Source organism: Acipenser ruthenus, chromosome 2 (assembly GCF_902713425.1).
Source record: "Acipenser ruthenus chromosome 2, fAciRut3.2 maternal haplotype, whole genome shotgun sequence".
Taxonomy (NCBI): Eukaryota; Metazoa; Chordata; class Actinopteri; order Acipenseriformes; family Acipenseridae; genus Acipenser; species Acipenser ruthenus.
In genome coordinates, this window is record NC_081190.1 from 58,850,342 (window position 1) to 58,994,520 (window position 144,179).

The following is a 144,179-nucleotide window of genomic DNA, read 5'->3' on the forward strand; positions in this document are numbered from 1 at the left end:
TCAAAGTGCAATAGAAAAACGACACATCTTAAATTATAAATACTAAATAAAGTGCAAAGAAATCTTAACCCTGTTACAAATAGATCTGTGCAGAACATTCAGAAATACAAATGCATAGTTTTTTCGCGTCTTTCTGAATTGTCATCGTTGTACTTTCATATTATCAACAAAATTGTCTGTTGCACTATGGGGGCACAGTTAAACAGTCAGACTTGCAAAATTACCTAGTCCCAAAGAGTGAGTAATTACTGAATTTAGTGTAAGTGCTGATTTCCTTAACCATCCGTGATGTTAATGCCCTCTATAAATCTTCTTGCAAGGTGCTTGTCTATAATAATTTGTAACACTTCGGGAGAAATCAGATGCATAAGGCTGAGATATAGAAAACATTGTGATTAACATAGATGGGGACAGCAAAATAACTGACTTTAGACTGTAAGATACAGGCATTTCGTAACTCAGTTTGGTCCCAGGAAAACTCCTGTTGATTCAGGTTGTAAATTTTATAGGGAACCAAGGGTGCTGTGGAGTTTACTGCCAAAAACCTACTGCCTTTTATTTTTCAATAGGAATCTAATTAGAACCAGTTACATTTTGATCACTGTGTACATCATCTACTAGTAATTACCTCTAATTGTGTTAATTTGGCTCAACTGGTATACTTGGCCACAGACATTTGAGTAGTTAGTTCGAAGAAGGCTCAATAAGGAAGTGCAACAACAGTATTACTGGAATATTGGACAAACCAATGCTTGTTTTAAAATACAGTGCAATAATATGACTGGCAGACCTGCTGTTTAAAAATATGTATGTTGGAGCTTTAGAGTTTGAGTTTAAAAGCAAGACCCTTTAGATACATCTAATTTAACTGGACTTCAGCAATACACATGGAAGAAATAAAACAGCAACACCTGGATAGCTTATGATGCTTCTGCTTATTTATTTTTTCATGGGTATAGCTTAAGTGCAGCTAATGCATTCAGCTCCCCAGTGGGGTGTTGTAGTAAATACTAGTATGATTTATAAGAAAGGCTCCTTTTAAATCATGTTAGTAGTTGGATATTCAAAATGATATATCACATTTATTTATTACTTAGATGGCTAGTAGGCTCTATGGTTTATTCATTAGAAGCGATGTCTTGCATGACAATACCTTGCATCTTTCCACTTCATCGCAAGTGCCTAGAAAACATACCTTGACCTTTAATCCTCACACTAATTGGTTAATTTAACTATTTCTTATGTATTTGGAAACTAAGGCTGACATTTTATAAAGATCTCAATGTAATTTGCTCATATTTGAGCCACAAATGCTAGTGCTTCTGCACTGGCTTTCAATTCCAATAACATATTATTACTTACAGAAGTCGTTTTACTGTATTTTGCCCTCTAACTCAATGGACCATATTTAGAAACAAGCACAAAGGCAAATACAATTTCTTAGAGGAATAAGACAGTTTTAATGGTATAAAACAAGAAACAAGTCCGAACTGGTCCTTCCTGTAACTACGTTTATACTGTTAAATAAATATATATTGTTTTATTCAGCTATATATATATTATATAAGGTGGTGAATAGCGGGGTACGGGACCGAACAGCAGCAGGGCAGTCTGTGCAGGAGAGAGCGTTATTATTTGTGTAGAAACGAGTGTTTAAAAAGTAAGCAACGTGACCAGGAGCGTAGGTTTCGTTTGCAATAAAGCATCAGTCCAGGAACAAACGGAATACTTTGGAGGATACCAGCGAAACAAACTATGGACACGGGAGTGTGGCTGGGATTTTAGAAGGAAACCTGTGTTGTATGTTTTTACGCTGGGAGCTGTGAGTGAAAACAGCAGCCAAAGACTGTTTTATTCCTGCAGTAAGACGAGCGTGGAGTGTGTTGACATTGTTTTTAAAAGCGTGTTAACTGAACTTGGAGTGCATGGTTCAGGAGATAAACCGCTTGTAAAATAACGCTGGCACCGGAGACTGTATCATTTTATAACAGTAGCACTTTGCTCAAACCGTGGTTGTTTTAAGGACTGTGTACTATTCAAAAGGATCACCAGGTCACACAGTGATGAGAAATCCCTGGAGAATATCACTGTGTGTTGGAACCATGAGTAATGGACTGTTTGATAGAGAGTCAACACAGTTAATTTCAAGACTTTTATTTTTTAGTAATTGGCTGGAACAAGTATGTGGTATTTTGAGTTGGCTCTGTTGGGGAAAACGAGCCTTGTTCTTTTCTTCATTAGTACTTTATAAATGCTGGGATTACTTCATCCTCTTTGCCCGGGACTTACCTGTAGGGGGCACCCTTGTTCATCGGTGGAACCTGGAAACAGAAAGAAAGTTTGTGCACAACCCTGAGCACAGATAATACAATTTCAGGAAAACTTACTACCAGTCCTCCTGGTGGCGAGTGGTGGAATTGCAGGCCAGGAGACCTACAAGTGACAGAACTCTTAACACCCCAAAGTGTGTGAGGCGGTGTTTTGTGTTTGAGTTGGGTGAGGGCTAGCCTTGCCCAACTGTTAAGACTAGGGACCTGAAGCAGTTAAGACTAGGGCCCGGTGAGTGGGCTAGGTTTTTATTTTCTGGCACCCCTCTCGAAAGTTGTGATTTTCACTGTAAATAAACCCTCACTTAGACTTCATTTCCTGCCTCTTGTCTGGTCTCTCATCAGGTTACCACCCCAAAACAGAGCTCCAAGCTCACACTATATATATATATATATATATATATATATATATATATATATATATATTATATATATCTTATTGTATTACTTGTATTGTAACACTTGAACTGTATTTGCTTACGATTGTAAGTCGCCCTGGATAAGGGCATCTGCTAAGAAATAAATAATAATAATAAAATCACACACACGTAATACAGTGCTGTGCAAAAGTCTTAGACATGTTGCATTTTTCTACTCTGACGCATTATGAGCATTATGAGCATCCAGTAGTGTTTTCTACTTTATAACAACCTTGACATGCATAAAGAAGGAAAAACATTGAGTGAAATAGCTTGCATCACTTGATTTTCAAGGTATGGTATCCGAACCATAATCAGTAAGTACAGAGAAACATCATTTGTAATTGACAAACCCAGGACTGGAAGACCCCAAAAAACTGTCTAACAAGGATGAGCAATACTTGAAGATAATATCCTTAAGGAACAGAAAGAAGACAGGCATTGAACTGACAACTGAACTGGCAGAAGGCACAAGTGTCGTTGTCCACCCATCAATAGTCCAAAGCACCTTGACCATTGTTCCATAGTCCAATTTCTGTGTTCTTGTGCATATTTTAGCCTTTTAGTCTTGTTCCCCTTTCTTAACAGAGGTATTCTTACTGCAACACATCCTTTAATTCCTGATTTCAAGAGTGACTTTTGTACTGTTGATTTGATGGACAACAACACCATCAAATTTTAAAACGAAAGTAACATTTTTTCTCTTGTGTGTCACTTGGTGCAGCACAGAATCCAGGTTGAGCTGCTGCAGCCTGCTGCTTTGCAGTTTTCTGATTGAAATGTTTCTGCCGAAGCGCTGTGGCTAGCTTCAAGATGAAATCTATCCTACTGATATTTTCCCCGGTGCATTCCTTGTACAAAGCGAAGGAATTGATGGCTGCCAGTAGAGATAACAACAAGCTTGTATATAAAAATAAAATAGAATATTGTAGGTTATATTAAAAATAAAAACATGTATTGTAAAAGGCAGTCAAAACGATGGCTTTGGCGGTCCTAGGTGTGCGGGATTATAACTTCGTTATTTTCGTGATCCTGCCTTTCAAATGCCATCAGGGTATTTATTACATGTATTTAGGAAGTATAACGGACAACCACATAACTTTCAGACACGCAGAGTAATTTAAATTTGGAAACCTCAAACCGTCAAAAGGACTGCCGTGGCGGTTCTAGTGTTAAACCGCAAATGTGAATGGGTTTGCAGACCTAAATATGCCGTGGCCCTGAGACGGCCTTGGGCCAGCCCAGTAGTGTGAACAGGGTTTTACTTACAGAATACTTACCTTCAAAAGAACAGTACTTGCTTTTCTTTGTTTCTTTAACACGTTCCTTAAATAAACTACTTGTGGGAATTCTAGGTGCAGCACTGCACAGATGCCATTGGTACTGGTTGTGCCATGTGGTGCTGTTTGTATTTGTATTTAATACATGGGGTAGATGTAGCCGTAAAAGTCTGATTTTAGCGGACGTAAAAAATGTGGCACATGTAAAGAATGGTGTTCACCTGGCGTTCTGCACCCGCTATTAAATTTGCACTTTGCCATCATTAATCCATTAAAATTATATTGAAATTAATTCAAGTGAAGAAAAGAGCATGGAATTGCGTGTGATCTTGACACTAAATGGGCGCAAACATTATAATGTGATGTAAGGATTTTGCCTTGCACTTAGGCAATTGCTCACCCTCCAAAAACTTTACACCTCTTCTTACAAGGTGCAAACCATTGTAGAAGCGAGTAAGAGCTGTATAAAAGCACATACCTGCAGAGACCTGTCATTGGCTTCAGGATGGCTGCTGTGGTACACGTCCTGATGCGGCAACACTTGGCTCTTGTTGAGGAGAGGCAGGAACACATTCGGAGGAGAAGGGCAAGACGAAGAAGACCCTGCATATTAAATCCCAGGGTCACTTTGTTTGGTATGCCGGAGGATGCGGTACTAAAGCGTTATCGTCTCACTCTGCAGGTCATCCTAGACCTAATAGCTGAATTGAGGGATGAGCTAGATCCCAGTGTCAATCTAGGGACCGCTATCCCTGCACATGTGAAAGTGATGTATTCTCTGCACTACTTAGCCTTTGGTTCCTTTCAGACCACAGTCAGAATGTCTGGAGGGATAACCCAATCCACTTTTTCCAGAGTGCTAGGCATATTTCTGGATGTCATGCTAAAAAGGGCAGGCCAATACATATAATTTCCTAAAGATACTATCATAGCTGATGTAAAGACTCTCGGCTCCTTCTCAGAAAACTTTTCTTTTCCATGCGCCAGAGGACTTTGCTGCCCTTGCTCTGACATTTTTTTTGGTTTGTATTTTTGTGCTCCACAAATGTCATACAGCACCTACTGCTCTCTGTTCTCCTAACTCCATCACCTCTGGGCTGCAAGTGCAAAGATCGATGCGCTCATTGAGATCCTCATTATCATAATTGTGGATAATTATTTGTGCATGTTGAGTAATTTGCATTGCTCTTAAGCTTAAATAAGGCGCAGTGCAAAATAATTGCCTGGCCGCTATACAATTTGAATTTTGCATCTGCAATTATTTGCACTGCGCCTACACTTACATCTACCCCTTTATGCAAAAACACCTGCCCAATTTTGTCAGTTTGCAATTACTAAAATGGTCACTTCACAAGAGCAAATTAATTTGCCACTCTACGCTCGGCAGTTAGTCCTTCAGTTTGCCCTCTACTTTTTAACAAAGTTAGGCACCTATGATTGAGACACAACATTCTTGGACTATTGCTTCTGACATTGATTAAAACACTGTTTTAATCAATGTCTATTTCCACCTTTTGATAGATGAGTCAATGGTTAAGAGTTACGGCATACACATGCTAACCAATGCAGAATGGTTGGTGTGCTTTGGTCTGAAGTGAGCATTTCTGCCACTGGAATGGTGGAGTTTGTCATGGACTGCATACAAATGTTTAGAGCATAGTAGAGGATTTTGTGTTTGCTGTCCTTAGGTTTTGTGACTACAGACCCAGTTGCATCTAGGTACAGGCGACACATTTCAACAGACTGCAGGACCTTTAAAATATGTAGTTGAGCATCAAGTAGACATTTGTGTGGAGTCTGTTTTGTAGGATTTTTTTTTCACTTGAGATTTTCTGAAGAACCTGTTCACTTCATTTAACTTCCAGTACATTACATCAGTTCAACCATTCTAGAACACGGTAACCTTTTCTTCTTTCAGGCTTCATTTGGATCCATTCTTCCATTTTAAGTTTGATGAACAATTTGCTGTATAGATCTGTATATTTATGCATTTTACAAGACACAATTTTTTGCAATGTTTTTACTTGCAAATGTTCTAACAGAAGTTAATCTTTAATATTTATTGTACGTGTCATTTTTTGTTTCTTGTACTCAAGGCCTTTCTCATTGAGAATCACTGGTTTTGTTTCAGTCTCAGGCAGTATGGCATCTGAAGAAACAAGTAGATCATATTTGAATGGTTCAGTTTCTGAAACATCATCATTACCTTCTCCTTTGGTCACGTCAAGAAAAATCAGTCAGTCATAATTATTATTATTAATTTTTATTTCTTAGCAGACGCCCTTATCCAGGGCGACTTACAATTGTTACAAGATATCACATTATTTTTACATACAATTACATTATTATTTCTTTTACACATTATTTTTACATACAATTACCCATTTCAACAGTTGGGTTTTTACTGGAGCAATCTAGGTAAAGTACCTTGCTCAAGGGTACAGCAGCAGTGTACCCCATCCCCCATCTGGGATTGAACCCACAACCCTTCGGTCAAGAGTCCAGAGCCCTAACCACTACTCCATACTGCTGCCCATAAACCTAAATTCAACTGACTCTGGGGTCTATATGAGAATAACAATATCTTGTGAATATAACAGCAACCCCCTATACAAGTTTACCAAACTAAAAGCACAGGAAAGTCTAATAAAGAATAGTAAAAACATTAAAAACATTGTAATGCATCAATAAGTATTGTAAAGCCCAGAACAGCAAGGTAAGGCATATAAAAAAAACACGGATAACAAGGGAATACTTCCCTGTAGTTTTTAACAAATTGAAAAAGTACTATATATATGTTTCCTTGGTGATCTTGGTGATAATACACTGATCTTTCAGCAGTTAACATGTCTTGCAGATAAAAGTCAGAGGCTGATAAGTTCTTGCGGCATAGTAATATGACTGCAATGTTTCATCGTCCTGTAATTTTTCTTTTTAAGATTAAGGTCCGTTAGAAGCACATTCTTCTCCTAGTTCAGAAATGTATAGTTTGTAAAACAGTCACAACTGTTAAAACTGTTGCTTCCTAAATTGTGATTCACTGCAATAAGCTATTCAGCTATAAATTATGAAAGCATAAGCAGCTCAAATGTAACAATTTCTCTCAAGCTGAATTACTGATACTAGCACAATTATCAAAATAAGTAACCGAAACTCAAAACAGTTAACATATTTGCAAAACCGTAGATGCAATTGAACAGCATCATTTTAACACACACACATTTATTACCCCATCTATTCTAGAATACAATTATAACCAATTTTCTTAGTAATATGATGCTACAAGTAATGTGGCAGAGATAAATGTCTCTTTGATAGAAATAGTTTATCTTATTTGATGTCTTCCCACTGAAATGGAATGTAGAGATGGGAGCCCTGCTAACAAGATTTAAGTTTTTGCAGGGATCAAGCTTTTAAATACACACCTGTGGTGGCTTTGACAGACTCACTGAGAGCAGAAACAGACCCAGGACTGTGACAGCTACTGGAAGCAGGCTGATCTTTGGGATACAAATTGAACTGCAGGTGTGTTAAAATGTTGTAATAACTGTACTGTGTTTTAAAGAATATAAAGCTGACCAAAAAACACCTGTGAAATGAGGTAAGCTTGGCTTTGTCTGAGCTACTGGTGCCAAGGTTTATAACCTTGAGGAGAAAGGCAGAAATGAGAATCTCACTTAATTAACTCAAATGTTCACAGTCAAGTTTCTTATTTAGCTTGATCTGAGTAGTCTTTAAGCTAAACACAGGTATTCTAGAATAATTCTAAATAAGTGTAAATGTTTTATTTTAACAGAAGAACTGTAAGAGTTTGAAACTAAGAGAATATAGTGCAGAAATTAACTTACAGTAAAAACTTCAGTCAAAGCATAATAGTACCAGTCTGTGTCAGGCATACAGTAGGATCTGCCAAAGAGAATGTAATTAATTTGTTAACCTTGTCTTTGCTTGAAACGAAACGGTACCAGATGTGTGGTTAATTGAAGGAAATAACTTTTTGGCAACTAATGGGGGGGGGGGTTGGAATCCAAGGTTTTCCATTTATAACTATGAGCTGAGTCTGCAATACATATTTAATATATGAGTCAGTCAAAATAATGAGAGGCAAGGTTGGATAGTAAATATGACTTTATATACTGTAAAGCCTTTTATTATGCATTTTTGTTGCATATGAAAAAAAAGAAAAGTAAACATTTTTGGCACGGAAATCATAGTACTGTACATATAATTAAGTAATATACTACGACCAGGGCAACAGGTCGCCAACATTTCTGGAGCAAAATAGGTTTTATGGGTGTGATTCGCCAATTATTGCAAATAAACTAAACAACATAAATAATTCATATTCTGTTTAGTCACAGAGTCGCCATTCAGCAATTTTTTTATTCAGACATTTTATCTTGTTGTTGGAGTGGAGGTGGAGGGTGTTCCTTTGAAAAGGGGTGGGACTGACATTGATGTGAACCAATCATATGGCAGATGGAGACTATTGCCTGGTGGTGTAAGGATGTTAGGGCAATAGTTCAATCTATTTTTCCTTCTATGATGAGGTTTTAACCAATCACAGGCCAGAATTTCCAACCACGGACTCATATATATACTGTAAAACCTTAAATTGCCGGGTCTCAAATAATCGCCTGTCTCCAATACGCGCCGGGTCTGTATTAAAATAATTTTATGTTGCAACTAAGCTGGAAACTATATCGCAGGCATATCACTCGTGAACATAGGTTGTCAAAAAGCACTCTTTTTTTTTTTGGCTTGTTCAGCAACCATGCGGCAAAGCAAAATTGATTAAAGAAAGGAAAAAAACAACAACTTTTGATCTGATTAACTTTTCATGTCAAACTTTTCATGTCGGGTTGATTTGGAATAAAAACTCAGTTTGTGATTCTTGCATGTTGGATTAAGATTTGGTGCACTTTGAAATGATTCATGTCAGATTAATTTTGAATAAAAAAATGTAGCTTCAATTCAGTATTTTTGCTTTTTATACTGCGTTTTAATTCTTTAACGAATTGGATAAAGCAAAGGCAGAATACTGCATACGTGAGACGAACAGGTACATGTAATTCTACAATTATTCACAATCTCATCTTATTTAATTACTCCGACAGTTTGTCGTTCATTTTGATTGTCCTTTCGCTATAACGAACCCCTCGATATAACAAACAAAAAGCTTGGACCCCGACAGGTTCGTTATAGCGAGGGTTTACTGTAATAATAGAAAACGTCATTTAAGCTAGGCCTACTGTACATGTACTGCATATTTGTTTCATGCAGTTATTATGTTATTAAAAGTTTTGATAATTTTAAGTGTGCTGAAAGTAGGCCAGATACAAACCTCTTGGTGTATTTTAACGTGTTTTGTTGTATTAACAATGTACAAGTTTGAGATTAAGCAATACATTCTTTTTGATAATGATACGTATTGCTTTTATTGTTCATTTTTAAAAACATTTTAGAAGTCTGTATTATTATTATTATTATTATTATTATTATTATTATTATTATTATTATTATTATTGAGCTGTAAGCATAGCCTACAAGTGTTCTGATATCCTCAGGGCTGTATTTTAGTGGATTTAACTGTTTATTATTATTATTATTATTATTATTATTATTATTATTATTATTAACAGTGGTAGATCTAATTCCGTTTTTAAATACAAACTCGTACTTCTGCTTGTTCATTTTCCAACGTTTTGCATACCGTATCTTTGTTAACTAGTGCATATAAAAAGACTGTATTATACTTTCGCTTTATACTTGAGGGTGTACAATACAATGTAATTTTGTTATAAAACAAAACTGTTACTTAGTTCCCACTAACACACAACCTTTTAACAAAGTTGCTGAAATGTTTAAATTGAGTTATTATTTATTTCTTAGCAGACGCCCTTATCCAGGGCGACTTACAATTGTTACAAGATATCACATTATTTTTACATACAATTACATTATTTTTTACATACAATTACCCATTTATACAGTTGGGTTTTTTACTGGAGCAATCTAGGTAAAGTACCTTGCTCAAGGGTACAGCAGCAATGTCCCCCCACCAGGGTATTCACTCCCCTTGGACTTTTCTACATTTTGTAGTGTTACAACCTGGAATTAAAATTGATTTAATTGGGATTTTTACCATTTGATTTACACAACATACTTAACACTTTGAAGGTGCAAAATATTTTTTATTGTGACACAAAAGTTAATTAAAGAAAAAAAAGACATTTGTTGGTTGCATAACTATTCACCACCCTGAGTCAATACTTGGTAGAAGCACCATTGGCAGCAATAATAGCTGTGAGTCTTTTTGGGTAAGTCTCTACCAGCTTTGCACATCTGGATCGTGCAGTATTCGCCCATTCTTCTTGGCAAAATTGTTCAAGCTCTGTCAAGTTGGATGGGGACCATTGGTGAACAGCAATTTTCAAGTCTTGCCACAGATTCTCAATCGGATTGAGGTCTGGGCTTTGACCGGGCCATTCGAAGACATTCAGGTTCTTGTTTTTAAATCACTCCAGTGTAGCGCTGGCTGTGTGTTTAGGGTCATTGTCCTGCTAGAAGGTGAACTTCCGCCCCAGTCCCAGGTCTCTTGCAGACTGAAACAGGTTTTCCTCTAGAATTTCCCTGTATTTGGCTCCATCCATCTTGCCCTCAATCCTGACCAGTTTCCCAGTCCCTGCCGATGAAAAACATCCGCATAACATGATGCTGCCACCACCATGCTTCACCGTGGGCATGGTGTTCTCAGGGTGATGAGCAGTGTTGGCTTTGCACCACATATAGCGTTTTGCGCTAAGGCCAAAAAGTTCAATTTTGGTCTCATCAGACCAGAGAACCTTTTTCCACATGTTTGCTGTGTCTCCTACATGCCTTTTGCAAAATCCAATCGGGATTTGATGTTTTTTTTTCAGCAATGGCTTTCTTCTCGCCACTCTTCCATAAAGCCCAGCTTTGTGGAGCATCCGGGTTATAGTTGTCCCATGGACGGTTTCTCCCATCTCAGCTGTGGATCTCTCCAGCTCCTTCAGAGTTACCATTGGCCTCTTGGTTGCTTCTCTGACTAATGGCCTCCTTACCTGATCACTGAGTTTTGGTGGACGGCCTTCTCTAGGCAGAGTCGCGGTTGTGCCATATTCTTTCCATTTTTTAATAATGGATTTAACGGTGCTCCAGGGGATGTTCAAAGTTTGGGATATTTTTTTATAACCCAACCCTGATTGGTGCTTCTCCAGAACTTTATCCCAGACTTGTTTTGATAGCTCCTTGGTCTTCATGATGCTGTTTGTTTAGATATGCTCTCTAACAAACTCTGGGGCCTTCCAGAAACAGGTGTATTTAATCTGAGATCATGTGACACTTTAATTGCACACAGGTGGACTCCATTCAATTAATTATGTGACTTCTGAAGGGAATTGGTTGCACCAGAGCTTAGTTAGGGGTGTCACAGCAAAGGGGGTGAATACTTATGCAATCAAGTCTTTTCAGTTTTTTATTTGTAAATAATTTTGAAAAATATGTAGATTTTTTTTCCCCACTTCGACATTATGGACTATTTTGTGTAGATCAGTGACAAAAAATCCTTATTAAATCCATTTTAATTCCAGGTTGTAACACTACAAAATGTGGAAAAGTCCAAGGGGGGTGAATACTTATGCAAGACACTGTAAGGGCTCACTGAAACCCGTAGATAATGTTGTCCTACAGCTGTTCACCTGCATGAATGATAAAGGTGTATTGTATTGGCTGACCACAGCTAAGATAATATTACATGCATGACAGCTGCATCTTGAAGCATGTCCTTTAGTCAAGGACAATATGTTTTTAGATCCTAAAGCATATTCTGTCATTACAGCAAGTGAAGGTGCTTTAGTAAATTGATTTGACAGCTATTAAAGTATGGGTAACTGTTTTATCTTACTCCAAATAATGTATTTTTGGCTGAACAGAATAATAATGCAGGTTTTAGGAATAGTTTATTATAAATGATTACAAACTGTAATCAATAAAGGGCAATGTGGATGGTTGCACTAACTGTTGAATCAAGCAATCATTTTTACAATAAACAATCTGTAAGTGATCTTTATCTTTGCAATAAGAATTCTGCATAAGGCTGACAAGTTAATAATAATACTAATAATAATAATAATACTAATACTAATAATAATAATAATAATAATAATAATAATAATAATAATAATAATAATAATAATAATAATAATACCTGCCATAAACTAAAGTTTAAACACCGCGTGGATCCTTCTAAAAAATATCCTCTGTGAATGGAACCGTAGCCATTTGGCAGAATAGGAAGAGACTAACTGCATATTAGATACGTTTTGATAATAAAGATGTAGTTCACTGCTTTTACATAATGACAGCTGTGTACTCTTGGCAAAACCCACCTGGCGAGCAAGAATACTGTTTTTTTGCCAAGTATGCATGCCTGGCATGGCGAGCCTAATTATAACAAAATCATACTACATCACAAATTAAAAAAAAAAAAAAAATTAATGATTTCTTTGTTACATAGCCAGGAATAAAATCATTACCAAACAGAATCTCAAAGAGAAACTATAGTACAGATACTGCATTTTTTTTCATACTATAACAAAGAGACTTTATTGTTATTGTGTGTGCATCCGTGGAACTGTGCTGGAATGCATTGCCTTACAGAACTGTGTGCAGGACTGAGTTGCACAACCCTGCACCTGTGATTTCCTGCACGCGGGAATGCTCTCCTGCTTGCAGCCCGACTCCCATTTCTGGACTATTGATGCAACTTTGCACCAGCGCTGACCCCTATCAAGAGCAGGGAAAATGCGACCTGTGGATTTCTGCGCGCACCTGGCAAAAGCTACGGATAACAGCCTACTGATTGGTCAGGGTTCAACTACATTGTTGCAGTTAGAGGTAGCGGCCATTGATTGGCCGAGGTTCTACCACAATGTTGCAATGTTTATTGAATTGTGGGCTATAAAAGAGGCAGCCTGCGAGCTAGCTGTAGTTGGGGGATCAAGTGAGAAGAGAATAGTTCTGAACACCTGTTTGCTTGCCTGTTGCTGAATAAATGAGCTGCCATTTAGAGAATACCTGCTTCACGTTTCTTTCTTGCTAAAACTATACAATACTATATGTTTTCGCTTGCAGATATAAAGAAATATGCTGTTTCTCCCAGTAAAGTTCTAACAAATAACAATCAACCGTTATGTTTATATATTAAAATTGTACCACCTGTTGTCTTTTAAGAATGCACAAAACCCTCCCTACTACAAAAGCGTACATCACATGTGTCTGCTTTGGAGGAAGATTGCAGGTGAGATATTACCATTTGTCTGTGTGGGCTTTTATGATATTGATTGCAGATTACATCATGTGACAGAGAGAGAATGAATCTGGGTTATAAATCTCTCTCCTGACCTGTGAGGGCGCTGTGTAAAGGGAACAGAGTGCCCCGGACTCAATGGTCTGACAATTAATTCCAGGGAAAGGTACAAGTTGGTCATCTAGAAAGGGGACGGACCTACAGTACACCAAGTCATCGCCCCAGAAGGGAAGCGAAGTGGCAACCACGGATTGGAGGAGAAACGGTTACACTCGCTAACCAAGGGGGTGTGACTGATGGTACAAAAGGGGACGTGGTTAGCGATCTGTTCCTTTGTTATGGTTGCGAACGAACTGCTAAAGGAGAACTAAAATCGTACCGTGAGTGTTTAGTGTTTGTTTTGTCGTGTCTAATTATACTTGTTTGCTTAGTAGACGGCTAACACGTACCGGGAGCTGTCGCTTAAGGCCAGCACCAACAGCGGAGAGCACTTCACAACTGTACACGAATAAATTGTATTTCACCATGTTAGCACTCACTCTGGACTTGTGATCGTGTGTGTGTCTTTATGTGTGTTTATACTGTGTTTAGTATTTCGGGAATGTAACCCATTGTTTAAAACACATTGCTGTGTATTGCCTGGGATTATTATTTACAGTCGCAATCACCACGCATTACAAATAAAGATCTGTTTGGACCGTGAACTTTGTTGTGTGTTTTCTGTTACGTATCACATCACCTCTACACCTGCGCACTACAAACCACTTTGCACACATTATTATTTATTTATTCATTTATTGCATTTATATAGCGCTTTTTATACAAAAGTATCACAAAGCACTGTACAGTACATAGCAGAAAAAAGAACAAACCAAAATACATTTGTATAGCATGTCACACATACAACTTTTAAATAACAGCTTTAAAAAACAGTATACACATAATAATAATACAAAAGCAGCAATTTTAAAGTTACATTAAAACCCACTAAGATAAGAAATCCATTTTATAAAAGTGTGTTCTGAGTCTTGACTTGTAACTGTAACAGTCCCAACTTCCCTGACAAACTAAGGCAGAGCATTCTGTAATTTAGGAGCTCTACCAGAAAAAGCCCAAATGTACCTCCCGTGTTGCTTTTGTTGACTTTAGGAATAACCAGCAGCCCCGCATCCTGTGATCTCAAGAGTGCAGTTTGGAACATCAGGGTCAGTAATTCCTGCAAATAACTAGGTGCTAATTCATTCAGGGCCTTGTAAATTAACAGCAACATCTTAAAATCAATTCTATACTGCACAAGGAGCCAGTGTAAAGAGGCCAAAACAGGGGTAAATGTTCACTTTTCCTAGTTTTAGTCAAAATTCTAGTGGCGGTATTCTGAACAAGCTGCAAGCAGGACGTTTTGGGATACCAGAAAAAAGTGCATTACAATAATCAATTCTGGAAGAAACTAAGGCATGCAGATACAGAAATATTTGGACTAAGTTTGGCTATATATCTCAAATGGTAAAAAGATACTTCAGTAACTTCCCTAATATGAGTCTCAAATGATAGATCAGGATCAAAGATGACCCCAAAACTTAATTTCTAGCTTAGGTTTTGATGAGAGACTGCAAGGGTCGAGCTCATGTAATCCCACATTTCCTTTTAGTTGGTTATGTGAGCCCACTAGCATAACCTCTGTTTTATCTGAATTCAGCATTAGAAAATGTGCTTTCAGGATGATTCAGGGGGATGATTTCCATTACATGAGAGTAGATGTTAAAACTTCATGAACTCGTCTCTCGCCAAGATAAGCACCAACTAAGACGTAGCTTTACAGTAGACTAATGTGATCCATCTGTCTCCATCCATTTGCATTTCCTTCCATATGATGATGTAGATATCCTTCTGCCTGGTGTTGATGGCTGAAGTGTAATGCTTGCTCCAGGGATCAGCTTATTTTGCCTCCCTAGCACATCAGCACACACAACGGCTGCGATGCTGGCTCCGGGGATCAACCACAATGCGGTCTCCCCAGTGCATCAGCATGACAACCGTCTGGATTGAGCTAAGTAGGGTACATCTCTGGGGTCTTCAAGTGGGCACCTTCCATCCTCAGTGTTTCGTCGACTAGCCCACAACACCTCAAGAGGGCTCGACGGTGATTCTGGCATCCCAGCATCACCCCCCTCCGTCCCCCACTCAACTCAGCCCAGCTTACTTACCCGTACATCAGCGTTTCTTTCTTTCTATTGTGCTTGAGATCCCCAACCAGAATCCGTCTCAACCACAGTCAATTGCTGCTCCTCTCAGCTGCTTCAGATAAGTTATTTTCTGTGCGACGCAACTCTTGGCCACTGAATCGGATGTCTCTGAGAAACCGGGTTGTAGAGTGTGCCACAAATCCTCTACAACCCACCTCCACTGGGTAAACCCGGACTCTCCATCCTCGCTGTTCCGCTTCAGTGGCTAGTTGAGTATACCGCAGTTTTTTCCTCTCCTACCAGGTGAACAAAGCGTGCTGATCCAGACCACAATACAATATCTGGTCGAAGGTTAGTGGTGGCAATCTCAGGTGGAAAAATAAGCAGTTGACCAACATCTGCCAGCATTCCCAATCTCTAGCAATTTCCAGTTGTCCTGGGAGAGGCTTGGTTTTAACACCTTTTCTTGGCGGTTGCTCTCCTGGGTGGAGGAATGTTGTCTTTTGTGTGTAATGTTTTGATGGAACTGGTGGCAACTTATTGGTCATGTTACACTTGTCTTCCAATGCTAAGGCCAAACATCGTAGCACCTGGTCATGGTGCCAAGTAAACCGTCCTTGGCTAAGAGCCACCTTACATCCTGTCAAAATGTGCCTTAATGTTGCAGGTGATGAACACAAAGGACATGAGGGATCCTCTCCTACCCAGAGGTTTAGGTTCTGTGGTGATGTGAGAACATCATATGTTGACCTGATGAGGAAACTGATCCTGCTCTGTTCCATTGTCCATAGGTCTTGCCAGCCGATCCTGCTTGGCCTGCGAAACGGCCTTTACACACCTCATCCTCTCCTGCTGCTTTTGCACCTCGTTGACTACCAGCTTCCTCCTTTGAGCTGGGGCTGCCTTGTGCCATGTAGAATGAGCTGAACTGAGACCAAGACCCCCTCTTCCATGCTGAACTTGCCCCATGATATCACCGATTCGAAGGGCAGCATTTGCATCTTCCACAGCTTTCTTTGTCGCCCACTTTCTTCCAGTTTTCAACACAGGTGCTGCCTCCCTTATGCATTTGTTGCGTGACTCTACTAATGTCATTTCCAGTCTGACCTTGGCGCACTTAAACTCCTCAGTTAGAGCGGAGACTGGTAGCTGCAGTATTCCTTTACCATAAAGTTCCACTCTGCCGAGGCAGTGTGGAACTCCCAACCATTTCCTGATGTATGAACTGATTAAAGCTTCCAGCTTCTCTTCTGTTGTCAAAGAAACCTCGTACACAGTCAGTGGCCTCAGCAGCCTCGGCAGTAGACCAAACTGAAAGCATCAGAGTTTTAGTTTGCCTGGTAAAGCGCTGCTGTCTATGCTCTTCAACCCTTCCACTGCTTGTCGTCTAACTTCTCCCACACAAACTGTGTCCTTTAGATCCCCATCGTACAATCTCCCAAGACTTTTCACTGGCTTCTCAGACACTATTGGTATTGCCTCACCATTAATGTAGAACATTTTATCTACTACTTTACCTTTATTTATAGAGATGTTCCTTGATTTAGTGGGCTTGAATTGCATTAGTGCCCATTCAATGTTATTGGTTAATTTGCCCAATAACTGATTAATGCAGGCTACTGTTGTAGTCATGGTTGTCATGTCATCCGTGTATGCTCGAATTGGTGGTAGTCGCATTCCAGAAGCCAATCGCTCTCCTCCCACTACCCATTTTGCTGCCCTGATGATTACTTCCATTGCCATGGTAAAAGCCAGTGGAGAAATGGTGCATCCTGCCATTATTCCAACTTCTAGGCATTGCCATGTAGTGCTGAATTCTGAAGTTGAAAAACTAAATTGCAAATCTCCAAAGTAGGCTTTCACTAAATTTGTTATTGCCATCGGTAAACTGAAAAAATCAAATGCTGCCCAAAGAAGTTAATGTGGCACTGAACCATATGCATTAGCCAAATCCAGGAATGTCACATGGAGCTCCTTCCTCTCCTTTTTAGCTGATTGAATTTGTTGCCAGATCACATTGATGTGTTCTAAGCATCCTGGAATGCCTGCTTTTTGTACTGAAGTGTCAATGAAGCAGTTTAATAGGTAAGTCGACAATCTCTGAGCAATAATGCTGAAGAAAATCTTGCCTTCTACGTTTAATAGGGAAATAGGGCGAAACTGACTGATGCTTGTAGACTCTTTTACAGTATCAAAGGCAGCACTTAGATCTGAAAACCAGACTGAAACTTCTCGAGTATACCATTAAGCGTTCCAAATTTTGTAATTGAATTTCAACAACTCTCTCTAGAACCTAGTCTAAGAATGTTAGGTTGGGAGGGCTTCGGAGTGGCGCATCAGTAAAGCCACTCTACGTAGAATGCAGGATGCGCCCTATAGCCTGGAGATCGCCAGTTTGGGTCCAGGCTATTAAACTGCCAGCCGTGGACAGGAGTTCCCAGGAGGCGGCGCACAATTGGCCAAGCACTGCCCAGGGTTGGGAGGGCTTAGGTCAGCCAGGGTGTCCTCGGCTCACCGCGCACCAGCAACCCCTGTAGACTGGCCAGGAGCCTGTGGGCCTGCCTGCAAGCGGCCCAGAGCTGCGTGGTCCTCCGATGCTGTAGCTCTGAGGTAGTTGCATGGTGGGCCTGCAGAGTGAAAAGAAGCTGACGACACACGTTTCGGAGGACGCATGTCTTCGTCTCTCGAGGCCGCACAGGGGTTGCAGCGGTGAGCCAGGCTTAAGATTGGGCATTACAAATTGGGGAGAAAATGGGGTAAAAAACAAATTGGCGATTCCAAATTTTTTAAATAAAATAAAAAATAATAAAAAATAAAAAAGAATGGTAGGTTGGAGATTGGCCTATAGTTATTGAAGACTTTAGGGTCCATATTGTGTTTCTTAAGCATAGGCTTTACCACAGCTAACTTAACGTGGCTATTAATAACACCAAGAATATATTTTAATAGTTTTGTAGGAATAGGATCAAAAGAGCATATAGTACAGTGCCTTGCATAAGTATTCACCCCCCTTGGACTTTTCCACATTTTGTAGTGTTACAACCTGGAATTAAAATTGATTTAATAAGGATTTTTTGTCAATGATCTACCCAAAATAGTCCATAATGTCGAAGTGGGGAAAAAAATCTACATATTTTTCAAAATTATTTACAAATAAAAACTGAAAAGTCTTGATTGCATAAGTATTCACCCCCTTTGCTGTGACACCCCTAAATAAGCTCTGGTGCAACCAATTGCCTTCAGAAGTCACATAATTAGTTGAATGGAGTCCACCTGTGTACACTTAAAGTGTCACATGAGAGAAGGTCGTCAACCAAGACTCAGTGACCAGGTAAGGAGGGCATTAGTCAGAGAAGCAACCAAGAGGCCAATGGTAACCTTGAAGGAGCTGGAGAGATCCACAGCTGAGATGGGAGAAACCGTCGATGGGACAACTATAACCCGGACGCTCCACAAAGCTGGGCTTTATGGAAGAGTGGCAAGAAGAAAGCCATTGCTGAAAAAAAACATGGCATGTGGTAGACACAGCAAACATGTGGAAAAAGGTTCTCTGGTCTGATGAGACCAAAATTTAACTTTTTGGCCTTAGCGCAAAACGCTATGTGTGGCGCAAAGCCAACACTGCTCATCACCCTGAGAACACCATCCCCACGGTGAAGCATGGTGGTGGCAGCATCATGTTATGGGGATGCTTTTCATCGGCAGGGACTGGGAAACTGGTCAGGATTGAGGGCAAGATGGATGGAGCCAAATACAGGGAAATTCTAGAGGAAAACCTGTTTCAGTCTGCAAGAGACCTGGGACTGGGGCGGAAGTTCACCTTCCAGCAGGACAATGACCCTAAACCCACAGCCAAAGCTACACTGGAGTGGTTTAAAAACAAGAACCTGAATGTCTTAGAATGGCCCAGTCAAAGCCCAGACCTCAATCAGATTGAGAATCTGTGGCAAGACTTGAAAATTGCTGTTCACCAACAGTCCCCATCCAACTTGACAGAGCTTGAGCAATTTTGCCAAGGAGAATGGGCAAAAATTGCAGGATCCAGATGTGCAAAGCTGGTAGAGACTTACCCAAAAAGACTCACAGACGTAATTGCTGCCAAAGGTGCTTCTACCAAGTATTGACTCAGGGGGGTGAATACTTATGCAACCAACAAATGTCTTTTTTTTTCTTTAATTAACTTTTGTGTCACAATAAAAAATATTTTGCACCTTCAAAGTGTTAAGTATGTTGTGTAAATCAAATGGTAAAAATCCCAATTAAATCCATTTTAATTCCAGGTTGTAACACTACAAAATGTGGAAAAGTCCAAGGGGGGTGAATACTTATGCAAGGCACTGTAGGTCTCATATGTTGAACTAGCTCTGTCAGTTCCTGTAAGGCAGTGGTCGTCAATTAAATTCAGAGCGAGCCACTTGCAATACACCATACCGACTCATCAATAAAAAAAAGCAACAATTGTAATAGTATGTCTTTGATACCTCCAAATAAATATTAGTAAAATAATATAGCATCTGTATTGAGACAAATTAATTTAGTTTAACATTCCGATATGTTGTAAGTAAAACGTAACTCAAAATGACTCCTAACAATGACAGACTGTATTGTACAGCTGAAAGACAATTTCAGTGCTCGCTTTGACAACTTCAGCATTCCCAGGTACGTGTTTTCAATCAACCCTGATGGTGATTTCTCATCCTATGCAAAGCAAATGCTTCCTGCAGTCGACTAAGCAGCAACTGGAACTAGTAATATATTTGCAGACATCATCGTTGCTGAAAACTGAATTCATTAACAAAGAAAATCTGGAATCATTCTGGTCTGCCTATATATGTCCAGACAGCTACCGCTGGCTCTGTTTGTGCTCTCCATGTTTGGATCTACTTACACATGTGAAGCGGCTATTCCACAATGAATGTAATATTAAAAACAGATGCACGAATCAGGCTGACACAAGAATCTTTGGAGGACGGCCTACGTATCGCCATCATGTCTATCACACCTGGTGTTCTAAAGCTGACCGCAGAACGAAAGTGCCATTTTTCTCATTAAATTTGTCATAACGCAACGAAGCATTAAGTATGCTACTTTTGAATTGTGTTTTATGTTATTCTGCATTCCTGTTCAGTGTATTTTCTCCATGTGCGTTATAATCAAGACCCGACCGTATTGCTAGTCACAGGCCACATACACGTGCATGTATTTTATAATAATAATTGATAATTACTAAATGCCTCAAATTCACAAAAATGACTCAATACATGTTAACAACATCTGTATTCATGTTTACAGATGGTTTTTGAGGCATTATGAACAATATTTCCAGAAATAAAAATAATTACAGGAGCACATCAAAAATCAACTCACCATCTTAGGCAGTAGCAGATTTCCATCTAAAGCCGTAAAGCAAGTCATACACTTCCTGCCGCAAATTAGGTAATTGCCTATTTCAGCCACAAGAGGTCTGCCTCTCCCCTCAAATAATAACCCAATAGCATTATGGAACCAAACCGATATATTCTGGTGAAATAATTTTTTCTCCTAGGGAGTTTCAACTCTGCTACATTTACATACTGGTTGTTGTGACAGAAGCTCATGTGTACTGACTCTCTGTCACATAATTATGTTAAATTCACAAGTAAAAATGTTATTAAAGGTTATTTGCTGAGACTCGTTTATAATTTACAATTGATGCACCAATTTTACTCTTTTAATTTACATAATATTAAATGCCATAATCTGCCATGAGAGGAGAAAACTAGAAGCACCCCAATTAAGATGTACACCATAATGACAAAGGCTTTTTAAAAGGACAAATTTATCTTTAATTACAGACCCAATTGCAAAACTAGGTTGTACTCTTATTATGTTTGAATGACTATGTAATTTCTAGTGTGGAAACAAAATAGGAGGTAGAGTGTATGCTTTTTTAAAAAAAAAAGATGAGCTTGAAATATTCACATGCCCTCTTGCAATAGTCATAAAGCCAATGGAAATGTATTTTTTGTCAATTCATGATACTTTACTTTTAGTTGAGAAGATCTCGCTAGCACATGTTTCCTTAACAGCACACGGGCGATTATGGAACATTATAAACCTGCGTGGAAAAATCCTGCTTTCTGATTGGTTAGCTGCGTTCTGTCAGCCATACATTAATCCCATACAACCTTTCAATGCAGACGCATCACCAAAATCTTTGAATTTAAATTCATACACCATTATTCTATAACGTTTAACATCTGTAAATTATCATTAATTAAAAAAAAAAAAATGACAGACCCACAATTAAATTTTGCTCTTTTTAATGGAAAAGCTTTTGACGAATGGTATGAAGAGCAATTTCCCAAATCTGACAATGTACAGTGGTATAACAGAAACAGAACTAAATCAACTTGAACTTGAACAAAAAAAAAAACACAATAAAAGCTTTTGGGATGTGAACATCATAAAAAACTGTCTTCAAGCAAAAAAGTAAACCTGTTACCTTTCATTTACCATCTCAGGAATGTTATACTTCCGTAAGAAATAAAGATGTAGAGCAGTACAGCATTTCCAGCTTTATCAGTCTGCGAGCTGGTATCAATCGCTTTTTGAATGATCCGTCGTACAGCAGAAAAGTTAATTTAGCAAAATATGCTGCATTTAACACAGCTAACAATGTATTCGTAACAGGAATTAAAAAACTGAGACAAAGTGGAAATGACAAAGCAACACACTATCTCCCAATAACACCTGTAGACCTGGGGAAGCTAAAAAAAAAATGTGTTAGACTTATTTATGTAATTTACAAACTTATCGATGACCATTAATGAATTAGTATAATAGGTTAATGTAATTGATATACAGAAATGGTCTTAACATTTTAATAAATACATGTTATATTTACAATGTGTGTGGTGCCCTGCGATGGACTGGCATCCTGTCCAGGGTGTAGTCTCGCCTTGCACCCTGTGTATGCCGTGTTAGGCTCTGGCTCACCGCGACCCTGTAAAGGAGTAAGCAGTTAATGATGGTGGAAGGATGTTTAAACACATTTTGTTTACATTACACCAGAACTATTTTTTGTGCGTAGTGATGTTTACTGTTATTGAACATATTTTTTTTTTAATTTGTGTGTTAATTTAAAAAGTAAATAAACAGCAATTTTAAATTCGATTTATAACAACATTAAGGCACCACAGGGGATGGATTAACATCAGATAACCAGTTCTCATGTTAACCCCCCGTCATACCTTAATGCTTTGTCAGCAATCTGGTTATTGTACTCAGCGTAAATATTAAAAACCTATAAAGTGCCTTTCTGATAAAATGTGTTTATCAATGAGCACTTATTTGAATGGCAAATTGTATCACAGTTACATGAAAATACAATTCATTGTTTAAAAGGTGTTTTTTACTGTTATAATATATTCCCCCAGTATGGAAATATGCGCATAATTTATTCAAATAATTACAATAATATTAATATCTATAAATCTGTCTGAGATGCTGTACAAATAGCAGCGTACCTTCTCAAAAAAGTCGATACAACCTTATAAAGTACTGTACCATAGAAAAAGATTTCTGTAAACAAAATAAAAAAAAAAATACAATGGTTGGAAAATCCTGTCTGGCCCCAACAAAAAATAACAATAATTTATTAGGTGTGGCAAAGTGGTTTGCAGTGCGCAGGTGTAGAGGTGATGCAGTGCTCAAGACAATGACAAACAACAAAGCACTGGTGAAATGGAGGTTTATTTATAATCCAAAGTCTGATGACAACACTAAAGAAATGGAGGGCTGGCAATACACAGCGATGTGTATTGCACAGTTCATTAAACAACGGGTTGCAGTTCCAAAATAATATACACAGTTAAATACACACACAAAACACAGACATGGTCACAAGTCCAAAGTGAGTGCTGTAGTGCGCGTGGTGAATTACAATTTTAATCCGTGAACAATGGTGCAGTGTTGTCCGGGTTTGTGCTGGCCTTAAGCAACAGCTCCGGATCGTATTAGCCGTCTAATAAATAACAAACAGTACAATTAGATGATACAAACAAACAAAACACTCACGGTTATTTTATACTCGTCCTTCAGCATTTCTCTTAACCATAAACAAAGAAATATTTTTTTACTGAAAAAATTCATTAACAATACAGTACCAAATAAATACAGACTATAACCAATAAAACCATCTTAAACGACCATTACATCTTTAAACCATATAAAACACATAACACACTTAATAAATTATAAAATACATTCTATGTGTTCCAAGACATCAATAAATTAATACAAATTACAATATTGGCCAATCAATAAAATCCCACAGAAGGTTCCACTCATTAAAAGGCATTTCTCTAAAATACATTTTCAATAAGAGCCTAACACTTTTAGACAAGAGTAACAATTAAATAAACGATTATTCCAGATCCACTGTTTTGCTACAGACACATACAACCACATATAGAGTTTGGGAGATTTGGAGATGGGAACAACCCATACATTATGGCTTGGGGACACCTAACAACACGGCAGTTCATCACCAAAAAGGGCATTCAACACATACGTGAGCAACATACATACGTGAGCAACTGAATCAATAATTCCATTCCATGAAGCTCTGGGACAATGACTGGGACCTTTCTGTTTCTGTAGTGCTGTTAAGTTAATTAAGTTACATCAATTTAGTTTTTGCAAATATACTTCAGGTATGTTACAGTCCCAAGTTACTATTCCATTGTATTTATCCATTACTATCGAGTAAAATTGACTTACATTACAATTTTTGACCTCCTCGCTACTTATCTCCCGTTTACAAATGTTCCTAATCATGATTCTAACATTTTGAGGTATCCTATATGGAAAAGCAATTATCCTTTTAATGGGATTTTTTAAAATGTTAAAATAATTCCTTTACAATCCATCCATAAAACAGGTTTTTACATTACACAGGGTAAAAACACAACCCAAAAAACACTTCAAAGTTTAAAAACCTCATGTCACCCAACTTCCTGGGTAGGCACACAATATTCCTTTAATGTACTCCACCTTCACACCCCAAAAAGAAATTAAAAACCAGTATATTATTTTTAGTCATAATGGCTATTGGGACAGGAAAAACCACAGCCCAATATAAAAACAAAGGTAATAAGAGAGTTTTGATTAAAACAACTTTGTCTAAAAAAGGTACCCTTACTCCTTTCCATGAATCAATTCTTTCTTCTGCCATTTTAAGCCTCTCCTCCCAATTTTGTTTTCCTGCCCCATCTTTATTAAAATGTACCCCTTCATTTTTGATACTGTCATTTTTAATTTCCACATCCATTGGTATTTTAAAAACTGGTTTGTTTTTCCCCATCCAAAAAGCAGGCGATTTCTTCCAGTTAATTTTGGAATTGGAAACCCCCTGAAAATTGTTAAAAACACTGAGTATATATTTTGCAGATTTTATCTCCTCAATATATAACTCAATGTCATCCTGTGACAAAGAGTGAATGAATCTGAATCAACAATCTCCCTCTCGACCTGAGAGAGCACTGTACAGCAGGAATTGTGTGCCCCGTACTGAATGGTTGGGCAGTTCATTCCGGAGGCAGTCGGAAGCCGGCCATTCAGGAAAGGGATGGCGTCACGGTACCAGGAGTCATCACCCTAGTACGGTAAGCGAAGTTTCATTCATGAATTGGAGGAGACGTAATTGAACTAGCTGTCGGAGGGGGTGGGGCTGAGGGTACTTTAGGGGGACGTGACGCCGTAATTGGTTCCTTTGTTGTGGTTGATGGCAGGAAACGAGGACTGTTTGGAACTTGAGTTAAGTGTTTTTGTTTGCAAACGTGTGTGTTTTGTCTTCGCCAGACTGATTAAGCACGGATCTGGGAGCTGCAGTCTGGGGCCAGTGATTCACCTGGACTTCATCGCACCTGCACTTAACCAGCATCACTGTTTCCAGCACCGCACCTGCACTAAGAGCACACACTGTCCGGAGACGTGTCTGTGTTTGTGTTGTGTCTGTGTTTTTGTAACTATTATTTCGGGACTGCAACCCCTTGTTTTGGTGCTGGCAATACCCATTGCTTGGTAGAGCCAGCTTTATTATTTAAATTTGGTCAAGGAAATTAAAGAACTTGAACCGTGAACTTTGTGTTTGTCCTTGTTTGGAGCACCTGCATCACCCCTTCACTACACACTGCAACCCACACGTTCACACATCCGCATAAGCAGTAATTTTGTCAGCCACTCCTGGGTTGATGATTATGCCATTAATACTGTGGGTTTCTTTGATTGTTATTAAAAGTGGGTCAATTGCAAATACATATAAAAGAGGATTTAAAGGACACCCTGCCTCACTCCTGCTTGAACATAAAAATGGTTACCCACAAAGACTTTAATAAATAATTTACTAAAAGAGAGCTTGTATAAAATCTTAATCCAATTAATAAAAACCTGCGGTAAACCATAACACTTTAAAACTGTGAACAGATACTCATGGTTCACCCTATCGAAGGTTTTTTCTTGATCCAAGCTTAAAATGTACATGGGTTGTTTTTGTACTCTGCTCAAATCACAAATATTTCTTAATAAAATCAAATTAGAAGACATTTTTCGCCCAAGTACCCTGCAATACTGACCTTGTGATATTAAACTGTCCATCACTTTCTTTAAACGATTTCCTAAAATAGTAGCCAGGATTTTAAAATGATTTCCTAATAAACTTATTGGCCTCCAATTAGCAATATTGCCCTTGTCCCCTTTCTTGAATAAAAGAATCACGAATGCCTCATAAAAAGAAACAGGTAGACAGCCCTTCTCTGAAAAAATCATTAAACAGGTCTGTTAAAACTGGTCTTAAAATACTGAGTTTATAAAATTCATAATTTAAGCCATCAGCCCCAGGGGATGTATTTTTCCTCGTTTCTTTAATTGCCACCTCCACTTCCCTTACTACAATGTGTTCACTCAGCATTTTCATTTTTCCATCATCTATTTTATTTATTTTTAATTTCTTTAGAAAAACAACAATTTGCTCTATTTATTCACTTTTAAATAAATTAATATGAAACTCAGTTGCTATATTTAGTCTCCTCACTTTCTGTTCTGTGCTGATACAATTTCTTATACCAAAAGTAATCTCCCTCATTCATCATTCAAACAAAACATCACAAAGGTAGGAACTCCAAAAGACACCAGGAAAATAGTATTTAGAACTGAAACCATTGGATTAAAATGAATTGAATAATTACTTCATGCTCTTTATTATACATTAATCCTGATTCATGTGATACTGAGCTAACTTGATCCAACTTGATTATTTACAACTTCCTCATGCATTCAATTACTGAAAACCTCATTGTAGATAGCCAGAAAATAAAGAAGTGTTACTGTTGCAAACTTATGGAAGCAGAGAGATAATGGAACACAGCACAAGTCCCTGGGTGTGCATTGAGACATAGGCTATACTTTGCACTGGTGCCTGAAAGGTTAATGTAATTGCAATGAATTACTTTTTTGTACAAATAGAAGGAAAAGAAGGCTGTTTTAATCATGTTGCCTTGACAACAAATAGTGCTGGAGTAAACACATTTACTTAAGCAGTAATGGTTTCCACACTTGTCATCATTTGCCATTAACGTATGCCTTAAATAGTTAATGGTCCAAGGCAAAACTAAGGTCAGTTATCATTTCCAAAGAGGTTTTTTATTGGCTGATAACTAATTTCAGTGATGGCTTCAATCCTTCACCAGTTGATCACCACAAACATAAAGGTCAACTCTCCCATTCCTCAGCATGTGCCATTCTTCATCTTTACTTCTTCCATTTTTTTATACTGAGGCTCCACAGCACCATCCTGTAAAATAAATATATTATTGAAAGAAGTGCCATAAAATGATGCAATTGAACAAATGGTTTATATTACTTTTCTTTTTTAAAATTAGTTCACATTATTCTCATTTAAAGAGCCAAGTTGCCAGGATCACATCACATCTGTGAGGTACATTTATTACAATAAGATATCAGGTATGACAATACTGACTCAAACAATGGTATCATATATAAATATACTTAAAAGGTAATTATTTCAAGTTGATGTAAGTATATTCTGTCCAGAAAATTAAGCAAAGAATTGGCTAATTCAATTCTGCTGATAGGGGTCACAAGATTGTCAATTACTGTTTATTTGCAGAAAAAACTGACTTTACCTAAATAGATCTAGTCAATACAAGATTTTTTTGCAATAGTCAGCATCTGTTATTACAACAAATACCACTAACTTAATACTATCAAATCAGGTTTTATGCATTAAAACAAAAAAATGACAGAAATGCAACTAAATACAATATTGCATTTGTGTGACCCTGCTAACTGGTTACATATTTTTCATTATGTTATAAGGTTAGTTTAATGGAAAAAAAAAAAAAATACTATAAGATGGACCTTTGGGCTTTGACGCTGGAGAGGGAAGAGGGAAAGTTTGCCGGGAATGTGTTGTAGGCCTGCATAGTATAAATGGCTTCTCATGAAAGTCTAATTCTCAGATTTGATTTTAGATTCTTGTAATTTCTTTAAATTGCAGTTTTCTTTGACCCTGTCCAACACGCTAGATATGAGAGCAGTAGAGACACATCTCATTGTAGTTCACACACCCTAGTCTCTGTAAGTCGCCTTGGATAAAGGTGTCTAATAAATAAACAAATAATAATAATAGTAATTCACTAGGGTAAATTAAGGCCTTCACAACCTATTCTTACTTTTGGAATGTGTTTCTACTTTAACATAGTGTTACAAATAATGGCTTTGATAACATTTTATAAATGTACAAATATCTGAATCCCAATGTCTGTCCCAGCAGTACCTTAATAGCCACCTTATTCAATAAAAAATAAGCCATGTGTTGCCCTACATACATACAGAACATATTACTTAATTTAAACAGCTGTCAACAATAATACAGCTGGGAATGTTGATCAATTGACTTTAGGATTTATTTAGAAAATGTATTGAATTTTATGAAAAAAATGTATACATTGGGGCAGAAAAAATTATTAACATTCTTACCAGAATTGCAGGTACTGATGTTGACTGAGCTACTGTGTGACGCTCAAATATCAAGATGTTGTTTTTTGTTTTTTTTCATCAATTCCTTTCTTACAAAATGCTTACATTTCTGATTCTAAACTACAATGCAAAAATATATATAATCCAGGGTTGGCAATGGAACGTGAAACAAGCAATGTGATTGGTCGAGCGAGGTTCCAGCTGGCCGTATATCAGCTTTGTCACATATTCTAAAAGTATCGGTAGCCATCATGCTTTTACAGGTACAGATGTACAGCTGTAACTGTGAAACTGAGTGACCAATTACCTGTAAAAAATCCCAAAGTAGTAAGCAGACATGCCGATTTGGATGAAGAACAATTAAATGAACTGGAAGATAACCAAAAAAAAAAAATTGCTGTCTTTATACTCAGTCACCCCGACTTTGTCACTTACAATAATGTATTTTTAGTGGTTTGTAAATGCTACAGAAAAACCCCAAAAGACACTTCTGCACATTATCCACCCCTCTCAGACACTTACCTTGAAAACTTACTGTAATCAGAGACGTCGTTGTACTGACTTAAATCAGAGATTTCATAGTCAAGAACAGAAATTGACTTGGTCATTGAGAGCAATTGGTTCTAATGTATGCAAATATCCAGTATGCTCTCCGTAGTAACAAAAGTATCAAATTCCCACCTCAAGCTGGTAGAGTTACTTTCTCCACCCTCACAAATCGTAATGAGTGTGGAGATGATCCATGAACCCCTCCCTTAGATTGTTTACATCACTTATGTTTGGATATGTTTGTTGTCCTCAGCATTATTCAAATGCTGGGGACAGAGTAGAGTACTAAACAGTACATTTCTAATAAGATAGTGGAAATCGTTTAAGCAACTAATGTATGTCAAAGAAAATATAGGAAGGTTGGTGTTTCTTATGCGTTTGACTTAAAAACCGGACATCAGGGCGTCCGGGCTTGTTAATTCCTGCCACCCAGACACAGATGCCAATCCCCGGACTGTCCAGTCAAACCCGGACAGGTGGCAACCCTAATTCAGGGAGTTAGTGTTGAATTCTCAAAATGCTCTGCAACCCTCGTAAACAACAACACACATTCACCCCACTCATTCACTCACTCCCCCTTCCCATGCTAATGGCGTGACCCGTTCCCCTTACAATACATGTAACATATATAAAAGACAGACAAGACAAACTGAACAGACAACACATGGCACACTGAGAAATAAGCACGTATGTCTGTGTTAATCACTTTACAAAAATGATGTTCTTGATTACCTTAGTACCTTGCATTTTATTTTATTTTGTTTTCACTGCAGGTGCCATAAACTAAAAGCAGTTGCCTACATTATTTTGACAAAAGGTATTTAGAGATTTTTTCCTTTAAACTAAACCAGGACATCTGGTCACCCTAAGTCTTAGTAAGCCGGTAGTTAACAGTAAATAAACTGCCCCTATAAAATGATTTGTGTATAGAACTGCTTGCTGTTTTTTAATTATCTGTATTTGGTACATAGACATTATAATCGTATGTACCCCTCTGTACGTGCAGTAGTGGCAGATATCCACCAGATATCAATTAAAAAGAGCTCTCTCACAGCTTAACGTGATCTCTCTGCTAAAATTACACATGTATGGTTCTTCATCTCAACGACTCAGATAACATGCACCAGCCACTGTCCTAGCAAGACATATGGGGAATAACTGAGAGGCTGAATAACTTAACCCAAACCCATACTTGCTATCATTATGTTCTACCGCACTTGAAAGGAGTCCCAGTATACAGTATATCATTTTCTTCTTTTATAGAACAGAAAAATTAATGAAACTGGTTCACAATGAAATTCTAGATTCCTGGTACAGCTGCCAGTTTTACTTAAAGTATTTTATATCATTGTCAGCAGACAGAAATAAACACTGTTTGTATTGAGTTTGACATTGGCTTTAAATGAACGGCTTTCATTTTATAGAAATATCTACGTAAGGGCACACACTAATGCAAAATGAAAAACAGTCTTAAAAGAAGCTTAATTAAACCTAAAACTGTCTCTTCATTGCAAAATGGAAAAAAGAAATCACACACAACTGACCTTAAAAACAGCTTAACCAGCAAATAGTTATCTTACAAACTGTCCTTTAAAAAAGACTTAACAAGCAAAACGGCTGCTAAACTTCCCTTTTCTGTCTAGTTACAGAAGGTACCCAAATTACCAGTTAGATCATGATGGTCTAATAAATGTCCCAGCTTGTCTGAATGCTGCTGTTGTGTTTAAATAGTTACTTCTGATTTGAGTTAGGTGATTCACACTGTACCTGTAAAGTAAAGCTGTTCCTGGCCAGCAAACACACCATTGATTATGTGATCAATATTTTATTACATTTCTGAAAATACATGTTAAAAATAAAAAGAAATGAGCTCAACATAAAGTTTCATAACATACTCACGTCTATGCTGTTATTGTCGATCTATTGATTGCCGTGGACTACGCCAGAAAAAAAAAAATCTAAGAAAGAAGCTTGACCAATGCCAGATCTCGAGTAAGATCTGGCATTCGTTTCGGAGGACGCGAGTACTCTTCTTCACTCAACCGAGTTAGTTTGGGGGTTGCAGCGGTGAGCCAGGTTGAATAATAAATGGACATTCCAAAATTGGTAGAAAAATTTGAAAATCAATAAAAAGAATTGTTAAAAAATAAATAAAAGGAGCATTAATGGTGTTAAAAAAATCTAATAAGAGGAAAGAACATTGATTTTAAAGCATAGGTACTGTAATGAATGACCCCTTAAAAGACATGACTACAAATCCTAGGGGGGCTTCCCCTTTAGCGAAACTGTAGCATGTCTGCCTTTGGTGCCAAGGGTCACCAGTTCAAATCCAAACCGTGGTAAGTGTAACAAAATTAATAAAATAATAAAAAGCGTTATAGTACATTTTAAGTGACTTTTTCAGACTGATTCTATTTACAGGGTTTGGTCCGCACTCAGTACGGTTCAGTACATTTTGTGTGAAGTGTGAACAACAAAGTCTGCTTGGGAAACGAGCCAAGTCTGGTTCGCTTGCTAAACCTCAATATGAACAACAGCTGGACTCAGTCCTTTTGCACATAGGAAACAAATTATACAGCAACCTGACTAGGATGTAAACATTCCACGGTTCAGTTAATATTCTGAGGAAACAAGTACAGCAAAAAAAAAAAAAAAAATGTCTCGGGGAACTACATTAGGGTTACCACTATCCTGTATCCTGTTTTTTTTTTTTTTTAAAGTACAAAACTGTATCAGCATGCTCAGCAAGTTAATAGTACAGTAATGTATTAGGTTGTGTGTTATGGTTGCCACCTTTGAGATACGAAAATACCGGATGCCCCATCCCCTCCTCCACCCCGCCCCCCGCCCCCCGCCAGCACAAAATAAATAAATAGGCTCCACACACAGATATGCACACACAGAGATAGTAAATTGTCTTACCTTAAACTTCTATAGATGGACATGGAAGATGCAATCTTGGTAAATAACTAGTTTAGCTTAAACTTAGCTGGCCTTTACTCCCTCTCCGAACGTGAACTTTTTCCTTTTTTTCTGAACTTTGAACTATTTACATTATACTGTCCAGTTCATTTCTTGAAGCTGTATTTTTTGTTTGATTTAGCCACTTCCAGCAACCTCTTGTTCTGGATAATGATATAAAAAAACTCAAGACATGAGTAGTTCAGATTGCATCTAATGCAAAGTTCACTTTGGACTGTGTCAATGCTGAGGCAATTTCTCTCGTCGGTTCACAGATTTCCCATAACACTGAACACGCGTTCTATTACTGCAAGGTACTGAGAAGACATGCTGAACCATTCTCAGAAGTGTTGGGCATTCCACTTTCTTGAAAAATGCACACCATTTGTCCACAGGCCCTGTGAGAGAGTCATCTTCAATTAGCACTGGGGCAGTGGTGCGTAAGACGCAGTACTCCGTGTACAGATCATCATTCATGCCCACCACAGAATTTGCTTTCAAAAGGTCATCCAGCTTCATCAAATCATGCAATGATGGCACAGTCTTTAAGTTTTTTTGAAGAAAATACTTTAAAAGGGGAATCTTCGAAAAGAGAACCACTTCTCAAGGTAAGCCACTGCACAGGTGTACACTGAACTTGCTTCATCACAGAATTTCCTCTGCACTTCTACAGGTAAGTGTGGCAAATCTCTGTTTACCTGGAACCCAAAGAACCCGTCTCTCGCTCGGCCAGTCAGCTGCCGCCAGACGTCTGACATGATGTCGTAAAGTTCTGTGGCATTGGTACTGTCTTTCTCGAGAACAAGAATTGCCTTCTGAAAGATTGCCATGACAGAGTGCACAAAGTATATGTAGCACTCTTGGAGCGTCAGTCTCTCGCTGATTGCTTTTTCCTGGTCTCCCACGAACTTCCAGATTAGCTTGTCACACTCCGAATCCCCAACTTCAAGGAAGTACACCTTGATTGCTGGCCAATTCAGCAAGAGCCTTTCGACAGCGGTAAAGAGGTTTGTGTGGGTACATGTGACAGCACTTTGTGGTAGTCTTGCTGCACAAATTCAAAGCAGGACTTCAGCTGCTCCGCTCTTTTTTGCACGGCATGAAAATTAATTGAAGATTTTTAGGACCAATCCCTCCACGTCAAAACTAAGTGATTTCATGCTGTGTTTTGCAGTATTGTGCAGCACGTGGCTATTGCAGTTTGCCTGAATGATCAGAGGTTGCAGAGCCTTCAATTTTGTAAAGACAGAACAGTTTTTTTCCATAACTGACGGATGCGTTGTCTGCCCCATAGCACACCCGTCCTTAACGTCCAGCCCAAGTTCTGTCAGAGCACCATGAATGCACTCAAAAATTGATGCTGATGTCTCATCAGACTCCTCATAAAAATCCAAAAGAACATTGCTAACCCCTGTTCCTATGTCAAAAAAACAGGCAGCTAATGGGAAAAATTTTCTGTTTCCCTTGTTAGAGGCATCTGTCACAACTGCAAACGGAGATTGGCTGTCTTTAAGTTTCTTAACTGCGGTCTCAACAGAAAAAGGCCCGAGTACATTCACCACCAGACTGTATTTTGCTTCGACCCAACTGCATCTTGCTTGCTATGGGTGAATCAGCATGCAGTCATGTAACAAGTTTACTGCCACAATCCATTGACAGAAAGCTGTAATGATGTTTAACACCATGAATCACGTAGGCTAACTCACTTGCCGTTACAGTGTCTTCTCTCGCTATATTCCTGGGTGCGAAGAAAGATGCAATGGTCTTGGTCGTGCGTACACTCTCTACAGCTGCTTCATGTTTTTTCCCTTTCCTATGCTGCTTTACGGCATCGACACCATCAAAATTCACAGTGAACTTACACTCGCAGGCAGTACAACGGGCAATCGTACTGTCTGCCGTTTTAGCGAGCCAATCTTTAAAGTCTGGTTCTTTTAACCAGTGGTCATTGAAGACACAGGTCCTCTTCCTCTTAGCTTGTGCTATCTGTCTTGGTGGAGTGATGGGACAATTGTCTACTTCTTCATTTGTCTCTGCCACTGTGACTAACGTTACAGTATGCTACTCAATAGTTTTGCGCTTCTTCGTTCAAAGGGCTGTCAAACTTAACAACAGCGTGCATGCTCATAGCAGAACACACAGCGGTGAGCACACAAGAAAAACATAACGGTACAGCGTTTTGATGGCTTACGTTGTTACCTGAATTCTTTCTGGTGCATTTACACACTGCTGTGTTATAGTATTTGAATTTCACTCATACAAGCACAACATGTTATATTAAATTGTTTATTGTAACACATTTTTTTGAGAACATATCCAATAGATTAGAATGCTTAGATCTTCCAAAACAAATGGACAAGGGGTCAAAGTACATAAAAATACCAGCCAGGCCGGTAAAATACCGGCAGGGTGGCAACCCTATTGTGTGTTAGTGCCACTCAAAAATAAAATAAACAATCTTATAGATTATTTGTTTAATCATTCTGATTATATGTATACCATATGTTTGAATGGTAATAGCTTAAATCTGGCTTTTTGTACATTTAACACGTTTTGACTAGATAACAATATAAAGAAAATAATGAGTTATTATGATCTCCAATAAATTCATCCGATGTTTAATTTTAAAACTAATTATTGTGTTATTTTATATACTGCTATTTTTGGCTAGGGCATCAGTGAATTGAAGTCTCCCGTTTTTCACAGTGGAAATCTTAATCCTAAACAACATGGACAGTGCAAATGCAGTCTGCAGTTCAAGTTTGATGACCATTTTATATATATTTAATTTGATGTTAAGGCAAGGCAAGAATTATCAGCTGATTAGGAAGAAATACATGTTGTGGTAGCATTTTATCACACCCTTCCTGTGCAGGTTTTTACATAAATCTTTACAATTTTACAACTAAAATGTTCAACTTTATACTTTCCACTTGTGTGTAGGAGCCTACAGCCATTTTCTGAAGTGAGCTTAACAAAATAGAAATACAGTTAACTCTCATTAAGACAAACCCGAATATTTCAAATGACTTATAATATAAATTCACTTGGGCCTACTGATCCTATGATGTACTTCGAGTTGCCATAGTGCTCACACATCAATGTCATTTCCATGACGCATAGAAATGAGTGGCCAGCGCAAACAAGTGCATTATCCTTGCAGACAAAAGTGGAGGTGTTGAAAGCGGTCGATAATGCACCACTTAACAAGAAAAGGAAAGATGTTGCTACAGATTTCAACATTTCCTTTCTCAACCATTCTGAAATACCATGATGCAATAATACAGGCCTGTGAACAGCAAAACTGTGGATGCAAGTCACCAGCGTTTCCGATTTGCTCAATACCCTGATATTGAGGATGTCTTTGTGGTTTACAAATGCCCGTCATCAGAATGAGATATGCAGATTTCAACTTGTAATGTATACATTTTAAAAATTCACTTAAAACTGTATTTTCTATAAAATGCATTGTACTGTAATTGAAATTTGATTTCAGTGTTACAGTATGCATTTGGCTTAGACACTGATAATAAGAATTAAGGCTGGATCGCACTGGGCATACGATTCAGACGGATGCTACGACCTTGCGTTCAAATCGTAAACGCTGCGGACGAGTTGATAGATCTCAGCTTCTCAGTGTCAAGTTGGTGACGTCACTCGCATTCAACCAATCACACTCCTTTCTCTTTCCTTTAGAATTTTACAAGTAAAATACAATTTACCGTTTATTATTTGAAATAAATTATACTTGGATAGATGTAGCAGAAAATGTCTAAAGAACTAATAATTAAGCATGTACGGTACCATAAATAAACAGATAAATAATCAGAATGAAAACTAACAACTCAGGAATTTAAACTGTGTTTGATGTGTGTCTCTCAGCAGCCTTCGTACAGTGTTTTGAAAACGGGATGGTTAAATTGAGCGGGTCAGCTCAACAAAGTTTGAGCGAATGTCAGTGATTTTACCAGGAAACTAAATGGTGGCATTTGCTGTCAATCACACAATAATATATATATATATATATATATATATATATATATATATATATATATATATATATATATATATATATTGGATCAGCTGTTTATAAAGGCGCTGCGGTTATACAGTGTATAAGTTAAATGCGGCTGTGTGCACGACTCCCAGAACCTCCAGAAGAGTGTTGTCTTTTTTTTACCAATTAGAATGAACTAACGCAGGGAGAAGATTGCTCAGTGTGAACTTCAGCCAGCGTCCGTTCGTAGTGTCCGTCTGAATTGTATGCCCAGTGTGAACCAGCCTTTACTGATGAGACATTGTTTTTTGCCAGTCCCTTGAAATTCGTATTAATAAGAGTTGACTGTATGTATAAAAATAACCTTTAGGATGTTACATTTGTCAATCGGATCCTATACAACAAATAATGCATCTGTATGTATGTATATTTCTAGTTGTGTAACTTTAACAGGTGTTTTCTCCTGTTGCGTAATTTACTCTTTGAAGTATACAATACACCATACAAAGTAAGCATAATTATAATGAGCTCCACTACTGTAACATAGTCTAGAGAATGTGATTATGTCATTACTCTATGTCCTAATTTTTTTATTCAAGAATGTTCCTCGGTTTTCCAATGTACACTCTGCAGGGCTGCAGCAACCTATCCAACAGCCCTGAAACATGTTGTCGAAATAATTTTGTATCTGTGAAATAATTTTGTTTTCCTATGGTGTATTGTTTGTGAATTACCAAATATATATGCTATGCCATTTTCTTGATGATACATTTAATTTAGCATACAGTACTGCCTAATTACAAGGCTGATCCACATTATTTTCTAATTTTACATTACCACATTTTGTATATGTAATATAACTATCTAACATGCTTGCAGGTTGTCTTTCCTTGCAGTTCATTTGAATCTTCTAGGACTCCTAAATCATTAAATTAGCAACAGCAATGGTCTGAGCACAGGTTATTTATCCAATGTAATGTTCTACCCTCAAGCAATGCTGTTTTTGGCTTATGCAGCACCCTATCATACAGTACTTGAAGGCTTTTTGAAAGATCCAGATAAATGATGCACAACTGACAGCCTTGTCTGTACAAACCTCAGTCATGTCAAAAATAGTGGTTGGCTGGATCTCCCATTTATGAATCTGCTGGCTATTCTGTATTATAGACATTGTCATTGCTATACAGCTGATCTAGCCTGTCAATATTGTTTCCATAACTGTTTTTGGTATAAATGCTAAAATAATTTGTCTTGAAATTCCTACATCATAAAGCACTGGTACTATGATTGGTTCAGGTTAACTATGTCAACTTTTAAAATGTTAAAGACTTCAGTCAATCCTGAAAGAAGGACATGAATAGTTTGAGGAAGGAAGGTCACCTTTTGGAAAATATCTTGGAGTCTTGCAGAAAACCAGGATCTGGAGACTGGCAGGTTCTGTACAGTTAGAAACAGCAGGTCCAGAGGCACGGATCAGGGTCTGAAGGCCAGATATCTTCAGGCTGTTAGGATTCATTCGCTCTCTGTCACACTCCCATATCCATTAATATGTGTTTTAAGCCTGTACTGCAAAGTAAGGTGGCCCTGTAAGTCATCAAAACGAAGTGCTTTTTTTATTGTGTTTACATGACCGCGGTCCTAGAAGCCCACTTCAGTATGATTGTGTTAACACGATCCCGGTCCTTAAAGGGTTAAATGTACAGAATACATGACCCTGAGATTGATGTTTTAAGGTCTCTGGTGATGGATCAGAAACTAGTTTCGGTGGTGATTTTGCCATGCCGGAGGAACCCACTGTTGCAGACGAATGTCGTTTCTAGCGTCGTTGAAAGCATCCTGAGTGCAGTGTTGACAGACTCCAGGACTCCATTCTGATGGGTGGTTTGGAAGATGAAGGTTGGAGCAGATCTTTGAATGTCCTGCAGCAACATGTATATCCTGAAGGTTGGAGCAGATCCTTGAATGTCCCACAACGATATTTGTATCCGAGGTAGTGAGTTACAGGAAATATTAATTGCGAGTAGTGAAGTTGATATGTCAACCTGATTAGTAACACATATCGTAGGGAGGCATGAATTGCATTAAGTAAACAAAAGCCATCGACTATATAGTAGAATTTGGAGTAGTCGAAATAACCAAGCATGATTGAACTGCGATTAATGAGTGATATTGTAACCTGATGAGTAATGACTGTGTGAAAAGAGACACAATAATTGCATTGAGTAAAGCAAAAGTAGAATTCTATAATAGTATTTTTAGTATGCGACCTGACAAAGTATGATTGAGTACGGAATCTGATAGCATTGCCAGTCGGTGCTTTGGGAACCTAATTTACTGTTAGGTTGAACGCTAGATCATAATGTGTGTCTTTGAAAAGGGAGTTTGATTTGTATGTGATTATGTCTTGAACATTGGGCATGAATCCTGTAGAGAGTCTTGTGCTGGAAGGCGTTACAGGCCGCAGCGCGAGCCTCACTCTGGGAGGTACCCTCCGTAACGACGCCGCAGAGCGAGCCACACTCAGGAGGCTTGTTCTGTACGGACGGCTGGAGCCATTCATTATTGTCACGATAGATTATCATGAATCCAGCACAAGCTTCAATGAAACTAAAATAAGGGGCTGCTCCTACATCCATGTGTAAAGCATACTGCAAATTAGAACAGATTTTCTATTGGATCCGTTGAGGTGGTTCGTTGATCTGGAGGATTTGAGTGAGTGAGTGATAGTTTATTGTTTGAATTGTTCTTAATCTTGAAGAATTGGCTGTGTGACATTTAGAGAAAGCAGGCATATGGAATGGAAATGAGCGTCACTCTATGATGAAACTGGCCACCCTGGCAGCATGTCTCTCATTGCACAACACAGTACAGCACTGCACTTTATTATTTTTTTATATGAACATTATATTTTAAATGAAATACTGGGAACACCTAAGTTATATAAATGAATCACTGTCGAAAAATTCAGATTCACTGTATATCAGTTATTCTATTAAAAACAATTCTGCCATCTAGAATGAATTTGTGCAGAGTGGAAATGTTTATATTGTTGTGAGCATATCGCTTTCTGTACATAAAACAGTAAACATATACACAAAGTAACCTATTACCGAGCAGGATTCTATTTGCAGATTTCACATTTGTGAATTTTTTCATGAAATTACAATAATTCATTTCTGATAATAACAATGCCCTTACCCTATGAGAAGACAACACGTGCATCGCCAATGCAGCTGTCCCAAAATTGATGCAAGATCCTCCCAGCATTCATTATCAAAAACATACACATACCTCAATAGATCTTTGTTACGTGGTGTCCAACTACCAAAATTTTAGCAGTACACCACTGGATTGGAATATAAGAAAAGACACATTCGAAATTAGTCCCGATAAGCGTGTTATTCCACTTACCGTATTCCTTCGAATTTAAGGCACGCTTTTTTAACCATTTTTTGCTTCTCAAAAATAGCCTGCGTCTTAAATTTGAGTACTCTATAGTGATGCGTGTATTAAAATCACCAACAAAAAACGTGACTATCCGAGTACACAAACAGCAACGTGAATGACTGCTGAGAAAAGACAAACCAAGCTTCCTCAGGAATTCCAAGAGAAACATTTACAATTTCAGCATTTCTAACAAACAATACCAGCTTGGACAGATTGGAAATGCTAATCAGACCCCTGTATTTTTCAACATGCCAAGCAATACCACAGTTCAATGCTGTTGTGGTTGCTGGGTTACATGTTGCCTGATGCTGTGGAGTGTTGTGTCATGCTCGCTGTTGCCAGGATGTGGGATGCAGTAAGTGAGTGGTGGTATGTGTGTGACAGAGACACCATCTTAAGTATTATATAGTGTGCAGCATGATAAACGAGCTCCATGTTTAATCTACAACAACACTGTTTTGTGTCAGTTTTGTATGATACAACAGCGTAATTGAGGTTGTATCTTTGTAAATGCATATTTATTTGATGTTTTATTTTTTCTTCAAATTGAGGGTGATAAATTTGGGCTGATACGATATGTTATTCCAGGGTGATAAATTTCGTCAGCGTCTTAAATTCAAAGGAATATGTTATGTTATTCCACTTAAGTCGAATAACAAAAATATATCCCACGCTAGATATACCCATACTCGTAGTATAAACATACTGATGTTTTGTAATAAAAAATGTAATCACTGCCAACTAGAATACAGCAATACAGGTAATTAACTTAGTAGTAAAGTTCGCTAAGGAATCAAAAAGCATCATCGGTTTGATAAGGTTCGAATGCGTTTACCACCACTGCTTTATAAACTCAAAATAATTATGTGTTTATATTGACAATTGGAATTATTCAGTTGGTACCCAAATATGTATTGTAAGGTGATAAATGACACAGCGCATCAGGGCACTGTAGATCCTAGATATACATAAAACAACCAGTAAAGGACCTATACTAAAGTTTTTTTTAATCTAAACATGCCTTGCAGCACCAAGCGATTTCCCCCAAAGTGCTGTGTTATGGAAGGCAGTAGTAAGTGTCTTCTACTTTATTCGTATCACACATCAATTTTATAAACATGTTAGCTGATCTACTGTTTACATTTAAGTTTAAAACACAACACACATACATAATGTGATGTTAAACCCTTTTGCAATTTTAAATGACACCTGCAAATATCTTTTAAAAGTGTTAAAAGTAATTGAAAAATTAGACTCATTAAGGACTCTAATTGCTCATTTTAATAACTAGTGCGGTGTAAAAGTTCTGAATTGCATTACGTGCATATGACATTAGACATGGCATGTCTGCCATTACATAAACAATAGCCTTGGGTCAAATAATGAATGAAAACATTTCTAGAATGTTGTCCCACAGGACTGGAGCTGTGATTTTTATTATTAAATCCAAACAAGTCTCTATTTTGGTGAAGGACACTCTTAACAAAGTAAAGAATTTATGGTGGGCGCATATTACTTATTGCCACAGTCCGGCAAAAGCAACAATGTCAGTAGGCATGTAACAAAAAATAATATTAATCAAAAATATTAATTTGATTAAAAAAATAAGATCCTACCTGAAGTTCCAGAGCCTGTCAACTTGCTGTCTTTCACACTTATGGTGCAATTTTCATGAATGCTAAAAATAAAAATGGAAGCCAATGTGCAAACTCCAAAGCGTTTCTGTTATGCCCTGCCATATCCCCCACGATTCTGAACAGATCAAAGGCTGGACGCTGGCATGATGGCCAGTTCATGGGAAGAAGGAAGCACAAAGGGTTAGCAAATTACTTCCTGTTTAATGTGGAATACTTCCTGCTGCACATATGTTTCCTGTGATTTTTCAATAAAAATAAAATAAACATTCATTATTTCCATTCTAGTAGGTTAAACAACCCACCACTGTTTCTGTGCAATACGGAACGTAATAAACGTTATTGTTGTTGTGATGAAAAAAATAATGTAATTGTATGTAAAAATAATGTGATATCTTGGAACAATTGCAAGTCGCCCTGGATATGGGCGTCTGCTAAGAAATAATAATAATATAAAAAAGTAAAGATTTGTATGAAACAAAAACTTTTTTTTAAAAAATAAATACACGTCATACTTAATAATTACTAGAATGTAATTTATTGTTACATGTTTTAATTGTGTTAATTAGTTATTTTAATGTCCCATTTTTCAGAATGTCCGCCCATATTAAACCCAACACAAACTGGATATGTGTTTATAATAAAATTAATAATTTTTTAATGATTTCACACAGGTATGAAATATCAGCTTTATATCATTTTAAAAAAGAAATGTTTTTGTTTGCAGATGAGCACTATGGTTATCAAGTGGGATCGTCACAGTTAGCCTTGTACTGTATGCACTGTCTACTAGCCTGCAGATGCGGAGCAGGGACATACCAGAAGTTATGTAATAGGTGCTGTTAACCTTGGGATACAACTCTAATCATACAGTAGTTATATTACTGGGTACAATAGCAAAGGGAGCTGACCATGTGGTTGTGCATTCACAGGTGGTTGTCACCATAATGTGAAGGAATGTGATGTTCTACCCAGCACCAGAGTCAGCACCAGGGCAACCCGGGCAACCACAGGCCCCAACACCAGAGGGGGACCCACCAGATGCTCAAAAAATGCCAACTTTTGTCTTTTCACTTTATTGTATTTTCCCTTACATGATGTACATTATTATAGTGAAAACATTTTGCTGACAAATGGTTTTTGAATCAAAAACACTTTATATACAAGAAAGGTATACCTCCAATACAATCATATAAGCACAAGATTTAAACTGACTTTGGACGAGGCTTCAGTACAGCTCAGTGCATATGTTTGTATCAGAAAGCACAGATATCCATGGAGTCAATTCGAAAGAGATGAAAAGCCTGACAAAATTTTACAATGTTTGACATTTATACCTTTGTAAACAATTGTTGACTCCACTCCCATTTGTCTTACTTCTGTCCAATGATAGGGGTTTCCACTCTATCACTGCACATTCCCACTGCGGGGGAAAAGGTTGCATACCGCGTTGTACCTAGCAGGGCGCATCCATCTTGTCTTTCAGTTCCCCTCCCCCCCTCACACTATCTCTGCTAATCTCCTGCCTTTTGGCGTTTAGCTCAGACAGCTGTCTGTGACTTTGAGTCGTGTTAGGCTATGCAAAACTGCACATAGCTGGTTTTGCCGATGGGAAATGAAAGAACTCAAAACTTACACAATACTGTATAGAAACTTAATATAAAAACATATTAAAGCAACTGAATTAGTAAGCACATCAAAACGACTTTAAAAAACATTCACACACAATTTAAACATAATAATTAAAAACAACTTAACTATAAAAGACACACAAACACATAATGTAAAACTTATAATTAATAACATGATTAATACCTCATGCAGAAAGCCATCACTACATTATCCCGTGTAGGCGTTAAGTAGCAGCAGATGTCGACTTCACTGTGAGCTTTGTTTGTGCGCTAAACTACATGCAAAGTAAGAAGGAAAATCAACAAAATCAATACCGGTGTCACAGGAAATAAGTTAGCTGGGAAATAAGTTAGGCATTTGCCTTTTTGAGCCTTTCTACACATGCGCGAATCTTAGAACTTAAAGGCAAGGCTGAGCCGTCGCCATTTTCTGTCCGAAAACTTTAATTGAGAACAGACTGTTACTGCGATCTTTCCAATGTGTCTAGTAAATTGTTTTACTCTTAAAAATCTTGTCAGGATCTTTATTAAAAGCTACATTTCATATTATTTAATAACAGGTTAACTTTAGGCTACGTAGTTTACAAAGATTACATTTAATCGCTGGCTACTTTATATTATAGGTTTTCTTCATACATGTAATTGCAATATATTTGCAAATATTCTCGAAAGAGAAATAAATCCAATACATGCCTTATTTTGTATATGGGTTATGACATAAGCAGAAATAATTTATCATTTGTCATGCGATTTATTTTTATGTCCAATTATATTTGTGTTTAAAATGTAATAACAGTTTCTAATATGATAGACTATCTATTATTTAATAATAGGTGTTAAGTTTAATTCCCAGTTTAGAAAGATGGAGCAAACTCTCACCAGAGTTGTCATTTTAAATTTGTAATCTCCGCGAATATTTATATTAGGTTTTCTTCATACAAATAATACAGCATCTTCCACTAAAAACATGTACGTTTTCTATATTAAAACAGGTTTAGATATCCCACGTAGAATTGATTAAATCGTCAAAAACGGTATTCTCTACATGAAGTAAAGTGTTTGTACTCACTTTCCCATTCAATTTATTGAAAAGGTTCAAAGACACCGAGCAATTTACCGTGAAAATAATATAATTTGTTAAAGTGAGCCTACATAAACATTAAACATTTATTTGCTTATGCCACAGTATATGACATGTCCACGAACAACATTTTTTAAAGGAAATACACATTTGTCAAGTAGTGATTTTAACTATGCATAGACATACATTATACCGACAAAATAATGTTTTTTAAATATTTATGTTAAAAAAAAACTAAAATACAATTTCCTGAAGATAAAATGTATTATAATAAAAATTATGCAATACACTTCGATAAATAAGATGACATATTTAAACAAAAATTACTGTCTGCAATGCAATACCTGTTTTCGTTTCTCAAATGGCGTCCTGTAGTTTTTGATGAATCTCCACAGAGAACCTTGCCTTTAAGTTCTAAGATTCGCGCTTGAGTAGAAAGGCTCAAAAAGGCAAATGCTAACTTATTTCCCAGCTAACTTATTTCCTGTGACACCGGTATACATACAGAAATAAAATTGCAAATATGAGTAAATGTACTATTTTTGTGGCAGCTATCCTACTCAAGCCTTGGGGGTTAGAAATGTTTAGTTTTCATTAAACTAAACTGTATGCGTGCAGTGAAACTTTTCAGAGCTCCCCCTTTTTTTTCTCTTCACTGTTTGCATCCTATGTTATTATTATTTATTTTGTAGATATTATTTATTTATTTTGCTCTTATCCAGGGCACCTTACAATTGTTATAAGATACCACATTACTTTTACATACAACTACCCATTTATACAGTTGGGTTTTTACTGGAGCAATCTAGGTAAAGCTCAAGGGTACAGCGGCAGTGTCCCCCACCGGGGATTGAACCCACGACCCTCCGGTCAAGAGTCCAGAGCCCTAACCACTACTCCACACTGCTGCCCTAATGTTCCCTTCATCCTGCCTACTCTCTCACTCCCTACTGGCTGCCGTCCTCCTCAGTCCGTAAAGCTGAAAGCTATTGGCTGATCTCGCCATACCCAAAGTACAAGGGTTTCCCTGAGTTTTATTTTATTGTAGTCACTAGTGACGAATACCTTCCAAAATATTTAGTCGCTTTAGAAAAACAGTAGTCACTATCTCAAGTAGGAATGTACAACTATTGTTTCATTTGTCAAATTACATGTTTAATATACATTTTTTACCCACTAACCTTAACATAGGTATCAGAAAGTTAAAGCTTATCAAGAGTTATCTCTGGTTGCAGATATCACGAGAACGATTGAATACCTTAGCTTTTCTCTCAAGTGACTGTAAATAAGCTGAATCAGTTAAATTGTACACCATCATTTACAAATTTGCCTCAGGAAAATCAAAACGGAAAGTCTTTTGTTAATTTGACTAATGACTGTCAATTCACTACTGAAAGTATGATTATGAAAATCTTTTTGATAGAAACACATTTTTGATTTGGGGGTAAGGTTGGGGGCCCATGGAGGTCCATTGCCCAGGGCCCACAAAAGCTTGACACTGGCCCTGGTTTTACCTCATTAGTTTTATTTTGTATTCATTGCTTGCAATGTAATTTTGTTAGATTTGGTACATTTGTAATCACAGATGTATATAAAAGCCCTTTTAGCGAGTATGCAAGTTAGAAAAAACAATATTGTGAGAATATACAGAAGCCTTAGGTCACGTCTTTTTGTCTCTCAACCCCATTATCTCATTGGAAAACACCACAACACTGCATATCCCTACTGGAAATGTACAGTACATGTTTTAATTGCAATTTATATTAAAATACATTAGCATGTCAATGCATTTTAATTGGTTTGATCACATTATTAATATACTTCAAAATGTATTATCAAATATTAATACTATATATACTATATGTAGTATATTGCAATTTTATTAGCATGTCAATGCATTTTAATTTCAGTAATCACATTATTCATAGAATTCTAATTACATTTTAAATCAATTGGAAATATACTTATATGTGATTAAAAACAAAGTATTATTACAATTTATAAAGCAACTCACCCATTGTGTTTATATTTTAACCATGAAATAACAGATTTAACACCCATTTTATATATATAAACAGCATTTGTATTGCTTTAGTTATTACACTATCATATTACACATTTGTTTTCATATATTTATGCTGTATGTATACACATATTTCAAATCAAGTGGTGAACAAAACCCCAAAGAATATAGGATATAAAGGCCATCCCTTTCCCTTTGTATGAATGACATAGCTTACATATCAACAGGAATCATCATTATAGCTGTTTCCCTGTTTCTTTTTTTTTTAATTGTAATGCTTCCGGACCAAAACAAAATACATATCATATGATACGTGTTATTTAAGTTGAATGAACTGCTTTGGCTGGGCACGTAAAGAAAAGGGCTTGTAACCAGGAGGTCCCCGGTTCAAATCCCACCTCAGCCACTGACTCATTGTGTGACTGAGCAAGTCACTTAACCTCCTTGTGCTCCATCTTTCAGGTGAGACATAGTTGTAAGTGACTCTGCAGCTGATGCATAGTTCACACACCCTAGTCTTTGTAAGTTGCCTTGGATAAAGGCGTCTGCTAAATAAAAAAATAATAATATTTACATTCACACCCCTTAAACTGCATCCATATATGTATGGAACAAATATTACAATTAATGTATCTAAATAAAACTTGACCATGGCTGGACTCGAACCAGGGTCCTCACCATTTGCTTTCTGTCACCCTACCAACTGTGTTATTGGAGATTGTGGTTACAGCTTTTTTTTTTTTTAAAGAAAAGAAAATATAAAATAATATTAAATGCATTCAGTATCCTTCAATTAAGCTTGTGGTTTATTTCACACTGGGTCTGTAACATTGCCAGTTGTATTAAGGTAAATAATACTTCGGTAAATTGTACACAAGAAGAAAGAAATGGGTAAACAGGAGCCTGTGAAATGGTATAGGTCAGGTGGTATACCACAAAGAAAGGTAGTCATGGAGATATCTATTTCGCCGTACACAGACCATTATTGACAGTAGCAAGCTAAAATAAACAAGGCAACTTATTTTTCTCTTATCAGTCAATTAGCACCCCATTATCAGGCAGGGACACTGAAAACAGCCGGTCCTGTCACAAGGCCAATGAAGGGGTTATGTGAAAAAAACCTTTTACTCAGAATAATTTGGTGAGCAGAGTTTCCAGTGATCTGTACATGTGACTGTTGCACAGCCTGTCTTACAGAATGCTATTCAGTTTAATGGTCAATATGGATGTAGCTGGTGTGAGCAAACTGGTGAAATGATTTCCAAGGGGATTGGTTTTTGTCATGTCTATCCTGCTGGATTTCCTAATGTACTTCAAACTCGTGATTCTGTTGTTCACAATGCGCTGCGTGCTTTGCATTTTGATGAGCCAGTGAAGGCAATTCAATCTCTGTCGCCTTTAATGGTTATTCCTTGTTTTGATATGGCTGATGGCTTTGTTCCAGATTACATGCATGCAGTGTTACTAGGTGTTAAACAAATGGCATCTTTGTGGCTTGTCTCATGTTATCATGGGAAACCATGGCATATTGGTAGTAAGAGCAGATGTGGATGATTTGCTACAAAGTTTTACACCTCCATACGAACTATCCAGGTACACAAGGACTCTAAAAGATACTGGAAGGCAAAGAAGTGGATAAATGTTTTACTTTTGTATACTCTGCCTTCTCTACGTGGTAAATTAGAATGGAAGTATTATTTTCATTGGTCAGTGTTGGTTAATTCTATTTATGCCCGTCTTCAAATGGAAATTCAATTTTCAGAACTAGATGTGGCCCAGCAAAATCTCCAGTCTTTTGCAAAATTATTTCAGATATTGTATGGAAAAGAACACATGTCCTTTAATGTGCACCTTTTGTTGTCAAAGTGTCCGTAAGTGGAGACCTGTGAAAGGGTGAGGAATTCACTGACACAGTTAAACACCACTCGGGTGCACTATTTATTTATGTCCACAAGGTGGCACTGTTGTCCTAGGATTACCAGCAATGGTAGCAGGCTTCACAGAGTACCTTGGGTACACACACAGGTGTACGAAACAATAATCAAAACAGAAGGCACAAAGAAAAAGAGAAACTAAAACACTATTAACAAAACTACAAAATATAGGTGCAGCACTCTGCAGCGTTTCTCCGACCGTCGCTACCCGCACGGCCCGAGACTCCGTCCGACACTCCACAGTTCTCTCAACTGTGTAGCTTAAAACTATACTTTCTGGGGTCTGCCCAAAGTTTCCCCACTACTGCTATATTTATTTTATTTTCTTGTTGTTGTTGTGTTCTATGTGGCTGCACTGTTCTCTATCTGGCCGCAAAGCTTCCGCTGGCTCATTTATGTCCTATGGGGGCAGAGCTGAGGGAACAACAGAGTGTTATTTTATAGGTCCAGCAATCCCCCAAGGCCCGCCTCTCAGCCACTCAGAGAGAGGGAAAGCCAAAACACCCTCTTCTCCACCTCTCTGTGTCATCGCCATGTCTGACAGGCGGATCTTAGGAGTCTGCTGCCCTCTTCCTGCAGCACCACGGATGCGCCAGACAGTCAGCACAGATCTCCCCTGTTACAAGACCTCTTTGGGCATGGTCTGCTTTTTCTTTTAAATTTTACAATCATCACCTACTGTTGTTCTGTCATGGTGCCAAAGGAGTATCTATGCAAATATTTAAAAATGTTTGCCTGTTGAGAGATGTAATAGTCACTTCTATTTTTGAAATGCCAACCAACAGTGTCAGATTTTAATGCATAAATTTGGCAAATGTTACATAAATTAAATGTTTTGGTCGACCTAACCCTGTTCCCATTTCTCATCGGATAGCGGCTGAATCATTCTTTAACTGTATTTATCAGAAATACTTTAGAAGAGTATGACAGATTGAATCTATGTAGTGTAGATTATTAATCAATACGCTATGCAAGGCAGACAAGAAAGGCAAATTATGCAGTATGTTTCCATGGAAGATTTGATTTCATTACTGGTATCTTACAAGTCCACTTTCTAGATAGAACAGATGTTGTTGTCCTAACGCGTTTACAGGTTATAAAGAAATTCAGTGGAAGGTGGCAAAATTATTCCATAAAATGTCAATTTTTATGTGAAGTGGAAGATACTGGTGAGGAGATTGCAGTTTCACCTATGGATTAAGATAAAAAATGTGTCTTAATGAAGATGAATGAAACTATGGATATTTTATCCAATGCCAACTTCATTAGAGATCAGCTTCTGATCAGCTTCACCCTGTGCCACATGCTTTATACATAAACACACGGTTTATGCAAATGAGCAACTTACTCTGTGAAAGAAAAGGTGAACTTCACAATGTAGCCAACTAGTGTCACTACTCAAGTCACTACTCAAGTTTTGCTAAGGGTCAAATTATTGGGCAAATTAAAAATATTACTGATTCATTAAATTCCTGCCTGTGACTGATATTGACAGCCAGTTATTCTTTTCACCTGTCAGGACACAATGCATGAGTTTTGTTGAACTCTGTGCATGAGGTTGGGGTATAAATGGAATGATTCTGCATTTTCAATTTTTAAAGCAGATTGGTGTGCCCACAAAATGTGGTACATGTGAGAGTGCTTGGTTAAAAATGTCACAGCTTTATGTATAATGGCTCAGAGACAAATTAGACAATGGTTAAGTAATAAGGACAGCATGGACAGGGGCAACGTCATGCTGCTCAATTACTGAATGTGTCCCAAAGTGTGGTTACCTGTATGTGGAGTCGATACCACACTAGCGGCACTGTTAGGAGGCAACATGGTGTGGGTGCAGTAGAGTCACAACCCCTTGGGAAGATCACCATATTCAAACTGAGTCATGTTGGCGACCTTTCATGAATGCTACCCACTTGAGAAATGACCTTCAATATATAACAGTGGTTATAGACAGCTTCATGGGGTTAGTATGAGGTCCAGATAATCAGTTCAACAAATCCAGGAACTTTTGAGATGGGCTGGGGATCACATCAGGTGAAACATCAATGATTGGACGCCATTCCTCTTCACTGACGATGCCACATTCTGTCTTGATTATGCTGATAGAACACAATAGAAATGGATGAGGATCTGTCATGGCTTGAACAGGAAGCAATTGAAAGGACGAATTGGCCAGTGAGATACTCTAATCTGAATCCTATTGAGCATGCTTGGGACATGCTAAAGAGAGCGATAACAGCCTGTCCAGTGCAAACAAGCACTCTGCAAGAGCTCCCGGACACCCTTATCCAAGAATAGGCCCAGCTCCAGCAACCATGTGTACAGTATCTGTTTAGTGGGATGTTCAGGTGTTGTTAAAGTGGCATATTGTCTCGTGGCAGACATACAGGGTGATGATCATGTTCAAAAACACTGGCAGTGACTCTTTATTAACTTTATTTTGTGTACATCTGTAATGCCCTTCATGGACTTTATTTGCAATTGTATTTAATATGCCCATTTGTTCTGGTAATATCTGTATCCATTGTGTTTCCGGAAAAAAAAAGGAAGAACAGGTCTATATAGATTTCAGTGTGTCAGCAAACATCATTGTGAGATGTCCTACTTTGCAAAGCACTCTTTTCCATTATAACTGAATCTCCAGATAATGTGGACAGGGGATCTTCATCCAACACACTGCAGAGTGTTACTTTTAAACAGCAAACTGTCTTTTAGTTCTTCACAAACAAAACAGAACACTTGAATTAAATAAAATCTAATGTTTTTCTATAAAGGCTTGACTTTACTGTGGTGAAACTCTAGGAAACTAAGTCTATTAGACAAATATTTTGGTAGAAGTCTTTATCAATGTCTTTATTGTTACAACCAGTAAAGAGATTGATAAGGGATACTATACATGAAATATTTGTCTGCTTGACTTCCACTACCTTTTAAAGAAAGGTGCTGTTTACAAGTAAAAGGATGTGTGTTGATACATTTTAAATTCAGTTACCTGTGCAGTATTAAATTACAATTACCTGCTGTTGTAAAAGATGTACTGTATTTTATGTTGCAGGTAAATATGATATGATTTAAATTGTTTAATTAAAAGAGCATTATTGCTACACAAACTTATGATAGTTTATTATGATAGTGGTGTGTAGCTTTAGAATTCCAAACAATATGTCTAAAAATATGGTTGGATTGTTTCTTGCTAACTGTTTTTTTTTTCCTTTAGAAAACACAATGGTTAACACTTTACAAAACAAGTAAATCCAGGGCCGAGGTGCATTTATGATTATTATCAAAATAATTGATTACGTTAAGGACAACACAGTTTGTGTTATAAATTCGCCCATTGTGATGTTTTGGTTTTGTGCATTTATTTATTATTTATTGTAGACTGAGCAAACTTTTAATTTTATTAAAGCACTTTAGTTATCAAAACATCCCATATTATAGGTCTTCTCAATACCAAGGAAATGTAAGCTTGGACTAATCTGTACTTATGAGCAAACAAACAAGCAGATGTTCACCTGCTTGAATAAGGCAGGATAACAAGGAGTTTTAGGTGAAACTACTGGTGCTATTTTAATCAAATCTAGGAGGCAAACTGTCCTCTGGAATGCAATTTTATACATCAGGAAAAGTCTTAATGTAAGGAACAGTAGGAACACATTAGGGCAGCAGTGTGGTGTAGTGGTTAGGGGTATGGACTCTTGACCGGAGGGTCGTGGGTTCAATCCCAGATGGGGGGCTCTGCTGCTGTACCCTTGAGCAAGGTACTTTACCTAAATTGCTCCAGTAAAAACCCAACTGTATAAATGGGTAATTGTATGTAAAAAATAATGTGATATCTTGTAAGTCGCCCTGGATAAGGGCGTCTGCTAAGAAATAAATAATAATAATAATAATAACAATTTTCCACATGTTTAAATTCATTTCAAATACCTTTTTAATATGAGGCTGTGGCATTGCTTGAGAATGATCTATTTTTATCACATTTCTAAGTTTGTATTTGAAATGCATGTTGAAGAAAAACACATAAAAACACATTAACTCATATTAAAACAACATTTATTGAATTTAAATTGCAATTAAAACATGTACATTTCCAGCAGGGATAAAACATCAAAACCCCACACATATTTGCAGGGGCTGTAATGCAGTACAAAATACAGAATGGAGAGACCATTGAAATAACCTTTCAAGAACCCAAAGTTTTTACTTGGTCATCTACGGCTACTGTTACTAAACCCAGCCAAGTATCGGGTTATTTGATTAATGCCTACTCAGCTAAAATACATGATGATAAGCTTAATCAACTTTTAGTTGATTTTCACCCTGATTTTATAGGGCTCACTGAAACTTGGTTTGATCAATCTAGTGATGCCGCTCACCTCAGATTATGACATTATACACTCACATAATTGGTAAGAAAGTGGTGGAGAGGGCTCCCGAGTGGCGCATCCATCAAAGGCGCTCCGCGTGGAGTGCAGGATGTGCCCTTTAGCCTGGAGATCATAGATTTGAATCCAGGCTATGTCATTGTCGACCGTAACCGGGGGTTCCTAGGGGGCGGCCCAGGTAGGAAGGGATTAGATCAGCAGGGGAATCCTTGGTTCACCGTGCACCAGCGACCCCTGTGGCTGATAGGGCGCCTGCGGATCTGCAGTGGAGCCATTCATCTGTGTTGTCCTCCGGCACTGGTCTGGTGCCTTTGCTGTGGATTCTCAGTGTGAAAAATGACAGATTGGCAGGAACACGTTTCGGAGGACGCGTGTTTCAGCCTCCGTTTCCTGGGTTGCAGCGGTGAACCAGGATAAAAACAGTAATTGGACATTCCAAATTGGGGAGAAAACAGGGGTAAAAACCATTGGCGACGACTAAATTTAAAAAAAAGAAGAAAAAAAAAGAAAGTTGGTGGAGTAACTCTATAAAAAACACTGGCACTGTCAAAACCTGGCTGAGAGTCAATCATCAAATTCTTAAGCTCTATTGGTTTTAATACAAATTGAGCATTCTCTTTCAATGAGAATTATGATTGTATATAGACCTCCTGGTACTTTAACAAAGAGTGTTTTGATTTTTTGGCTCCTTGGACATTGAAATCCCCTTAATTACTAGTGATGGGTGATTTGCAATATCTGGCTGGACAAAAATTCTTCTCCTTCATCTCAATTTTTTTTAACAGAAATTGAACAATTTGGATGTCATCAATCTGTTGCAAGCTCAACAGATAAGCAAGGTAATTCTTTGGACTTCATTTTTTCTACAAGCTTCCCAGCAAATTTGTCTATTATTCCCTTTACACTGAACTGATCACTGCTGTGTGAACTTTTTAAATTTTTCCTATGGCCTTGTCTAAGACAGCTAAGGCAAAGAAAACACTGTGCAGACCTAAAAGATTGTTAAACCAGACTATTGACATTTCAATTAAAAATAATGAGTTGGTTGTTGATGATAATTATGAATCCATGACAACAACCTTAAATAATGTACTAGCTGTAACAATTGATGACATGGTCCTAAATACGATTTAGTCTAAATCCCGTCCTAATCAACCCTGGTACACCGCAGAACTAGCACAGCAAACAAGAGAACTTAGATAAATAGAAAGCATGTGGTGAAAAAGTAAGAACTCGGAATTAAAGGGTGCTTTAAAATTTCTGCAAAAGGCTCATAACAGAGCGATAGCAGAAGCAAAATGTCAACATTTTTCTGGGAAGATTAATAATGCTATAAATAAGTCTAAGGCCTTATTTCAGATTGTCTCAAAACTAAGCAAAATAGACAATGATCTTTATATTCCTGAAGGTTCTCCAGAATTATGTGAATCTATACAAGATTTCTTTATTGAGAAGGTTATAAAGATCCGTGCCACTATATCAGCTGATACTTCTTGTCTTTTACCTATAGAAAAACCCACATTTAAAGATGCCCTGTCAAATTGATCATTGATGACAGCCGCAACCTTGCAACCTTTTTTAGCTTCTACTAACCCTTCATGTTGTAACCTTGATCCTTCTCCTGCCACCTCAATAAAAGGTGCTAAATCTGTTTTGTTGCCAGTTGTTACTGATTTAATAAATAAATCCATCACTGAAGGACTTTTTCCAACTCCTTTTATAAATGCGCTGATTTCTCCTATTGTAATAAAGCCAGGCCTTAACAAATTAGAATTTTCCAACCTTTGCCCTATCTCTCATTTACCTTTTATGGCAAAAGTTCTTGAACGTGTGATTGGGTCCCAGCTTCAGGACTATTTGTCTTCTTCTGCCCTTTTAGGTTCTTTTCAGTCCAGTTTTTGCCCCTTCCATGGTACTGAGATGGCTCTGCTGTGTACTGTTGGCGACCTTTTGAAGATCTTTGATGCTGGGGGTGCTGCAGTTATCATCCTCCTTGATCTCTCAGCGGCCTTCAACACCATTGATCATGGAATCTTACTTGACCACCTTGAAAACCGTTTTAGTATTACTGGTCTAGCTTTGTCTTTATTTCTTTTCTTACCAACCGTACTAGCAGGCTGTTAGTAGGGACCGATGTCTCATTACTGTTGTTGGTCAAATATGGGGTCCCACAAGGAGCCACTATTTCCCCCATTTTATTCAGTCTTTACATAGAGCCACTGGGGGAGATCATTGAGGCATGTGGACTCCAGTACCACCAGTATGCTGAGGACACACAGCTATATGTGCGTGTCTTGGGCAATGTTGAGGAGTTAAGGGCTGGACTGGAGTGCTGTCTGTCAAAGGTGGATACCTGGCTTAATTTAAACTGATTGAAACTAAAACCTTCAAAAACAGAGGTTTTATTATTGGGATGGACAATGACTCTCAAGAAGCTCGAGAATAGTTCAACGTCTCCAAATATTAATGGAACCACACATATTGTAGTTACTAAAGCTAGGAACTTGGGAGTGATTATTGATAACCACCTTTCTTATCCCCCAAATTAACCAGGTGGTTAGTTCTTCTACTTTTCACTTGCATAATTTAAAAGTTATTAAACCATTTTTGCCAGGTTCCCTTCGGACAGTTGTGCAAACACTTTTAAGCCCAAAGCTGGACTACTGCAACTCCCTTTATTCAGGCCTTCCTGTGGTCCAGCTTAATCGACTTCAGAGGATTCAAAACATGGCAGCTCCCATTGTGACTGGGACTCCGCTGCACTCTCACATCACTCTGGTTCTGAGGGAGCTACACTGGCTCCCAGTCCATGAGAGAAAAGATTTTAGATCCTTTGCACTGTTTATAAAGCGTTAAATGGAGTTGGACCAGCCTACCTTCAAGCTGTTCTTCCTGTTAGAATTAATGCCAGGAATTTACATTCGAATGGTTCCCTTCATATTTTACCTCCCCCGCCCCCCACCCACCATTTTATAGTCAACTTCGAAGCTGTCGAAAGCTATCACGTATTAAGCAAATAGTAAAAAAAAAAACACTAAACATCCTGATATTTCCAAAAAAAAACCAGTACATGCCCCAAGACGCTCCACTGACCTCATATATCGAACACTTGCACACAACACTGAGTAATTTAAAATTAATAATTTACAGTATCAAATATTAGTATATGTATTATTCCTATTATTATCATAATGTTATATGTTGTGTTTGTTGCAACTTTAAATGAAACACGCGCAAGACCGTTTTCTTCTTTTTTTTTTTTAACCAGTTTAATAAAGCAATACATATTATTTCTTTAATACGTACAAACAATAAACTCTTTTCTACTCACGGATAGCTTTGATAATAAATGGTTTATTATCACTTTCAGTGATAATAAAGCATTTCAGATATATTTTCTTTTATTTCTTGTCTTTGTGGTGTCCATGACATACGTTTTATTTTTAAGTCCACAGCATGTAGGTTACTGCTCACTCGCTCGTAAGCTGTGACGTCACCTACTTTCGTTCCAATTTTTCATTTCTTAAAGGCACAGTGCTTTATTACAATGAACCTCATCAAACTCCATCAATCCATCCATTATCAGTAACCGCTTAATCCAAGGGTTACGGAGAGCCGGAGCCTAACCCAGCAGACATAGGGCACAAGGCGGGACTACACCCAGGACGGGACGCCAGTCCATCGTAGGATGTCTTTTGGACTCGAGTAAAGCAAATGTAAACAAACTGGAATAGTAATAAAGAATGTGCAGATTGAAAGATGTATATGATTAACACATTTACACAAACACACACAGGCATACCGGTAATTAATTAATGTAACGGTTACACACCTACACCAATTCAGTTGTGATTATCAGCAGAATTATATAAAGGCTACACACCAACCTTCTTCCCTAACAATGGCTGATATCGAGGCAATTGTCATACTTTTGGAAAGAAGAAGAAGAAGACGATGCCATCAGCGCCAGGCGTCCCACTCCCTACACCTTCAGACCCCATCAGGACCAAACACAACTTCCTGATCACCTCCTGGTTGATCGTTTTCGGTTCGATCGTAACACTATAGAATACTTGTGTGATGTGCTTTGACCTCATCTAATGTCTCGGTATGCACGCAACCACCCCCTATCCGTGGAGACAAAGGTCTGTGCTGCTTTGGCATTCTATGCCACCGGCTCCTTTCAAACCACAGTAGGGGATACAGTGAGAGCGTGCCAGAGCACCATCAGCAACGTCATAACATCTGTGACAGTTGCGCTGGTGGCTGCTTCTGACTGATTCATTAAGTTTCCACCTGTTGAAAGCCATCCCAAAGTAAAACAACAATTCTATAATGTAGCAGGGTTCCCCAGTATAATAGGGGCACTTGATTGCACTCATATAGCAATCAAGTCCCCTGGGGAACATGCATATGCGTATCTGAACCGAAATCGTTTCCACTCCCTCAATGTGCAAATTACAACAACATCAGATTGCAAAGCCGCCAGCGGAGTGTCAGGTTTCTGGGATCATGCCATGACTCCTACATTCTGCGGCAAAGTCCCCTCAAAGCATTTGACAGAGAGGGATGCCTTGGCACAGGTCACCTTTTTGGTAAGTGCATGTGTGTTTAATACTTTATACATCATGTTATATCAGTGCTGTACTGTTATGTAATACTGCATTAAGCTGATTATATATATTTTCTCCGTTCCTCCTTCAGGTGACAATGGCTATCCTCTCCGTCCTTGGCTTTTAACACCTGTGAAAAATCCACAGACCGAGGCGTAGGGGCACTACAATGAGGCCCTGTGCCAAAGCCTCAGTGTTGTAGAGAGGACATTCTGGCTCCTTAAAATGTGTTTCCATTGCCTGGATAGATCAGGTGGAGCCCTACAATACAAACCCTCAAAGTGTACTCACATAATCATTGCATGTTGAGTTCTTCACAAGGCAGTGTGGTCCAGTGGTTAAAGTCCAGGGCTTGTAACTAGAAGGTCACCGGTTGAAATCCCACCTCTGACTGACATACTGTGTGACCCTGAGCAAGTCACTTAACCTCATTGTGCCGCATCCTGTGGATGTGATGTAAATCAATGTCCTATTATAAGTGACTTTGCATATAATGCACAGTTCACAGCCTACCTCTGTAAAGCGCTTTGTGATGGTGGTCCACTATGAAAGGAGCTGAATAAATATATTATATTATAATCCTGTGATGTAATGCTGCCACAAGAGGCCAACATTCCCCAGTAACCATAACAGCCAGTTGCTGGGGAACGGCATGATCGCGATGATGAGGAAGCAGGAGGTGATGAGTCTGATGGTGAGGAGGATGTGGGAGCCTATTCCCAGGGTCAAAGAAAACGCCAGCAAATCATCCAGGTATACAAATATGTTATGCACAAACTGTGCCAGAATAATACTGTATATTCCAACATTCCTGTCCGTCCAGGATGCTTGCCAGGATGGGGGCGAGGTCGTCTTCTGGAGGTGGACCCCTGCATCTGGCAGTGGAGGCGGCCGTGGACGGCACTGTGGGCTCTTGTTGGTGTTCGTGGCTTCCCTCGTTGCTGATGGTGTCTGAGTCCACAGTGTCACGGTCCTCGGTTTTTGGCAGGGTGCCGAAACTTTCCTCCAGAGTTGGCGCTGGCCCTGTGTGACAGACCAGACAGTTTAATGTTAGTGTTCTGTGAGTGCAACTACATTTGTGTTGAAAAAAAAAAAAAAATTCAAACACGTTAAGTTTCATTTCTCCTTTAAAAGACAGGTAAAAGGGCAGGCAAGTATTTATTAATGTTGTAATTCACAGCTTTGATGTGTACGGAATGCATGCACGTTAGACTCAGCAAACTCGTGAATATGTATGCAAAGACTGAAATCAAATCCTCATGTTGTAATGAGTACATTTGCTAATTACCTCTAAAATTAAATAGCATCAGTGATTTTCTGGAAATGCAGCCATTTACAGTTAAAACACAGTTGCTTGCAGGGTTGGGGTCAATTCCAGTTTTATTTTTTATTGAAACTCCTACTTATATGTAAACTAGCCCTGTGCTGTATAGGAACTGTAAAACCGAATTGAAAATGGAAAATAGGAATGGACCCCAAACCTGGTTGCTTGTCTTGTTACAGCCTGGTGTACTACATATTCATTCTCAAGTGTTGTATGTAAGGTGCCTTGTTGGATAAATGCTTTAGCCACACAACTGCGACTACTAATAACATCAACAACATATGAACAAAGGTCATATTGTAGGTTATGCTAGCTTTACAATATCGCCACTTGGTTCTGATTGCAGATCAATATGTATTCCTGTGTTGGTTTTGTTATCATTAGCGTCTTGTACACGTAGATATAACCTATACAATAATAAACATCTACAAAACAACCCGTTCAATTGCACAAAACATAAACAGCCTTATAAACAACTTTCAAATGCAAACTTGCACCGTGGTTTGCGTGTGTATTAATTATTTCAAAATCGGACTCTTACCTTTGTTTGTTTTAGGTAGCGTGCTTCCTGTTTCCGCCTCTGGTCTGGAACGTAAGCTGTGATTGGTCGACAGCTGCTGTTTTGTGCCTTCCTACTTTTGCTTCCCAAACAGATATTTGTCTCCGCCCCTTTCGTGGATTGGAAATGGCTAGTCTTGGTTTTGGGATAAAGAAAATGCGATATGGAAACTAGCGATATTATCGCATAAACACTCTTTCGCAAGAGCGATCGGGTTTTGATTTGGTCCGGCCCATATTTACGTTGTGCTGTACTGTGTGTTTTTATATTATTATGATGTACAATGTTTTTATTACATGGCACTATATGTTAAATGATTTGAATGTCTTGTACCTTGAACAGTACTCCTATGCCAATTGGCAAGTGGTGCTATATACAAATTTTAATAAATAAAATAATAAATTGAGCAAGTCTTACTATGCATTGAAATACTGTGTTATTGTGGAGTACTTGGTAGAGATGATCCAGGTTTTCAAATGGAATACTAGAAGCAGGTATTTAATATGATTCAGAATACATTTTACGTTTCTGGAGAGTAAACAGAGGCCAATGTAGCTCTCTCTCAGGGCCCCCAGTACTTGGGAATATGATAAAGACCTTGGACAGCAGTGAAACAACAATAACAGTTCAAATATTTTTTGGCACAAGTAAATTATGTATAGTATTCTTCTTCTTTATTGACTCATAGCAAACCAGAATTGGAGGACCCTGCAACCTACATATGTACATACGTATGTGGTCCATATGGAATTCCCTTTTACGTAGTAGAATTACTTATACCTCCAACTATGAACAAGTTCTCTAAAACTTATATTGGGCCAGTTTACATGTGGTGTTTTTTTTCATGTGATGTGGCCATGTGTGTGTATGCTGGGAAGAAAAATAAATGGCTGCAGTATTTTAATGGGAATGTCTAATTTACCCATGAAAATTAATTCTCGTAAAATCAACGCCCACTTACACATGGAAACACGAGTTTCTCATGAAAATGTTAATTACCTCATTCAAGTGCCTTGCCTAAAGCCACTATAAAAGTCACGTGGAAATACGTCAGTTACCATGGTCCAAAGATGGCAGCAGGTAAGTACATTCTTTGTTTGCAGTATTTTGTTGCAGATAAACCCACTTTTTTCTCTGTCTTCCTTAAAACTGCATAATGCTAATCATGCCATGGATCTAAATGTTATTATTATTATTATTATTATTATTATTATTATTATTATTATTATTATTATTATTATTATTATTTTCTTAGTGGACTTACAGTTATTATTATTATTATTATTATTTTCTTAGTGGACTTACGGTTGTATACAAAAAATACATATCAAGAATTACAATACAATTAAGAGCAAGATACAAAATACAATGACTTCAGTCCTAATAAGAGCAAATACAAAACACAGTACGATTTGATATCGGGGCAAGTCAAGAGCAGATAACAGTGTTGATAGTTACATCAGAGTTAGATGCGAGTGCAAGTGAAATACAAAATACTACAGATTGGGTTAAGTGCAGGATTAAATACAGTAAAATAGGGAGCAGATAAGTGCATTAAAGGCAGAGTGCTATATAGTCCAGAAGGGAAGAGAGAGAGTTTTATAGGTGTTGACTGAAGAGGTGTGTCTTGAGGAGGCGCCGGAATGTAGTCATGACTGGGCAGTCCTGACATCCATAGGAAGGTCATTCCACCTCTGCAGGGTGGAGAAGGAGCATGCTCTGGAGGCAGGGGAGTGTAGAGGAGGTACAGCCAGACTTCTAGTGCAGGCAGAGCAGAGAGGTTGGGTGGAGGTGTAGGGAGAGATGAGGGTCTAGAGGTAGCTGGGTGAAGTCTGGTCAAGGCATCGGTAGGTGAGTAGAAGAGTCTTGAACTGGATGCGAGCGGTGATCAGAGGCCAGTGGAGTGAGTGGAGCAGTGGATTAGTGTGGGAGAAGCGAGGCAGAGAGAACACCAGGTGAGCAGCGGAGTTCTGGATGAGCTGGAGTGGATGGGTGGCTGACACAGGAAGGCCGGCCAGGAGGGAGTTGCAGTAGTCTAGGTGGGAGAGTACCAGGGCCTGGACGAGGAGTTGCGTGGAGTAGTTGGTGAGAAAGGGTCATATTCTTCGTATGTTGCTCAGGAAGAATCGGCAGGTGCGTGCTAGAGTGGAGATGTGCTGGGAGTAGGAAAGGCAGGGGTCCAGGGTTACTCTGAGGTTCTTGGCTGAGGAGGAGGGAGACAGTGTTATAGATTCCAGAGGAATGGAGATACAGAGATCAGAGGGGGAAGGTGAAGAAGGGAAGAAAAGGAGGTCAGATTTAGAGAGGTCGAGTTTGAGATGATGCGAGTGCATCCAGGAGGAGACAGCAGACAGACAGGTAGAGATAAGGGAGGGTTTGCTGGGGTCGGAGTAGGGGAAGGAGAGGAAGATCTAAGCATCATCAGCATAGAAATGGTATGAGAAACCATAGGATGCGATGAGGGGGCCCAGGGAGCAGGTGTAGAGAGAGAACAGGAGAGGACCCAAGACTGATCCTTGGGGGACTCCTGTTGAGAGAGGGTGAGGTGTGGAGGTTGAGCCGCGCCAGGTTACCTGGTAGGTGCGGTCGGAGAACCAGGCCAGAGCAGTGCCAGAGATTCCCAGGTCAGCGAGAGAGGATAGGAGAATCGAGTGATTGACAGTGTCAAAGGCAGCAGAGAGATCAAGGAGAATTAGGACAGAGGAGAGATAGGGAGCACGGGCAGAGTTTAGCGAGTTAGTGACAGACAGGAGAGCAGTTTCAGTGGAGTGAGCAGTGGAAACCAGATTGGAGAGGGTAGAGCAGAGAGTGGTTAGACAGGAAAGCAGAGAGCTGGCGGTGTACTGCCCGCTCGAGGGTTTTAGAGAGGAAGGGTAAGAGGGAGACAGGATGGTAGTTCTAGAAGGAGGTGGGATCGAGGGTAGGTTTTTTGAGGAGGGCGGTGATAGAGGCTTGTTTGAAGGCAGAAGGAAAGAGGACAGAGAGGAGAGAGGTGTTGAGAAAGGAGGAGATGAAGGGGAGTAGAGCAGGAGCAGCAGCTTGAAAGAGGTGAGTGGGGAGGGGGTCCAGGGCGCATGTGGTGGGTTTGTGGCCCTGGAGGAGGGAGGAGAGGTCAGAGTCTGAGAGGGGAGGAGGGGAGAAAAGGAGGAGAAGGAGAGGGTGAGTTAGTAGGGGAGACAGAGGGTGTTGGGGTTGGAGTGGGAGGGAGTGGCGGAGGGAGAGGTGTTAAAGAGTTTGCGGCTATCAGATTTTAGAGGAGAAGAAAGAGGCAAAGTCGTCAGAGGAGATAGAGGAGGGAGGAGGAGGGGGAGGGTTGAGGAGGGAGGAGAAGGTAGAAAATAGTTTCCAGGGGTTGTATGTGGAGGATCGGATAATAGATTGGAAATAGGAGTGTTTAGCAGAGGAGAGAGTAAAGGAGAAGGAGGAGAGGAGGGAGCGGTAGAGGTCTAGGGCAGCAGGAGTTTGGTTCTCTTCCATTTCTTTTCAGCAGAGCGCAGTTTGTTTCTTGCTGAGTGGAGCACAGAGGAGAGCCACGGTTGGGGAGGGGAGGGGCGGGCAGGTCGGGAGGTGAGGGGACTTATGGGGCCAAGGGAGGAGAAGAGGGTGGAGAAGAGGGTAGAGGTAGCAGAGTCTACAGAGAGTTGGGACAAAGAGTCGATAGGAGGGAGGTTAGAAATAGCAGTGAAGGCAAGGACAGGGGGGGAGAGAGAGTGGAGATTATGGCGGGAGGTTACAGTGGGGGTTGGTGGAGTAGGGAGAGAGGGGAGCGACAAAACACTAAGTCACCTGGTATTAATCACAAACAGTAGATCACCTAATTAAAACAACAACACCTTTATAATGTTATTTAAATACAGATAATGTTAAGAGTTAGAATGAGGCCTCTAGCAGCCACTGGGAGAGATTTGAAAAAGGTCCTCACTCTACCTGTCCTCGCTCGGACTGCCACAACTCAGACTACCCTTGGACGTGTGGCGCTTAGAACAGCTGGAAATTTAGAAAATTAATTCCTTCAACCACCTAATGTAGTTACATCAGCAACAAGCATTTGTACTTACCAAAATTGCTAGTTCTTAAAGCTATTACTATAAAATATTCAATAAATTGCATCGTGTGCTTGTGAATCCAGGTGGTTTCAGCTACTGTACAGTACTTCAGAATACACTTGCAAATATCTTTCCAAACAACTGTCAAAACAACTTTATTGTAAAGTACTACTAAGTACTATGTTTAAATCTGTATAACTATACTCCCATGCAATTTCTCGTAGTTATGTCTGAGCAAAACCCGTGTCCACGCTCAGTTGAGTTTTTGGAAACCAAGTTTGTTCTGGGGGCAGAGTGAATGCCTTGCTTCTGATTGGTTACTCGTCTTTTGCCGAAGGCGGGTCTAAAATGTTTAATGGAGCAGGTGTGTGTCCCTCTTGCCACGAGAGCAGGTCTGTGTCCCTCCTGCCCTGAGAGTAGGTCTGTGCTGTCCTGCCCTGAGAGCAGCTCTGTGTTCATCCTGCCCTGAGAGCAAGTCTGTGCTCTCCTGCCCTGAGAGCAGGTCTGTGTCCCTCCTGCCCTGCGGGCAGGTCTGTGTCCCTCCTATTTTGAGCAGGTCTGTGCTCTCCTGTCCTGATAGTAGGTCTCTGTCCCTCCTGCCCTGACAGCAGATCTGTGCTCTCCTGCCCTGAGAGCAGGTATGTGTCCCTCCTGCCCTGAGAACAGGTCTGTGTCCCCATGCCCTGAGAGTAGGTCTGTTTCCCTCCAGCCCCGAGAGCAGGTCTGTGTCCCTCCTGTTTTGAGCAGGTCTGTGTTCTCCTGCCCTGAGAGCAGGTCTATTTCCCTCCTGCCCCGAGAGCAGGTCTGTGTCCCTCCTGTTTTGAGCAGGTCTGTGCTCTCCTGCCCTGAGAGCAGGTCTGAGCTCTCCTGCCCTGAGAGCGGGTCTGTGCTCTCCTGCTCTAAGAGCAGGGCTGTGCTCTCCTGCCCTGAGAGCAGGTCTGTGTCCCTCCTGCTCTGAGAGCAGGTCTGTGCTCCCCTGCCCTGAGAGCAGGTCTGTTTACCTCCTGCCCCGAGAGCAGGTCTGTGCTCTCCTGCCCTTAGAGCAGGTCTGTGCTCTCCTGCCCTGAGAGCAGGTCTGTGTCCCTCCTGCCACGAGAGCAGGTCTGTGTCCCCCCTGCCCTGAGAGAAGGTCTGTGCTCTCCTGCTCTGAGATCAGGTCTGTGCTCTCCTGCTCTGAGAGCAGGTCTGTGCTCTCCTGTTCTGAGAGTAGGTCTGTGCTGTCCTGCCCTGAGAGCAGCTCTGTGTTCATCCTGCCCTGAGAGCAAGTCTGTGCTCTCCTGCCCTGAGAGCAGGTATGTGTCCCTCCTGCCCTGAGAACAGGTCTGTGTCCCCATGCCCTGAGAGTAGGTCTGTTTCCCTCCTGCCCCGAGAGCAGGTCTGTGTCCCTCCTGTTTTGAGCAGGTCTGTGCTCTCCTGCCCTTAGAGCAGGTCTGAGCTCTCCTGCCCTGAGAGCGGGTCTGTGCTCTCCTGCTCTAAGAGCAGGGCTGTGCTCTCCTGCCCTGAGAGCAGGTCTGTGTCCCTCCTGCTCTGAGAGCAGGTCTGTGCTCTCCTGCCCTGAGAGCAGGTCTGTTTACCTCCTGCCCCGAGAGCAGGTCTGTGCTCTCCTGCCCTTAGAGCAGGTCTGTGCTCTCCTGCCCTGAGAGCAGGTCTGTGTCCCTCCTGTTTTGAGCAGGTCTGTGCTCTCCTGCCCTGAGAGCAGGTCTGTGTCCCTCCTGCCCTAACAGCAGGTCTGTGTCCCTCCTGCACTGAGAGCAGATCTGTGTCCCTCCTGTTTTGAGCAGGTCTGTACTCTCCTGCCCTGAGAGCAGGTCTGTGTCCCTCCTGCCCTGAGAACAGGTCTGTGTCCCCCATGCACTGAGAGCAGGTCTGTGCTCTCCTGCCCTGAGAGCGGGTCTATTTCCCTTCTGCCCCGAGAGCAGGTCTGTGTCCCTCCTGTTTTGAGCAGGTCTGTGCTCTCCTGCTCTGAGAGCAGGGCTGTGCTCTCCTGCCCTGAGAGCAGGTCTGTGTCCCTTCTGCCCTGAGAGCAGGTCTGTGTCCCTCCTGTTTTGAGCAGGTCTGTGCTCTCCTGCTCTGAGAGCAGGGCTGTGCTCTCCTGCCCTGAGAGCAGGTCTGTGTCCCTTCTGCCCTGAGAGCAGGTCTGTGCTCTCCTGCCCTGAGAGCAGGTCTATGCTCTCCTGCCCTGAGAGCAGGTCTGTGTCCCTCCTGTTTTGAGCAGATCTGTGCTCTCCTGCCCTGAGAGCAGGTATGTGTCCTATTTTGGATTAAAGCTGAAGAATTATTTCCCAATTTAACACGAAAGGCTAAAATATATTTGTCAGTTGTTACCAATTCTGTAGATGCTGAAAGAAGTGTTTCTTCTTATGGCCAAGTTTTTACAGAACAACGTCAATCTATGAAAGAAGGCAGGGTTAACCAACTGACGATGCTTAAGTTTAATAGCAACATTTAGCAAGTGACACTTAATGTGCTGCTTGCGAACAACCTTGCATTATTATTATTATTATTATTATTATTATTATTATTATTATTATTAGTAGTAGTAGTATTATTATTATTAGTATTATTATTATTATATTTGTGATATATATGTTACAGCATTGATGTTATGTTTTCAGTATTTTATATAAATTGTTCCAGGAATCAGTGCTGTTTTTTTATATTTTGTTGACAAATTATGTGTTCCTACTAGTAAACTGAAACATTTAAATGATTTATTTACACATTCTAAGAAATAATATTGAATAAGACGTATTAGTAATAAAGGGATGCATGACTAAATAAATGTCCATAGCTGCTGCTGCCGCCTAATCAACGCGCCAATGCTCGTTAATAGAATGACTAATTGAGATGATTAAAGGAATCGGGAGATTATTAATCAATAAGTGCTTTAATTAAGCAGACTACATGACCACCTTGTGGTGGGAGGAATGAAGTGCAGCCTAAGAAAGCATGTTGCATAAAACGCAGGCCCAAGTCATTTTTAGGCACTAGGCATTTTTACAGCCAGTTTTGTATGCTGATGATGTCATCCAGCGTGGCCATGTTTTTTACTGTAGCACAGGGGTGCAAAATTCTGGCCCTCCAAATCCATCCAAGTCCTGTTCTTTATTCCAACCAGGTCCTAAATTAGTTAATTGTCTCGTAACAGATTCAGTGAACTATTTTAGAACCTGCTTGTTTCAGAACTCTGCAATAAGTGGTTTTCGATACGTAGAAAAGGGTTTAATTCTAAACTATCATGCAGCATTTTCTCCTATTTTTCAAGCACTGATCAATTATGCTGCTGTACACATTTAGGATGTTTCCATCCAAGCCAGGGGTGACCAAATTAAAGTCACCAAAATGGGTGATCAGCGTCAAGGTTACTTTCTTCAGACTTTCCCTACAAAAAACAAGGAAACCAAGTAATACAGAAGCAGTCTTGGTATAACTTTTGTGATGTAATTTGTGAACTAAATTACCTGGATTTTAATAAATCTATCTGGGAACCTGACATTGCTTTATTTTTTTAAATCCTCCTTTAATATCAGCACGAGACCTAAAGCTGGACTGCAGTTCATCACATTTACTGTAGTACCTGTGTTATGCTACAAAGTTGCACGCTGTTACCGTATCAGTATCACAGATATTTTTACATGCTTGTTGATCCAGTTTTGTAACAATGCACATTACTTAAATCCAGGGTGTTGCCATAATTTATTCCAGTACTGTATGTATTTATAAAACTGTATTTTTTTTTAATTTTAAAACTTGCTCAATTGCATTATTATTAGCATTTAGAGGTGGAAGGTGGTTTGCAACATCTTTTAAATCAACGTACTTGCTGGCCAGCATGTCAATGTCTTTTGAAAGATCATCAGCTTCAACTGAAAAGAAATGAAGATGCACATGAAGTAAAGTTAAATGTATAATTCGGGAGTAAAATGTTTATACGAAAATATATCAAAACTGCTCCATATGTGAAAGTATAAATAAATAAATAAATACACAGTACCTGTAGTTTGATGTTTTCATAGAAGTATACATTTACTGTTTAAACAGTATACTAAACAACCCACACATTTATACACATGAACAACCATATTTAATACAATTGTTGACCCCTGTCCCTTATTCGTGAGAAATCATTCCTTACTCTAGACACATATCTACTCTCTCTATGTTTTATTCAATAAAAGCTGATTATACCCTCAGTGATTTTGGTGCATAGTGTGGTAATAAGAAATAAAAAAAATAATAATACGACAGTTTATATCATAAAATGCTTCAAAATTGCCAACAGCTGCTTGCACACTGCTGAAACACATGAAATGTTGTAATGTATTGAGAGTTGTATTGGTTGAAAGTATCCTACATCAGATACACCTTTCATACCTTTTCTGTTGTTTAAAATTAGGTGGTTTTAATAAAGATTCAACCATAAATCCACTGCTGTCCTCTCTTATGCTGTTATCTATAAAAAAAAGTTTAAAAGCTTTGTCAATAATCAAACGTGCACTTTTAGATTTGTATTTTACTTTGAACTTTACAGGTTACAGCTTTACCATTCTCCACAATGCTTCCACTCCATTTATCTCCAAGAAAAATATGATTAAACATCAATTAGTGCATTAAATATCCTACTGTTTACAATTTTAAAAAGTGAATATGATTAATATTTTGAAAGGAGAAAGCATTGTGTGGTTAAAATGTAATATGGTCTACTTATTGTGCTACAGAACAAATTAATGATGTACATTACTCTGTTGATTGAAGTAATAACAGGATCATGCTTCATTACATCATAGGTTATTTAGTATGAGGACACGAAGGAGAAAATTTGCTTTAGAAAAAAACTTAAACTAACAATTGAAATTGTTGCTATCTGTTGTACCACATGGTATAAAAACCAAAGACTTTGTAGAATAACCTTGAAACTGAATGACCTTTTTGCTTTGAATGATGGAAACAGAAATAATCTTTGTGTATATTTGTCTTACCTTTTTCATTTTTTTGGCAATTGTTGCCAACTGCTTGGTCTGAGGAGCTAAAATATAAACGAGGAATATGTTGATTCATAAGATATTTCTTATAATCAAACCATCAACATAACCACCCAGCTTTACACATTCATAATAATTAATGTCCTTTTAAAAATGTAACAAAGCAAATGTCATCCACTGATAATATTTAAGCTGTGTTGGTCAACTGAATAACAGGTAGGTATCCAGTCTTTTCAGATTTATTTATGTAACTGCAGGCAATGAATAAATCATTATATATTTAATTTATATTTAGCGACACCTATAACAGTGGCTAAGCATTGATTTTCAATTGTTTTTATATGAAAAAATAAACTTCACAACGTACCTCAGCACAGGATCATTTCCTGGTTTGTTTTGTTCTGTTCTCTTTTTCTCTTTACCATGTTGACTGGAAACCGAAAGATTGTTTTATTAGACATTTGATTGACAATACTGATATACGTGGCCTAGAAGAACAGCAAAGAAAGCAAAATTTAAATTTGCAAAAGGCAGACGTCCACAAAAGTTACAGACCTGCTCTCAAGGCAGGAGAGCACAGACCTGCTGTCAGGGCAGGACAGCACAGACCTGTTCTCAGGGCAGGAGGGACACCGACCTGCTCTCAGGGCAGGAGGGACACAGACCTGCTCTCAGGGCAGGAGGGACACCAACCTGCTCTCAAGGCAGGAGAGCACAGACCTGCTGTCAGGGCAGGAGGGACACAGACCTGCTCTCAGGGCAGGAGAGCACAGACCTGCTCTCAAGGCAGGAGGGACACAGACCTGCTCTCAGGGCAGGAGGGACACCGACATGCTCTCAAGGCAGGAGAGCACAGACCTGCTCTCAGGGCAGGAGGGACACAGACCTGCTCTCAGGGCAGGAGAGCACAGACCTGCTCTCAGGGCAAGAGGGGCACAGACCTGCTCTCAGGCCTCTTCTCACTTGGTAGATTGATACAATATTTTAAATTAATCTTTCAGTCGGTGGTTCAAACAGCAATTCAGACGGTAACGTTAGTTATAACAGCAAAACATATCTTGCAAAATTCAAAATATTAATAATAACCTGTGTGCTATATTGGTAGTTAGATACAGCCGCTAGTTCTATACAATATTTTTGATTAATCTTGAAAGTTACTTACATTTCAATTGGTGGTTCAAATAAGACGGTAGTTCCAACAGGAAGACAGATCTGAATTCTTCCCGGTCTTTCCCCAGTCTTTGGTCAAATAATCTGAGCAATCAAATGCTCCATTAAACATTTTAGACCCATCTTCGGCAAAAGACGAGCAACCAATCAGAAGCAAAGCATTCGCTCTGCCCCAGAGGCAGCTCTGCCCCCAGAACAAGCTTGGTTTCCAAAAACTCAACTGAGCCATGTCCACCCTCCACTTACGTCATGATGAAGAGACTCGGGTGTTAATAGCTATAATAAGGGAAAAGGATATGATGAGGAAGCTTGCTACAATACACAACACGAATATTGTTTAACCCACTCTCAAAATAAAATGTGGTGTGGAATTTTCACAACTTATTTTTTTGGAATCAACAATACTACTCAATATTCCAATACTTTATTTAGAAGAAGCAGTCATGCAAGTACAGCACAAATGAAGATGCTAGTATAAAAAGATACAAAATAAGCTAATGAAACACAAGTGTGATACAAAATCAAAGTACACCATCAGGTTACAAAAATAAAGATAGCAATGCATCTCTAATACTCTATATCGCTGTTGTGCAATTTTTGCTGGAGGCTGAGGTAGTTCTAACGCTTCGCTCACCGTCAACAGCCACTGATGCCTGAACACCTCCTTACAGTACTGGCACAGATTGTTCAGGATACAGCAGGCAGTAATAATTTGGGGAGCAAACTCGTGGCTCACTTCAGTACGCTTCAGTAGTATCCACCACCTCCCTTTCAATAGCCTAAACGCCTCGGATTTGGCTCAGTTTATTATTAATAAAGATATAATGTCATTTACAATGTGTAATTTGTTAAATACTAAAGTGGATCACCATAACTAAGTGTGGAGTAGTGGTTAGGGCTCTGGACTGGAGGGTCGTGGGTTCAATCCCCGGTGGGGGACACTCCTGCTGTACCCTTGAGTAAGGTACTTTACCTAGATTGCTCCAGTAAAAACCTAACTGTATAAATGAGTAATTGTATGTAAAAATAATGTAATTGTATGTAAAAAATAATGTGATATCTTGTAACAATTGTAAGTCGCCCTGGATAAGGGCATCTGCTAAGAAATAAATAAATAATAAAATAAATAAAAATAAAATATTTTTATAGTATTATCTAACCAGCTTGCAGGATATTTTTTTAATTTTGTGCTTTATTACAGATGACCTAAAATGTAAAGGTATAGCCCCACTCTACATTAATATCATCATATGGGCATTATTTTATAAAACATTTATTTTTCATATTGGTGCCATATTGAATAATGGCTGTGTGTCAACCATTTAATAGTCTGAATACAGATAGTGTTGCATAGCACGGATTTTAACCAATTAGCATTATAAAAAATATGAGAAAAAATGGACTTTTCTGCACTACAAAGTAAATACAATTGTTCACTGTAAGATACATATAAATACCCACTAAAGTGTGAGAACTAGCTATTTGGCCTAAGAGTCCCTTTCGATTAGTGAGCTGCAGTAAAGCAGGTGCCGGTAATAAAGCCCTAACACAGAGACAACAACTGGTCGACAAAACACTGAAACCGATGCTTAAGACTGACAATTCTCACGGGGATATGAAGATGTATCAGTAAGTAGAGCATGGTTTTCTTCCTCACTATGGAAAATATATATATTTTTTTTAGCCTTTGTAAGAATAAAACTATTCATATCAAATGAGGCATAGGAATATTGAGCATAAGTGTCACTGCTGGTGTTAACAAGTAAAGCGTAAGCCCCCACAAAAGCCTGTGGCTGCTGAACTTCTGTTTCAAAAGCTACCAATGGCAGGCAGACAGACAGTCTGATATGATTATAGGAGGCTGTGTGGTCCAGTGGTTAAAGAAAAGGGTTTGTAACCAGGAGGTCCCCGGTTCAAATCCCACCTCAGCCACTGACTCATTGTGTGACCCTGAGCAAGTTACTTAACCTCCTTGTGCTCCGTCTTTCGGGTGAGACATTGTTGTAAGTGACTCTGCAGCTGATGCATAGTTCACACACTGCAGCTGGATAAAGGCGTCTGCTAAATAAACAAATTATAGTAATGAAAACAGACACCTTTAGGAATAGGACCATTTACATCGCCAAATCAAAAAGCAGTCACTGTTGCCAAATAAACTGCATAAAGGTGGAGGGTGATCTGGAAGGAATATGCTCTGAAAAGGGCTCTTAACTGCAGTTTGGTTATCTATAAAAAGTATTGGGTTTTCTGACTTACACTCAAAGCCAGAAGGCTTCAATTTTATCAAAAGCCATGGTGTAGTGGAACAGTTCAATAAAACCCATCAACATGCTGCTTATTTCCCTTGAAGACACAGAAAATATGAAATTGCTTTTGCAAGTCTATCATTATTCTGTAAAGCACAGTCTGGTGATATCATGTGTGTCTGACACATATTAACTGTAGTTAATAAACTGAACCTGCTTCCCACTTATCTATGTATTAGCTGGTTAACAGCCCCTTGATAAGGCAATTGTGGCAGATGCACATGCTCATAGTTACGATTATGACAAAAGGCACAAACCGCTTTAATGTAAAATGTGTGACTCATGCAGACACAGGAATAATTTTAAGAAGCTTGTTCCTCATTGAAAGTTTGAGGTGTATATGATGAAACCTACAGGCAATACAGATTTGATTTCAAACCAATTGCTTACTCTTTGCTGCTATCTAGTGACAGCTAGTTGTATAGCAACAAATCTTAATGTTGAGATTTTACCTTTTGGTGACTGTTGTAGTTGTTTTTGTGTGTTGTTGTAAGAAAAAAAGATCAGGTTCTTGTGTTTTGTATTTTATTTTTTATTTTTATTTTTTATATTAAACCCTGTCAGGGAAATTTTCCATCTGGCAGTGGCACTTGCAATATACCTACAAGCTGTACCCTAAGCTAAGTTCTTCTTAATGCTTCTAACAAATACAGAAAAGGAACCCTGTAAAAATAGATGTTGTACTATATATTGTTACACCTGTTCTACTTGAAATAGATGTGTATTACAAATCAAAGAACTGAAAACAACCAAAGAAGCAAAGTGTCTTAAACACAAAAAGCCGGACTAGTTACAATACTAATGTTAATAAGATGTAAGTCAATGGGCATTTTAAACCATTGTGTGCACTCCTACTGTCATACATGTAACCTATTCTGTTTCTTCTCATTTTCACCTAATGAAGGGAGTGAGGAATTCTATCAAGAATTAGTTTAGCTTTCATGAAAATCATACTCCACTCCACTAAACACTTTAGAGATTTATCATGAGAATGACAAGGCAATACTACACTGGGTTTTGAGTTTTATTATTGAGGGGATTTTAAAAGAAAAACACAACCATCCATACACATGCTGGTGTGACTGTGGACAATATTATATTTCAGGAGCATATTCTTTGGCATGTTAGGAAGGAAAAACTTGATTTTCATGCTCCTTTTAAACCTGACATAAAGTCCAATAAAATACTGTATACAGACTTTCTACCATTGAGTGCCTTGGTAAAGAAAATACTGACACATACTGGTAAATGTAGCCAACAACACTACCTTGGTGGTATTGCATTGCTGGTATTAGGCAAATAAAATGTGTAAGTATGCCCTCTTGTGGAACGTTAAAAATAAAAAAGTTACCTTTTTACACTCTTGATTTTTCAGTTAAAAGCCTATAAAACAATCATAACCTCCATACTGTATCAATTTACTGGACAAAACAATTATATTTTTCAAATAATAGTTTTGTTTATTGTTGCTATGTTAATAGTTTTGGGGGGAAAATAAGGTACAAGGTACACATTTATTTTGCTGCAAAATTAACACCTTGGTCAAAGAATAACATGCGTTTGGCTTGCTTTGAGGTAATGTCATAAGTGTTGAATAAATGTTTACTAAACTCTAGCTATGTTTTAATCTTTCAATAAGTTACTCAATCGTATTGAAATGATACACAGAAAATCATTTTACAATATGGTAATTTCTTAGGTCAACGCTGTCTAATACTAATCCATGATAAGAATCACAAGCAGATAATTCTTAGAATGGCATTATCTTTTGCTCAGAATAAATCAAGCATACCCTCCCACGAGTATACTTTCAGTTTTACACTGTCTCAGTTGATGTTGACTGTACTAACGTAGGTGTTTTGACTGCTAACACTCCTGTGTTCTTAAACAAACCATTCTTCTCCCTTCCTCCTGACTAGTATTTAGTTTAAAATGTTATAATTTCTAAAATGATTCTATGTGTTATTTTTATTTATAAAAACACCTCTGTTTGGTAGTGTTGACTGCAATAACTGCCTTGAAAAGAGTATTGAAATCCTGCAGGATGTTTACAGGTAACAAGAACAATAGTATCTACAAAATGGTTGGGGCTACTGTACAAAGGTCATTTGAATCAATCTACTCTTTTTGCTGTACTCTAGGTCACAAATGTTTCAGATTTGAAAACTGCTGCTCTGGCAAACAAGGATTGCCATTTCCAATCTGCAGATTGGGTACAATAAAATGTATGTTAAGCATATCATTTATTACATCTGCTGCTATAAACTATTTAATTATGCTTAAGTATGTGTTCTAAGCCCAATTATAAGATATATACATAAAACAGCCCATAGATCTATGTATATAATTGGTTTTGTATTACCAGTTGTCAGAAGCATTACTAAATCAGAGATGTAAAAAAAAAACATCCTAATATCAAAGGCAACAAACTGTATATATATATATATATATATATATATATATATATATATATATATATATATATATATATATATATATATTCTGCAATAATTAACATTCTGATTGCAGTGACTTTCAGAAATGCACATCTTTTCTCAATCAATAAAGCATAACTGGTTTGTTTTCAGCCAAGAAAATTCTGGTTTATGATTATGGTTTCTTTGGTATTTCAATTTTAATCCTCCCTGATGCTTCCAAATCATATTAGAATGATACAAGGAGGAATCGCAACAGACTAGAATTTCAATAAGACTTTCCAAGTTTAAATGGGAATGAGATAATGTTTTATTTAGATTGGAAGCTTGATGTACAGTACAGGAGAAATTGGATTGAGTAAATAGCAGATTAGATCTGTCAGAACTAACTGGCTCTACCAGCGCTCATAATAACTTTAGCAGCCTTTTCGTAGATCTCCAACAGCATGTTGTAATCAATGACAACTTGCAAGATTAATGTCTGTTACGCCAGTCTCCGTGACCCATTTGTAATTTATATTTTAGTGAAGTCTTGGGCTAAGCACTGAAATGCTGGTCCATAAGCCCTGCAGAATGTCATCTAACTGCACTGCATGTTTAACTTGTATCTAGAGCCTGATGTCTTGGTAAGGCATCTAAAGTAAATCATTTGCGCTTGCATGGGGATCATGCTAAAAATACGGAAAAACAACTGTCTCAAAATGCTTCAAAGTGAATTGAAGATAAACTCCCAACAAATGTTAGAGGTAGTTACTGTAAATGGATGTTTAACTCCAACTAAATACATACTAGTGCAAGTTATTCAAACCAAAGTCAGATTTAATGGAACATGCTTTATATGTTCTTGAACTGTACCTCTACCACAGGAGATTCAGTTAAGTTACCTTTGTTTGTTTTTACATAGCATTGGTACCTGTAACGAACCAGTAACAAGAATTACCATGTACCGATTCCTAAACCATGCTTGTTGCTTTTAATAGAAAGCTAAACTACACACAATGAACATATCCCCTTTTCTGAACAATTAATACACAAAACAGAATCAATTATCTTTTTGTTTCTCATTTCATCTTTCATTGCCTTCAACTTTAAGCAGCATAGGAGTGGATTCTGGTGCTAAACAAGCCAAATCCTCTGTCTGACAGGATTAAAAGGATATGAACAAGAGAATCCAGTTACATCCTGTCAAGATTTTCATGGAGCCAGGGCAGAGGCGCTGTAATCGAGCCTACACTGGGTGATGAAGCAGAATTTAAGCAGTTAAAGAATTTTACACTCCGGTTGTAAAGCAAGGAAACTGTTCCATTGTAAGGTATTTGAGCCAATCTGTTTTTTTTTACTGTTATCTGTTGTAATGTTTAATGAATGGATGGTTAGTTACTACTGTACTAAAATGTTTTCTTTTGTGGTCTTTCATTACTGGTAGGAATTAGATTAATTGCGTAACAAAATCATGTTTTTTGTTAAATTGTACACCTTAAGAAGGCATATTTCATTAACAGGTATCTAACAGAGAGACAGATGAAATGCCAGCACAAAATACATTGACTGACTACAAAAAAAATGTTGTGGGGGTTAAACATAACAAAAGAACATGTAAACAGAAGTCCTACACAATATTTCGAATGGCCTTTATTCACCTAAACATTTATGTTTGTACTGAGGAATGATGAGTCACAGGATGCCAGGTAAATTCCGAGTAGACAGGTCCTAAATGGAAAGATCTTAATGAAAAAGGTGTACAGTACTTCAATAGTTTGTAGCAGAGTAGTTTGAGGGAGTCAAAGACTTCAGAGCAACAGTTTTGAGGGGGAAAATATTTAATGAAAAACAAATTTACTAAGACACAAAACAGTTTAGCATTGGGTATTTTTAAATGTTGGCAAATTTTTCAACCTTTTGGATGTCTGTATGTCTCAGTGTTCTGTGTACCGGTATTCATTTAAAATATATTGGGGCAGCAGTGTGGAGTAGTGGTTAGGGCTCTGGACTCTTGACCAGAGAGTTGTGGGTTCAATCCCCAGTGGGGGACACTGTAGTTGTACCCTTGAGCAAGGTACTTTACCTAGATTGCTCCAGTAAAAACCCAACTGTATAAATGGGTAATTGTATGTAAAAATAATGTGATATCTGTATAATGTGAAATAATGTATAATGTGATATCTTGTAACAATTGTAAGTCGCCCTGGATAAGAGCGTCTGCTAAGAAATAAATAATAATAATAATATTATTTGTATTTTATCACACAATTGTAATATTAGAAGTTTTATTCAGGGAATGTATACTCCACTGCATTCATGAGAATTACTGATTTGAAATTGTCAGAACAAATAGTTTGATTCAATGGTTTTATTTTTTTACTGTCATTTGTGGTCACAATGCCCTCATGTTCATTGATCATCTCAGGGAGTGTGACAGAGTGCTCGATTCTTTCTGAAATGGGAGCTTTCTTAATGGAAATGGTCCTAACCCTTCATGTGAAGTGTGTGGCTACTATTCAGATCCTGAATTGATCTGTCTGTAATTGCTTCTTGGGAGGATAGAAGAGCTGAGAAAATACATTTGGAAATAATTACTACAGTCTTATTTGAAGAGGGCTGTCATAAGAGAGGATCACTGTTAATCACGTCTCTTATAAGAATGTCATTGACTGCAAGACCAAAAACTGTAATACCAAGTGTAGGCAAGATTTGATGTTATTCGGTTATGATAAGGTTGTTACTTGCCCATTAATGCACACTGCCAACTGGGCATCATTCCACAATTTTAAAGTAGTGATTCTACCACTGACCATGAAAAAAGTGTAATTCAATATACTGCGATTCTGTCCAGTCTGTATTTCTTCTATACTGAGAATGAATTTCTTAAACCGAGAATAATAAAGTGCATTAGGGACTGTATGATAACACTACATTTTCCTTTATAATTTCATCAAGGTAATCTGATAGAAATTTAAAAAGAGAGTGTTTTTTTCGCAATCCCCAAAATGGAATTACAGTATTAAACACTACCTGTCACTTGATATTTTTCATAATATAAGCGTGAATTTTAAGACACATTGTTACGTACAGGATACCAGTTCCATACATAGGTAGTAGTAGTATCAATGTAAATTCTGCAGACAGTTTATACAATAAACAACACAAATGTATTAAATAAAAATAATAACCTAGAAAAAGTCTCTATTATAGCTTAGTTTACAAATACTGTACATCTCCCAACATAATTTTAAAGTTTGGTACCCCTAATGAGAATATAAGTACATTTGAATTCAGTATTCTAATGTATTCAGCATAAATGGTGAATTACAGAACAATATAGAAATACAGCATTTTAACAGTCTGGAAAACAGTTCTTAAAGTTTCTTTTAATAGAAACCCACATGTATGTATGCTAAATTACTGTAAAAAATGTTGTATAAGTCCATTTTCTAGACATTTTTGGGGGGCCAAATGTAAATATGTGGCAGCGGAGAGCCCTGCTGGTAAATGTATTTATGATTTGAAAAAGAATGGTTTGAATGTATTGTTTGGTGTTTATTTAAAATAATGGTTTATTGTTATTAGTATGGTATTGTTATAGTTTAATGTGGGTTGGCAGGGGCGATGTTTGGTGCTCGTCTCTGCCAGACTACATCCCGTGAGACTGCGTGGTTGGCAGCTAATGATTTATTGACAAATTGGCCGTCGACCACGCATATTAAAACTCTTGTGCAGAATGTTGCATTCAATACAACGTTGTCAACTGTATCCAGGCTTTCCAGACCATCAAAGTATTCCTCTAGGGGTTGACAACCAGGACATGCTTCACAAGCGCTTGTCATACAAGCTTCTTCCTCAAGTGAGCACACAGTCTTACCAAGCAAGTTTTGTAATCCTCCTGAGCACCACATGCCTTTAACATCAACTTTACGTTATAATGGTACGTACAGACGCACATGGAGAGGCTCCCGGTAGTATCCACCACTAAGGCCGCAGAGCTGCAAATGATGAGAACCCAATGTTCTTGTCAGGGTATCGCTCCTGGAAGGTACGTTGGGCCTCACGAAGGTCGACAAGCATTCAGTGCTTTGCCACTGATACACACGGTTACCACCTGTTTTGCCCCTGGACATATGCGACTCACTTCTTGCTCTTCGTAGAAGACTCATACGCAGTCTTTCAAGTCTTTCGTCAAAGACTTGATTCTCAGGTCAGTGAGAGAGGATAGGAGAACAGACTGGTCGACAGTGTCAAAGGCAGCAGAGAGATCGAGGAGAATTAGGACAGAGGAGAGAGAGGCAACACGGGCAGAGTTTAACAAGTTAGCGACAGACAGGAGAGCAGTTTCAGTAGAGTGAGCAGAGCGGAAACCAGATTGGAGAGGGTTGAGTGGAGAGTGGTTAGACAGGAAAGCAGAGAGCTGGCGGCGTATTGCCCGCTCAAGGGTTTTAGAGAGGAAGGGTAAGAGGGAGACAGAACGGTAGTTCTGGAAGGAGGTGGGATCGAGGGTAGGTTTTTTGAGGAGGGTGGTAATAGAGGCTTGTTTGAAGGCAGAAGGAAAGAGGCCAGAGAGGAGAGAGGTGTTGAGAAAGGAGGAGATGAAGGGGAGTAGAGCAGGAGCAGCAGCTTGAAAGAGGTGAGTGGGGAGGGGGTCCTGGGCTCACATGGTGAGTTTGTGGCCCTGGAGGCGGAAGGAGAGGTCAGAGTCTGGAGGGGAGAAAAGGAGGAGAAGGAGGGTGAGTTAGTAGGGCAGACAGAGGGTGTTGGCGTTGGAGCGGGAGGGAGTGGGGGAGGGAGAGGTGTTAAAGAGTTTGCGGCTATCAGAGATTTTAGAGGAGAAGAAAGAGGCAAAGTCGTCAGAGGAGATAGAGGAGGGAGGAGGAGGTGGGGGAGGGTTGAGGAGGGAGGAGAAGGTAGAGAATAGTTTCCAGGGATTGTTAGTGGAGGATTGGATAATAGATTGGAAATAGGAGCATTTAGCAGAGTAGAGGAAAATGAGGAGAGGAGGGAGAGGTAGTGATCTAAGGCAGCAGGAAGTTTGGTTCTCTTCCATTTCTTTTCAGCAGAGCACAGTTTGGTTCTTGCTGAGTGGAGCACAGAGGAGAGCCAGGGTTGGAGAGGGGAGGGGCAGGCCGGTCGGGAGGTGAGGGGACAGAGGGAGTCGAGGGAGGAGGTGAGGGAGGAGAAGAGGGTGGAAGTAGCAGAGTCTACAGAGAGTTGGGAGAAGGAGTTGATAGAAGGGAGGTGAGAAAGAGCGGTGGAGGTTAGGACAGAGGGGGAGAGAGAGCGGAGGTTACGGCGGGAGGTGACAGTGGGGGTAGGTGGAGTAGGGAGAGAGGGGAGAGACAGAGAAAAAGAGATGCAATAGTGATCAGAGAGGTCTAGAGAGGTGACAGAGAGGGTGGAGGGGCAGCAGGCCCTGGAGGAGGTGAGGTCCAGTTGATGGCCAGCTTTGTGGGTAGGAGGGGATGGAGAGAGAGAGAAGTTGAAGGAGTGAAGGAGAGGAAGGAAGCCAGTAGAGTGGGTGGGGCTGGAGAGATGGATATTGAAATCACCTAACAGGACAGTTGGGGTAGACAGAGAGGGGAGGAAGGAGAGGAGATAGTCGATTTCATCGAGAAAGTGAGTGAGAGGTCCAGGGGGACGGTACAATATAATTAGCAGGAGTTGAAATGGAGAGGTTAGTTGGACAGCATGAAATTCAAAGGTGTTAACAGAGAGTGAGGAGAGCTCAGAGGGGACAGAAAAGAGTAAGGAGAAGACCAGTCCCACCTCCGCATCCAGTGAGACGCGAAGTATGGGACAGGACGTGGAGAGAGGACAGGGCAGCAGGAGTTACAGTGTTATCAGGAGACAGCCAGGTTTTAGTGAGAGCAAGAAAATCGAGAGGTGGGAGGCAAAGGCAGAGATGAAATCAACTTTGTTAGCAGAAGAGTGACAGTTCCAGAGGGCACCAGAGAGAGTGCAGGAGGGGAGAGAGTGGGAGGGGGAGAGGCAGAGGGATGAGGTTAGAGGGGTTAGGGGAGCAGCGGCAGAGAGAGGACAGAGGATGGGAGTGAGAACACAAAATAACAGGGATGTGAGAGACAGACTGTGACAGGGTGGCTGAGTCGTCTGACGTAAGGCCAGAAGCAGGAAATGAAAAAACACTGACACCCGGCAACTACTGCAGTTAAAGGCAGCGTTTGCCGTTTTATTTTTAAATAACAAAAATAAATAAAAAGTTCAACCAAAAAAACACACTGTGCTCACAGAGCTAAAACAAAAAGGTTAAACAAAATAATCAGGAACACAAAACAACACAGGTCAGGCTGGGCAGTAGCCTTCACTGTTCCTGTATTATTATTTAAGTTTTGTTTTGTCTCTCGCTCCTCTCGCTCTCTCCGCTCCTAACACACCCACCCAGAGCGCAGAGAGCTGCAGGATTATATGCAGGTGACCATCTCCCGATTACCAACAAATTAATCACTTAATTAATTCGGGAGATGGCCACCTTCTGCACAAGGTTTTCTAATTATTCCTGGCAGAGGACGAGTACCCACTCTCGCCTCTGCCAGAACACATTTTAAATAAAAGAATAACAAACAAAATGCACGACTATGCCGTCATATTTACAAAACAATAAATAAATACAAAAACAATACCCACGGCGCTTTGCCGTCATCTATACATAAATACATAACGATATTAATAATAATAATAATAATAATAATAATAATAATAATAATAATAATAACAATAATAATAATAATAATAATAAATACAAAATAACACAGGGGCGGAGGGGGAAACCCCGTTCTAAAAATAAATAAACAAAACACTGTACAGGGCTCCTCGCCCTGTTACACAGACAAAGACAGATAGGTACAGTAGTAGTGAGAGCAGGAGCGGTGGGGGCAGGGCATAGACCTGTCTAGTAGTTAGCGTCTTCCAATTTCTCCAACAGCCTCTCCTCCCAGGTCTCTCCTCGCTGGACTCCCACAGCTAGACTCCCGGCTCTTTGGTAGAGAGGCTGTTCGGTTGGCTGGTGCTTCGTGCTGGCGCACAAATAGGCTAGCTGTCTATTATACTAACTACATGGATAAAAGCTGTATTGGAAACCAATAAAATTGCAAATCAACCTCTATTCAATTTAACCAATTAACCATTTAACTGAAGTAGGCTCCACCCTCACTTTGCAAGGGAACAGGTTAACAGCTGCTAAATTACGCTAAAGACAATACTTAAGCAATACAATAGTTTCAGTGCACTTCAATGGATCACACAACTACATAAAGCTGTGTGGAAACCAATCAAATTGCAAATCAACTGCTATTCAATTTAACCACAATCGCCTGTTACTAATCACAAACAGTAAATCACCAAATTAAAACAACACCCCCTTATAATGTTACTTAAATACAGCTAATGTTAATTACTCCCCCTTTTTTTTCTCCAATTGATTGGTTTACATTTGGAGGCAGGGTTATTTTTGACTTTTGACTGTTGAAAGAAGCCTCTGATTTGGAGGGAGTTGTTTATTTATATTATATTATATGTCGGATTTTTCTACAGAATATTCTTATTTTGAGTATTATTCAGAGAGCTATATTTCAAAATGTAATCCTACATTTTCACAGTATCATACTGTTTTGCTATTATTACTGCATGACCAAAAAATATAGATATGCATGTGTTTGCTACAATGAAGTCCACAGAAGCGGCCATTCATTTTAATAATAATATTATATAGGCTGTATATAATTATGTACAGGTATGGAATAATTCATATTTATGTTTACAGATTTGTTATTGTCATGGTTATCCTCGGCCTTGGGAGAATATTTGTTATTGTCAGTGTGAGAATCTGCATTATGGTGAGTGAAATACATTTTCTATTTATTATATTTTACTATTGGTAGATATTGTTAAGTATTCTTGCATTATTTTTCACTTATAGGTGTGTTCACAAGAAGTTCAGAGGTAGAGTAATTTAAAATGTCATTAAAACGACACCTTCCTTATTAATACAATTGGGACTACATGTTGGAAAATGTTGCTTAATTAATATGAGGGAAGTTTAAATAAATGCTTTATTAAATAAAGGAAAAGCTCTGTAAACCGTGGTGTTAAACAATAAAGCTTGAAAATAAGATTACTTAATTAATACTGTAAAAGTATGCATGCATGTTTTGTTAAAAGAGCAAGTAAAACTTTTTTTTTTTAAGGAACACCTCTTACAAAGCTTCCTAAATCGAAAAGTTTGTAAGTTAATATAATATAAATGAACAACTCCCTCCAAATCAGTGGCTTCTTTCAACAGTCAAAAGTAAAAAATAACCCTGCATCCAAATGTAAACCAATCAACTGGAGAAATGTCATTGAAATAAAACCACACCTTCTTTCCATAGTAAACCAATCAGATTGGAGATGTGTTATTCTACTGGCGGGGCAGATCTGCCCCCAGAACAAAATTCATCGCAAATAACTGAATTGAGCGGCAGAGAACCTCCGGCAGAAGTCCTATTTCTTCAGGATGTGCCAGTTGCCAGTATGCATGGCACCAGGACACTGGAGCGCTGCACGGAACAGTGTTCAAAACCACATGGCAACCACACTGCATTGTCAAGATGACAGAAGGCATGTGTATGGAAACAGTGGGGTAAACTGGGATGTTTTTTTTTTGTTGTTGTTGAAAAAACAGTGAATTTTCCAAAAAAATTTAAAGACCAGACCTCTATTATCTATTTTTTGTGTTTTCTATCAGTTTGTAGTTTGTAAAACGCAGCTAAGTGACGTTTTGGTAGTTTCAAATGTGTCACTGTAACAAAGAAATCTAAGTTCCACACGCAAGTTCATAACCCCTCAGCTCCAAGTTAGTGCCACTGGAAGCACACACTGCCACGTTTTACTCTAGATCTAACCCAGACAATACAAAATTGATGAATAATGCCAGTTCATTTAGGACTATGTGGTACTTTAGCCTCACCAAAGTGGCCATAAGCAATGCTCCAATGCATGACAAATGCAACTTCAAAAATCTGCCAAAAATCCAAAATCCGCGGATAACAAAATGTGTTGCTTGATTCTTGTAGATCTCATCATCTATCCAAAAATATCTTTGGGTGATTTTTTGAAGCCCCCCCCAACCCTCCCCCCGAGTTATTTTGGCCTATGGTAGAAATATAAAAAATTCAAATTCCAGATGGGATTAATGACCAGTAGGGGGACTTGAAAACAAAAGTGTTTCACAGAATTTGGAAGAGTGGTCCTTAAGGTCCTTACAGCAAAACTAACATTTTAGGACCCGAATCCCCTATAGAGTAAAGAGTTGAGCTGAAGTTCAAATAAAACACGTCACTTACCCCTTGTCTGGCAACTTGCCAAAAGTGAGTTAAGAACTAGTACTGTAGTTTTAAGATTAATGTTTTATTAAAACGGCCTGGAGATACTGTAATTGTAAAACTAACAAAATAAAATGTTAGAATTTATTGCAAACATAGAAGGTTGTGTGTCTGTGTTTTTTTTGGGGTTTTTTTTTTAACCCTCACTATAAGGCACCCCTCGCTTATTGCCTGTTTTTGCCCATGGCCCTTACAAGGCAGTATAAAGAGGGATGACTGTACTATACATATTTTGACAGAAAAAAAAAACACCCACATTTTTTGGAAAGCAACCGAATACAATAATTTCATACAGTATATAAAAAGCAAAAGCCCTGAAAAAAAAAATGTACATAGAACTTGAAAATAGCTAAAAATAAGCACCGAAAAATGAAATTAATAAAAACCGAAAAACAGAAGCCCTAATTCTAATGCAGATGTCTTTGAGACCAGATAAAGTAGAACAAAAGTAAAAAATGTACACAACATGCACGTTGTTGAATTTGCATGTCAGTCACAATGTTGAAAAAACAGTATGTGACTAGAGATGAAACAAAGACAAACTTAAATATGGCAAAAGAAAAACAAGCTGATAGAGGAAGAAAGTGTTTATAGCCCGATGTAGGAAACATTTTGTTTGACTGGAGTACTTTGAATGACTTTAATACATACTGTAACTTGTTGTACATGTCAGTGCAATGCAGTGGTACACTTGTAAAGTATGTGTATGGTTATGCTTCTGATTAACAAAACAAAATTAATGTATTTTTACAGGTGTAAGTTTAATGCAATTGTACTGCACCGTATGCAACACTAAGATGTTTTGTTTACTGGTTATTAGGTGGTGCATTGTTTAGTTTTTTTTTTTTGTTTTTTTTTTTTTGCTTTTTAAATTGATGCAAGCAGCACTGTAATACTTTTCTTTTAAATTGGAATTAATACAACAAATTTGTAAAAGCCAATGCAGCGGTAAATATATTGTTAAGTATGGTTTTGGAAAGAAATGTTCAGTAAAGCAAAGAAGATATGTTCTTGACGTGTTTGGGTACTTGATAAGCTAAAATAAAATAGTTTAATACGTATGTGATTTTGGATGTCGAACTTGATTTTACACTCTGTTAATTGTTATTTTTTAAATCCATTCAAATAGCATTTGTCAGTGGTTTACAATGTTACTACTGGAATTTGCAGTACTGTAGTAGTATTATATTTATATTTTGATGTATTTTGATATTACACTTAAATTTACTTGAACCAATTTGAAATTTTGAAAAAATAAATATTATACATATGCAGTTTTTGTGGCTATTTAGAATAATCACATAGTAGTGATTTTGTTCTTATTCAATGTAAAATGCAGCAAGCATCGTTAGTCACTGTGAACAAAAAAAAATTACCCTTTTCAACCTCTCTTCAGAAACAAAAGATCTCTAATTGCTGGCCACCCTCTTCTCCGTTGTCAATGCTGTCTCCGTTGTCATAATAACATCAGTTTGCTTCCAGATTAAACCTGGCTCGAGTTTGTTCATTCTGGATGCAGTAGTGTACATCAATTGTGCTTATTAATATTGAAAATCACGCAAACTGACTTAAATAAATGCCAGACCCTGTAACACTGGCATGTTGTGGAGACAGCAGAATTGTGTTTGGAACTGTTTTAACAGCTGGGAGAATAGAGCCTATATCTGTTATGTTATGATCATAATTCAGCCTCCCATGGCAAGTAGCCGTTTAGTTCCCTTTCAATTCGAAGATGACCACCAAAACATTAAGTATGGGATATGCCTGCCTATTGGTAGGTATTTTCTGAGCTCTCTATACCAGAGCTGCCGATAGACCCCTTCCTGGGATGACACCCTCGGTCCCGCCTACCAAGGGGTTAATGCCATCATTCCATGGAAGTCGTTTTTCTAAGGTAAGACCCTCTGTGTTGGTATCTGAGCATATTTTGAAAAAGAGCTTTGAATCTGCTGCAGTTCCCTTGCCGTCTATCTTTTCTCAGCAACCTGCGCGCACTTGCATTGCAGGCTGCTGCTTTCCTATCTGTGGTACGTGAGTCGACTGCCTGTCCTCCACGGGGCTGTATTTTTACTAGACCCCGCTGCAGAGTGTAGACCTTGTCGGCTGACTGAGTCCACCCACCTCAGTGCGTTGGGCCTTAAAAAAAAAAAAAAAAAAACCAATAAATACGCGCTAACCAGGTGTGTGACTACGCACGGTTAGGGTAAGCACCGCTGCTTCAGCTGCCCCCCGGTGCTTCGGTACCTTGATGCACGCGCTACTCGGTGCAAGGCACTCGCTGTCTTTTGCACGCAAGGCGCTCAGTGCACGTGGTACGCATAGAGTTTCCCGTGTATACGGTGCTCGGTGTACGTGGCGCTCAGTGCACGAGGTATCCACCATGACGAGCCTTCAGTGGTTCCACGCTTGCACATCGTGCAAGGAAAACATGCCGCATAATGATGGGCACTTTCTCTGCGTGCGGTGCCTAGGGGTCCAACATACCACCTAGGCCATCGGGAACGAGGACTTCTGCGACATCTGCTCAGCTTTTCAGCCCAGAGTCCGTCGCAATAGACTGAATAGGACCATGGGGATAGACGATCCGTCCCCCATGGGGGAGTCGTCAGCAGCCCTCGGGGCCCCACCCCCTGTCCTCCAACTGTCACAGAGCCCCTTCGCTCAGGCTCCTGCGCCGACACCCTGTAGTCACTCCCCCTCTCCGCAAGTGAGAAGGGTGAAGTGCTCAAGGCAGGCGAGGGACATTATGGACCTCAAGGCGCAGATGGCCCAGGTCCTTGAGCTGCTGTCTAGGCAGCAAGCTCCTGCAGCGCCATTGGAGGTCCTGGCCCCGATAACACTCGTACCAGCTCCGGTTCCTGGGTCTCCCATGGGAGCCCAAGCCAAGCCGGAACCGCAGCCCTTGATGGCGGGGCTGAGAGCTCCTTCCCCACGGAGATGGAGGAGGGTGAGGAACCTGTGCCGTCGACCGAGACGGAACCTAGCTCCAAGGCTGCCTAGGGACCCGATGTGCCCGAACATCTGCAGAGGGCTTACGCAGTGGAGGCGTAGGTGACCCACCTGGCTAACGTGGCGGGTATACTGACTGCGTATTTGGATGGCATGCTCACAGAGACCCTGCTCCCAGAGCCGATGGCCACTGAGCTTCACCTCCTTTCAAGCATGCTGCTCCAGATCTCCGGTTTTCAAGAGCAAGCCCTAGTCCGGAGCCTGGCAAGCCTGGTGGTGCTGTGCAAGTGAGCCATTCGTCTCGTAGACCACACCTCCTGCGGAGAGTGGTTTTATTCAAGATATTTTCTAGTACCCAAGAAGTCTAGGATGGGGTTATGGCCCCGTTTGAGCCCATACACTCTGTCTATGAAGACAGCCTTCCTCTAAGCTATCACCTCCGCAAAGCTGGTCATTGAGCTACAGGCGCTGTCTGTGCACAGCTCCTGTATGCGGATTTGGGACGATGGCAGCAGGGTGTCACTACGTACAAACCCTGCTTTCCTCCCCAAGATGATCACAGCCTTCCACATGAATCAGTCTGTGGAACTGGAGTGGTATACATTTCCCATACATAATGTTTTGGTGGTTGTCTTCAAATTGAATGGGAACGTTAGGTTACTTACCGTAACCCTGGTTCCCTGAAAGCGAAGACGACCACCAACCAGCGAGGTTGCATCGGTCGCCCTCACAGCTTCGATGCAAAAAGAGAAATGGCTTCCGTGGAATGACGGTTTTAACCCCTCAGTAGGCGGGACCGAGGGCGTCATCCCAGGAAGAGGCCTATCGGCAGCTCTGGTATGGAGAGCTCAGAAAATATCTACCAATAGGTAGGCATATCCAATACGTAATGTTTTGGTGGTTGTCTTCTCTTTCAGGGAACCAGGGTTATGGTAAGTAACCTAACGTTAGTGATGGACAGCAGTGGGTAGCAGTGGTGATGTAGCAAGGCTAACCAGAGGTTGAAGAATTGGATGGCCTGAGGTGAGAGATGTGGACAGATTTTCTTAGGACTTCAAGCCAACCAGGGTAAAATACTTGCCATCACCATCAGACAACCAGTAGAATGACAGGGTACTTCAATCCAAATGACTTCATTCATTGATATCAGTCCAACAACTTAACTGAACACCTGCCGTTTTAAAAGAGTGGACACATTCAGATCAGAAACTGTGAATACAACGAAGTATGGAGTTGGCATTTAGACCAGATGGCATATTTCAGCGATCAATGCATTTCTGTACATTGAAATGCCGTTCACGTGTTTTACAACGTGGATCTCGCAGACACCAATTGCAAGAAATGCACAGGTAATACTAACTAGGAGTAACTATACTGTACATAGCCTACTGTATAATCTATTGTAGCTAGACAAAGAATCATTTTATACAGAAAAGTGCAAATCAGTTACGCTGTGAAGGTACAGAATTATTTGTACAGAAGTAAAAGCAGGTATGCAGAAGGTATCGACCCCAGTGCCAGCCGACACATGCAATGGTATAGCTGTGCCCAAATCGTGTGGAGAAAAAGAAGAGCACTGTCTGCAGGTATGTGATTTAGGAGAACACGTCCTTCTTTGATATTAGGTGCTGTTGTGATTGTAAACCAAATGTTCTTTATTTATTTATATTACCGTGTTTCAATTATGTCTGTTGAACGCAGTTATGCCTTTTTTTCGTTTGCATAGTAAGCTTTTTGCATGCTTTTTATGTCTATAGGCTACTGTGGCAATGTGCCCCGCCCCTGTGTGCATTTGTGTGTTATATGTTGTATGTTGCGTGCGTGTGTTAATGTTGGTGTATAGAGATTGGTACACGGGATATAAACGGGTCTGTGTTTCACGTGTATTTAAAAATGTAGATTTGTATTTAGGCACGAGGAGGGCACAAATCACTTCACGTGCTGGTTAAATGTAATATGTGAGCACGGGGTTGCACAGAATTAATTCACGTGCTGGGATTCAAGTGAATAATTAATTAGTTATTGAATCCCAGCACAACAGTGTATATATAGATGCACATTTCTTTCACTCGGGGTTGGGTGTTTGAGAGTGGAGAACGGGTGAGAGAGAAGGGGAAAGTAAATATAAGTGAATAATAAGTGTTGGTAGTACTCACCGTGTTTGTTTGTCTCTCCGTGCACCATTTGTTAAGTGTTTAGTACGTTTTGTTTGTCTCTTTATTTTGGCGTGAAGTGCTGTGTCCTGTTTTTGTGTTTAAAACCCTTTATTTTCTGTTCTGTTTGGTTATTAAATGCTGAGTGCGATCACGCGCTCAGATTCATCAAAACCCCAAGTCTCTGTTTATTTCCTGCTTCTGGTTTGTCGCCACCCACTCCGGCCGTCTTTGTGACACGTGGTGTCCAGAAGAGGGATCTACAGCGCCTCCAGGACTCAGGCCAGAGCGGGAACCGCAGTTTTTTTTTTTAGTAAAAAAAAAAAAAAAGAAAAAGAAATGGGGAGAAGAGGCTGGAGAGGAGAACAGGAGGGCAAAGGGAGAAAGGCGGAAGCAGGGCTGTGGTGTTTCGACTGTGGCCAAACTAGCCACACCACCAAACCCTGCTCCGTCCATAAAACCCTACAGGCAATGGCCCAAAGACTGGGATGGGGGAGTGGTGCCCTGGCTGTGGGGCATATGGGCAGACGTTGCCCCTATGCCCCATGCAGGATGAAGAAGAGGAGCCCTTGCTGGTTCCCCTGCTGCAGCCAGAAGGGGAGGAGCCCCTGCCGCCTTCGCAGCAAGAAGGGGAGGAGCCCCTGCTGCCTTCGCCAGGAGGAGAGCAGCAGGAGCTGCCTCTGCCTCCACCACCACCACCTGAGGGAGAGGAGCAGGAGCTGCCTCTGCCTCCGCCACCTCCACCGCTTCCACCACTAGGAGCAGAGCAGCAGGAGCTGCCTCTACCTCCGCCACCTTCACCGGCAGGAGCAGAGCAGCAGGAGCTGCCTCTGCCTCCGCCATGTCCACCAGCAGAGGGTGAATGCCTGCTGGGTCCCGGTCCACCAGCAGAGGGTGAATGCCTGCTGGGTCCCGGTCCACCAGCAGAGGGTGAATGCCTGCTGGGTCCCTGTCCACCAGCAGAGGGTGAATGCCTGCTGGTCTCTTCTTCTGAGGCAGAGCCGCACCAGTCCCCTGCAAGAGAGGGAGGGCTGCACCAGTCCCCTGAAACAAGGGTAGACTACACGCCGCTCCCACCTCCACTGGCAGGAGCAGAGCAGCAGGAGCTGCCTCTGCCTCCGCCACCTTCACCGGCAGGAGACTACACGCCTCCGCCAACCCCACCAGCAGAGGGGAATGCCTGCTGGTAACACTTCCCCAACCAGCAGAGGATGAATGCCTGCTGGTATCACTTCCCCCACCGTCACGAGGAGAGGAGCAGGAGCTACCTCTCCCTTCACGAGAAAAACCAGGACTAGATGCTGGCGGTCCTCAGCAGCCCTTGCATAGGCTGCTGAGGAAAGCATGGGGAAGAACCGCCCGGCCGCAGTGGCCGAGAAGAGGGCTAAAACCCGCACCCCAGCGTGTCCTGACTCCCTGCCTCGCTTCGCCCGAGGATGCCAGCCGCTCCGTGTCGCCCGGGGTTGCCAGCCGCTCCGCGTCGCCCGGGGTTGCCAGCCGCTCCGCATCGCCTGGGGTTGCCAGCCGCTCCGCATCGCCTGGGGCTGCCTGTTCCACATCGCCTGGGGCTGCCTTTTGCTCCACACAGGGTGCAGGGTGCGAGGGAGAAGTGGAGCTCCCGCTGCCGCCTCTATGGCCAGGGGCTCCCCTCCCAAGTTCGCCTCCCGAGGGTCCGCTGCTGCTGCCGTCGCCTCCCGAGGGTCCGCTGCTGCTGCCGTCACCTCCCGAGGGTCCGCTGCTGCTGCCGTCGCCTCCCGAGGGTCCGCTGCTGCTGCCGTCGCCTGGGGTTGCCAGGGATCCTACTTCGCCTGGGGTCGTCGAGGATCCTGCGTTGCCTGGGGTCGCCGGGGCCTCTGCTTTGCCTCGGGTCGCTACACTGTGGCCGGAGCTCCATGAAGGGGAGCTGCTGGCTATGAAGAAAGGGGGGGAGGTCAGGAGACCAGCTCCCCCAGCCGCATTTCCGTGGCAGGAAACACGGTGGCCGGAGCCCCACGGAGGGGAGCTGGCGGCCACAAAGAAGTTGGGGGAGGTCAAGAGACCAGCTCCCCCCGCAGCAGTTTCGCTGCCAGAAATTGGGTGGCCGGAGCCCCATGGAGGGGAGCTGCCGGCCATGAAGAAGGGGGGGGAGGTCAGGAGACCAGCTCCCCCAGCCGCACTTTCGCTGCCGGAGATCGGGGGAGAGGTCAGGAGACCACTTTCCCCAGCAGCAGTTTCGCTGCAGGAGTGGACGAGCATGCTGTCAGCCGTGCCACTACCGGCAGGGGTGCTGACAGCATTGCCAGCCATGGGCCCACTGAAGCCTCCCTTTCCAGCCCGAGACTTTGTCCTGGACTGCTGGGTTTTTAAGGGGGGAAGTGGCCGTTGAGGCCATGTGTGCTGCGCACAAGGGGGGGTATATGTGGCAATGTGCCCCGCCCCTGTGTGCATTTGTGTGTTATATGTTGTATGTTGCGTGCATGTGTTAATGTTGGTGTATAGAGATTGGTACACGGGATATAAACGGGTCTGTGTTTCACGTGTATTTAAAAATGTAGATTTGTATTTAGGCACGAGGACGGCACAAATCACTTCACGTGCTGGTTAAATGTAATATGTGAGCACGGGGTTGCACAGAATTAATTCACGTGCTGGGATTCAAGTGAATAATTAATTAGTAATTGAATCCCAGCACAACAGTGTATATATAGATGCACATTTCTTTCACTCGGGGTTGGGTGTTCGAGAGTGGAGAACGGGTGAGAGAGAAGGGGAAAGTAAATATAAGTGAATAATAAGTGTTGGTAGTACTCACCGTGTTTGTTTGTCTCTCCGTGCACCGTTTGTTAAGTGTTTAGTACGTTTTGTTTGTCTCTTTATTTTGGCGTGAAGTGCCGTGTCCTGTTTTTGTGTTTAAAACCCTTTATTTTCTGTTCTGTTTGGTTATTAAATGCTGAGCGCGATCACGCGCTCAGATTCATCAAAACCCCAAGTCTCTGTTTATTTCCTGCTTCTGGTCTGTCGCCACCCACTCCGGCCGTCTTTGTGACAGCTACATAAACACATTTATTTTCAATGTCTTGTTACTTATTTTGTTTGTACAGTTGTATTTAATCATAATATACCTGTATATAGACGCATTTCTGTTCAAAAGTTGTTTTTCTTTCTTTTTTATTTTATGCAGTCGGCTGGTATATGTGCGTTTTAGTATATAAACACATTTATTTTAAAATTAGTCTTACTTATTTACAGAGTTTCGGATGTGTAGTATCGTACATACATATACCTGTACCGTGTGCTGACAGACAGCTTTAAGAAAGATCTCGGCTCCTAACACCTGCTTTCCATCGTGCTATCTAGCACGCGATTTAAGGTGTGCTTCATGGTTAGCACAGTTTAGTAAATATCGTCTGATGCCACTTAATTTGAATACATCACCGTGCATTTTGCATATTCAGCATATGCTAATGTACCCATCGTGTTATTTTTAAGGCGTACGCACGTCATGCTTTAAGTCGCGTTTTATGGTGGTTGATAAATACGGGATTATCTAGCACATGCCTTATCCTTGGATAACACGCATGTTATCACATAAGAACCTTTAGTAATTGAGGCCCTTAGAGTCAATATATGCAGTAGCATTTTATAACAGTTAAACTGATGCTCCCAATAGAAGTCACCTACCTAATGTACCTTATGATGTTTGCAACCATCCTGAATGCTTGAAAGTTCTTTCACAGTTAGATTATTGAACCTAGCTGGCTGCTATGTTGCTTTCATGCCTTTATTGTTTTGACTTTTCTTTTGTTTCCTGGACTTCAGAAATCATGTACTAATGTGACCTAATTTAAACGTGGTTGACTTCAACTGTTTCTATATTAAGTGGAAGAATACATAGGCCTACAATATGTCAAAAGTAAACGGACACCCCCTAGGTTTCAGTCTTGCAGAAGATGCCTCCTTATCTATAATAGCAAAACATATATCTTCACAATATGGGGTAATATGGGATAGCTGTCAGGCACAAAACAATTATTTTACCTGGCAACAGGATCCAACAATCAGCCCATCGACTTTCACCTTTTTATGTTGAGTCACACATCTGAAAGTTTTCATAAGGTGCACGTGTGTTGGTCTGGAGAATTTCCCCCTATACATCTACAGGGGACTTTCTATGATGATTTAGGGAGAAATTTGTTGTGTGATAATGGAACTGTCACAGCACATTCATAAATCTAGGTGTTGACTACAGGGCTCCTTAATAGGTTTAAACCCAACACCTGCCACTGGAGAACACAGTGTTTGTGGATGAGGATGCAAGCAAATGACGTTCAGTCACCCAGTAGAAAGACAGTAGAGGAATCTCAATGTTACTGTCTCCAAGTCAATCACCAGTAATTAACCCATTTAAACATGCCATGATGGATGTCATCCTTGGTAAACATTCTCCTCAACCCAGCGATGTTTTAGCCCTGAAAGATGCCATCCTTGAATGAATTGCCACTCTCATTCTAGGGATCTTAATCAAGTGCATAAAGTATTAAACTGTGATCAGATTTTCTGACAAATAATGAAAGTGTGACTGCAGCGGCGTGTCAACTGAATGTACTGGTTTTCTGAGTTTGTGCTTATCAGTTCTGACTACACCCATACAATGACTTCCAGCATCACCTCCACACCTACCAGAGGTTTCCAAAATCAATGAAATGATCAAAGCAACCTATGAAATATAGTATTAATTGGCAGGTGCATTTCAAGTAAAAATGCTTAAAACTGCCTATTTGTGTTTTGTTATATCAAACTGCCACAAATCATTATTTCTTTCAAGACTAAAAAATTGGTTGCATGGCACCTGGAAACCCAAGGAGATAAATTTAAATAAATCCCCTCTTCCTAAGTTACTGTAAAACAATGTTTCTTAATAAGATGGCATTTATTATATTCAAAATTATCTCCAGTTGAGCTGCAGCAATTTTATTTTCCCAAAATGCAGCCTGAAGACCAGTAATTTTGAATCACTAGATACAGAGACCATATTCCAGTTTTTAATGAATTAGTTCCCTATAACTTGTTATGCTATTAACCTATTTCAGTTTATTTTTTTTTCAGCCTTTTGTATTATTTCTACATTGGCCTAGATCTAACTATAGACACTCCTGAGAGCACAGTTGCAAAAATAATTTAAAGTCGACATAAGGACTTTTCACTGCTGGCGGGGTCAGCCAGACAGTATTAAAATATTTGATGCCCATGGGATGCCAGCTGCTGTCTGTGTCAATCATGAAATCCTATCTGTATTGACATGAATGAAATATTTGTGAAATCTGAGGGCTCTATTGGCTACCCATTTCATTAATATTAGAGCAAAACATTGTAAAAAATACTTTATGTAATCACACAAGTAACAGGTTTTCCTCTTCGGATGACAAAAATGCACACTTTAATTATATTTCTTCAGTCTCTGGGAGTGTAAATTAGTCTATGTAACACCTAATGGGCCCTATTCATAAAATAACTCCCGTAATAAAAAAACTAATTCACTGGGCGTGAGCTGGGGGGGAAAAATAAGGCAGGAGAAGCAGCAAGGAGCAGTTAGTAGGACAGAATGTGGTCACCGACTGGGGCCGACGCTGTCGACATCCCAGGGGCGGAGGACCCGGCAACCGAAACGGGATAGAAAAGAGGTCACCGACTGGGGCCGACGCTGTCGACATCCCAGGGGCGGAGGACCCGGCAAACGGAAACAGGATAGAAAAGAGGTCACCGACTGGGGCCGACGCTGTTGACATCCCACGGGTGGAGGACCCGGCAACCGAAAACACATATGAGGGTTATGACTTGGAAAGCCGCCCCTCAGGAGGAGATGAGAGAGGTACCCAGCATCTGAGGCTTCTGTAAGGGGCGCTCGTAGAACCCCTGATTGGCCGAGACATCACGCTGCCTGGGACCTGAAAATAAGGACAAAGCATTGAGGTTAGTATAGGACTCGACACGAGTGACCACATCCTGAAGAGAGGCAGAATAGAAGAGAGCCTCGAGTGAGATGAGCGCAGGAGCTGCGACAGGACAGAGTTTGGCCGGGGGTCCGCTCTGACTCACGCGGTGAGAACCCCTGAAGGTAAGGGAGGCGGCTGCCTAGCCCTGAGGTCAGGGAAGTGAGCCTCACTTGCCCCCCAAAGGGTGGACCCCCGGCACCTCACGAAAACTCCCACACCGTGAGACAAACAAGACAGCACATGCCAACGCATAACATAAACAAAAGACCAGAAGGACGAACAGAGGGAGATTAGTAAATTTGTTAGTGGGATGTGACTATGTGTATACCTGCCGCTCAGTGGAGAGGAAAAAAACCCTTGAGGCAGATTAGGGGAAAACTTCTGGTGGCCCCGGCGAACAGGTAGCCCCCACTCCGGGCATGCTAGCGATTTTGAAATGGGCTGCAACTATCGGAGGAGATGAATGAACGTAATAATCTACTGCAGAAGGGGACCAGCGGCCCATGGTCTTGATCAGACTGTGGTTGATGCTGGCTCTTGCAGCGGAGGTAGCTGCACCTATGCGAAATGAATGGGGAGAATACAGCTGAGGAGGGAGGCCTGCTCTAGAAAGGAGGGTGGAGAGGTGGGCTGATTGGGAGATCTTCGTCGCTGCAGGGAAGCTTGAAGCTGAAGAAACTGTGTATTCTGAGCTTCCGAGGAAGCCGAAGAAGGCTGCGAGTAATGTTGGCCCTCGCAGCAGAGGGGGCTGTGCCTACGGAATGATTGGGGGGGAGGCCCGCTCTGGAAGCGAGGTAGGTTGGAATCCAGTGACGAGTGATCCTAGGAGCGAGAGAAGTCAATGAGGGGGTGAGGTAGAGGAGGGAGGCTTGCTCTGGAGGGTGGAAGGTGGGTTGAGAACCAGCGATGAGTGATGATAGGAGCGAGAGGAATCAATGAACCGAGGGTCCAGGGGAGGGGGGGTTCTTGCTGGGGAGATACCCTGATGATGAAAGGGGCAGATAGGGGACTCTACTTGACAGCTGAATGGACTAACCACATTGAAATTGATCCCTCTTGGAGGTACAACCGAATGGTGAAGTAAATTAGAAGCAGAAGAAACTGCGTTCTGAACGTAATAATCTACTGTGGGAGAGGACCAGCGGCCCATGGTCTTGATCAGACTGTGGTTAATGCTGGCTCTCGCAGAGGAGGTAGATGCACCTATTTGAAATGAATGGGGAGAATACAGCTGAGGAGGGAGGCCTACTCTCGAAAGGAGAGTGGAGAGGTTGGCTGATTAGGAGATCTTCGCCGCTGCAGGGAAGCTTAAAGCTGAAGGAACTGTGAAGCCGAAGAAGGCCGAGAACTGAGGAAGCCGAAGAAGGCCGAGAAGCAGATGAGATACCTTGACGTTGAAAATAAGGGGCAGATAGGAGAATCTGCTTGACAGCTGAATTAACTGACCGCGCTGAAATGGATCCGTCTGGAGGTACATGACTGAATGATGGAGTAAATTAGAACTGTGGATTCTGAGCTCCTAAGGAGACCGAAGAGGGCTCAGATGCAGATGATCTCCATAGGTAGATCCTTGTATGGGGAGAAGTGGCGTTTCCGAAGAGTAGAATGAGCAAACTGAGAATGCGGACAGTGGGAAGGTGAGGCAGAAGGGAAGGCTCTTAAGAATCAGCTGTTAGGCAGATGGTCTCCATGAGGAGATCTTCATAAGGGGACAAGCAAACTTTCCAAAGAGTAGAGATGAGTGAATGGAGAATGTCTGTTGATATGGGCAGGCAGGAAGGTGCAGCGGGGGGGGGGGGGGGGGGGGGACTTTGAAGATTCCGCAAAGAGTCAGACAGACTACTGGTATGGAGAGAATGGTGGGAAGAAAAAATCCCTAGCTGGACGATGAAAGCCATGATCTAGTTTGATTTGAAGGAATAGGATGAATCCGATTCTGGCACAGAACGTTTAAAACACTGACCAAGCTGTACAATATGAAGCTGTCAAAGGAGGGAGAGAGCTGCAGATATGAAATGCTGAGCAGATTGAAGGAGGTTACTGAGAGTATGATTCAGTCAAATGACAGCTGGTGAAGCTGGTAAATCGGGGGGGGTGGGCACGCAGCAGACGGGACCAGTCAACGGAACTTGAATACTAAAAGTGGAGGCCGAAGGGGAGCTGGAACTGACAGTTGAGGTAGCAGCTGGAACCGACGAACGTGTGTAAATCGACTGCTGGGGAAGCTCAGCACGCTTTGTGCTCCATTTACTGGAATGGAGGGCAGAGATGAGATGTTGACTATCCTATGTGTCAGTTAATACGGGATCGATCTGCGGTCTACTACTATCATGTCTGCTTGAAATGGAAAAGGTGAACTCACATTGAGAGACTGGGTTTCACAACTCCAGTTATTCTCCTAGAGTGGAACTCCTTAACTCATAAACAAGACAGATTTCCAGTCTCACCGCATCTCTCACCATGCATTAATGCTGTAATATTTGAGAGGATGTGTGGACATATGAATAGATTGCTGAGAAAGACAGGCACCTCGTATTTTTGATTAGATGGGGATTAGCATTAGCCTTGACTGCGGAATGCTTACACGATCTGCGTATTGGAGGAAAACGGAAGCGTTGGAAGATCTGGAGTAGTGCAGGTACAGATTTAGACTGTGAACTAAAGCAACTTGCATGCTATAATAGTGAGTAGATCTGAAGAGGGAGCAGAGATCTGCTGCAGTGAGGAGCAATTAACAGTAGAGGACGGGATCTGCTGAACGGTGCAGAGATCCGAGGAAGTAAACAAAGAAGTGCTGTTAATAATGAGCGGTGGTCTGCTGTAGAGAGAGAGAGAGAGAGAGAGAGAGAGAGAGAGAGAGATCTGAAGCAGTGATCTGTTATTGTGAATGGTGGACTGCCATTGGTAGAGCGTGGTGGTCTGCTGCAGAACGCAGATATCTGCTGAAGCAGGGATCTGTAATAGTGAATGGTGGATTGCCATCGGTAGTGTGATGATCTGCTGTAGAGCACAGACATCTGCTGAATGCGGTGGATATTGGACTGTGAGTTACAGTAATTTAGATGAAGGCAGAGATGGAGAATACATAGAGCTGAGGCCGCTGTAGAACCTAAGAGGATGAAGAATCCGCTGCTCTGAGGCTGTTGAAAAATCTATTGGATTTGGTCGGGAGCAGTCCGCCTCAAAGGGGCGGGGGGAGGGCAAGAGTTGAAATTGAAGAATGTCATTTGATATAGATAGATGGAGGATGAGGCAGGAGGGAAACTCCCGAGAATCCATCCGAGTGAGAACTGCGGGAATAGAGATAGAAAAGCTGTAGTGTCCGAGCTTTGCAGCAAAACCAAACTGGTTTAATGTATAGAGAGAGAGCTTGTGGTATTATACTGCCATCCAGAGGTTATGATTGGAATTACATCATTGACTTGAGTGAATCAGGGTAGAATCTATGAAGTTATTACAATTAAAATCCTTGTTTATGTAGAACAACATTTGCTTATTCCTTTAGATTTGAATAATAAATATTCTAGACATGTTTAGGACAGATAGTCATGAATAAATAAGTTAACGCAATATTTAGATGTCATGGTTCGGCGCGTTGAATTCGTCTCCGCCAGTTGTGAAAGTGCAGCAACAGGAAGACGGAAGATTGCAGTGCTGAGGCGCAGAGTACGCAGAGCCTGATGAAGCTGCCTAGTCACCATGACAACTTACCACTCCCCGCAGTCACTCAATAAGGGTGTTGCCGTGGTAACCATAGTCTGTGAGGCGCACAATAGTCATCTTGCTTTTAAAGTTTGTACAGCTCAGCTGTAACTATGAAACTGAGTGACCAATTACCTGCAAAAAATCCCTAAATAGTAAGTAGACGTGTAGATTTGGATGAAGAACATTTAAATGAACTGGAAGATAGCAAAAAAAAAAAAAAAAATTGCTGTCTTTATACTAAGGACCCCTGACTTAAAATAATGTATTTTTAGCAGTTTGTAAACGCTACAGAAAAACACAAAAACACACTTCTGCACACTATCCACCCCTCTCAGACACATACTTTGAAAAATTACTGAAATCCAAGACATTGTTGTATTTATTTTTATTCCTCCCGTCTGTTCTGCTCAAACAGTGTGTCTGCACTGTCAGTGACAGGAAAAAAAATAACTCGTCTCAACTCCACCCCCTGGTGTATCTTTTCAATGGCAATGCCCACAATATCATAAATACAGATGTACTTTCTTTTGCATGTTCCAATAAAATTAATTTACTCATCTTAACTTAGTGTGTAGTTCAAAGTAATAAATGGGACTACTTTATTGGCGTAAGGATATTGAATAAAAAAATTAATAATTTTTTTCCCTAAACATGTTTTATGCTTTTTTTTCCTTAAATCCACTGTTTAACCTGGTTTATAAATGCAATAAGGCACTTCCGGGTGTCCGTATACGTTGAATATACAGACTTCTCAGGGGTGGAGGCACTCAACTTCGTCTCGTGCTTAACAACGCGTACCATGGCTTGCATACTAATGAGTCGCTTCACACTGAATAAATCACTACACACCACTACATTCTAAATTCCATGACAAAACTACCATTTTATTTGTTATTAGTTATAAAACCACTGCCAAAAATGAGTGACATTCCACCTATTTCCATTAATATATTTGGGGATGAAACTCCAGATAACTGGTACAACATAAACTTTGAGTGAAGACAGCATTCCACCTGAAAAAAATAGAGTAGACACATAACAGTAGCATGGGCTGTTAATGTACTTAAAGACATATTAAAACATGTATATTAATTTTAAGGAAATAAGTCAAAAAAATATAAACAACATTAAGGGCATTTTATGCCAGTATTCAGTCTTCAGTTTTATAAAGCTGAGAACTGGACTAAATAGATATTTTAACAGTAGAAGTTTTAACATCTCTGTTCACCAAACCAATAAGAACGTATTCCTTTCAGTCATGAAAATTTTTAGAAAAGCAGGTAAAGACAAGGCCACCACCCCCTGAATTACCGGTCTGGATTTGAAGTGTCCTCGGGAAACTGACCCCCGACACTGTCTGGTTCAATCTTCAACTTAATCTGGCACAACGTGGACGCAAGGGTGTCCGACAACTAACAAAAACATATTTTGAGATTCAAAAGGATGAAAACGGACTTGAATATGTGTGCCTCACATATAACGAGGACACAAACTCACCTCAAGATCTCGCTTCAGCATCTATTGCAGCTGCTCCCCTGCCTTTCTCAGTGTCATTTGAAAGTCCGCCCAGACCATCCACATCAGCTTGTGCTCAGTCCTCTAGTTTCGAGATGCCACTTTCGATGCACAAATTATATAGGAGGCTGTGTGGTCCAGTGGTTAAAGAAAAGGGTTTGTAACCAGGAGGTCCCCGGTTCAAATCCCACCTCAGCCACTGACTCATTGTGTGACCCTGAGCAAGTCACTTAACCTCCTTGTGCTCCGTCTTTTGGGTGAGACGTAATTGTAAGTGACTCTGCAGCTGATGCATAGTTCACACACCCTAGTCTCTGTAAGTTGCCTTGGATAAAGGCGTCTGCTAAATACACAAATAATAATAATAACAAATTCACAATAAATGGACATGTGTAATTTATTTTTAATAAGTGAATAATACATTTAATTAAATTTGGGACTGTATTACACTGCAGATGTATACACAATAAAAGTTTCTGATTTTGTCTTAATTTAAAATGTGTTTTAATTATTTTTCTTCAACCATATGACAAGTAGCCATTTTATAAGCAGTATAAACCACTTCGGGTCGTGCGGTTCCGATGATACATAACCCCAGGTGTGGCATATATCATGGGAACCATACAGCTTGTCGTGGTTTATACCTTACATATGTGTTAGTTACTGGTAAAACGCACATTTGTTTTTGTTCTTTTTTTTTTGTGGGGGGGGGGGGGGGGGATTACAGCAAGATTCAGTGAGAGGCAACAGGCACGGTACATCGTTAGCTCATTAAGTCACACTTATTAAACTACTTCTAATTGGATACAATTAAAATACTTGAAATATAATTGGTTAAATTACAGCTGCAACCTTTCTGGAGAAGTCTTTTGCTGGAAGCTATTTGAGGGAATGTCTGCAGAGCAAATGAGGTGGGTTTAATGGCTGAGTAAAAATTGGATATGCTTTTTAAAAAGGGATATCTGACTAAATCAGATTTATTTATAATTAAAGTAAAAACTTTAATCATGTTGCCTCCAAGTGAAAACTTGGAGGCAACATGATGTAACTCATTTATACTTTTGATTTAGATTACTTGGAGCTCTTAAAGGAAAACTTAAATAAATGAGAATGTTTAAACTGTTCAATAAAGTCTTAATCAGCTAAACAGAAAACTGTTTTATCAGAATCTTCTGGTATTCATTTTTTACACTAAATTCTAAATACTTGTAAGGCCATTTTGTTGGTCTTATTGTGGGGTTTCACTGTACTTCTAATTCGCCTGATTCTAAAAATGTTAAGCTATTGATTGTTATTCTCAGTAGAGGGAGCACCTTGCTTAATAAACTCCCATATATGATTCCTGCTCCTGACCCTGTCATCTCATATTAGTGTACTTCATTAAAAAGAACATTGCTACAAATATATCTCTTTCCAGGAATAAGTTGAAGTAGGATGACTTGCCATTTAAGTGTCAGTAATTCATTTATTTATGTTGATACTCCTCTTTATCTTTTCTCCATATCTGCATCACAGGGTTTGCATATTTTCAGTTCAAGGCAGTGAAGGATTTGGCTTGAGAAAACAGAATTTCTGACATGATAGAGCATGGCTTTGGAAAATGATTATATTTTCCACTTTTCTGGTTCTCTGTACTACTGCCATTACTTTTGAAGTAGCCATTGTTCATTGTAAGAACATAGAAAGGAACATCATTATAAGTTCAAATTTCCACAGTGTCTTTCCACAGGTTTTGATCACTGCAAAAGTACTGTCAAAAAGGAGGGAGAAACATGTTAAAGAGAGCATTCTGTGCAAGAAAAGGAATGCTGTAATACTGTAAGTTATTGAAAAAGAAACCACCCGTTGATACACAAGGCAATGGTTTAAGGAGAGTTGTTTCTTCAAGACCACTGAATAATGTGCTAATCCTGTTACCTTCTATAACTATTGTTTTGTTACCAGTGAAGAAAAAGTCTGCTGCATTCCTAATCTGTCCTAGTGGGAGAAACTGAAGAAAATATAAACCTGCTTCCAAGGGAGGGACGCCCCTGTTTTGTCATGGTTTAATGAGTTCAGAGGTAAATACATTTGAGTTGGCTCATTTCAAAAGCATTTTGTTAAAGTAGTAAAGGTTTCAAATGCTTTCATCACACACACACAACACAAAGCTGTTCTGCTTTCAAGTGGACTAGATAAGGGCACAGCCAAACGATTCCTTTGAGGATTGCAGTTGACTGCACAGACTTGTGTGTGCTTCTCTGCCCCTAAACTATAAAGAAGTTTAAATTAATGAGAGAAAAAACTTATAGTAACTAATGTGTGTGTGATCATTATACATCAACAAGGGTGATTTGCAACCATGTTAAAGTTGAATTTAAAAGTGATCACTTGTACATTTAGTACACACTCATTATACTTTAGTTGAGAATATTAATAGGATGGGGTTCCCAGAAGCTCACCTAGTAAAGTAATTTGGAGTGCGGGGACAGCCATGTGAGCATGGTTCAAACCTTGCTTGCACCAAGCCATCGGGGGACAGATTGCCTCATTAGCTTCAAAATCCCAGCGGTTCAGGTTCCCAGTGAGTCCAGGTGGAGGCTTTCAAGTAAATTTTGTTCAGGCCAACTTGATTCCCATATGGAAAAATATATACAAATCATACAAGCTTCTTCTATGTTATGTATGTATAATATATTTTACATATATGTTGTGAATTTAACATACAAGTATGAACATTGCCACATACAAGGACAAATTCAACATATAAGGCAAACATGTTGGATTTTATATGTTGATTCATATATGACTGATTAATGTTAGTGCCTTACCTGGACGTTGTATCAAGTTTGCATGGTTGTTATATATACATACTGGTACATTGGATCCAATAAGGATTTGTATACCAAGTGTACAAATACTTATCGGAGCCACGATAAGGATAGGAATGAATAACACGGAACTTCAAAAATAACACAATGAACAAATGTAAATGACTTTGTGAATTTTTAATGAATATACAGTATACTTGCAGTGGTTCAAAGAGACTATGTAGTTAGCATTATTTCATATTAACATTTGTTTTAAAATGGAAAAAGGATCTTTTTAAAGGCTGGGTTCCCAGGCAGCAGAAGGGAACGAATTGTAGAGAGAATGAGAGGTTTGTCGGGGCGGAGGCAGCACCTGTGTTGCGTGTATGTGTCATGTTGCAGGCACTAGTGTTGTGTAACTTTCTTCACAAAAGAATCCGTCGGCTGTTTTTTGCGAGTGTACGATTGTAAACCTGCCTTTGTGAGATCTACGGGTAGTGGGTAAAGTATTCTCAGAATTACGAGAGGGCGTGAGTAAACCAATTTGGATAAATCCCTAAGGGAAGTGACTAGTGAAATGTAATGTTCAAAACATTACTGTGGCCGACTGCTTATAAAATGAGACACAGGCTTGGCATACGGTGCAATGCCAGACAGCATGTCGTTCTGTAAAAGTTTCTGTTCCTCATTTTAGAGAAACGCCCTTGATTTTAGTCAATGATGTATTGTGTTTAGTGCAACGTTTTTTTTAACGATAGTATTCTGCAAAGTATTCGGCTTGGAATGTAATTGCTACAAATATATAATTACAACGAACTCTGTAATTAAATACTCCTGTACTGTGTTAGCGAGTGATAATTTACCCAGTAAACTACTTGTCTTGTTTTGTTTAGATAAAAGTAGTTGTATGACGGTACTGCTTTGTGTATGCTGTAAGGAGATAGCTATATATGGTTAAATATTGGTTTGATGAATTTTGATTAGTGTTCTTTTTCTTTTGTATTTATTAGGTAATATTTGCACTTGTTGTTTGCACATGTTTCTATATTAGTACTATCCAGTACAGCACAAAACTACCGTATTTCTTGAAGCTGCTGATTGTTTGTACTAATTAGCCGATTTTATATAAACTTTACTATCCTACTTGGATTGGCCCTTCTACTTTTAAATGACTGTTCCCAAATAAACATTTTATGATTTTTTTTATTCTTGTCTGTGTGCCTTTTCTCTTCTCATCCCAGTTATATACCACTGCCCTATAAAACGAACCTGTGAGAAACATTGAATTATAAGGAGCTTAATTGGATGTGTAAATTAAAAATACTTAAATTCTGAGGGTGCAATTCCCTCTATGACGTAGTCAAGCTATTGATTTTTGATCCTGTGCCATTTACTGTGGCGCTTTCTCCTGTCTTGGCCCCTGAGGAGGTGCTACACTATTATTTAAAAAAAGCAAACATAAGTTGTAGCTGTATTAAAAGTATAAACTATTAACCCTCATAAGGTAACCTGGAGTGTATTCGGACACCACGGTGCTTTAGTATCAGTTATTATGTGCATCTAGTGACTTGATTTTTGTTTCCCCCTTTTTTTCCAGTTTATTGGATTTTACACATTTAGACATTTATAATCACTGTTCACATGTACAGTTCACAATCAATGTAATAAATGGAAAGACTAGAAAAAGACGGGAGAAGACCGGACAAAGTCGCGTGTTTGAAGGTAGTGAAAAAAATGTGATCATGGAGCTGTTCGAAAGAGGCAAAGATATCATTAAGATATAGATCTTTTAAATCTTTTAATGCCATTTCTATGTCAGATTCGAAAGGAGTTATCTGTTAATGAAGGTGGAAGCATATGATTTGCATCAATAGGGGCCAAGAATGAACTATATTACCAACTGAAATGTTGTCGAATTTGCACCCAAATAGATAGCGACTGTATAACCACTGGGTTAGAGCTAAAGCATAGTAGAGTAGGCAGTGAAATGGGCTGGCAGGAAGCCGCTTCCATGTGCAACCAGGCAGGAGGATCCTCCTGCAAATGGGAGGGCAACCAGAAAGAAAGGGTTTGAATATTAGAAGACCAGTAATAAAACTGAAAGTTAGGCGGTGTCATACCTCCTGTCAGCTTGGATCTTTGTACAAACTCTTTACGGATCCTGGGTAGTTTTTTTTATCCCAAATAAAAGTAGAAATTATTTTATTCATCAAGTTGAAAAAACACTTTTCAATAAGTATTGGTATACACTGAAAAAAATCTAGAAATTTGGGGAGAGTGTTTATTTTAACCAAATGAATATGATAGAGGAAGAATAGACCAACAGTCAAAATCCTGTTTAGTGCGTTCTAACAAAGGGCTGAAGTTAGCTTTAAAAAGATTTAAAGGAGCCCAAGTTACAGAAGGTATGTGAAATTGCTGGTAGTTACTTTAAATGGAAATGAATTAAAAGAATAGTGTAGAGCAGATGTAGTGATAGAAAACAGTTCACTTTTATTAAATATTAAGCTTATATCCAGAAATCTTGCCAAATTGTTCCAAAATTGACATAACACATGCCAGGGAGATAGTCGGATCTGTAATATACAGAAGTCATCTGCATAAAGGGAGACCTTTTGTTCCTTTCCTCCCCGTACAATACCATGGATGTCCCGATCCATTCTCAGAGAAATCGCTAGAGGTTTGATTGCTACAGTGGAGAAAGGGGACAGCCCTGTCTGGTGCCACAATGGAGTGGGAAGTAGTTTGATTGTGTATTATAAGTGCAAACAGACGCTAGAAGGGAAGAATACAGTAATTTCACCCAAGATATGAAACTGGGGCCAAAGCCAAATTTGTCCAATGTAGCAAAAGCCTTTTCTGCATCAAGGCAAATCAGTACTTCAGGAAGGAGTGATGAAGAGTCTGAGGTATAAATTATGTTAAAAAGACGTTGAAGGTTAAAAAACGAATGCCTACCCTTGATAAGCCAGTCTGATCTGAGGATATAATTGATGGCAATATACATTCAAGTCGAGACGCCAGGACTTTGGCTAAGATTTTTGCATCCACATTTAAAAGGGAGACAAGACGATAAGAGGCGCAGTCAAGGGGAGTTTTATTTTTCTTCAAGATCAGGGATATAGATGCTTGATAGAAAGTTGGGGGGAGAGACAAAGAGTTAAAAGAGTCATGAAATACAGATTTTAGTCAAGGGAAAAGTTGAGGGCAGAATTTCTTATAGTATTCTGTAGTAAACCCATCAGGTCATGGAGCTTAAGAACTTTGCATTGACCTAATTGCCTGAGTGAGTTCCTCAAGTGAGAGAGGTTCCTCCAGACATGCCTTAGAGTGAGAATTAACTGATGGAATATCCAAGTTTTCAAAAAATGCATCTATTAAAGAGGGTTTTCCGGTTGATTAATCTCCTGCTGGTCGATCGTTGTGGAACCTGAATGAGTGTGAATCTGTGTAATCAATCAAGATGCAGCTGAATGCCGAAGCTGATGAGCTAGAGCTCTACCAGCCTTATCTCCATGTTCGTAGGTCCTATGCTGAGATTTCATTAGTAGCTGTTCTGCTTGAGATGAGGCAAGAAGGTCCAATTTAGTTTGGAGAGTTATCCTTTGTATAAATCTGGTGTAGGAGAGTCTGCATAATTGTGGTCCAGTTGTAAAATAAGTTCACTGAGCTTAGAGAGGCGTTTTGTGCGATGTTTAGTAATTTGCGAGGTGTAAGAGATCATCTGACCCCTTTAGTGCTTCCCTCAGCTTGGAATGGGACACATTGGGGGTGCTATTAGTGTCTAAAAAAACTTGATCTCGGAAGTCATGAACTCAACAAAGTCCTGACTAGAAAGCAAAGCATTGTTAAAATGCCAGGGACGAGGCATATCTTGGTTGGGAAAAGCAAGTTCAAGTACTAGGGGATCATGATCAGATATTACTATACTATCATAAGTACAGTTGGAAGTAGTTTACTATCAAGAAAGAAATAATCAATACGAGAGAAAGTATGATGAACTGGGGAAAAAAAGAGTACTGTCTTGAGGTGGGAAAAAGAAAGCGCCACGCGTCAACAGCCTTAAATATATCTAGAAATGAGTGGATGGCTAGGGCCAACTTGGAAAGGGAATGAGATTTATTGGAAGAACGGTCTAAACTTGGGTGCAGGACACAGTTAAAGTCCCCACCCAAAATTAAATTATTTGAATTTAAATTAGGTAAGGAGGAAAGGAAATTATTAATAAACTGACTGTCATCCAAGTTAGGGGCATAAACATTAGCAAGGGTGACTGTTACATTGTGAAGCTTGCCAGTGACTATAACACACCAGATCATGGGGGTCTGATTTCACCTGAGATGGTATACTCAGGTGAAAGGGGACAGTTTTGTGTACCAGAATTGCAGCGCCTCTGGACTTGGTGTGATAATTGGAATTAAATAGCTGTCCCACCCAACCCCTACGCAAGTGAGAGTGATCTAGTGTATGCAGATGAGTTTCTTGAAGATAAGCAATACCAACATTAATCTTCTGTAAATGTGACAGAATCTTACCTCTTTACTGGATAATTGAGTCCTTTCACATTCCATTAATATAGTTAAAAGTACTGTCACCTCTTACAGTATTCTTACTAGGTGCCATTGTGGCTTTGGACAGGACATGAATAATAATTTATACTATGAAGATAATTCTGATTTAATCCTGGATTATATAACCAAACAAACCCTGTGTGACTCAAACATACGACAGAGAAAAGAGACAGAGATAGAAAGAGGCAAGAGACAGACCCCACACCCACCCACCCTACCATGCCATTTCCCCAAATGAAATGCTGACAAACCCACAAAAGCTTTACATAAAACATGTAGTGCATTACACAAGGCACTAGTTCAGAGTATATACCACTATTCTTATAGCTCCAAAAGCATCAATATAAGTAAATCTTAAAATGTAAAATGGTGACAACAATACAACAGCAACAATAATAAGTAGTAGCAATAACAATAATGATGATAACAGACAATAATAGATATCACCACCATGTTAAGCCATTCGTGTATCTCAACTGAGAAACGTGTTAATATTAAAACTGATTTAATATCCTTTTTTTCTGTGAAACAACTAAATGGGCTTTTAAATCGTAAATCTTACTTTTTCATTTAAATGCAGAAATGTAAAATTTTAAAAGCCCATTAAGTTGTAAAAACGTAAATTAAATCAATTTTACTCAGTTGTGATTGACGTACACCGAAAAGCCCTAATCATATTTAAAGTATAGATTTTAATAGTTCACCTAATAAGAAATTCCTGTATTTTACCACACTAACTATATGGTTCATATGACTTTGCTTGTATGAAACACATAAAGGGTCAGGTATAATTTTTCACATAAGTGAAATTATGAGAACCTTGACAGAATAAACTGTTGTGCATATGTGATGTATATAAGTATGCTTATATGAAACATACATGCATTTTAATTATACATGCATATTCTATATGGGTTCTTGGCTGTATTGGTCTTTGTGCTCACTAAAAGTTGGGATGAAATGTCAGGTGGGGCTAATTCACCTTTACTACTGGTCAGGCAACCAATAGATTTCCCAGGATGGTCCCTTGCCTAGTAGTATTGTATGACAGTTGCTGAGGTTCCACCTGATCAGTAAATGGGTTTCAGCAGTGAGGCAACATTCAAATTAGGCATTGCAAATTTGGTACAAAAACTGTCTTAAAATGAATGATTTTATCAAAATATGTAGGGTAGTCTAGTCATTTGAGCATGCCGTCTCTGCCCTCATTATCTGTAGAAAACATATATGCTATGAGCAGGCCCCCAGTGTTTACTGTATACCCTTCTCAACTATACAAAAGAACCATTTAATGTCCACAAAACAGACTAGACCTCCATTATCCATTTATGATGGTACATAAAAGTGCAGCTCCTTCCACACATCTGGTTTTAAAGTTACATAATAAAAGCCTACAAAGAGACTAGGAATATCACCTCCATACTAGACTAAACCGGTTGCATTAAACTACTGTCAAAAAACTAATAACATCAATACATTTTCAGAATAATTCCACACCACATGGGGGCAGAGAGCTATCTTATATGATCCTGGTTAGTCTAGTACTACATTCTGTTAGTGAATTTTACTTGTGTTATTAGTACATAATGAGCTTTTACTTTTTATGCAGATCATGTGTGTATAGCCTTTTCAATGCCATTAGTTCTGGCAGCAGGGAGCACTGAGGTTCAATATGCCATTGTATGGCATTCTTAATATATCATATTAGTTATGATATTTCTATTATGGAAAATTCAACCTGTGCATAATATCACATTTGGTAGCCCTAATGGTAACATGGGATTTGTTGAAAAAAGTGCTAGTGGACTGCATTCTGTTGGTATATGTACACATTTTAATGTCACTGAAACACTGGCACTAACTGATCAGGAAGACTGAAGCTCAATGGGCGACCTCTGTTCCCACTGTCAAACCTCTTCATCCACCAAATAAAGCAAAGGTTAACAAACTACTGAAACTCTGGAATCAAGGGCCTAGCCTGACACAACTAAAAAATAATGTGATAAATATTGCCTCTTTTACTGGTATGTTAAGAGTGACTATATTTCAACTTACACATTTTATTTTGAGCTGGTTTATACCCCAGCGCTGCATGGCTACTGTCACCGCATGCCACTGGAACACCAACCGCCAATTTTTGTTTTATTTAACTACATATCTGACAAATTGTGTTAAGAGATCTCCTTAAGATTTACATTGAGGTTGAAATGTTCAAGGCACAGAGAGGAAGACACCTATCAGCAAGGCCACATCAGTTCACAAGAATGTAGATCTGTCTATCTTTCCCAGAATTAAATACCATTTTTCCCTCTCTCATTTTCCCTGAAGCTTTGAAGTGAATAACGAAAGGAGTCTGAACGTAGCAAATTACCTGAAGACTTGAAACATTTTTTACATAAGTCCTGGGTGAAGAGCATGCCGTTTTCCTTCACGGCTGCTCCAGGCTGGTTTAATCTCAGAGCTGGGAAGACAACAGCGATGACAGAATGATGGGACAGCAGGCCTCTGTTCCACACTGCAGCTGAAGGATGCAACAGGACAGGTCATTCTCCCTTCACGATGGATTACTTCTGTTAAAAAAACATTTTGACAATTCTGCTTTGCAGCTAACACTTACAGTTGGGCACATTATTATTATTATTATTATTATTATTATTATTATTATTATTATTATTATTATTATTATGATACACAGACATTTCCTTTCCAGGTATGACTTTTTTCTTCTTTATTTGCAGCTCTTTATCCAACAAACTAAAACTTCATGAGTGTAATAATACAAATACTGCTAAAAAAAGCACTTTCTCTGCCACCAGACAGTTTGACAGTTCTCTCTCTCTCTCTCTCTCTCTCTCTCTCTCTCTCTCTCTCTCTCTCTCTCTCTCTCTCTCTCTCTCGTGGAGATGCAAGATTCTGTTGATAAAGATTTTTCCATTATTATACTATGAATTCAGCATGCCTATCTATCCTTCGCCACGCTTTAGCATGCTTACCTATGTTTTACTACGTAAACTTGAAGAAGAGATACTCCAGTTGGGGAACTCTTTCACTTTGGTTCCCAAGGAAGCAATGAATGAATGTGTTTCCTTCACACTAACCTGGAATGTGAAAGACCGGTGGAGGCTTTCTCTCACTGGTTGCACTTGCTTGATGCCAGTCACATACCCCTACTTGTACTCCTTTTCACATTCAACAACTGTCTCACAGTTTGTTTGCCATTACTAGATGTAGTAAAATGCTCATTGTCAGCAAACTTTGCTATTTTTGCACATGCCCTTTTAAATGGGAAAACAGTGAGAAACACAGACTACTTTATTTGCTTTTAAAGTTTTAATGGAAACTGCATGTTAACTGTCAAAATCACTCGATCCACACCTGGCACCTTGCAGTTGTAAGGATCTGATGGGAAGTTATGCCCTTATCACAGTACAGGTCTGAAGATCGAGCCCTGGTTTCCAGGTTCATAGAGCAATGCTCTGGCTGCTGTTACCAGAGCAGACTGCCACATCTTTATCTTACTCAACAAAGTCAGCTACTGTAAGGAGTTCATTACACAGTGACTGTCTGCATACAATTGTGTTATAGAATCCAGGGCGCTCCAACCACGGTTCTATTTGCGCTAAAACCTGTACCTATCCCATTCCTGATTGTCTGTTTTCCAGATTTAGATTGCCTTGAATAATATTACTAATGTATTAGGTTTGGAAAAAAAAAAAGATTAAATAATGTAAACGCTTTTTAAAAAATGATTGAAAGTGTAGACCTAGTTTGTCAAATGTCGACATAAATTACTGTAGTGTCGTATCCTCTATAGTGTTAGTACTGTGCATGGGCAGCATGGCTGTTGCTACTTGTCAATGGAGGTTTTCAGGCTTGGTTTGTGTCTGTCACTTTGATAACTGTCACATTAATAATTGTAAGGGTTTCTCTGCTAAATCAGTCCCTGGTTATGTTCTGTTATTGGGTTGTTTTTAATGTCTCTAGGCTGGGTTTAGTGTAGATGTTGCGGGAAGTGATTGGATAAGAATCCAGACCATCAGTGACATAAGGCAGGTTGGGTTATAACTATGTTATAACAGTGACAGCTGGGAGTACAGATACCAAATTGTGAGCACCTGCATTAAAGTAGCTGCAGCATGGTGCCCAGGCTTATTAGTGAAGAGAAGGCCGCTCTTCCCAGGCTGCAATTTGTTTGCCTGTACTTTAAAACCTTTTTTATTTGTATCTAGGATTACAAATTTCAGTCTCATGATGAAAACACTCTTACATTTTGTAGCTCTGACTTTCAACATCTTTTTATACATTTTTAAGGAAATCAAGTTTTTTTATTATTATTATTATTATTATTATTTTGAAATAAATTAGTTGGTTTGAAGATGTAAAATGTCAACATGCAGATAAACTGAATCCTGTAATATAATTTAAACAAAAAATAATTACTTGCTAAATACCATCTAATCCTATTTAAAGATTTAAAACTACACATCTAAAATAAATCTGGCTTGTAAACGGATTGCTAAATAAAATAATGTATTTGCCCGTGACTGCTAATTATCCAAGGGCATTACACATTAAACGTTTGATGTAATAAAGTGCTTTGAAAAGTCTTGTCGCAAACTTTATATCAACCAGGTGCGTAGTGTTTTTGTACAGTTTCCAAAACACTCAACACAAGTAACAATATATGAAATCAAAGTGGCCTCTTAACAAGTGCTGTTCTGTCATGTCAATAACATACCACCACCTTCTGTCTTTGTAACTCACAAATGTACCAGTATGGGAAACACAATGTGTAATCTGAAAATTAGACAGTCTGGGGATCAGGATCTTTAGCACCAAGCCAGTCACAGACCTACAGGGAAGTTTCTTCTAGTAGAAACACCTTAGTCATTAAAGGATTAAATGCAAAGTAGCCAACTTTAGAATGCAGCTGGACATGGAACAAAAATGTAACTTCGCTCATTGTTTCATTTCAGGAAAATACAACTATATATAGACAAAGTTGGACCTTTATAATTTGTGTGTAAGTACTCCCACATATTGATTCTTGTAAGCAGTGATATCTACTACTGGCAGTGATTATTTTGTAATTAGGAGGAAATGTAGAACAATGGCTTCCATTAGAGTTATCCCAAGGTCAGTTAATATCAGCTTCCTATAAGGCAGTAGGTGGCTCCATTTGAAATTCCATTCGTTTCACTGAGCAGTTGGGACTTTTTGATTTTTATGTTATTCTGTTTTGACTGCAGCAATGCCATGTACAAAATATTTCAATGATAAACTGTACAATTGAATAGCACATACAGCAGCACCACCTATATAGAACCAGACCTAAAATGTGAAGCCATTGTTTGCAGCCACCTTGGACCTTGTGTGATGTTTGAAGCTAAGCAAAGTTGAGCCTGGTTAATGTTTAGATGGGGGACATCCATGGTGTTCCCCAAAATGGTTTTCAAGGACACTGTGCTGCCTAGGTCCTGTTTACTCTGTGGATATTAAAAATACAACTAACATCTTGTTTTCAAGAAGAGCAGGAATGAATACAAATCAATACAAATGAGGCCTAGCTAAAAGTCCCCCTTGCATTAGTGCAATATTACTTCCTGCCTCAACAGCATCGTGTATATATAGCATCATCATGTGACAGATTACACCGTGTAACAATTTTTTTTTTTTTTTTTGGTTCCTAGGTAGTAAGTGTTATTTCCTAATTGCTTATGCCTCAAAAGTATAGAAAATGGCTATTATTCCCCACAAACTTTGCTTTTGTGACCAGGACAGTGATATTTTGAAATTTACCTATTTTCCAGAACATTCCAGATAGATTCAGTGCTGAGTAAACTTGGAGTAACTTCTAGAACTTTCTAGAACTTTCCAGTAATATAAATAGTAGTATAAATACAGGGGCCTTAAGCCCACCAGTTCAGTTTAGTTCCAGCTGCCTAAGTGGATACATATCTGCATTTTTCTGAGATGGCATCAAGGTCATAGGAGACTTCAAAATGGTGGCATTCCTGATGGGTCTCCAAGGCATTTACCAAGTTTCCCTGCTATCTTTGCCTTTGTGACAGCAGGGACACCAAGGCGCACTACCACAGGCGGGACTGGCCACAGCGGACCGAGTTCTCTGTGGGGAGGAACAACGTCAAGTGGGAGCCACTGGTGGACCCCTGGAAGGTGCTGATGCCACCACTGCACATGAAATTGGGCCTTATGAAACAATTTGTCAGAGCTCTAGATAAGGAGTCGGCAGCCTTCAAGTACCTTCAAGACTTCTTCCCTAAGCTGTCTGAGGCAAAGGTCAAAGCCGGTGTCTTTGTCGGACCACAGATAAAGAAGATCCTGGAGTGCAATGAATTCCCCAAGAAGCTCACTAGTAAGGAGAAAGCGGCTTGGAACAGCTTTGTCGCAGTGGTTCGGGGCTTCCTGGGCAATCACAAGGCCGAAAACTATGTGGAGCTGGTTGAGACTCTGGTGAAGAACTACGGCACAATGGGCTGTAGGATGTCCCTCAAAGTCCATATCCTTGATGCTCATCTTGATAAATTCAAGGTGAACATGGGAGTGTACTCGGAGGAGCAAGGCGAGTGCTTCCACCAGGATATACTGGACTTTGAACGACGCTACCAAGGACAGTATAACGAGAACATGATGGGAGACTACATTTGGGGGCTGATTCGTGAAAGTGATTTACAGTATAATCGTGAATCTCGAAAAACTACTCACTTCTAAATCTTTTGTAGTCATTTTTGTATTACTTTAGTATAAATACATGTTAATTTGGATTCATATGCTGTTTTTTTTCTGACTTTATGTGAACAAAAAGACACAAATTCACCCGTTTTCTCATTGGAAATAGGTAAATTTCAAAATTTCACTGTCCTGGTCACAAAAGCAAAGTTTGTGGGGAATAATAGCCATTTTCTATACTTTTGAGGCATAAGCAATTAGGAAATAACACTTACTACCCAGGAACAAAAATTGTGTTACATAGTGTTATATTTGTTTGTTTGTTTATTTATTTAGCAGACGCCTTTATCCAAGGCGACTTACAGAGACTAGGGTGTGTGAACTATGCATCAGCTGCAGAGTCACTTACAGTTACATCTCACCCGAAAGACGGAGCACAAGGAGGTTAAATGACTTGCTCAGGGTCACACAATGAGTCAGTGGCTGAGGTAGGATTTAAACCGGGGGACCTCCTGGTTACAAGCCCTTTTTCTTTAACCACTGGACAACACAGCCTCCTTATAGTTTGCACTATAGCCCCCAGTCCTTAACAACAGTCTATATTCATAACAGCGGTACATATAATTCTTCCATAGCAATGGTACACATTATCCTAGCAACCACTCTGACCTTCACTAACATGCTCACTTTTCAAATCACAAATAAAATCTATGGTGGAAATGCATTTTCCTCAGATTTCTGAAGATGAGCTTCAACACTGGATATTTGGGGTTTTCGTGGAAAACTATTGTCCCCTAGTGTCCTCCAGGACTTCAGGCATTATATCTTTTGGATTAAGGCAATATAATCCCCTATATGTGAACAATAGTTTTCCACCATATACCTCATCTCCAGTCCATATTTGTGTAATATATCCTGTTTTTTTTTGTTCACAATTTTGAATGCCTCACCAATGCATCCCATTTACCAATCAGGATGACTAAAGGTCAGTTGATGACTTGCGTTCTCATTCTCAAGTCAATCCCCTCCCCACTGAACCTAAGCAAAAGAGAAACCACAAGCAACAGTACATCTCGAGTTATCATAAGATATAATGGGGGTTATTTTCAAAGGAGGATAGAGCTTCATGCAATGACCGTTTTTTTCTGCACCTTGGTTTTTCCCACCGATTGAGTATTTTCTAAAGCTGCAGAAAACATGGCGGGAATCTATCCGCTAGTTTGGTTTTTTAGTTATTCAGACACTTTTTGGTGGAATACATAATGATCAAAGAATCCTTTTTTTTTTTCCAAATACATTAAATACAGGTCAATACATTAAACTTCCACCAGTTTGCTTTCTGTCTGCTTCAGAATTGTCAATACCTATACCAGCCAGTATAAAAAGAGTTAGAGCACTTCAGATCCAGTCACCCTGACTTTTAACATCGATCCTATGTTAGTAGCAGCTGATATTATCATTGAGAAATCACAAGAAAATTCAAGGAGATGGGGGAGAGTTTATAGACCGCTTAATTTTAGGCAAAGAATTATTTTTTTTTGCATTTGGAAGCAGTGACACTGGAACAAATTTTAGTGGGGGTTCTGAAAGCCTTATTACAAGCTATTTTTTAATGTGTCGATCTAGGCTTGCACATACTGTACTCCTTTTTAGAAGCAATATCAATATTCAATACTGTGAAAATATGGGTGGGAATCTAAAGGAGAGCAGTATTGCTTATTTATTTGTTTGTATTAATAAACAAAAATGACATGATCCTTAAGAAGAGATTGTGGTAAACCAATACAAATGCATAGGTGTAGGAACCATGGGGGCCAAGGGGGGCCAGGCCCCACCAATATTTTGTTTTGGGGGGCCAGATTATCTTTTGGACCCCCCAAAAATCACAGGAAACAAAATGTGCTGGGGGCCACAGAAATTGGCGTCACAATTTTTAATTTATTTTTTTTTTACATTTTGCTAGTCCCAGGGAAATAACGGTAATTTGTTGATGCACGACTTAAGAACAACCAATGAGAGCGGTGTAACGAGACTGGAAATCACAACATGCCTTTTCACTTGCAAGGAAGTCTTCCTGAAGAAGGTTATTTGGCAACAGTTCAATGAAGAGCTAAGGTATGTATTTTACTATTTTTCTCAAGAGGAGAATATTTAGACAACTAATGAGCATTAGCCTACATGTTTTCCCCTTAGACAAACAGTAAATAGCTCTGAGAATGTTTGTTTAATTTTAAATGACCGTAATATAATATATATTATTATGAGTCTAATTTATTAATCAAGTTACTGTCACTGCAGATAAGATACAGTGTCACATAAGCAGTTTTAAGTACTAACTGTCCCCACAAATTTCCTTATTATTATTATTTTTTTGCTAAGTAAGTCATCATTATTATGAATATTATGGCGCCTTATCCATGCCGACTTCCAGGGTTTTTCAAGCATTAAAGTTATTATGCACCTGTAAGCATATTTTTCTTATTTTTCATTCAATTTTTTCTGCACTGATTTCAATATTAAATGCCTGTGTAGAAGGGTGGTGGGTAATTCACTGACACACGGGAGACAGAAGTGAACTTGAAAACACCGCACAGGTGCCAAGTTTTATTATTGGTGGGGCAGTTCCACTTTTTGGCCCGCAGAGGGCGCTGTTGTCTGTGGTCTGCCTATCAACAATGATATGCACAGCCACACAGATACCAGAGGCGGTACCGTTTCTCAGTAACGGCACACTCGCAGGTGCTCAAACAATAGAATAAGCAAAAGGGGAAAAGAAAAAGGAAAATAAAATAAAGTAATCAAAAACTACAAATAAAAGGTGCAGCACTCGGCAGCTTCACCCCGACCGTCGCTACCCGCACGGTCCGGGTCTCCGTCCTACCCTCATCGCTCCCTCAGGCTGCTAAAAAATAGTGATGAGGTCTGCCCACGGTTTTCCCTGCTAACCCTGTTTTCTTTTCTTTTCATTCTATTTTCTTTTGGGGTTTTCCTCCCCGGCCATGTCTTGGATCTGGACCAGACCGTCTGTACGTCTTTTTCAAAAGGCGAATATTGACTGGCTGCTGCCCTCTTCCTACAGCACTTTGAACACATCAGAAGAGTCAGTAAAGGTCTCCCCCTGTTACAGCCTGAAACACATTTTCAGAGAAAAATGTATTCGGGTTGATCATTACATTTTATAAACTGTGGATAATTATATAATTTCATACATGACATGTTGTTACAGATAACTGAAATATGGCCCAGCAGCAACGAGGTAAAGGCAGAGAGCAACAAACTTTGTTTAGCTTTGGCATTAAACGCAAAATCAACCCTGCTGATAATGGTGAGGCGATTTGACCACAAAAACTTCTTAGTGGTAATGGATATAGAAGCTATTCTCTTGTCTGCTGCCAATGGAAAGGACTGCATTGTTAGTGAGTCAGTAAAAAACCTCTTCAAGAATGACATTAACTTCAGCAAATTGGCCACTCAGCTCACCATGGTCCCGGATGTTGAATGGCAGAATCTGTGCAGCAAGTAGTAAGCCTACTGTTTTGTCTGTATTTAATAAAGTATATTTCACAATTTTGTTTACTATTTAAATATTCCCCTTTATTGGTGTGTGTTACAATGTGTTATTCAGTGCTCTAAATGTATTTGTATGATAGTAGGTGCTGTACACTCATTGCATACATGAATGAAATCTATATATACATCAATGCAAATCATGCATGTGACAGAAATACAATGAGTTTTGGTTGTAAATCTCCCTCCCGACCTGTGAGGATGCTAAGTAGCGAAAGGAGAAGTCTTTGGACAGGCTGGCCTGACAGTTCTTTCCCTGGGCTGGGAAGTCGGTCAGTCTGGAAGAAGGCGAGACTCCGTTGCAGGAACGTACTGACCCGGAAGGTAAACGACGTAGCAGCTGCAGACAGTAGAGACAGCTGCACTCGTTTACCAAGGGGGCATGCGTGATAGCATAAAGGGGACGGAGAATCGCAAATCTTTTCCTTCGCTTGGTTCAGAAAACAAGGAACTGAAAGGACCGGGAGAAACCCCTTTAAAAATGGAAAAGAGTTTGAGTGTTTTGTTTGTTTTGTCGTTGTTAGTAATTGTCTTTTGTTTTTGTGAATTCACTAGACGGCTAACACGTCTCCGGAGCTGTCGCCTTGGGCCAGCACTACCCGGGACAACACTACACCACCGTCACTGTTTAATTGTTATCACCCACCACGAGCACTACTGCACGCACCGTCTTTTCTATTATTGTGGGGCTGATAACGTGTATTATTATTTGGACTCAATCCATTTATTGTTTTCTTCTGTGCTTTACACATTGCTGTGTATTACCGGAGGTTTATTGTTTGGTCGCCAGAGCGGGAGTTTATAAATAAAATAACCCTTTTTTTCCAAACCGGATTACAGTTTCTTTGTGTGATTATTTCTGCACTGCATCACCTCTGTTTCTAATCAGCAGCCATTTTGCCACAGGACCACAATGTTAAACATCTTCCTACGCCTATAAAATGTTAGATATGAAGGCTAATCACGTCTTTAAATTAAAGCAGCAAAACGCTCAATTGTATACAAAACAACGTTGCCCTTCCAGTTTGGATACACTTCCAATAAATTAAGCTGCAGATATATAAAAACTATTCTTTTTGGCAATGTCATTCAAACTAAAGAGATAAAACAGGTACTTATGAATGTCATCTGCAAACTTTGTTGTAAAGTTTATTGTGAAGCAAAAACTATTTTATCTATATGCTTCTTGTTTTATATACTGATAAAAATGTATATGTCAAACATAACTAGCGTACACGATAGTATTGAAATAATTTTTTCAAACCAAAAATATTAAATTAAGAGCTGACTTATATGATTTCGTTGACTTCTAGTTAAATTAATATTAACAAACGTAAACCTTTTCCACATATACCACTGTATCATATGATTTTAAACATGAAGCTCAACGGTGGATCACTTTAGAAAACAGGAATTTTTTTTTTTTTTTTTTTATGGATATGGAAAAAACTTTCAGAATTAGTTTTTTAATCATTATGAACTGCTTCAGACACCTCTGATATATCCCGAAGCTTGATGGTTTGTTTACATTTTTGGCTGCAGTTCATTCTTTCTGTGCACCACAATAAATGTCAGTTGATGCACCTATTATTCTCAGGTTTGTTTGGATGCAGTCTGTCTGGAGTGACATGCCACAGTGTCATCTTGGTCAGGTATATATAAATATACATATATATATATTTTTTTTTTACAGAAGATGTTAATGAGTTGACAGATCTATCTCATGGCGAACTTCTGCACATTACCCACCTGTCAAACAAGTTGGTGTAAAATGAAAACCAGACTCTGTATTTATAAAATTCTTTGTGATTCTAGTTCCTGAGAGTTGTGGTTATCACTCATAATTTTACAGTTTTTTTGTACATTTTAAAACATATTGTTTACATTCAGACTAAATAATCGTAGAGTATATTTCATCAGAGTGAAAATGTTATTCTCTTAATAATTTTTAGACTCTCAGCTGTTTAGAAAAGTATAATATGGTATACCTTTGGTGGATATTTATCCCAATACACAAGCCGAAAGTCAAATTATGTCAGTCAGACCTCAAACAGGTAGAATGTTCACCGTAGCGAAATGGTTTCGCTTGCTGCTTTACAGCCAGTGGTATAATAGTGCTACTCAGACTGCAACAAAATAATACAAAATTAAATAAGAGCTTAAAACACACTGTTACGGTTGTGTGCTACAGCCACTAAGTGCAGTCTCTGGTCCTTTCTAGTCCTGCTTCACTTTTGCTCTTTCCCGTGGCTTCTTCTGCTCTCTTTCTCTTGCTCTCCAGCTTGTGTCTCTCACCCCTGTGTCCCAACACTGTTGCAACTGGGGACACTGGTGCGGCAAGTCGAGCCCCTGATTCCTGGTGATTCTACCGTCTCTGACGTCCCTGAACACCTGCTGCACTGAACTGTTGATCCTGGGCCAGAACCTTCCCCAACACGATTACAGCTGACCCAGGGTCAATACAGTATAATAATTTCTCAAAATATAATTTCAATCGCACAAAATATATATATATATATATATATATATATATATATATATATATTTTTATTGTACTGTTCACCTAGATTTCATTCGGGATCAAAAGAATTGTTTTTTATTATATAACAAGCATCACAGTCAATTTTGTGACTAAGCAGCTACGCAATGTCAAGCAAAGCTGTTTTCGGTTGCGGTTTCCCTATTTTGACCCAACCACAGGGTCCATCTCATATTACACATACAAAATGCATTAAAATAAACGTAATGCCCTTAGCTTTCTGCAGACCGCAAAAAAAAACTCATTTAAATTTTTTGAGGTGGAATTTCGAAGCCATAAGCACCTTTCAAATGTTCAAAAACAACATGATTGGTTAGTGATATGTCAGGAAGACATACCATTTTGAATTATTAACATATCAAGTGTGGTTTTGGAATTATAGCGGCGGGAATAAGTGATGGGCTTTCAAGTTTGACTGGTCCATCTCAGTGCCGCCAACTTGCTGCTGTGCTGCAGCCAGTCTTTCAGAAGAGCAAGCAGGAGGTCAATGCGCCAAGCAATTCTGAAACTACCATAGCCAGGGACGTCATTTCAGAAAAAAAAACATTTTGGGGGTCAAAGTTGTGTCAACAGTGAACATTTTCTGTCCTAAATAGCACCATAAATGAGAAAAAACAGGCAGTAACTGGGCCAGTTTAGCATGCTGTGCTTTGTCAACATGGTTCTTATTCTTAAAATAAATTATACAAAATGTGCAATGCAAGTATTTTCAAAGCACGGACTAGTTTATAACACACTCGAATATGTTGTTTCACTAAGTCTACAGTAATAAAATGTGTAACGTTACGGTCGTCATTCTCCCTGAAACTTTTGTGTTTTAAAAGAGGGTAAAGGCTTTCACCAGGGGTGTAGCTATCATAAGTGTAGGTGGTGCAGCTGCTCCAGGGCCCACGAGCCTTTGGGGCCCACTCGCACTTCAAAAGGGACAAATAAAATATGTGAATATTTTTACATGTTTCTGTTCAAAATACTCATAAAATAATATAAAACATAGGTCTAACGAATAATGACAAATGAGTTAAAAGACTAGCTGGCACCTTTCCACTAGCCAGCACACACCACCAAGTACCCTAGCCCTAGTAACTTTGGTTTTAACCTTATAGTGCCGTATTAAAATGACCATATATGGGCGTGGATATGACCACTTTGTGTTACAACCCTTGTCGTTTCTCAACCGTAAATCAGAAATTAAAACCCAGTATATCCACATTAAGGCATTAATAAGGCATGTTTTTTGATGTGGAATGAATTACATTTTTTTTTATATAAGCTGTGACCCCCCAAAAAGAAATATAAAAAATTATAACAATAACTCTTTCTAAAAATATGGAATTTTATGAGGATTTCAAGTAAAAAATCTACTACTAATAATTACGCAGAGGTAGTCAAGACAAAGCAAAATATCACAACGTACATTGCCAAATCTTATATGAAATGCTTTTATCTTTATATGAATGAATACATACAAGTAAAACAGATAGTCAATCAATGTTATTTTTATTTATATATATATAATACAAATTTACAGACTAAACAGCGCTTTGAAAGTCTGAATCAAGTAGTGTCTGCATTCAAAGCTGGTATGCAGCTGGAGAAATTCTAGTCAAGCAATATGACACGGACTTGTCACCCTCTCTACCTGGCCAACTTCTTTCAATTCGATCATGTATCAAACCCGAACTCGCTAAGAAATCAACAATACTGGAAATAGCTTCACTTTTAATGGTTGAAAAGTAATTTCTCTCTTCGAATTTTCCAGATATCTGCACTGCATGCATGCTGATTCTTACCATACCGGTTACATCTTGTGAGCGCTCCTTCTCAAAAATGAAGCTCATTAAGAACTATCTGAGAAGTGTTATCAATCGAGAATGAACATGCAAAGAACATCATTTTTTTTATCATTTTACAGGGGCAGCTAGGGCCATTAGACTATTCTTATTTCAGATCATTGAAAAAACAAAATGTCAGGAGTAAGAATGCAGTTTAACTCTTTATTTTAGAGCATCCATCCGATTACATCTCACCAGATTTGATACATACCCAGTAAACATCATTACGTTGGGCCTACGTCGTGATCCAAAGTTGGCCTAACGTTGGCACAACGTTGTTTGGCAACGTAAATATCACGTTTCACCAATGGTGATCCAGCATTGTTTTTATGTTAGCAATTTATCGAATACCACGTTTGCCCAACGTACGGTAGGTGTATTAATAACCGTGATTAATTTAGGTGGTACTATTTATAACAACGAATTTAGTGGAATAATAGTGGAACAAAAGCACATTTATCAAGTCATATTTTTTTTATCTGGGGCTATATTAGCATTACATTGCACATACATTGCACATAAGAGTGGTGGGTAGGGTGACCAGCCATCTGTAATTGGGCAGGACAGTCCTGAAATGTAAAGACCAAGTCCTGGGCCCAGGCTTAATGCCTCTGGGACGGCATTTGTCCCAAATTACTAGATACAGTGCAATCTTACAGTTTAGCACCACAGTCAAACCATAGCATATACAGTATGTTTATAGCACATCATAGCATCGCCCCTGCTGTAATTTTGAATGAATCATTATAGCAGTCTTTAAGTCAAATGCATACAGTTGTATACTTCTTGAATAAAAAAGCAAATAAAAAACACACCTTTCAACTGACACTGCAAACAATTGTTATTATATTTGTTTATAAGCGTTATGTGCCATTAGAAAAATACAATGTGTTATGTAGTGTAAAATGTTTCCATGTGTGCTAAGATCCTTGCTAAGATCTCTTGACCTTAGACTTCCAGCTTTGTGTGTTGTTGTGTAATCCCTTATTTTACTATATCAATTATTTTGTTGTTTTACAACTCCATGCTAGGTAACTGCACTGTAAAATTTTTTTATTTATTTACTACATTCTTGTGTGAATTGCCTTGTACAAATTAGTCTGTCAAATAAATAAGTAAGTAAATAAATAAATAAATAAATAAATAAATAAATAATAACAGCACTCCGTAACAACTTGCAGTGTTACGTGTCTGTCTGTGAATATAAAAAAGAAAATACACGGTTTCAGTCAGTCTTAGTCTTTTTTTTTATTACCTTTTTTTTACCTTTTGTAAACCATACATTTGAACTTATGACTGTATTAGCTAGGAATGTATTATCATAAAATCACATTTTTTTCATAAAAGCCTTCGCCTCAGAAAAACAAAACCCCACTAAGTCTACTCTGATTTGGTATATATTTAACATTGTTATTTTACTCAAAATATTTTAGTTTAACAAATCCTGGCTAAAATGCTTTTTATTTTAAGTGTAAGACGCTTAAGGCTACACAGGATAAATGTGCATTGTTCTTTGGACTAAGGAGGCCACCATACTTTGCAGTACATATTTGAAAAGCATATCATTGGATAGAATGGAGTTCATGTTTTTTCTTTCTTATACTTTTACCATATTTATAAATATCAAGTACAGATATATGAATAAAGTTCCACGAATAAAATGTGTAAGCTATCACTTATTTTTTATTATTATTACAAAGGATAATCGTATTGTAGCGTGCCCGGGGGGAAGGCAGCAGCAGGGCTGGTAGGTGAGGTAATCACACACGAAGACATAAGCCCGATATACACTCCTTGCAATGGAGCCGGCTCTTTTGTACAGCGGTATCGGCACTATGCTTTAGTGCGAGAGGTCCCAGGTTCGTTCCCGCCCTTCGCCTGTGTGTGGATTACCTCGCCCCGTGTGATGTGCCTGCCTGCATTGACTGAGATCGCTACATTGGTGTTAGATAAGTGGATGCAGGTACCGCGGCACGCAGTGCCAGCCTTAGTCTGTGTGGGGCCCTCAGAGCCGTCGAGAGCCGTCATGGGCCACGGGGAAGGATTGGTATGTCCCGCTGAAAAGAGAGACTTATCAGATATTTAATTTTTGATGAGCTGGGGCATGTGACATTCTATAAGCAGCTCTCAGGTGAGATGTTTCTGCCAGATGCGTCATAAACCGGAGCCTCAGGTCTTGTGCATGGCCTGCGTCTGGTCATCCTTTTTCACCTAGGTCTCTTTCTCTCTGTGTAGATTCCTTCTTGGTCATCATGCTCTTCACCTCTGCTGGACCCTCCCACTGGGTCAGTCTGGAGCGAACAATAACATTCTGACTCACAAAGTCAATTATAGGTTCCATCTGTGTATCTGTTATTCAGCGTCAATTTTGCAGATACCTGGGTGACACACCTTCTCTCATGGGTGGCCCTTTACCAAGATCACCTGGTTTGCCTTTAGGCAGTGTCTCAGCTATATAAAGTGCCTTCTTTTAAAGTATGTATATTAGCACACTTGGGGTTGCAGAAGCTTAACCCATGTCTATCGCTCTGGGTTTTTGATAAACAATGTGTTGCTTTTTTATATTTACCAATATTGTTTAGAAACGGAGATGACTCAACTGAAGTCTTTTAACCACCATATGGAATCCAAAGGAGAAAAAATACAGAACTAACCCTACTGTGTGTTATGGAAATTGTTGTGTATTTTTTCCTTTTTAAATTTGTTTAAAGGAAAAAATACACATTTACATTGTATTTACATTGTATTAGTGGAATGTATCATGTATAACTATTAAACAATGAATGGTAGAATAGCACTGTAACACTAACATAAACTTTCACAAACATTTGGATGATACTTTTTTTATTGAAGACTTTGAGAAGAAACATGTGTAGTGAAATATTGTGAGAACTTTTTTTTAGTACCTAATACAGTATATTTGACAATGATAGCTTGTTGTTGAATTGGCTATTGTGGTAACAAAATGGCAGTGCAGTGTTAAGAGTGAGTCAAGACAGTTGGGCAAACAAGCATGCTAAGAACTAGACTTGTTTGATTACTTTATTGTGGAAATAACATGGGTCCCAAGGAGACCAGGAAAACGAATGCTTCTGTAAAACTTCCAGAAGATTCCTATAATAAATACTACAGCGTTAAACTTTGTTCATTGATTGATCATCCTTCTGGTCCTATTAAACTTGCACATTGAAATTGAAATTTGATCAGATATTGAACCATGTTAATGGTGCCACACTGTAAAACAGGAAGTCATAGTCTGGCAGTAAGCCAAATTCCTACAGCTTTCAACAAATGTTTTAATCATCAGATTATTATTCTAATACTAAGAGGCTTATGTGGTTTTTCGGCATGCAACTGACCAAAGAAAGTCAACAGTGATTTTGTGAAAGGTAGTGACATTGGCCTAAAAGATATCCTTTCCTGTCAGAAAGTCAAACCCTTCTGTCATGCTAATTTTAATCTCTTCGCTAAATTGAGAGGAATGGTAGTTCCTCACATCAAGTTATCAGCGAGGACTGCCAAAGACTCTCTATAGAGCAAGGATAGTTTACGTGTTTTCAGGGTATTGGTGAAGTAAAAGTAAATCAGCCAAAAGCACCATATCACTTTTAATTTGTAGTTCCCAACACTGTTAGGTGAAATGTAGAAACCAGGGGTGTAGCTATCATAAGTGCAGATGGTGCAGCTGCTCCAGGGCACACAAGCATTTGGGGCCCACTCGCACTTCAAAAGGGACAAATAAAGTATGTGAACATTTTAAAATTGTTCTGATCAAAATAAAATAAAACAGTAGGCCTAACGAATAAAGACAAATGAGTTAAAGGACTAGACGGCACCTTTCCACTAGCCAGCACACACGCGCTGGGTACCCTACCGCTACTAACTTTGGTTTTAACCCTATAGTGCCATATTAAAATGACCATATATGGGCGTGGATATGACCACTTTGTGTTACAGCCCTTGTAGTTTCTCAACCGTAAATCAGAAATTAAAACCCAATATATCCACAATAAGGCATTAAGTAGCTATTTCCAATGATATCATGTTTTTTGATGTGGAATGAATTTAATTTTTTTTATATAAGCCGCAACCCCCCAAAAAAGAAATACAAAAAATTATAACAACTCTTTCTAAAAATGTTGTTCTAAAAATGCGGAATTTTATGAGGATTTCAAATCAAAAATCAGATTTCAAATATCTACAACTGACCGTTGCAGAGACACAAGAGTTTGTCCAAACACAGAACTAAAATATTTTCAGGACTGAAGTGTCAGCAATTATGCAGAGGTAGTCAAGACAAAGCAAAATATCACAACGTACATTGCCAAATCTTATATGAAATGCTTTTATCTTTACATGAATGAATACATACAAGTAAAACATAAGTAATGCATAAGTATTCACCCCCCTTGGACTTTTCCACATTTTGTAGTGTTACAACCTGGAATTAAAATGGATTTAATTGGGATTTTTACCATTTGATTTACACAACATACTTAACACTTTGAAGGTGCAAAATATTTTTTATTGTGACACAAAAGTTAATTAAACAAAAAAAAAAAAATGTGTTGGTTGCATAAGTATTCACCCCCCTGAGTCAATACTTGGTAGAAGCACCTTTGGCAGCAATTACAGCAGTGAGTCTTTTTGGGTAAGTCTCTACCAGCTTTGCACATCTGGATCCTACAATTTTTGCCCATTCTTCTTGGCAAAATTGCTCAAGCTCTGTCAAGTTGGATGGGGACCGTTGGTGAACAGCAATTTTCAAGTCTTGCCACAGATTCTCAATCTGATTGAGGTCTGGGCTTTGACTGGGCCATTCTAAGACATTCAGGTTCTTGTTTTTAAACCACTCCAGTGTAGCTGCTGGAAGGTGAATCTCCGCCCCAGTCCCAGGTCTCTTGCAGACTGAAACAGGTTTACCTCTAGAATTTCCCTGTATTTGGCTCCATCCATCTTGCCCTTAATCCTGACCAGTTTCCCAGTCCCTGCCGATGAAAAACATCTGCATATTATTATTATTATTATTTATTTCTTAGCAGACGCCCTTATCCAGGGCGAATTACAATGGTTACAAGATATCACATTATTTTTACATACAATTACCCATTTATACAGTTGGGTTTTTACTAGAGCAATCTAGGTAAAGTACCTTGCTTAAGGGTACAGCAGCAGTGTCCCCACGGGGGATTGAACCCACAACCCTCCGGTCAAGAGTCCAGAGACCTAACCACTACTCCACACTGCTGCCCCATAAATACTGTATGTAGCAAAGCATAACATGATGCTGCCACCACCATGCTTCACCGTGGGGATGGTGTTCTCAGGGTGATGAGCAGGGTGATGAACAGTGTTTGGCGCTAACGTACATTGCCAAATCTTATATGAAATGCTTTAACCTTTATATGAATGAATAAATACAAGTAAAACATATAGTCAATCAATGTTATTTTTATTTAAAATTTATATTTATATATATATATATATATATATATATATATATATATATATATATATATATATATATATATATATAATACAAATTTACAGACTAAACAGCGCTTTGAAAGTCTGAATCAAGTAGTGTCTGCATTCAAAGCTGGTACGCAGCTGGAGAAATTCTAGTCAAGCAATATGACACAGACTTCTCACCCTCTCTACCTGGCCAACTTCTTTCATTTCGATCATGTATCAAACCTGAACTCGCTAAGAAATCAACAATACCAGAAATAGCTTCACTTTTAATGGTTGATAAGTAATTTCTCTCTGGGTTTTTCTGATATCTGTACTGCATGCATGCTGATTCTTCCAATGCCCTTTAGAGTGACATATTGTGAGCGCTCCTTCTCAAAAATGAAGCTCATTAAGAACTATCTGAGAAGCACTATGTCCCAAGAAAGACTGAGTGGTCTGGCCGTGTTATGAATCGAGAATGAACGTGCAAAGAACATCATCATTTTACAGTAGCAGCGAGGGATGTTAGACTGTTCTTATTTCAGATCATTGAAAAAACAAAATGGCATGTATTGGATGGGCTTTACAAAAAGAGCCAGGGGTAAGAATGCAGTTTGACTCTATTTTAGAGCGTCCATTCGAATACATCTCACCAGATTTGATACATATTTACAACCTCAAGTTAAGTTTGATACATTTCACCTGCTTTCCACAAAGAATGACACTTTGTATCAAATATAAACACCAGTGAACATAAACTGCTGAATAAGCACCACAGTTCTGTGAATGTCGAAAGCATAAATACTGTATGTAGCAAAGTTTTAAATAACATGTTTTCACAGATAATCACAAACTAAAATAAAAGGGGGTAGCGTCTCGCTTTCATCTAGGCAAATTTGTCGACACCAGCCTGTAAGTCTAATGTTTTTGCCAAACTAATACCAACATTTGCATATGGCAAACATATGTTAGAAAAATAAATCCATGTATAACATTGCCTAATCATTTATTTCCATATACATTGATATTTAAGCAATGTAACAGTAATTCTAACAGTAAATTTCAACCAGAATGTATCTAATACTGTAGTGTACCACCTTAAATATTATTTTCTGCCGATCCACTGTGAAAAAGACAACGATGAGTTTAAAGAGCAGCTATGCAAATCTGAAAACACACAGCACAGCCCTACACATGAGCCTAAATCTGAAAACACACAGCACAGCCCTACACATGAGCCTAAATCTGAAAACACACAGCACAGCGCTATACATGAACCTAAATTTGAAAACACACAGCACAGCCCTACACATGAGCCTAAATCTAAAAACACACAGCACAGCCCTACACATGAGCCTAAATCTGAAAACACACAGCACAGCCCTACACATGAGCCTAAATCTGAAAACACACAGCACAGCCCTACACATGAGCCTAAATCTGAAAACACACAGCACAGCACTACACATGAGCCTAAATCTGAGAACACACAGCACAGCCCTACACGAGCCTAAATCTGAAAACACACAGCACAGCCCTACACATGAGCCTAAATCTGAAAACACACAGCACAGCCCTACACGTGAGCCTAAATCTGAAAACACACAGCACAGCCCTACACGAGCCTAAATCTGAAAACACACAGCACAGCCCTACACATGAGCCTAAATCTGAAAACACACAGCACAGCCCTACACACGAGCCTAAATCTGAAAACACACAGCACAGCCCTACACGAGCCTAAATCTGAAAACGCACAGCACAGCCCTACAAAATGAGCCTAAATCTGAAAACACACAGCACAGCCCTACACATGAACCTAAATCTGAAAACACATAGCACAGCCCTACACATGAGCCTAAATCTGAAAACACACAGCGCAGCCCTACACATGAGCCTAAATCTGAAAACACACAGCAGAGCACAGCCCTACACATGAGCCTAAATCTGAAAATGCACAGCACAGCCCTACACATGAGCCTAAATCTAATTTTCAAATATATGGTACCTTTTCTTTAGAGCATGCAAATACCTGGACAGAAGCAATATTAATAGTTTATGGGGGGCTTGGTGGCAAACCAAGGTCTGGGGAGAGGGGATACTCTAGGATATGGTATCTTTAACTGTTCTGTAGTATGAACTTAAAGTGAGTAGAAATGGTTGTAAATGCCATTTTAAAAATTAGTTTTTGAAAGAAAAACACAATTTTTGTTTTTCATAATCAGCTGTTCCTATTTTAATTTGAATGCACTTGCAATTTTTGGTACTGTCTTAAGCCTTATCACTAGTGTGGCAAAAGAAAGAAAAACTGCAAGATGGAGAGGAAGAGATTGAAAAGAGAGACTTATCAGATATTTAATTTGATGAGCTGGGGCTCATGTTTCTGCCAGATGTGTCATAAACAGGAGCCTCACATCTTGTGCATGGCCTGCGTCTGGTCATCCTTTTTCACCTAGGTCTCTTTCTCTCTGTGTAGATTCCTTCTTAGTCATCATGTTCTTCACCTCTGCTGGACCCTCCCACTGGGTCAGTCTGGAGCTAACAATAACATTCTGACTCACAAAGTCAATTATAGGTTCCATCTGTGTATCTGTTATTCAGCGTCAATTTTGCAGATACCTGGGTGGCACACCTCACCTGATGGGTGGCCCTTTACCAGGATATACTGGTTTGCCTTTAGGCAGTGTCTCAGCTATATAAAGTGCCTTCTTTTAAAGTATGTATATTAGCACACTTGGGGTTGCAGAAGCTTAACCCATGTCTACCGCTCTGGGTTTTTGATGAACAATGTGTTGTTTTTTTTATATTTACCAATATTGTTTAGAAACGGAGATGACTCAGCTGAAGTCTTTTAACCACCATATGGAATCCAAAGGAGAAAAAATACAGAACTAACCCTACTGTGTGTTATGGAAATTGTTGTGTATTTTTTCCTTTTTAAATTTGTTTAAAGGAAATACACATTTACATTGTATTTACATTGTATTAGTGGAATGTATCATGTATAACTATTAAACAATGAATGGTAGAATAGCACTGTAATACTAACATAAACTTTCACAAACATTTGGATGATACTTTTTTTATTGAAGACTTTGAGAAGAAACATGTGTAGTTAAATATTGTGAGAACTTTTTTTAGTACCTAATACAGTATATTTGACAATGATAGCTTGTTATTGAATTGGCTATTGTGGTAACAAAATGGCAGTGCAGTGTTAAGAGTGAGTAAAGACAGTTGGGCAAACAAGCATGCTAAGAACTAGACTTGTTTGATTACTTTATTGTGGAAATAACATGGGTCCCAAGGAGACCAGGAAAACGAATGCTTCTGTAAAACTTCCAGAAGATTCCTATATAAATACTACAGCGTTAAACTTTGTTCATTGATTGATCATCCTTCTGGTCCTATTAAACTTGCACATTGAAATTGAAACTTGATCAGATATTGAACCATGTTAATGGTGCCACATTGTAAAACAGAAAGTCACAGTCTGGCAGTAAGCCAAATTCCTACAGCTTTCAACAAATGTTTTAATCATCAGATTATTATTCTAATACTAAGAGGCTTATGTGGTTTTTCGGCATGCAACTGACCAAAGAAAGTCAACAGTGATTTTGTGAAAGGTAGTGACATTGGCCTAAAAGATATCCTTTCCTGTCAGAAAGTCAAACCCTTCTGTCATGCTAATTTTAATCTCTTCGCTAAATTGAGAGGAATGGTAGTTTCTCGCGCCAAGTTATCAGCGAAGTGCGAGAACTGCCAGAGACCAGAAGGATAGTGTTTTTAGGGTACTGACACGGCAAAAGTAAATCAGCCAAATGCACCATTTAACTTTTAATTTGTAGTTCCCAACACTATTAGGTGAAATGTAGAAAAAAAAGTCAATACCTGTGTGACAGAGACAGAATGATTCATGGTGATAAATCTCCCTCCTGACCTGTGAGGGAGCTGTGTAAAGGGAACAGAGTGCCCTGGACTGGGTGGCCAGACAATTAATTCCCAGGGTTAGAAGGAAGTCGGCCATCTAGAAAGGCGGCGGAGCTACGGTACACTAAATCATCGAACCGGAAGGGAAACAATTTGGCAGCTGTTGTTATCAGACTGTGGATTACAAATAAATAACCTTCACCAGTACTTTTTGTTGTTTGTCCTTGTCTTGAGCACTGCATCACCCCTACACCTGTGCACTGCAAACCACTTTGCCACAGTACCGGGTGCATTTAATAAATCTAGCGAGTCCTGCTTTCAATACGCTCTGATGAAGACAACACGTCAGCATATCTGTTTTTACCTTGTTTTAATGAATAAAGTATGAATAATTGAGAGACACGTTTGGGATGTAGACTTTTATTTAGAGGGAGTTGCTGTCTTTTCTCTTCGGCAGAGGGAACATCTAAGAAGTGTTTCCTATTTAACTTTTCTTGGGACAAAGCACCTCGTGTCTGATTAAATTGACCGAAACATCTCTGTAGTGCAAGCATCTATATTTTCTACATACAGTAAGACTTGCACAAGTTATTTGAGTAAGTTGTTTTGAGCACGTTTTATAAAATGTTATATTGGTTTGGTATTTAAGTTTGATTTTGCTTTATTTAGAATGAATTGCACATTGTATTTTTTTATTATGATTGCATGTGCACGTTTTTATTATTTAAAACCTGGTCTTACCGTGTGTCTTGTTATGGAACAGCATCCAGGCTGGGAGGGGGTTGAGAGTGAGTGACGTCACTTCCAGTGGAAAGTTTATGCATTTTCCGCAAAGATGCTGGGAAATGTAGTTCGTACAAATAATGTTAATAGATTCTGTCAACTGATTCGCTCTGGACAGTCAAGGGAGGAGCTTGATGGATATAAAGGAGAGAGCCAGTGGTGGCTGTTGTGACTTGGTGGCTTGATAAACTTTTTTTTATATACTTTTGCACCCTAGCAAAGTAGTGGGTGTATTTTTTTATTTCTTTTTTGATACTTTGTGCACTAGCAAATTAATGTGTGCTTTGTTTTTTTTATTTTTATTTTTTTACTTTTGGTATTGTTAGTTTATAGAAATGTTATTGCCATATTTTAATGATTTTATAAAGATGAATAAACATTGTTTATTGTGAAACTGTACCCCTGTTTGCCTCTCGTCATGGTCGGTCTGCTCTGCGTTCCAATTGGTCATATTTACAAACCTGTGTTGCTTTTAGTGTTGCTAGGGTCCTAGTGCCCAATATATTAAGTCACTAGTTGGCGTAGTTGGCTACTGATTAAACTTAAACTCTGAGTGTCACGCGACACTATTAATGTAAAACTTAAACTGTTGCTTTTTCATTGTGCATCAGTATCTATCTATCTATCTATCTATATATATATATATATATATATATATATATATATATATATATATATATATATATATACACACAGTGCTCCCTCGCTATAAGTCCCCCCGTTTATAACGCTCTTCGGTTATAATGCTCATATTGTGTGTCCCCCGAGACCCGCGTTATAGCGAGGGAGCACTGTATTGTGTTAGACAAGGAGCAAAGAGAGTGTACATTCCCCAGAAGGCCACGGGCTGAAAAGCCTTCATTGTGATTATTTTCTGGGTAATTGTGTGAATTGTTTAATTATTTTGGCAGTTGGCCTAATCAGCCAACTGCATGATTTTATAGGGCATGAAAAACCTGCAGTTTATGCATTCTGGGCTGCAGAGTGGAAAGCCTGGTTGTGAGGGTGTGTAGCCGGAAATGGAAACAAAGGTAGTGTGTTAAACCTTTTGTTTAATGTGCTTGTTGTTTTGTGTAACGTGTGTTCTTTTTATTTCCAGTAAGCAGAGTAGCTGCCCGGTTGGTTAGTCAGGTTAAAGAAAAAAAAAAGAAAAAGTGTTTAGTCAGTACTCCGAATGGAGTTAGGTTTTATTTTCAGTTTGTTTATTTTGTTTACAAATTTAAAAAAGGGCAAGCGTGCTTTGAAAACTCGAGTCCTGTGTGTGTCTAGGTCAATAAAGGTCAATAAAGTGCTGGAAAAAGAACTGGATATATATCATCAAAAGAAACTTTATCACTATTATAACAAATTTATTAAAAAAAATAAGGAATATAAATGATGGACATTGACAAAATGTTTTTGGTTTCTTTTTAATCACTCGATCATTCAATCTTTGAACATGACACACTGACTATGACTAAAACTTGACACATTGACTATGACTGAAGCATATGCGCTTAATCACCTAATTAGTGATCCAGTTAATTGGACACTGGATATGGAGTGATTTCAGCTGTTGAACTGCAAGCTTGAATAAAAGCAATAAAGAAAATCACAGAAAAAAAACAATATGCCACATCTGTCAAGAGAGCAGTGCCTTTGTACAATCGGCATCTTGGAAGCTGGACTAAGGCAGTGTACACATCTAGTGAATTTTACTCAAATATAAGTGATAAGTTTCTTTTAATGCTCAAATATAAGTGCTATGTTTTTTTTGATTCTCAAATATAAGTGATAAGTTTCAATATAGGATGAACAATTTTAATATTCCCATAACAAAAACACATACACATTGGAAATGTGTAAAAACTGCAAGTTATCAAAAGTGTCCAGCCATTTAAAGTGGAGATATCAAAAACACAAGCCAAGTTTCAAGAAACCATTGGGGCAACCATGACAGTGGGGCTTTTACAGTTGTGCCTATTTGCTTGGTGATGGCCAAGGTTGCCACAATTGTTTCTTTTAACTTAGCTTGTGTTTTTGATACAAGTTATTAGTGGGGCTTGCGAAGCAAGAGTCCCCACTTTAAATCTTCGACATACTTCTTCTTCTTATTATTGTTTGGCACGCTACTCCTCTTACACATTTTAAGCTAGAAACGCTGTTCAAACTTTAAAACGTGTTGACTGGTCTGGAATAGTGTGCTTGTATACAACTTTTTGATATATTTTATACTTTTTAAACTATTAAGCTTTTTGTCCTTTTTTTGTCCATCTTCGTTCACTTTAATGGGACTTTTTTCAACATTCTAAAGCTCCCCATTGTTTAAAAACTCCCAGACTTCCAACATTCTATTTACTGTAAACGATGTAACTTTTGACACAAATGAGCTACTTTGACCACTTTCCCAACAAGTAAGACAAATACTTAGAGCAAATGAAATCTTCCTCTACTTCTCAGCTATTCAAATATGAAATCAAAACAGGAATGGCATCTACCAATCAAGAGGTACAGCTGTTTTAGTAACCGCATCAACTTTCAGTAGGCTACTTCCCACTGTTGAATTAACTGTCATAGAACTTTGAGAAATTTCAAATTATAACACATTCTAAGCATGAGACAATTAGGAAACAATGCGATTTTTGACACAAATCAGCTACTTTGACCACTTTCCCAATAAAGCAAGCCCCACAACTTTACTTGTAAAGTTACCATCTTGCTATTATTATTATTATTATTATTATTATTATTATTATTATTATTATTATTATTATTTATTTATTTATTATTATTTATTAGCAGACACCCTTATCCAGGGCAACTTACAATTGTTACAAGATATCACATTATTTTTAACATACAATTACATTATTTTTTTACACATTATTTTTACATACAATTACCCATTTATACAGTTGGGTTTTTACTGGAGCAATGTAGGTAAAGTACCTTGCTCAAGGATACAGCAGCAGTGTCCCCCACCTGGGATTGAACCCACAACCCTCCGGTCAAGAGTCCAGAGCCCTAACCATTACTCCACACTGCTGCCACAAGTAAGTAGAAACAATTGGGGCAATCTTGGCCCCCATCGGTTTTACAGTTGTGCCTATTTGCTTTGTGCCGGGCAAGGTTGCCCCAATGGTTTCTTGAAATGGCTGGGCACTTTTGATAACTTGGTGTTTTTTCACATTTCCAATGTGTTTTTGTTTCAGATAACCTATATATAATGTATGTAAATGCAACATAACTATCTGTCAAAGAAGTACCTTGCCAGAATACTAGTGTACAGTACATAGAATCCCCTTTCTGGGTTGCTAATTGTTTTTATAAAGGTGAGGCCACAAGAAAAAGGTCATTGTTGTTTCTGTAAAGTTTATACATGTTATCCTAGTTTATATCATTTAGCAGCACAACTGAATGGCAGACTGAAAACTCCCCTACTAAGTAAAAAAAGGAAATTTCTTTTTTATTGAAAACTGCATCAATTTTTAAAGAGAATTGTACTGATTAATGTAATCTGCAATTAATTTAGTGTTTTAAAAATGCTCATCCAACTGTAGGCACTTAATCAATATATCTAATAATATTTTGTCATACCGTACTAAAAAGAAACTTAATAAGAAAATTAAACAAATTGTCAGTAACTCTTATACCCTACGTGTGACTATGACATTGTGGAACAAATGTTGAATTGGTCTGTTTTGATGAATTATTAATTGTAATGTAATAGCATTTTTGTACGGTATTTTCTTATTTTTCTATTTTTTATATTACTCTCCTTCAGTTCAGGCTGAGGGTAAAGTTCCTCCAGTGAGCAATCTCTTTACGACTCTTTAAAAATACTGTTACAAGGGTTTTAAAGTTAAAGTAAATGGCTTAGTCGTAGCATCAAGGCAAGTGAAGATTAAGATACAGCATTACAGTAAAAAACACACAGGTTTAAATGTTCAAGGTACATCTATGACTTATCTGTCATTATATGTGTGCATGAAACCTGATTCAAGCACTGCTACCTCTGTTCTAGTCAGCTGCCTTCATGATATAAAAATTTGGATGCAACAGAGTTTTCTTAAACTAAACTGTGACAAAACAGAAATTATTTTAATCGGTTCCCAGTCTCTTGTGCATAGAGTTGGTCATTTTAATTTGGATATTGACAATGTCAATTTATTTGCTTCCACTGTATTACGTAACCTGGGCGTTATTTTTGATTCTTCTTTGACCTTCGAAACCCATATTAAAAATGTCACTAGGGTGTCCTTTTTCCATTATTATTTTATTTATTTAATTTTTAGCAGACACCCTTATCCAGGGCGACTTACAATTGTTACAAGATATCACATTATACATTATTTCACATTATACAGATATCACATTATTTTTACATACAATTACCCATTTATACAGTTGGGTTTTTACTGGAGCAATCTAGGTAAAGTACCTTGCTCAAGGGTACAACAGCAGTGTCCCCCAATGGGGATTGAACCCATGACCCTCCGGTCAAGAGTCCAGAGCCCTAACCACTACTCCACACTCCACACTCCACACTCCACATCTCCGCAATATTGCACGGATAAGGCCCCTTTTATCTTTCTCATGCTTAAATATGGAGTCACACTTTTATTACTTCTAGGCTTGATTATTGTAATGCGCTTTTATCTGGAGTCTGTACGAGAGTTATAAACAAGTTGCAATATGTGCAGAATTCTGCCGCCCGTGTTTTAACCCATACAGCATCTCGGGAACATCGGGAACTACTCCAGGATACCTGCGAGACCTACTTCATGTCTACTCTCCTGTTTGCACTCTCCGGTTTTCCAACTCAGGTTATCTTCGACCACCTATCACCAAGCTACGGTCCATGGGAGATAGCGCCTTCTGTAGTGCAGCTCTTACATATGGAATGCACTACCCAGCTCCATGAGAGACTCAGAAGCTGTTGTGCTTTTTAAAACCTGCCTCAAAACACTAGCTTTTAAGGATCTGTGTTACTGCTGTCTCTTACTCTGTTGAATGTATTTTTATTGTTTATCTGATTTGCAACCAATAATATTACAAACTTCATGTTAGAAAATTCTTATAAGATCAACAGTCCATGCAGGAACATTGTACTAAACAAGTAACCTGAGTTCTACTGACACAGAAAGCTACCTATTACCCTCATGAACAGAGATGCTTTGTGACATTGGAATTGAAAGATCATTTATGCAAAGTAATAAAAGTGTGTATTGTATCTGTTTCTTTCGGTAAGATAATTGGAGTAGACCCACAGAAACCTTAGATTCAAGATGATGCCCTATCATCAGTATGGAAAAAATGAAACAGGTTTCTAAAAGCCAGCCAGTTGTACTGCATGGGCATGTGAAGCTTTAAGATCTCTTTGAAATTGTACAACCAGCTGCTTACTTGAGGTCTTTGATGTCATGATGTCTCATTGAATTCTCACAAAATAATTGAAAGCTTTCAGAGGCTTGGTCAAAAAGATCATCATTATTTTGACAGTTTTAATCAACAGTGGGTGTAAAAGAAAACAGCCCAATACACTACAATCATCCAATCAACTATTATTCACAATGAAATACAAAATTAACTCTTAACATGCAAAATTCTCTCTTTGTCATGCGTAACTTACCCTTCTCCATTATAGACAGCTCAGGATATTTTAGCCAATCAGAGCGCACGTTTTGCCTTTTGTATCCCACGACATGTCATGGAGAAACCGTATTCATGATATCAGCCGTTCCATTTTCAGGTTTTACCATGAGGAATTCTTTTTTTTTTCAACTCTGTTTATTGGGTTTTGAAAAGAGCAAAATTAAGCAATCAGTAATACAATATACGGTGCCGTGAAAAAGTATTTGCCCCCTGTCTGATTTTCTGCATTTTTGTATATTACTGACACTGAATGTTATCAGATCTTCAACCAAAACCTAATATTAGATAAAATGGACCCTTAGTGAACAAATAACACAAAAATGTGATACATATTTCATTTATGTATTCAAGAAAGTTATGCAACACCCAATGTGAAAAAGTAATTGCCCCCTTAGACTCAATAACTGGTTACGCCACCTTTAGCAGCAATAACTGCAACCAAACGCTTCCTGTAGTTATTGATTAGTCTCTCACAGCGCCGTGGAGGAATTTTGGCCCACTCCTCCATGCAGAACTGCTTCAACTCAGTGACATTTGTGGGTTTTCGAGCATGAACTGCTTGTTTCAGGTCCTGCCACAACATCTCAATGGGGTTTAGGTCTGGACTTTGACTAGGCCATTCCAAAACTTTAAATTTCTTGTTCTTCAACCATTCTGATGTAGACTTGCTTGTGTGTTTCGGATCATTGTCTTGCTGCGTGACCCAGTTGCACTTCAGCTTCAGCTCACGGATGGATGGCCTGACATTCTCCTGTAGAATTCTCTGATACAGAGCAGAATTCATGGTTCCTTCAATGATGGCAAGGGGTCCAGGTCATGATGCAGCAAAGCATCCCTAAACCATGACACTACCACCACCATGCTTGACCGTTGGTATGAGGTTCTTACTGTGGAATGCAGTGTTTGGTTTTCGCCAGACATAACAGGGCCCATGTCGGCCAAAAAGTTCCACTTTTGACTCATCTGTCCATAGAACATTGTTCCAGAACTCTTGAGGATCATCCAGGTGCTTTTTGGCAAACTTGAGACGAGCATTCATGTTCTTTTTAGTGAGCAATAGTTTCCGCCTTGCTACTCTACCATGAATCCTATTTTTGCCCCGTGTCTTTCTGATGGTGGAGTCATGAACACTGACCTTAGCCGAGGCAAGAGAGGCCTGCAGATCCCTGGATGTTGTTCTAGGGTTCTTTGTGACTTCCTGGACGATTTTACGCCTTGCTCTTGGAGAGATTTTGGCAGGACGGCCACTCCCGGGAAGATTCACTACTGTCCCAAACTTTCTCCATTTGGACAATATGGCTGACTGTGGTTCAGTGGAGCCCCAGAGCCTTAGAAATGGCTTTGTAACCCTTTCAAGACTGATAGGCATCAACAACTTTTTTTCCGGAGGTCTTCATGAATTTCTTTTGCTCGTGGCATGATGTGCCTCTAGAACCTGTGTGCTGACAACTTCACTCTGATGGTAAGGGCCAAAGTTAGTCAGATTTATATTGGGCAGGGCTGGCCCAAATCAGGCCTGGTTGTTAACCAAAGTACTCAAACAGCTGACCCTAATTATCCCTTTAATTGGGTTGAGTTAACTAGGGGGGGCAATAACTTTTTCACACCTGAAGATTTCATGTTTGATTACCTTGCACACCAAACAAATGAAAGATGCACCAAACTTTGGTGTCATTTTTTTCTCTCAGACTCCCTTTATATACTACTACAACCCACAAAAAAATCTGACCAAATATAATGTGAAAAATTTACAAAAATGCAGAAAATTAGATGGGGGCAAATACTTTTTCACAGCAATGTACAGATAACAGGAGAATTGGTAATCACCCACCCACCCACCAACCAAAACTGAATTAAATACAACTTAAATAAACAATAAGACAAATAAAGAAACAGTATATATTAGTATGAAGTATGACAGAAAAGAATCCCAAGCAGCATGAAAACTATCCGTACAGCCACAAACAGTACACTTTGTTTTCTCCAGTTTTAAATGTTGCATCACATCCCTGATCCAGTGAGCATGGCTGGGCGGGGCAGATTGCTTCCAGCAACAAAATAAGCCGCCTGGCTAACAGGGTGCTAAAAGCAAGGGTATCAGATTGAAGTTTGGACATGGTCACATCTTGAGGTAAAATACCAAAGAGAGAGATTTCAGGAGAGGGTTTTAAGGATTGTTGTAGGACATCAGTAAAGGTTTGAAAAATAGAACTCCAGAAAGTATGTAATCTTGGACATGTCCAAAACATGTGGACCAGGGAGGCAAGAGCCTTGTGGCAATGATCAGAAGTTGAATCTATCGTAGGATAGAGTTTAGCCAATGAAGAATCTTAAACTGTATTAGGCCGTGTCTTGCACAGATAGATGAGGAGTGCAGTCAAGCAAGAACAGTCCCACTCATCATCTGAGAAGACCAGTCCAAGGCCCTCCTCCCACAGTGTCTTAAATTTAGATAGAGAGGTAGAGTTTAATGTGCAAATATTACCATAAATCTGAGACATACAGACGTACTCAAATTTGTTGTTACCCTTACAGCTCATTGAAATAATGCTTCATTCCTCCTGAAAAATGATGAAATTAAAAGCTATTTTATCATGTATACTTGCATGCCTTTGGTATGTCATAGAATAAAGCAAAGAAGCTGTGAAAAGAGATGAATTATTGCTTATTCTACAAAGATATTCTAAAATGGCCTGGACACATTTGTTGGTACCCCTTAGAAAAGATAATAAATAATTGGATTTTAGTGATATTTCAAACTAATTAGTTTCTTTAATTAGTATCACACATGTCTCCAATCTTGTAATCAGTCATTCAGCCTATTTAAATGGAGAAAAGTAGTCACTGTGCTGTTTGGTATCATTGTGTGCACCACACTGAACATGGACAAGAGAAAGCAAAGGAGAGAGTTGTCTGAGGAGATCAGAAAGAAAATAATAGACAAGCATGGTAAAGATAAAGGCTACAAAACCATCTCCAAGCAGCTTGATGTTCCTGTGACAACAGTTGCAAATATTATTAAGAAGTTTAAGGTCCATGGAACTGTAGCCAAACTCCCTGGGCGCGGTCGCAAGAGGAAAATCGACCCCAGAGTGAACAGAAGGATAGTGCGAATGGTAGAAAAAGAACCAAGGATAACTGCCAAAGAGATACAAGCTGAACTCCAAGGTGAAGGAACGTCAGTTTCTGATCGCACCATCCGTCGCTTTTTGAGCGAAAGTGGGCTCCATGGAAGAAGACCCAGGAGGACTCCACTTTTGAAAGAAAAACATAAAAAAGCCAGACTGGAATTTGCTAATATGCATATTGACAAGCCATAATCCTTCTGGGAGAATGTCCTTTGGACAGATGAGTCAAAACTGGAGCTTTTTGGCAAGTCACATCAGCTCTATGTTCACAGATGAAAAAATGAAGCTTTCAAAGAAAAGAACACCATACCTACAGTGAAACATGGAGGAGACTCGATTATGTTTTGGGGCTGCTTTGCTGCGCCTGGCACAGGGTGCCTTGAATCTGTGCAGGGCACAATGAAATCTCAAGACTATCAAGGCATTCTGGAGCGAAATGTACTGTCCAGTGTCAGAAAGCTCTGTCTCAGTCGCAGGTCATGGGTCCTCCAACCCGATAATGACCCAAAACACACAGCTAAAAGCACCCAAGAATGGATAAGAACAAAACATTGGACTATTCTGAAGTGGCCTTCTATGAGTCCTGATCTGAATCCTATCGAACATCTATGGAAAGAGCTGAAACTTGCAGTCTGGAGAAGGCACCCATCAAACCTGAGTCAGCTGGAGCAGTTTGCTCAGGAAGAGTGGGTCAAACTACCTGTTAACAGGTGCAGAAGTCTCATTGAGAGCTACAGAAAACGTTTGATTGCAGTGATTGCCTCTAAAGGTTGTGCAACAAAATATTAGGTTAGCGGTCCCATCATTTTTGTCCATGCCATTTTCATTTGTTTTATTATTTACAATATTATGTTGAATAAAAAATCAAAAGCAAAGTCTGATTTCTATTAAATATGGAATAAACAATGGTGGATGCCAATTACTTTTGTCAGTTTCAAGTTATTTCAGAGAAAATTGTGCATTCTTCGTTTTTTGTGGAGGGGTACCAACAAATTTGAGCACGTCTGTACTTCCTTTAGAATTAGGGCTTGACACTATAATAGAATCTAGAGGGGATTTAGGAGGGATTGTCGGAAAAGTAACTGTCGTTTTACAAACAAAGCACTTGATGGTATCGAAAAAAGTCTTTTCTCGGCAGACCAAATTTTTGGGAGAGCTGTTCAAAGGAGACAAAGATTCCCTGAATATATAAATCACTAAAAATTTTAATACCATTACGATGCCAAGTCTGAAATACCGTGTCCGATAATGAGGGTAGGAATAAATGGTTAGCATCAACAGGAGCTAGGATTGAAGGCAACTGCAGACCAAAATGATTTCTAAACTGAGACCAAATCTGTAAAGAATGCAGAATGCCAGGGTTAGTAAAGCGAGGGGTGGAGAGAGGAAGGGAGGAGTAAAGAAATGCAGGAAGTGAGTATGGTGCACAGGAAGATGTTTCAATATGTAACCAAGCTGGGAGATATTTTTGAAGGTGGGAGTGGGGTCAGAAAGATAGGTGCAAATGTTAGCAGCCCAGTAATACAGCCGAAAATTGGGCAAGGCTATACCTCCCAGTGATTTAGGCCTTTGAAGGAAATCCGCCAGAAATGTGTTCACGACCCGTAATTTAAGAACAGCTGCCGCGGGCACGATGGCCTGGTTTTGCGGGCACGAATTTGCCCGCGGGCACCACTTTGAGGACCACTGCATTAGATGCTTTCAAAACAAGTCAAATTTGGCTGTAAAAACATCAATCTGGCAGCACTGAGTAGTCGCATGCGAGACGCATTACCTATTAAATGTTACCTCAAGTTCAATGTACAAATAAAACATGAATTTGTATAATGTGTTTGAGAATAATTTGTTTGAGAGAAATTTATTTTGCGTTCCGGTACTTTCAAATGTAGGACTACACCACTGATTTCAGTACCATTGAGTGCTTGAGTTCCCCCCAAAAAAGTACCATAACACACTATATCATTTCAACAACAGTTAAAAATTAACTAAAGCTCAATACAGGACTAAAAATCACCACATAAACATTGGTGAAACTTAGTCCTGTACGAACCGTCCATTTCTTTTTGTAATTTTCTCAGAGGTGCTCTGATTTTTTTACAGGACATTGGGTCAGGTGTGCTGTGTCTTTTCACTCCCGTGCAAATCGGCGTTGTCAGTGTTATGTTAGAATTGATACAACATTTCCGGGGTATTCGCCTCAAAGCAACACCAGACTCTACAATTCAATAATGTCACCAGTGACAAATGCTATCAACTGGGGTTTCAATAATTTATTGCACTGCATTATAAAACGGTTGTATGTTCACTTATTATAATGATTTTATATTTGTTTTGGTTGTTCAGAACGTGTTATGTGTATGTCTGTAACGCTGTACGGTATTGTAATTTTCTGTTTGGATTATATGTTTACACAGGGCTTTTGCTTTTGGCACGTAATGGGATAGCTTGCGTTGGATTTCCAAGGAGCCGATTTACACCATTAACCACCAGGTTAATTACATCACTGCCTGTTAAACAATTTCATTTCGCCCAGCTTATAAATGGAGTAGATAAAATTAGTCCAGAGCATATATATATGAAGTGTTAAATGAAAGAAATAAAAAGGATTAGTACTTTAATAATGGTGTTACTAGTTTTACAATGGAATGTGCATAGCTTAATTGCACATGGTCAAGTTTAAAAATATATTCATTATTTTCCAGAGAAATCAGATGTAATTTGTATGCAAGAGACATGGTAAAAAAAATAAATAAATAAAAACACATTTAGACTTTAGAATTCCTGGATATGTTATGATTAGGAAGGATAGGGAAGTAGAAAATAAGGGTGGAGTGTGTATATGTGTCAAGGAAGGAATACAGTACTCTCGGGGGGGCAGCTCAGTGTAAAAAAATTGGAAAGTATTATAGTGGATATTGTAGTAAATAATGGGGATATAAGGATAGTGAATATTTACAATCCATGTAAAGTTATTGAGTTAGAAGAACTCAAATTGATGGTTACAACAGGTGTTAATATGCCAGTTTTGGTCTGTGGGGATTTGAATAGACACAATGAGCTGTGGGGTAGTGGAAAAAGGGATAGAAATGAGAGCATTATATAAGAATGTATTGATGCTTGCAATTTAGTGGTACTTAATAAAGGTGAAGCTACAAGGATGGATATGTTTACAGGGAAGATGAGCAATATAGATATCACGTTAAGTTCATCATGTATAGCAGGAAAATGTGAATGGAAAGTAAATGAGTATTTGTATGGGAGTGATCATTTTCCAATTTCTATTAATATAGGAGGATGTTTTTACTAATAGAAAAGAAAGGTGTGCTAGGTGGAATTTTAAGAGAGCAGATTGGGATTTGTATGCTTTTAAATGTGAGGAGGTCATAAATGATTCATTAGTATCTAGTGATGTGGATGTTTTTTGTGAAAAGGTGACTGCAGCAATTATTAATGTGGCAAATAAATCAATCCCAATTAAGAAACCTAGGAGTGTGGGACGGAATCCTGTGCCATGGTGGAGTGAGGAGTGTGAGGATGCAGTTAAGGATAGAAATAGGGCCTTGGTTGAAGTTTAAAAATAGTAGAAATTTTGAAGATTATATAAAAAAAGGCCATAGCACAGAGGGTTATTATAAGGGCAAAAGGAAAATGTAGTTGGAGAAAATGGTGTGGTGAAATTAGTGATACAACATCCATGGGAGATATGTGGAGGAGAATACTGTGTATGAATGGGTTTAAAAGTGGTTTTAAAGAGATTCCAATACTAAAAGGGGATAAAGAGTATATAGAAGATGAGGAGAAGGCACAGGTGTTGGTTGAGGCTTTCGCTAAAGTTAGTAGTAGAGAAAATTGGAGTGAGGAATTTAAGGAAAGGAAGATAGAATTTATAAGGGAAAACAAAAATATTCTGGCAAATTCAGAGGAAGTGGAAAATACTATGAA